Source organism: Colius striatus, chromosome 15, assembly GCF_028858725.1.
Source record: "Colius striatus isolate bColStr4 chromosome 15, bColStr4.1.hap1, whole genome shotgun sequence".
In the NCBI taxonomy this organism is placed as follows: Eukaryota; Metazoa; Chordata; class Aves; order Coliiformes; family Coliidae; genus Colius; species Colius striatus.
The window spans coordinates 3851709-3995339 of record NC_084773.1 but is presented as its reverse complement, the minus strand read 5'-3'; the positions used below and the strand labels follow the sequence as shown (position 1 = coordinate 3995339).

The following is a 143631-nucleotide window of genomic DNA, read 5'->3' as shown; positions in this document are numbered from 1 at the left end:
AAGAGGGAATAATAAGAGGAACATGGATAGCAAGTAAATGTTATGTCCCTTCAGATCCTGGACACCCTGTGTTCCTGCAGCATTGGTCAGAGCCCGGATTTGTTTTCTCCTGGTGCACTGCAGAGGGCAGAGCAGATATTGTCCATGGAGAGAGATTGTCTCCTTCGGCTCTTCAAGCTAAGATATAATTCCCCTACGTGAACAAAATATATCTGTTCCTAAAGGGTGTTCTTAGAAGAACTTCTTGCCTGACTCTCAGCTACAGGCAGGCTGAGTGGGTGGCACAGTTATGGCTGAGTGGCCAGGAGCCACGCTGGCCTGTAGCACTGCACAGGCTGAACCATCCTGGGGATCACCAGCTCCTGAGTGTGCAACTGACTCAATCAGGACCAGCATTCCCTCCCTTGATGCACATCCAGTCTGCCTTTTCTAAAGGTATTATAAGTTAGATGACATCAATAACACATAGGCTTCTCAAGCCTGAGCTGTGAGGTTGGCCGAGCATACCCATGCTCAGAGTCTGGAACACCATATCTTCCTCACACTCACAGTGCTACACCCTGAGCTGACAGTGCAGCTCACCACCTTTTGCTTCACATCAGCTCAAGAGCTCCATAGCATGTTTGCCTCCTTACCCAGTGATTCAGACTGAGCAAGCATGGAGAAAAGCTGAGATAGGACTGTCTCCTCCCAAAAAAAACCCAGCAGAAGATGTGAAGAGATGGTATATCTTGGTAAGAAGGGTGTTGCTCCTGAGAGCACCCAGCACCAGAAGGCTTGTTGCTAGGCAAAAGCACAAAGGAGTGTGTAATAATGTTCCAGAGAGGAGTCTGTAGATTTGATTTTTCAGAAGGCAGCTGAATTTCAGTAGAGACATTTGCATATCTAGTTGGTAGAGCTGGTGTTTGATATTAATTTTAAAAGCAGTCTGTAATTTGCCTTGATGACAATTGTGTTTTAACTATGGCACTGTTCTAATGACTCCCATTACATTTTTTTCCCCTCCTGCAATTAACTTCTGTAAAATCAAGGTTCCAGGGTTTTTTTTCCCAAATTTTTATGAAGAAAATTGCCTTGAATACCATTAGTGTGCCAGGGCTTTTTGCAGTGTGTTTGTTCATTGTCTGGCACAGTTAAACATGTGTTATTAAAATGCAGTAACAGTAACATCACAGAGTTGCAATTACATTATGAAAACATTATCTTCATGGGATAATGGCACTTGAGGGACACAGTAAAGTACAGGTTCTCACAAAAGCATCTTGAGGTTATTTTACCAGCGTGATGATGTCTTTCTAGGCATGTCAGGAGACTTCTGCAATGCTTTTAAAGTGAATGCTTGATAATAATAAAAAATCTTGAAATGCAGCTCTTGCTTAAACTTTAGTGACTCAGTTTAAGCAATTTGACTACCTTTTTGGAATTGTTAATAGCTGGAACACTTTGGCTGTTGAGAGAGTTAATCAGTACACATATTTATGTGTGTATGTACCCTGTATTTCCAGGCAGAGATAAACAACATCTATGTGTATGTGGCTGCCCATGTAAATCCAACTGAAATACAGAGAGGCGAAGTGATCAGGGATCCAGAGATTTCAGTTATTCCTCTTCTCTCAGAGAAAGGTAGACATGTTAAAACCTTAAAGCTGGCCTTACCTGTTGGCCTTGCTGGACCTCGAATTTCAAACTAAGGATTTAACCCTCAGGCCAAGGGAAACATAAAAAGAATCCAAACGTTTGAAGTTTAAGAAGCAGAACGTTTTAAAAGGCTTTTAGGGCTTTGTGTCCACCCTGATACAACAGAGTAGAAAGAAGAGGGTAAGAATTTTGTGCTCATTGTGGCAATTTTTTCACCTCTTTATAGGAGGTCTGGAATGTAGATGATGTGCCAGCATGGGCTGAATGTTCTCCAGACAGCAAGCAGTGTCTTATTTCCTTGATAGCAGCTGGTTGCTTACTCTCTGTAGTATCCCTTGTAAACAGGCCAAAAGAAAGACGCTTCATCAGGGTAAAAAATCAACAACAATGAATAGGAAATCAATGTTGTACAAACTTTTTGACATAAAAACATTAAGTAATTTGAAGATAAAGCTAACTGCACATAATAGCATGAGTCACATGAATTCAGATAGCTCTGGGCAATTCGATAGAGATGGCATCAGCATTTACAGTAGTGAGGACGTTGCAGCCAATTCTGGTGTGGGGCTAAGGAGGGAATAGATTATTCTGCAACAAAATGAAGATATCTGGAGTACTGTTAGTAACATTTCTTATTTATAAAGAAGTAGTCATCTGTGTTTGTCTAGAACGAGCTCAGGGAAGCTTGTGACAAAAGGCCTTTATGAGCATGTCTGGCCTTGCAAGCAAGTTTTGCCTGGGGACCGGGTATGTTGAGGTTGTTGCTTCTCTTTCTAGCTTCCTAAGCCTTTCTTGAGGGTGATTAAAGACTCAATTAGTGTTGCAGGCTGTGGTGGGGGAGGCTGCCTCCACAGTTTTACCACTGACTCCCCTCCATATCCATTTCCCTCACCATCGGGTCATCTTCAGGCACAGGGGCAAAGCTGCCCTGAAAGAGGATCTCAACCCTCTTGGCAATGAAATACCTTAGATACCTGCCTCCCCTCACAGCTATGGCTGCTCCTCTCTCTGTGTATTTACATGCAACTGCACATATGTGCTCTCTCATCTTTAGCATATTCATACATCTGTTTAAGTTGAATAAATTTTTTTGGTGTTGCCTCACTCTTTTGGATGTTACATAAGTTTTGAACTACTGGATTGCTGAAGGAAACATTTGATGTTTGATTTATGTGATGTGTTTGCTTGGCATCTTTGTATTTTTGCTGATAAATGGGCTTGTCAGCACATAGGCAGCAGCGTGATGCATTAAGCAGCTCTAACTCGTGAAAGAGGATGCTAAGCAAGCACAGTTTTCTGTACTACTGTGTGATTGGCTTCTGAGGTGGAGTTTCAAACAGGTATTCTATTCAAATACATAAATGCAGGATAGAAAAATTTTCTTTTGATGTAGTCCTGGACTCCTAAAGAGGTGATAAAAAGTATTGCATTAATAAAAGAAGGAAAAACCTACGGCCTTTATGAGTGGACAGGAAGGAAACAATTTACCATCTCCTAATGAAATATCTCTTCCTCTTCCCAAGTAGAAACCATCAGCAGAGATGCAGGTGATTTGGCAACTGAGCAGCCATGAAGAGAATGTGTAGGGTTCAACCTTGAGGACTGCAATAATACATAGAATGTGATATATGTTCATCACTTCTGTAATTTGTAAGGAAAAGGAGAGTAGAAACTTTGGCCAAGGTTTCCAGAGAAGTGAGAGCAAATGAGGAAAGATCTGATTCTTCTTTCCAATGCAATGGGAACCACCCCTGTGTGAGGCTTCACCATGCTGGGTGCATGTAAACAGCCCTGCAGAGAGAGACCTGGGAGTGCTGGTTGACAGTAAACTAACCACAAGCAGCAATGTGCCCTCATGGCTAAGAAGGCCAATGGCATCCTGGGATGCATCAAGAAGAATGTGGGCAGCAGGTTGAGGGAGGTTCTGGTCCCCCTCTGCTCTGCCCTGGTGAGGCCTCTTCTGGAGTCCTGTGTCCAGTTCTGGGCTCCCCAGTGCAAGAGGGACAGGAGACTGTGAGAGAGGCCAGTGCAGGGCCACTAAGATGATCAGGGGACTGGAACATCTTTCTTATGAGGAAAGGCTGCAGGATCTGGAACTATTCAGCCTGGAGGAGACTGAGGGGAGACCTCATTAATACTTATTAATAATTATTTAAAAGGTGTATTTCAAGAGGATGGGACATCACTTTTTTCTGTAGTGTCCAGTGACAGGACAAGAGGTAATGGAAAGAAGCTGGAACACAAAAACTTCCACTAAAACTTAAGGAAAAACTATTTTTCTGTAAGGGTGAGGGAGCCCTGGCCCAGGCTGCCCAGGGAGGGTGTGGGGGCTCCTTCTCTAGAGGTCTTCAGAACTCACCTGGACACATTCCTGTGTGACCTGATCTAGGCATGCTTGCTTGATCAGAGGGGTTGGACTAGATGATCTTTAGAAGTTCCTTCCAACCCCCACCATTCTGTGATTCTATGAAACACCCTGGACCACTGTGTGCCTGTCAGCGGACGGTACCCAAAGCCACTGCTTGCACCGTGTGGCTGGAAGGCAGACTGCCTGACTTTGAGCAATGTCTTTCACAAGAACAACTTCTTATTCCTCATCACATGAAGTGTTCTTAGGCTTGTAGTGTTTTCTCTCACCTGTGACTTTATGGGCTATAATGCAGTAACACGCTGTGCAAGGCAGGATTGCAGCATCGGGGTTTCACTTGGTAGCTGGGAGAGTGGGAATTGCTTGTGCAGAAGTGTTGACATGGACAGAGTTTCCAGACATCTATGTATTCCAGCCACAAGGCGAGTAACCTTGACTGCCACCTTCCCCACACAAAAGATCATTTCTTGCTTTTCTTCCACATTGTCAGGAGCTGGGGGGGGGGTGGAAATCTAAACCATGCTGCTGTTGTATCCTTATGCTATCACTCGTGTGTCTGAATTGACAACATTCTTTGTCATCTTTGCCACATAGAGGTGGTATCTCAGGCTTAAAACCACTCTTGCAATGGAGCATATGACGTGCTAGGGCATACTGAGCTTCCAACAATCTCATATACGGTGCAGACAAGTGTCCTGTGGTTAAAAACAGCCTTTTCAAATCTGCTTTTATTGAAAGTACCTCCGGTGACTGCTGTCTAAGATTAACACCATGCTCAGCGTTGCTGGGATACAAAGCTGTTCACAGCCAGCCCAGCTCGATGGATTTCATGCACCACTAAAATATAAGCCATATGTCCAACACACTCCTTGTTTTCACCATCCCTTGGGTTCACAGGTATGTTTTGTCTGAGGTGTGGATGCTCTGCGACTGCAGCAGCAGGTTTGCAGCTGGGGTAAACGGGCACGCTCTGCTACAGCTGAGGATTTGGGGTTTTGTTTGTGTTTCTGGGTTTAGGGATCTGAGGTTTTTGAGGAGAGGAGCCCCAAAGTGTTTGGGGTTCTTTTTTTAAAGCTGTTATTACCAGCTCTTCAGCTGAATGTGTATCTTTACAGCATTTTTTCAGTGTTCTGTAGTGACTCACGCTTTCAGTGGAGCACGGTCTGTAATTATGTTCTCCCTTGGTTTTCACAGTGTCTAAGCACTCCTATTACATTTGTCTAATACTTGTACTATTTCTTCCACCTCTTTTTAATTTTTATTTTAAGCCTATGACTAAGGAAAATCATTTAAAAACCCATTACAGTGTTGTCCTTGATGCTGTGTTCATCGGAGAACAGCCCATAATGCTCTCCCAGGGCTCAAATTATCAGGTATCTTCAAAACTCAGCTGGTAGAAGCTAACCAAGTAAGAGAATTAGCATGATCTACAAGACAGAGGAAATTCCTTTCTATGTTTGCCAAAACACACCAGAAAGGACCATTGTTGGTGTGAGGGAAGCATCGTCCACAACAGCCCTGCCATCAGCCCTGCCGTTGACCTGCACTGTGACACGTGGGTTATCCGCCACGGGAGGTCTGTTAAGAACAGGATGGAACAGCATGTAGCTTGGCAGGGGTATTAAATGCTCTAAGGAGCCTGCCTCAGAGCATTGGGTTGGGCTGGCTGACCTCTCTTAAAGTGCTTTTTTATCTCTGCTTCTCCAATATAGCTGTCTTTTTTTTCTGGCTTAACAGGCAATACAAACGCAAACGCCTGCGTGTAGCTAAGCAACGTCTCCAACTAGATCTAAAGTTTTGCCCCCAAAAGTCACTTTTTTCCATTTTTGTCTCTGAGGAAATACAGAACTGGAGGTTGGCTCAGACCCCAGGGAAAGCTGCAGAACCCAGGAGGAGCATGCATTTCCTATGGGAGCACGAAGGGAAAAAGATCATGTGCTGCTCTCATGAAACCGTGCTCTTAAGGCCCCCAAACCCCTGTTTCAAAGCTTTGGCTTGGAGACCAGTTGAACAGGTCAGTCAAGAGGCTTTAGCATGCAGACCACACAAAGAGAAGGGATCCAGTTAGGTTCCAGGGGAATGCTCCAGAAAGCAATTTAAGTTTCTTTTGAATCTCCCACTTAAAAACTTTCAAGTAGTTGATCAGGAAAATTAGTCTGAAGTCACGAGAACTTGGTGAAAGTCTTCAAACCTTCAAAATCACATCCCTTCTCAATCTTTAGTTTGCACTAAAGATGGAACACATTTGGCTTAAAAAATGAGGAGAGACTTGCATTAAAATTTAGTCTAATTCAATTTAAGGCCCTTTTTAGATTCTTGACATGACCTATCCAGCTGAAGTTGACTGGGGCTTTATTTTGCCTGGGAACTGTGGTGTCTGAAGAGGTTGATGCTGTGCTGTAACTGCAGTGACTCGTCCCGATACATTCTGACTGACTCAACTGAACCCTGTTATATTTCATCAGAATCTATGATGCAAAAGCTTTTTCTTTCCTTTTTTCTTTCCCCCTCCCTGTTAATTATGGTTCAAACTAGCATAGCTACCATCTAGAGCAAAATTGGGCACTGCTAGGTTCATGGCGCAGTAACTTAGAGACAGTTAATGGGGCTTTTAATCTGTTTTTCCTCATCTGGTAGTGCAAATCCTCACTCAGTAACACACCTGAGAAGCACAGCCAGAATGGAAGGGCCCCTGACCTCCAAGCAGACCTATCAGATCCAGTCCTTGGTTGATCAGGGAGGGAATGCCACCGGTCTCCTCTCAGCTTCCAAGGCAATGTAACCCCCAAAAGACCTTTCTCTTCAGCAATTTCCAGTTAGTAACTATACAACAGAGGGTTTATCCAGGAGTGATTACATTCTCTAGCTGTTTGAATGTGGAGTAGTTGGGAAATGTCACAGCATTCAGTGAAGAGTGCTGACAACTCTTCATATCCTGAATGGGGTATCCCATTGTGGTTAAAAATGGATTCCGTGTAAAATGATGTAATGAAAATACACAGTAGCTCTCTCTCAACCTACAATAAATGTACAAAAAAAATCCCCAAATCCTTGCTTAGTTTTTAATCAAGGCAGCTTTGCTCTACCATCTTGTGCATACTAATACAGTCTTAACAATAAAGAAGAGAATAGTCTTGAAATTAACTTTATCAGGAGTTAACAGGTTAGTGCTGTAACACTTGGTGTGATGTCATTGGTTATGAGCGGGACAAAAGACATCTTCCAGTTTTCAGCCCAGAGTAACAGAACTGGGCAGTCCCCAACATGAAACTGTTATTTTCTTACACTTTTGTGTTTGGACATTCTTCTCCTGTCATGTATTTTTAATAAGGTTTTTCAGATCTGTCTCAGTTTCTGTACCAGTAGTGCAGCTCCCAGAAAAGGCAACGGACCAGATTAACCACTGATGCCTTTTCACACATACAGCAACCCTGTTTCACTTGCACATATGTTATCCAGCTATTTTATAACTAGCATTCAGAAAATGTGGAAGGGAGGATGCAGGTAGAGGAAGCACAGCTAACAGAAGTCTCCTCAAGCAAGACTTGCCTCTCAGCTTATTTGGGATATATGGTAGGGATTGTTCTCTGATAATCCAATCCATTAACTCTTGCTGCTGGTCTGCCATGTGCAAGGAAGGAAGATCCTTTTTTGTTACAGAAAGAAGATATGAAGGAAGTTAATATTAGTTATGAATAGAGCTGCACACCAATATAAGCCACAGTGAAAATATACAATGAGCTGGAGAACTGCTGAAAGCAGAATGGTGTTGAAAGTGGTGCACTATGTCCTTTCTTGGCACCATAAAGTGATTTTGGATGGTGAGAATCCTTATCCCTCTCTAGCAAGAAACTGAGCTCTCTGCAGTCACACTCAAACTCTCTCTTTGGTAACGTGTGTCCTTTCTGACAGCAGAAATAGTGCCCCAATAAAACACTTGACTAAAGGTTTTATTCCTCCACACAAGTGTTTCCCTGCTGGGTTTTCTTATTTTTCTGTATTTGAAGCTGTACTTTCCTGCTGTTACGTTCATTATCTTCACTTCCAGAATGAGCAGCTGGCATCAGCCCACATTCCCCTGTAAAACGACAATACCTGACCCTGCTGCACCTTCCTGCAGCTGCTGGTTCATGGTGATTTCCTGGGATAGTGAGGAAGAGCTGGGCAGGTAATTATCTGGGGTCAGTGAATGCTTTAAACTGGCCAAGTCCTGTGCACTGGTGTAGTAAGCCTAGATCAGAATACAGCCATTGCATGAGTGACAGGGATCTGTGTAACATTTCCTTTCTGCTGTTTCATGGTAAGAAACTTTGCAAATGATTCTGCAAGTACACAGCTATGACAGTGTTAGTTATCGTGCTCGTTTTTATTATAGCTGTTAAGGTCTTGGGTGTCTTGAAATGCTATGTGCTTTAGCAAGGAAAATGTCTCTGCTATTCTGGTGAAAGCTTGCTCTGTGCAATATGTTTTCACCAGAGAAGATCTTGAACCATACAAGTGGAAAATGTCTTTACATTTCAGCCCTTTAGCAAAGCAAGAAGGCACCTTTGCAGAGTTTCAGCTGATAGCCTGGATGGTAGCATGTGAGCAGAGGGAATACTCTGTCAGGGAGGGTTTCTCCCAAGACCAGGGTAAGGCGATGGCTGTGTGTGGCGATGGCTCCTGGGGTCAGTCCCTGGGGAGCAGCCCAGTCTGGGCAGTACATGCAGTGATGATGACTCTTGCAACAGATTGACACACAAGGACCATTCATGTTGAGGAACTCTTTACATGTTTGGTCACAGGACTTTCTTCTGGTCCTTCAACCAGAAGCCTGTGTCTGTGTGTAACTTTGCCAGATGGCTGCATTATACAGGAATTACAGAATCCCAGAGTGGTGGGGATGGGAAGGGCCCTGCAGAGCTCATCCAGCCCAACCTTCTGCTAAAGCACATTCCCCTCAATCAGGGGGCACAGGAATGTGTCCAGGTGGGTTTGGGAATCTCCGGAGAAGGAGCCTCCACACCCTCCCTGGGCAGCCTGGGCCAGGGCTCCCTATCTGAACAGCAAAGAAGTTTTTCCTTGTCTTTAAGTAGAACTTCTTGTGTTCCAGCTTGTGCCTGTTATTTCTTATCCTGTCACTGTGCACCACAGATAAAAGATTGGCACCATCCTCTCAACACCTGCCCTTTAGGTATTTATAAGCATTTAATGGTCAGTCCCCACATCTAAAGCCAACTGTATATTTCACAGTCACAGTAGTTAACTAAGCTAGAGGAGATGATCTGCTAAATCTTTCTCATAGCTCACATCTGAAATGTGTGTAGTAAGACTTCCAGAGCCTGAAGTGTTGCTGAAGATGTGTCTACTTCCAATTATTTATTCCAGCAAGTCCATACTTTTAGAGTGCTCCATTCATTTTCATCACAGCACTCCATTGGCTTTTGGGGATAATATGACATCTACTGTAGATTAATTTCAGGCTGCTCTATTTGTTCTAACCAATTATCCTAGTGAAACTGCAACCTCATTTATTTTTATTTATGTTGTAATTAAGGACAGCTACATATTAGATACCTGGAAAAACCTGATCAAAGGCCTGGGGTGCTAAGTTGGGCAAAAGTCTCTCCAAACCACCTGCACAATCTGGAAGCACGTCCTTGGCATTGTAGTGGTTTAAGGTGAAAACCAACTAGAACAAGCAACTTCCAGAAAGAATGGAAAAGAATGAGTTAACTTCTTGAACTTCAGAGAAAATCTTTGGTGCTTTCTGTAGGAAAGTTTAGTTGTTGATTTATTCCAATCGATTCACCTACCTTCAGATGTCTTAAAATGCCTTCAGAAGAATGGGAATACTCGTTCTAGCAACAACACTACACTCCAAAACTGTGAAACCTTTTCAGGCTGGTTGCTGATTATCCTCATTACTGGAACAGAAGAAAATATAGGACCATTAAAAGAAAGGAGACAAGGAAAAAACTGTGAATGTCTCATACCTGAGAGTGTTCAAGAGGAAGATTAGTTTCAAAAAGATCCAACCTAGCCACAATGTAGATCTAATTCAGGGCTGATGAAAACAACTTGCAATGGAAAAGAAACCTGAAGCACCTGAAAAGCTTGCCAGGATGAAATTAAAGGAAGCTGGTCAGAATATGGCAGATGTTGGCTCGTAAAATATGAGAAGGTGGATAATGGATAAGTACTACTGCAAATGTAATCATGTGATATTTGAAATCCACATCCCAGCTTCACCTGAAGCACAACATTTGGTGCTGCCTGCAAAAGCATTTTCAAAATAAAAGCTGCTGAGAAGAAGCAGGTAAGAGATAAGGCAGACAAATGGTAGGTAGGGAGAATATGGGGCTCGGGGCACATAAAGGATGTGCTTAGAGAACTGAAGCAAAATCTTGCATGTCCGTGTTCTTTTATTGCAAGAACAAGCATTTTAAATCAAGAGGTGTGAAATCTGGTGTATTAAAAAGGCAATACACAGTTTGACTGAGGAGCCACTTGTCTCAAGATGCTGCCTATTTTCCAGACAGATGTGCTGAACGTTAGAAAAGAGGTAAAAACCCCAACTCTAAAAACTGTTTGAGCTGTCATAAGTGATTGTCGTCTTCAGAAATCTGTCTCTTAAATCTAGAGCAGGCCTTGGGGAGCTGCAAATATATGAAAGGTTTTCTAGGCACCATATGGTGGTTATGAAAGAATCTAACACAGGCCTATTTTTGAGTCAAAAGAATGGAAGAGAGGAGGGCTAAATTTTGGAAAGCAGAATGTTCATGATTATGAAACTGAACGTGGTAGACAGGCTCAGGCCCTCTGCACTTCACCAACACTTGTTCTGTATCTATTTATAAGTCAGTTTGCTAGAGGGGCAACAATCAAGTGAGAAAATACTCATCTGCTCCAGCCTGGAAGCAAAGAAACCTGTTATGACAAAAGAAAAGTAAATAGAACTATTTAAAATTGCTGCAATAGGCATTAAATAGAGACAAGTACTTGCAAAAGATTGTTGCCTTCGCTGGTGTCTCATGTGCTGTGCTGGGAGAGCAGTGTTTGTAGCCTCTCGTCTCTCTGAGCAGGTAGCTCTGCAAAGCTTCTGCCTCCCCATATTGCTCTTTGATAAACAAAGGCTGATATTGCACAGCTACCTTCCAAAATGCTGGCAAAGCATGGTAGGGGATGCTGATAAGAGCAGACTGAGTGCCTTTAGGACATCTGTGTTGAGCTAGAGGTTTACTGCTGGTATGATCTTCTCCTGTCTCATGTTAGAGACACCATTACTGGTTTGCTGGTACTGGCATTGTCCTTCTCCATGGCATTCCCAGCACTTCAGTTCTCTTCATTGCTCTTCCAGCTCTGGGACTTCCCAAAGCTGGATGCTACAGTGCTTGGGCAGCTCAGCCCCTATACCCCTGGGAGCTGAGGGCAGGAAGGAAGAGTGCTCAGTCATTTTCAGTGTCTTCTAGAGAAAAAAAGTTCTCCTGGACAGCCTGGGACAATGTATTTCCAAGCAGTTGTGATACAGTCCTTGATATTGTTTACTTCATGAGTTCCTTTATATCCTTGGTATAAGCAACCCTAAGGACAGCCAGATATATTTAAACAAGTCACACTGAGAACTGATCTTTTCTTTTTTGCCAAAGCTTCTATAACTTACTAATTAAACCAAATGGATCTGTACCCAGTAGCAGAATTTGGCACTGAAGAGTTGATGCCTCTGTGAAAACTGTGAAATCAGCAGGAAGAGCTGACTTCAGCCATCAGGATTTCAGTGCAGAGGATAAAGGTATTATTTTTGTTCCCCTGGGGTTCAGATCAGGGATGTCCAATCTACTGAACACAGACACAGTTTCAATTACTTATTGAAGTTATGCTCTATTGGTAAAACTAGAATCACATTTTAGAAAATACAAATGCTTAAAAGGAAGAGCTTGAAGAATTCCCTGCTGAGGTATTGCTTTACTGCCTTACATAGAGCAATTCTGCCTCAAAATGAAATGGCAAAAGATCCAACTGTAACTGGATATCACGCAAAAGGCAGGAATGAGATTTGCTTTAAAGTTAAAGAAGAAGATTTTTGTAACTGGTTTTCATTGAATTTTTTGGCAAATTTCACAAACCTCTGAAAAAGCTTTGTAAGTCCATCTACAGCAAATTTGTACAAAATATTTTATTCCTCAAGTTTGTTCGAACTTTGTAACGTGGTGCAGTGAAAACGCTCAGTGCCCCGTCACCAAAAGTGCCACAAGTGAATTGTAGTGTCTCGCTGGCGCGTGGCCTGAAAGCTCCATGTTTTAACTACTTTTCCAGCTTATAAGATGACCTTTGGGGGTTTTGCACTAGACCCTTGTTTACAGTGGTGTTTTTTAAATAGTAAAAATATTAAATAGTGCTGTTTGAAAGTGAAGGTGATTCTAAAGTGCAAGTATGGTATTGAAACCCCATTGACAAGTAAGAACAGTAGATTTAGTTATTCTGCTTACTGCAAATGCCAAGTGATAAAGCCTCCTAAAGCACCTGGAAAAGAAGGAATGGAAGGCCAGAGGAAAAGCAGGAATTCTCATGCAAACCCACAGTATTTTACACAATTGACCATGACCATGGAATTGTTTTGGTTGGAAAAGACCTTTAAGCTCATGGAGTCCCCGCTCCCCTCACATTGCCAAACCCAGCACCAAAGCGTGTTCTCAGTGCTGAGCCACTTCCAGCTCCTGATCTGTCACGAGACAGCACATCCACCCTCTAGAAATTACCAGCTCATTTACAGTTTAATATCTATCAATGTAATGAAAATTGTAGGTTATCCTGCAGTATGCACCAAAATGCATCAGCCTCTTGCTCATTTCCAGGGACACACAGTTCTCTGAACCTTGTCAGCCTGCTGCTAGGGCGTTGAACTGTGAATGCTACACACTACTCCTTTTCCCTGTCTAATCCAAATATGCTTTGCCCAGCTACAAAGATGATTTCTTTTCAGGTGATGCCCATTGTTACAGCTGAGGACAGTGTTTGTAGTGCATTGTCAGCTGATGCTGTCAGACAACATTATCCCTTCCTCATGTTGGTCTCCAGTAGCAACACAGATTTCTCCCTGAGGTGTTCTGACAGAAGCCCTGGAAGGTTATATACAGTTTTAAGATGAAAACCCTAGAAGTAAAACAATTCTTACAGCTATGAAAATAGCTCAGATTTTGTAGCCTTTGAAGACCTGGTGTTGTTTTCAGGAGGGCTGGGAAGAAATAGTTGAGTTTGTCTTAAATGCTTAAAGCCATTCTGGTGCTTAGGGACAAAAAGTACTATGTGCATGGTTTGCAATAGTCAGTGACTCGATAGAGTGGTTTGCCTCTCCCAGAGAGACGGGCTCATGAGCCATTGCTCTACCATCCAACATGCAGTTTTGTGTCTGCTTCTTCCCCACTCTCCCTGGGGCTGCACCTGATTAGTATGTCTGGATTTCATACTGAGGGGGGAATGTGGGGTGTGCTTTCATTCTGAGGGGGTGCACATGGCTCACTGGGTTTTGCAGAGTTTGGATGTCAGGTTTAGAGGAAAGCATCTTTCATAGGAAATGAATGTGGAGGGTCAAAGTGAACAGCCAAGGCTTTTCCTAATTCTGCTTCATTCTCAAGTACTGGAATGTCATTAAGTCTTCCAGTGGAAGGATGATAATGCTCACAGAATTGAGCTGTCATCTGGGAAAGAAATTAGGATGTTGGAAAAACCCTTGTCTTTTAAACTGTTGTATTTTCCAAATTCACTGTTACCTGAACTACACATTCTGCACTAGTTCTTTGTGTTGATGCTGTCTTGGGGTTGGGAGGCTGCTTTTGGAGCTCCACTCTCTACTACAGCCATTCAATTATTTTGATGTTGTGTACTACTGATGACCTTTTTAATATTCTGTCATTTGAATGACTGCCTCTTCTTACTCTTTGTGCTATTTACAGTTTAACAGCCCCACGGGGAAGGAATAACCACGCTGACTGTTAATGAAGATGTAGACTGCTGAAATGAGCAAGATGGTTTTCCAAACTACCACAGTGCAGTGAACTCATGAAGCTCAGGAAGAGCAGCCTCGCTGCAGTGGTGGTCCTCAGCTCTGCTCCCACTGGCGTTTCTGTCTGTTATGCCATCGTCTCGTTAAGTCTGTTTTGCCACCGTCCCATTATCTTGCAGAGAGAAGCAGCAGCCCTAAAGAGCTGCTCCAACAAAATTTCTAACAACATCATGTAGAATAGTAAAGAAAGTGAGAGATTATGAATGCAGGCACTACTGGGTTTTGCCTCCTCAAGTTAATCATGTTTTGGGTTTTTTCAGAAGCAATACACAGTACAGGTAATAAAAAACAAAGTCTTTGTATGTGAACCTAAGGAAAAATGAGAATCTATAAAAATAACCCAAACCAAAAGGATCAGGAAGTTAAGATTGAATTTATGCACCCTGGCCAGAGAAATTTGGCCCATGACAGCACGAAGAGGACTGTGAGCTGTCTAGTTTGGAAGCAGTCTGGAGGCTACTGAGGATGGTTCCTGCCCTGGGCAGGAAAAGTTCTATCTGAAGAGCTAGAAGGACTCCAGGTTATGGAAAGATTGCAGCGTGCCAGGAGATGCCTCGCTCTACTCCTGGGAGCTGGCTTGGGGAGGTGAGAGTTCTGTCCTGATTTGAATGGTTTATCGTAGAAGAATCAAATGTCATCAGAATTTGGCAGATATGTCATTGGTAGTGTTGTGCACGCAGCTAAAACCCAGGTGATGGAATTCCAGCAGAGAATTAACAGTATGTGTGATAACAGGCAGATATGGATTTGTGAAGTTATAGTCTCTTACACCTCTCTGAGTGAAACAGTGCAGATACTTGTACACCTAAAGAAGTACAAAATGAATATGAGCTTAAACTATAATAGGATTCCATTTTTTTTTCACTGTGGCCTTAGAGCAAGTTTGATAAGATGCACAGGGCAGCACTCCTGGGCTGGGGAGGGAGTTGTCATTTGCTTGGTTTGCACGTGGCACAGGGCAGAAGCTGTAACAGCCATAGCTAACTTTTGAAGAACATGTGCAAAGTAATCAAACAGTGGAGAAAATGTATGCTTCAAGTGAAGGGAGGAAACAGCCTTGCTTGTATCATGAACTCTCTGCTCTGTGTTCAGCCTCTGTGTTTCCCATCTGTGCGATGCAGACTGTACCTTGTTAGGCACATGTTTGGCTAGAAGGCTCAATTGCATGCTCTGTATCCTGGTCAAGGTAGTGTGGGACTCCTCAAGAGTAACCACGTAGAATCACATGGGATGAAAAGTCTGGCCTCCCAATGCTTAATTCTATTCGTGTTCTGTCTCATGGAGAAAATGACCCAAATTACAAACGGGTGTGATGCAGCACAAAGGGAAAGAGGAGAGGCACATGCTTTGGATGGACTTTGTAATATTGTGCCTAAGGAGTATGGAGACCAGTGCTGAAAGAGGCCCTCTAAGTTTGTGCTGGGAAATTTGTAATCAGAAATGGCATGGTTTATATCCTTCTGTATTTCTAATCAAATTGTTGTCTGATCTAATCTAAAGCCTGAAAGCCTCTTGCTAGGTGAAAATTGTGTGTGGAAATAGAATCTAGACAAGATGCCTGTCATCTTAATATCAAAGCCTTTGAGTCCAGGCTGCAAATGGCAGGGTTTTATTTTAGAAAAGGAAAGACTTTTTATTCTGTGGGATTTTATGAAGAACGTGATTCCAAACGTCCCAAATCTTTGGCCCTCAGAAAGTCAGACTCAGGTTTCAAAAACACAATGAGATGTAAGTAAACTAACCATGGCAAATTCAGTATCTCAACTATGTGTGTGTTTGATGGTTGTGTGTTGCTGTCTTCATCTCATAAAGGAAAAGCACAAAATACCCTCAAACACTCTTCTCCAACAGCACTTTCGTATTTGTCTGGAGTTGATGGAGACAGTTGGCAGTAACTGGTTCCAGCCATTTCTGCCACATCTCTTGGCTTCCTGGAAAAGCTGCTTAAAATCTGCACCAAACTGAAAGCCTGTTGTTGGAGATGTTTTTAATTTAGAAATAACAGCTTTTAGATGTGCTTCAACCAAATTATTTAACACCATGTCTCAGAGAATTCCAAACAGTGATGAGAAAAGTCATTGATACCCCTAAGTTTCCCAGCCGAAGTGGAGCACTGGTGCAGGATGTTGCCCAGGCACAAGACTCAGACTTTGTACCTCTCTGGCTAGTCTTCAATTTCAAAGCAAAAAGATATGTGATTACTAGCAGTTGTTTTGGGGTTGTCTCAGAGGATCGCTGGAAAGAGAAGAGTGATGATAGGTAGGTGAAGCATATGAGCAATAAGTGAGAGTGCCATGCAGAAGCCTGGTTAGGGTCATAGCTGCTGTGTGAGGAAAGGCAGATCACTATAAATAAAGTACATAGGATATGGAAGCTGATAAGGAGAGAGGCTAGTGTGAGAAGTGTGCTCTGTAAGCCAAAAGGAAGCATATGGCTTAAGCTTTGGTTGTATGCACTGCAATTATCACTGTAAAAGTTACATGAATATTTTCTTCCCATAGCAGGAACCAAAAATATTGGTTTTATCCCAGCATTAACGGAATCAAGAAAAATACAGACTCTCCAGGAGTCCTTTTACAGCCCATTCCCCTGGGAGAGAAAGGGAGAGGGTGAGACACCCCTGACATTCAGCAGAGGAATCCTAGCTATGCCTGCTCTTTGCCAAGTCCAAATCTGTCTCTTGTGAGAATGCCGCTGGATTGGTAACATTCAGCATCAAGGAATTTGTGTTCACAAAGGCACTGGCTTGCAAATGGTGGTGACCATGGGCTGATTTCAGGGGGCAAAAGGAAACGAGCAGCCTTTGTCCTCCATGAGACCACTGCGCACCAGAAAGACCCTTTCTGTGAAGTCACTTGTACTTTGGATTCATCCTGATCAAAGAAGAAGGACTTGTATGTTTATTCACCAACAGAAGAAATCCCCTCTCTGATGTGGGTATATGAGTTCTCAAAATAGTTGGAGTGGGTTCATGTAGCTTCTCACCCTTTGTGTGCTGGGATTCTTCTCAGCAGGTTGGACTCCTCTGTAGCAGGATACTGTAATACCTGGATGGGGATGATTGCACTGACTGCTAATGCAAGCAAGTTAATTTATAGAGTGTATTCATCTGTTTCAGAGCTCCTCCAACACTGTCACCACTTGGTTGACAGATAAACCCAAAGAAGGTTTCCTACTCAACTTAAGGCAACTCTAAAGCCCATTCCTTCTCCTGTGAGGGGTCTATGTGCTAAGGGATGAACCTTCAGCTCCATGTTCACTGCAGCCCTTGCACTGGCTCCAGAACACAGGCAGTATCAGACACCTTCCCTCTAAGGTGTGGGCTGCTGCACCTCTCCTGATGAAGTGAAAGGATCAAGAGGTATTCTCTGACATCACAGGTGGATTTCTGAAGGCAAGAGGTAACGGGAAATTGAGACTTATGTTCTTTGTGCACCTATAACTCAGCCTGGTGGCTTTCTGATGAAGGGCAGATTAAAGCAAATACTGTATTACAAATCCACTGACTGCTCCATCTTGGCTGCTCCTGCATAACTTTTTGTTTTCACTTCACAAGTATGTTTCTACAGTAAATAAGTGAGAAAAAAGTCCTGAAAGAACTCAGATATTACTATTATGATTAGTGTTTGCTAGTAGTCTGCCTCCTGGTTTAGTCTTGTAGTTTCTCATAACTACCAAACGGGATTAAACCCAAGCAAAGAGCAAATTGCACAGTTTCCTGATATTTCTTCCCATATAAGCAGCTGCTGGAAAAGACTGGCTTGGCAAGGAGCTGTCCTAAATACCACTCCCCTCCTGTTCCTCTGAGATCATGCCAGTGCTTAGGGTGCCTACAGCAAGCTGGTATGTCCCTTTGGGATCCGGACTGTTTCACCTTTGCACATTGCACAGTTCTTCATGCCCCACATCCTCAAATGCTCCTGCGAGCTGTGGATGCCCATGAAGACTGGACTTCCATCTTCAGCTCCAGATGTGCCTGAGGACAGCAGCATCAAGGCATGGGTGAGGCAAGTCTCCTCTCTTTCAGGCTGTGTCCTTTCCTCATTTGATCCCTAAGCATCTCTTCCTGCTGGCATCCCCTGGTCACAGGGGAGGATCAGTACGTGCTGCTTTTCTTTCTAGTGTTTTTTTTCAGGTTGCCAGGGAGATAGTTGTCTGTCTGCACTTTACAATTCAGTGTTTGGGACAGATTCCTTCAAGAAATAGTCAGGAGTGTGGGGTTTTTTTTCCTCTCAACCTTGACTAATTCTCCAGAATCACATCTCCCTCCCAGTTGTTCTCTCAGCATCTAGGAAGCCCTGCTCGTGACAGGGGAGTGACCTGACATGGAGAAGCATTGTGGCATGGACAGGGGCTGCTCCTGGGAAGGGGAAGAACCATTTGTCACAGCCTCAAGTCTCCGCACCCATGCATCAAAAGGTTTTCCTCAAGACACAGTGACCCGGAACAACCCTTTCAATCACCATTCCCTTTCAAAAGAGCTTCAGGGTGATGTGTGAAGATGTCGTGTCACACACCACCACAAGAAGGAGTTACACACATTTGCTCTTTCATAGGGTGGATAAAGAGATGTGCAGCTAATCTATTTTTTTCTTTTTGTCTCATCCTTGGCCATGATCAATTTCTCCGTCATTTCACAATCTCTAGGAAATTGCATCCTGGGAAGTTCTGTAATCCCATCTTCCTTCCCTTTCCTGCTTCCCCAGGCATTTTGAAAGCCTGGTTTGATAAGGTTTTTTCTGTGGTTATTTCTCTTGAGGACACACAGACAGAGCTCCTGATCTGGAAGATGCTCCTCCTGTCCATCAGCAGCGCTGGAAAACATGATGCTGCAGGCAGGTGAGTGCCAGTGTTGGGCCAGGAGCATCCTCATGCTGCCCACAGCTTTACAAACACAGATCAAAGATCACCCTGCTTTGGGGAGTGTGCAGTCTAAGACTACAGTTGTGTGATACGACAGGTTGCAAGAGTAGGGGTGACAATGGATTCAACCAAGGGGTAGATACAACACTGCAAGCATCACCAGGCTTGGAATACATTCTAGGCTGAGAGAGCATGTTGCTAGGAAACTTTTATATTAAAAAGCATTCATCTTTAAACCCTGGGAACACAGTAATAGCTTTTCCTCTGTGCTAGGGAAGTTCTTTTAATGTCAGTCCTGACGTTACTTAGACACGGAATATGCGAGAGGGAGAAAAATACCTTGAATTGTCTTGGGCAAAGATTGGAAACTGATGTTATTTTTAGGCAGCTCCTGGGGTTTAACTGAGCTTTCAGCACTCTGATCTGACATAGGAGACTGATAAAGGCAGGTGACCGTGTTTTGTGTGATAAGATGTTGTATGGAATAAGAATTGAAACAGGCCTGGAAAACAGTTTAGTTAGCCCAATGCAGAAGAAAACTGTGGCTCATGGCAAGATCCAAGGGGCTGCCATCCACAAGGGACAGTTCATCAGATTCCTCAGGTTATCATGTTGTCATCCACAGGCTCTCTGGTGCCCAGTTTGCTCCCTTTCTACAAGTTCTGTATGCAGGGCTCAATAGTTCATATAAACTCCTTTAGAAATCCCCAAGCATCAAAGCTTGTGAGGCTGGTTTCTAACATTCATTGCTAATGTTCAAGACCTGTTTCCTGAGCAGAGAAATCTTTAGAAAAGAGTGTGGCCATTTTTATGGGATTCTCTGTTCAAAAGAGACATCCAAAAACTGGTTCTAGTAGGTCAGAATCTTAATACTTTAAGATGGTCTTAACTATTCTCGTGTGCTTTGCCCTGCATTTTGTTCATTCTTTTTCCTTTGTTGTTTTGGGGTTTTTTTCCCCTCAGTTTTTCCTCCCTCCCCTCCCTGGCTTGAGTGCAGCTGCCATCCTACCATTCCCTGTTGAATGTGGTTGTAATGTGGAGGATGGACTAGATGATCTCCAAAGGTTTCTTCCAACCCCTACCATTCCATGATTCTATGATAAGCCAGCCCCTGAGATGCCTGGTGGCTGCAGTGGCAGCTTCAGCATCTCCCTCTTACTGCCACCACACCCTCCACTGTGCTGATCCAGTCTCCTGGGGAATTGCACAGTAAACCAAAGTTGCTGCTTCCATTCTCCCAGTGTGCTCTCTTGCTCTATGCCCTGGGCACACTGAAGGGCTCTCTGACTTTTCTGCCATGCTAAATTCAGAATTTGAGACACATTTTACAACATGGAACAGTCCCCTTAAAAAAAAAAGCAAAACCTCACCCACAAAGCACTGCTGCTAAGAGTATTGAGAGCACTTAATGGACTTTTGTTATTACTACCATGATGTGACACATCCCAGAGTACTGGGAGCTTTCCCATAGCATGTTAAGCCTCAGTCTCTTTGCATGTGACAATGAGAACAGAGAGATCTGCCTTTCTGTCTGGCACCTCCAGAACACAGGAAATCCTTTCCTGGGGGAGCACTGTGATTCTGAGGGATTCCCTGAGAGGGGAGAATACCCACTTAGGACTGATATTAAACATCTTGTTAAATGAACCTAGAAGCAACATCCTTGGAGTTCTGTGTAATGAAGGTGGTTTGGGTTTGTTTTTTCTGGGGGAAGATGACAGCCTTTATCATATCAGCTGGTACAGATGGAAAAAGCAGACTAGCTTTCAGACTCAACCTAATCATAACTTCAGACCTGTCTAGAAAAAAAATCAGGGTGGAAAAGGCAATCTGAACTTGTGAGATGGAGTGAAGCTTCTAAAAGTGTTTCTGTCCCAGGACTGAGGCTGCTGTTAGTGCCTGTGATGTGCCATTGTCAGCTTCTCCCATGGGCTGCCTATTTCCTTGATGTTCTCAGAGGGATGTGGGTCAGTGTAATGGCTGGAAACCTTTTGAGGCAGGAGCCATCTTTGTTTTCTGTGCTGGTAACACCAGCTATGTCCTGCCTGGCACACTGCTGGAACAGAAAGGAGCAGCACCAGGTGTTTGTGTATGTTCATGGGGGCACAGATGCTGCAGTTAGGCAGGAGTGTGACCCTTGCACGATTAACCCCAGAACCAGTGGGATGGATGGGGAAATTTGTGCTGCAGGACCACGAGATGAATATTATATGAATAATAATGATATTGCAGGGGGTCTTTCCTACAGTGCCCTACTCATCTCCCACGTATGGGTTAGACAACAAAAGCAGCTGCATACTTTATGGCAGCTTGGGAGATGGCGGTCGCAATCGCCCTTGAAACTGTTCCAGCGCACAGACGTTATGGCAACACCTTCTCTCTTGTGCCACTTGGTGGAGCTTAGTGATTCTGGCTATCACACACACCCTTTTGCAAACTTACTGTATCTCAAAACCAGACCAAAGGCTTCCTAAGGAAGTAAAACTAAAAGCATAGCACCAGATCTAACAGACAAGATGCTGATTCCTGGCTGACAATCAATTGGGTCGTCATCGCATCCCTTCCCCTCCTGAAAGCAATAAAGTGTATGATGCTTTAATTTTTTTAAAGAGGGGAAAGTATGGGCTTCAGATCTTGTTATTTCTGATACACAGGATGAGAGAGAGGTAGAGTTATGTCATGTTTGGTTTTTTCAGGTTTAAAAGAATGGATTAAGTTTCAAATATTGAGTTTCCTTGCAGAGTTTTGGGAATGTGTAGATGCACCTAGGTGAAAAACCTCACAGTTGTTTGAATGCCTGCTTTTTCTCAACAAGCATGGGAACAGTGAGCAGATGGACAGCTAAGCAGAGAAGTGATTGTATTGCACCCAGGTCCTGCTTTCAGTTAAATCAACAGCTCATGAGGTCAATAGAACCAGAATTGGATCCGTGGCTAATGGTGTGCTCAGAGCCCACCTGGAAATTCAGGCTATTACACCAATTTGACTCTCTTACTGCCCAAACTGTCTGTTGTTAAATGTAAGTTGCTTTACAGATCTTAGTGAGTCACAGTTTTGATGGTTATCTAATACTTTAAATTGTCAAAGAACTTTTACTGCCAGATGAAAGCTCTCTGGTGATGTGGGGATACTGAATTGTCACATCCGAATCTGAACTTCAGACCTTGGAGTGTGGTACCCAAATTGAGATCTGTTCCTTTTGTTACTGTACATCTGTTGCATCTAAGGGGTCTTGGTGATTCTTCCTAAATCCTTTCCAGTGCAGGGTGCCTGATGTCTAAGCAGAACCATGAGAAATGCAGGTTTCATATGCAGTCCCTTTGCTGTGACCAGGGAAGAGAAGGAAAAAGAATAGAGGACTCAGTTCCAAAAGCTGTTGTCTGTGGTTTTAGATGTCTTCCTGTGTAAGCAGCCTAGGAACATCAGTGGCTTCTCTGGCTTTGCCTCAGGAACTGGCAGCAGTAACTGCAGCTCCTTTTCACTGTGACACTGCCCAAATTCTTTCTTGTTTTTTTAGACTGACAGATGAGAAGGAAATTTCTGACATAGCAATGTACCCCATACATATTTATCAAATCCTTAGAACTGGTAGTATATCAATGCTCTTCTGGTGTGGCATTTTACAAGGGATGAGAATGAGAGCAAAATCCTGTTAGGAGCTCTAAAAGCAAACAGGAGCTGGTGCAGCTCTCTGTATCATACATATGGCTGATGGTCAGGGCCTGGCCAGAAGCACTTCTTACCAGAAAAAAGCAGTGCAAGTGATCCTCCCCAGAAGGATGATGCAGCTGAGAGGCAGTTTTCCTGATGTTTACAGGGGAGCCAGCAGAGAGAACAGGATTGTGATTCTCATCACATTCTCATCACACATAGGCCACCTCTCTTGTAGAGTCCCCATGCCTTGTCCATACTTTGCTCCTACTGATGGGCCTCTCTTACCCAGATGGAATTGCCTGTGTTCCATAGTCCCCTGGCATTCCAGCAGACCAGCCAGGTCTGGAGAGCCAGATATCTCGTTCCATTGCAGTCATCCTGGGAATGTGGGAAGCTCCTTGTCCTTCTTGTGAGCCCTTAACTGGGCCTGGGGCTCCCTGTCTCTCTGTGGTGACACCTCTTGGGAAGTCAACAGATGTGTTACTTAAAGGTGCTTAACAAGGAAGTGTCAGTGTGCTAAACAGGAGACTTCTCATGAAGAGGGTGGAGGATGAAGGCTGCTTGGTGCACAGGCTTCGACTCTGGGAGTGTTTTGTTTTCATCTGTGCATGACATACTCTCTATATTACTTATGTTGTTCACCCTTGCAGATATTGTCTGTAGTTCAAGTTAATTCCATAGCAGACATACCTCTGCCTTTTGACTGTTGATCACAGCAGTGTATTCAGTCACTGGAACCAGTCAGATGAATGGACACCATCCTCAGGCACTGGTTCTTACTCTTGCTTGAAAAATGAACCCAGTCACTCAAATACTCATTGCACAACAGAGGTTTTTGTGCTAAGGTTATACACTCCCCTCACTTCTTCAATTCATAAATAAAAACAGGATCAAAGAGCCAAGCACAAGTAGTATTGCTTGGAGATGGTCAGCAGATGTTCTTATTAAACTTAGAAGAACTTATGCCCCATCTTTTATGTTAGGAGGAATAATGGCATTGTCATGATGTCTTAAATCTCACTGTTTTGCAACACAATGTGTTTCATGGGCTCTTTGATAAAATACAGCTTTGTGCTAAAAAAAACAACAACAAAAAAGTAAGAGTTGTTCACCACTTGCTCAACATTAACACGTTGGAAAGTCCCACCTGTGCTATGAAGTGCCTCATTTGACTTATTTATTTGGTTTATTTTGCTCTGTTCCTTATTTTGCTCTAATCCTTACTTTGCTCTCCATACCTGTTTTACTTTCATTATAAAGGCACTTCATGGATTGTAGCAGAAAATGGCCCAAGAAGAGGGAGAGAGGTTTTAAAAAATACCAACAAACTGAGTTTAAAGTTATTATCATCATTCTGTTAAGGGAAATACGGTCATTATGTAATGCTGCACTTGGGCCAGTAACACCTGTGTGGTGGTAAGAGCACACATGGGATGCAACAAGAGTCACTCTCGAGAGGCATTTGACCTGTTACAAGCAAGTTATCAACTGTATAAAAGCAAAATTAAGGCAAATACAAATGCTTCCACAGTCCCCTGCAAGAGTCACAGAATCTTAAGGGTTGGAAGGGACCTCAGAGATCATCTAATTTCCCAGTATCTGAGAACCTGAAAGCCAACCTGGAGAGCTGGACTTCACTTCCTCACTCAAACCAAACAAAAATGGAAAAGAAAATATGGGCTGTTATTAGGAGAAAACGGTGATGTTATTTTTAAGAGGGGAAAAAAAAAATAGGTGCTATGGACTCAGACAAGTTGTCCCGCTCTGAGCTGGTTAGGGGATGGCTGTTGTCCCAAGTAGGGAGGGGAGTCACAGACAGAACACTGTTCATCTGCTTCTCAAATGGAAATACTCAGCTGTGCTCCAGGAAAACACGCAGCTCCTTTGGTTGTGCTCACGGAGAGAGAATTTCATCCAGGAGACGTGCAGTTTGGCTCTCATCTGTGCAGAGCATGGTTCTCCCAGTCGAAGGCTTGATGAAGGTCGCTGTGCTTGAGGCAGAGCCTTTGTGACCTTTGTTGAAATGTGCTGTAATTTATGATGGCACCTGCATCCTGGTGTGCTCTCAGCTGGGAATCTGCTTCCAGCTTGCTCTGCTGATGCTCTAAGGATCAGGAAAGCTGTAACCATTTATCTTTATGCCTTTTAGTGATAAACCATGGAAACAATAGCATGTTTCCATGCCAGGTAAATTGTGCCAAGTAGGGCTGCCCACACTGATGGGGATCTGTAAGACCCCAGGGAACACTGGGGAGTGTGTGCAGAACACCTCTTAGCTGCTGTGTCCTCTTGTGCTGCTGAGGGGATACACCAAGTGATATCCCATAACCTCCTGACTGTGGGCAATGTCAAACAGGAGGAATGTGAAGCAGTTTTTCCTTTCTCTTTAAGTCTCATTAAAGATCATCCACGTGAACAGATTCAGAGCATTTGACAGTGGATTGTGATGAAGTGTGATATGCAAATGATGTTAATTTTTGAGTAGCCAAATGGACATGGGAAGAGCACCAGACACCTGCTCGACACAGGACAGCACCATGAACACCAGAGGAGCCTGGGCTGTGGGGAAGCTGCTGTGAGGCTGGGTCTTACTTTGCTTGCCCAGAGCCAAAAATGGCTCAGGAGGCCCTGCTGCAGCTCAGCAGTGCCTGCCTGTCCTCCTGGGGCTGGTTTGGGAGGCTGTCCTCACCTCGTAACACAGAGGTATTTGCCTTCCTCCTAGAAGGCCTGGCAGTGAAAGGCAAGGTGGAATGCAAGTCTCTTTTTTTATCCCTATATTTTTCTTGATTGGGGAGTTTTGGGTTTTGGTATTTGGTCAGCCCCAGGATATTCCCCTTTTCCTCCTGACCACCTGCCAAGTGAAATGTTGGCTGCCACTTCTAGTTGCCTCGTTAGCCTGCATCTGGTTCTTTTTCTCTGCATGACAGTGGGAATTTCTCTATCTGGGAAGAGAGTTCTAGGTCAAGTTTATGTAATATTTAGGAGAAGGCATCAGAGCTCTTAACCTTCCTTGCTTTTGTCCTGGTATCATTGCACCACTTTCTGCTCATTAAACCTCCATCTACGTACTGAACTAACAGGAGGCAGTTCTGTGTCTCTATGCATCACACAAGCCTGTGGGTTGTGCCCCAATCACAAGCCCCAGAAACATCACCCGCACGGAGAACCAAACCACCGAAGGCTCGGGCGGATCCATAACGCCGAATTGTTTGTCATCAGCCGTCTTGTTTTAAACGAAACCAGCAGAGATTCTATTCAAAACAACCACCTGTTTTCTTCTTTTAAAAGGTTGTGGGTTTTTGAATCGTCTTTAATTAAAAAATAATTAATGAAACAAAAAGCTAATTACGGTTGCCTAGCAGTCGACTTCCTTCGCTTCAGAAATGTGAGGGAATAAGTGCTTGGTAAAGCTTCACCATTTAAGAAAAATGTATTTCGTTAGATTGGAGTTACTAACACGCGTGGTGCGTTTGCAGGAAGCCGGTCCTTGGGAAAGCGAGCTCGGCAGCAGCGGGGAGCGCACGCAGCAGCAATGCCGCAGGGGAGCGCGGCGGGTCTCACATCAGGTTACCCTCGCTCTGCCGCGAGACCCGTATCACCGAACCCTTCACGGACTGATAAAGGATGGCCAAAAAAACCCCAACCTCAAACAAAGGAAAACGCAGAGGCGTGTAGGCTCAGCCCCACGGCCCCGAGCCGGCGGGTGCCGCGCCGCGTTATCACACGCCGAGCGAGTTACACCCTGCTCGCGGCTCACGTTTGAAGGATTCCAAACAAAATGTAGGATTTTGGTTTCTTCCAAGTCACCTGCCCGTCACCCACACCCTGCGGGGCAGCGGCGGGGCCGCGGGGGCACCTGCGCGGGGGGCGGGCGCTGCGCGGCCCCTCCCGCCGCTCCGGACCCGCCCGAGCCGCCGGCGGCCGCGCGGGCCCTCCCATTGTCTCCGGCGGCGGGGGGCGGGGGGGGAGCGGGGGGCGGCCGCGGGGACGGCACCGGGGCCGCCTCCGCAGCCTCATTGGCGGCCGCCGAGCGCCGGTGCCTTAAATGGGGCGCGCGCCGGGGAGGGCTCCCCATTGACAAAAGCGGCGGCGGGGGCGGCGGAGCGGGGCCGGGCGGGGGGCGGCCACGGCCCGGGGAGGGGGGAGGCTGCCGCAGCGCCGCGCCCCGCGCTCTGAGCCCACAGCGAAGCGGTACCGGGCTGCGCCGCGGCTCAGGGCGGGCCGCGGCCCCGCCGCCGGCATCCGTTCCCCCGGCGCCCTCTCCGCGGCGCGCACACCCCGACGGGCGCACGCACGGCGGTTCCGCCCCTTCTCCCCGCCGCCCTTCGCATCCCTGTCCATGGCGCTGAGGACGGCAGCCCCGCGCTCCGCACGTAAGTGAGCGGCTCCGCCGCGCCTTTGTGCGCGGCCCCGCCCGCCCCCGCCGCAGGTGAGGCGGCCCCGCCGCGCACCTGAGCCCGGCGCACCCGCGGGGCTGCCCGGGAGGGAGGGCGGGAGGCAGGGCGCGCTGCGCGGCCGCGGTGGCTGCGGCTCGGCCCGGGGCGCCCGGCTGGCTGCTGCCGGCCCGTTGCGAAGCCGCGGCGCGGCCGGCCCGCGTGTGGCCGCGGATGGCGGCGGGGCCGGGCCGCGGGAGCTCAGCGCGCTGCGCTCTGCCTCGCCCCTCGCAGGTGCCGGTGCGGCGGCTCGGCACGGACACGGACCGCGGTGACTTCCCCAGCCCGGGGGCGGCGGCCGGCGCTGAAACCTCAGACCTAATGGAAACTGGGGGCGATGCCAGATCGGCACCTCGGCGGGGAGGCAGAGGAGGAGGAGGTGGCGGCCGTGGCGGGTTTCCAGCGACTGCCGAGCCCAGCGCTCCCCCAGCTGCGGAGACGAGCATGAATATTGATGGACCCGCCGGTGGCGGGAGGAGCGGGGCGGCCGCTGCTGCAATGCCGGGAGCCCCGGCCCCGCCGCTCCGCGCCCCCAGCTCTAGGGACCCTAAAATGGTCCATCAGCGATTCTTGCGGAGGAGCGTGGTGGACTCGGACCAGGAGGAACCTGCTTTCGACCTTCCCGAGTCGGAGCACCAGAGGAAAATTATCTTGCTCCCTAAAACCAGGAGGATAATTGCGGAGAGGGCGAAGGCGGGGCAGGGGGCCGCGGAGAAGGTGTGCCTGGGGGCCGAGCCCCCGGGGGAGCCGCAGGCAGCGCCGGCCCCGAGCGGCGGCCCAGGCCCGGAGGAGCAGAAGGAAGCCGGCAAGGATGCTGAGAGGAAGGAGCCTGCGGATGCTTCCAAAGACCAGAGCAAGGCTAAGAAGGAGGAGCCTGAGGAGGAGGCTGATATGAAAGCCGTTGCCACCTCGCTGGATGGCAGGTTCCTAAAGTTTGATATCGAACTCGGGAGGGGATCCTTCAAAACGGTCTATAAGGGTCTGGACACGGAGACGTGGGTGGAAGTTGCGTGGTGCGAGCTTCAGGTAAGCCGAGCTGATCCTCGGTGGTTTTTTCTGCTTTGTAAGCCTAGGAGCTAAGGGCAACATGCCGGTGTCATCCACTGAAGCTCAGCGTTGAGCAGCCTTTATAGTCACCATTGCTTAGTATCCAGTGTCTAACTATAGCGCAATATTCCTATTGGCTCTGGATCTACCACCTTATGTACACTCCTCCCAGGCTTAACCCGCTCAGCCCTGCGCTCTGGCTTCCCACACTGACAATGCTGACACAGGGCCTGTCATGCTGCATAGAAAGGTGCTGAGTGGCTCTCTCTGAGGGCACAAAGCGCGCTGAGCAGAGCTTGCCGTGGCTCCTTCCCTTCCCGTTACCCCCAGCTGCTTCAGGAGGCAGCGGCGTGATTTAGCGGGAGTGGAGCAGCAGGTCTATGCTAAAAAGACACTGAACATAAGTGAACTTGGAATGCACTTGCAGGAGTGAAATTCCCTTTTCCTACAAGTATAAATGCATTATGCTTTTATAGAGATTGAAGATCTGTTGCCTCTTTACTTACCCTTTCCCCAGCTCTGAAATTGTATCTGTCTCCAGCTTCTCGTGAATCAAACCTCCCAAGATAACCCCTGCTTGCCTTTCTTTAGGCATCCTGAAGTAGTGCTTCAGTTGAGTGAAAGACCTCTCTATCCAAATACCTTTTATAAATGAAGGGTCTGATTTGAAATGCAGATATTTGGAGTGAAGTCATCCAGTCATATCTAAAGAAAACGAATGTTTAGATGCTGTGTTTTGCTGATTTGGGACATAAGTGTTACCTTTTAGTGATTTTTGTTTTCTCACTTGTGTAAAAATGACAGTAGTATATGCTTGTTTTCTTATTTGTGAAGCTTTCAGTGTCTGTTAGTTACCTCACTTATGTTAGCATCCATTTGAAGGAGACTTATCTAAGAGAAGAGCCTAAGACAGATTTTTATCTTGAGCTATTACTTTGTGTTGCTCTAATTTTGGTGGGAACTAGGAGATTTAACTTAGTTTCAAACTGGGATCCTTCAGTGCCCACTGGCTGGATGAGCTTTAAGGCCTCTGAGTATTTGATAATAGCATGTAAATAAATGTGATATAATAAGTCTGAGCTCCTGATTGTTGGTGTTTTGTTTTAATGTTGACCCAATCTGTAAATCACTCTTGGTTTCCTGGGGTAGGTGGGGATGGAGATCTATATCTATAGCTATATCTATATCTATATAATCTATATAGATAGATATGTATGTGTATATATATGTTTTCCTCTAATGGTTTAATTATGGTATATAATCCACTGCAGCATTACTGCCTTACGTGGAGCGCTTTTCAGTCTTCATATGTTCTTCTGGCTTTGATTAGGCAGGGATGCAGAATGTAGAGCTGAAGCAGCCAAGTGATGTACAGAACACAGTGGGCTGGGAATAAGGGGCTTACCTCACTCTCTCTCAGCCCGGAGGGGTTCTGGAGAACTCAATGGGAAAGGGGAGAGGCTGGGGGATAGCGAAGGGGATTTAAAAGGGCAGCTGAGCAAGGTGAGTGGTGATGGAAGGAGAGTGTGGCCTTATGTTTGGGCTTTGTCTTCTACTTGGAACTGAAGCCCAGAATTAATTTGAGGCGGTGGTGGCAAGTGGGGAATGGGGGTGATAGGTGGGTGGGATGCTCCATGGGAGCGGGCCAATGCTGTTCAGCAGCCTGACCAGCACTGTCACTGCAGAGTGGTTGCACAGATGTGGAGTTCATCTGGTTGCCACATCTCAGTATGCTCTAGGAGGGGAATGGAAAAGATGTATTTTCACCATATTTTCTGTAACAGAGTAACTACAAAAGGCTGCCAAATATGTTGGAGAGGGAGATAATATGTTGGAAAATTGAAGAAATAATCTGTGCTAATTCCCTGGTTCCTGATAGTTTTCACTGTATGTACTTCAGCTTGTCACCAAGTCTGCTAGATCATTTCAATGGAATACAAATTTTGGTTTAGGTCTCTCTTTGTAGAAGAAAACCCCTCCCTTTATGTTTTGACAGCTTCAGAGAAATGGGTATGGATTTGTGAGAGCAGGGGAGGGCTCTTGGTTCTCCTTAAGCACTGCTGTCTGGACTGGTTTAGAGGTGATGCCAGAGGCCAGGGCTTGTGAGATGGCACATGAGTGTTGAAAGCTGTTCTGTCTGGATTGAAAACGTCCAACTGAATGACAAAAGCCTTTTATCACCCTGGGATGAAAGCCCTTGGTGCTTGGAGGAGCTTGCCTGAAGGAAGCTGCTGGGAGCTGGGTGTAAATGGCTGTGTGTTGTCTGGGGCTTTGACTTGTGGAGTACTCTGAGTTCAGCTAGGGAGCTTTATTGGGAAAATGTTCAGAGGATGCTGTCAAGCGATCACTTTATTCGCGACACTTTGGAAGGTTTTGTAAGCTGTGCCAGGTTGTGTCTCTCTGTAGAAACGTTAAGCTCAGATCACAGAGCAGAAGGCTGAGTGGAAGCCGCCATCTCCATGCTATTGAAGACAAAATGACTTCCTCAGCAGTCACACACCATCAAAACCCATCCCAGAGCCTTCTGGTGGAAAAAATGCAACAAATTGTACTGTGTCTTCTAGAAACCTGCTTGTGACTGTTACTTTTAGAGCCGGAGATTTAAAGTATCAGTATTGAGGTTCCACGCAGGCATTAATCCTCTGCCCTTGCTCAGCATTTTTTCAGCCCAGTTGTACTGTTGCCTGTGTGTCTCTCTTTGTCCATCTGTACAAAGATGTTGTGAGCCATTCTTGTTCAGTGGTTTTGTTTGATTGAAAAGATGGATTTAGGGTTCAGAACCAAAACCAAGGCTTGGATTAGGGTAGGATCCAAATGCCAACCCAGCTAGATCTGAGGTTTAGACCTGTCTGAAGATGTGAAAGCTGTAGTCACATTCTAGCTGGAAAATAAGTGTATTGTTCCTTTCTGAAACTGAAGTATTGGACAGGGATCAGTATGCCCTTGCAGTTTGGAAGGGCTTGCATTCTAAGGTTTTCAACAGCTGTAATTAATTTTAATTGGTGGCAGATGATTGCTGTGTGGTGAGGCTTCAGCATAAGGCTATTGCAGCGTTATACTCCTAAGTAAAATGTTAGGTCATGAATAAGGCTTTTGCCAATCTACTGCTGGCAAGCCAGATATTCCTTTTAGTTAGATAAGTGGTTTCAAAATCCCCATCCGATTTTCCTTTGGGAGCATGTAGGGAAACTGCAGAACAGTCAAACCTGGCTCTAACTCAAATATATGCATATCTCAAAACCTACAAATGCTTGAGTGTATCTCAAATATTTGTATCTCAGATGCAAAGACCTCATCTTGCCTGGACTGTGAGTCCTGAGCTTCTGTTTGGTTGTATTTAATTTTAGTTTTCTTTGAAAATATGCAAAGGATGGGCTGTCCCATCCTGCTGTTGCTGTACCTGTGGTGGCAAGGTGAGAAATGCCTGAATGCCATGGGGAAGCCAGGCTTTTGGTACTGGTTTCCCAAGACTTGTTCTCCCCTCTGTGTACCAGTGCTTAGGTGGACACGACTTTTTTCAGGACACTTTGGTCTCTGGGTGCTGCTCCACGTGAGAATGTGTGAGAGGCTTTGGTGCTCTGTGGGACATGGCTCAGTTCAGGTGTTGGGTGTTTGAGGTATTTGGGGAGCTGTATGAGAGTGAAGGATGGACAGAGGTTGATTCACCTTCCCTACCCATATAGCTGAAATTAGAAACTGAAGGTATTGGAACAGCACTGGCATTTGCCAAATGGCCACCAACACAAGGAGTGATCAAACCAACCACAAATAGATGTGCTGCTCTAAGGTGGAGATTTTGTGGCACCTACACCTTTTCTGACAGGCTTCTGGTAGTATAGCTCTGTAGGGAAAAACTTATCTTTAAGTGTCTGCATAGTTTTATAGCACCCTTTTCCTGTTGATGTTATTGCCAGTCTTCTCAAGCTACCTGAACCAAAGAAAAGCATGGAAGTGCATTGTATGTCTTAAGTGACTCAGACATTCGTGAGTTTCACATTTCTGGAGGTCACAGATCTTAACTGAGAATTAAGTTCTAAATGTGGATGCATTTCTGAACATTTATTTCATTTGATTTGTATGCAGGATTAATATGGGAACAGATAATGTATTTTCTTGCTCTCAGTTTTAATTCCTTAAGTGAGAGAAGCTCATCCAGATTGGTTAATAGCTGACTGATATTTTAGTATGGTGTGAATATTCTGGAAGAACAAGATGAGATTAGACTTTGTTTTAATGCAAGGTGAATTAGAAAGATGTTTATAATTGTTACTGCTAGGCTTATGTGAACTTGCTGATCTTTATTTCTAAGGCTGAGCCTCTTTCCTTGGAGTAAAATTTCTAGTTTGTGTGGAGGAGGGAAGAAAGAGCACACAGTTTACTTCTGTGTGTTACCTTATGTATGAGAAGGCTATGATGCCCATGTAACTTTTCTTAAGTAGTGTTTTCCATTTCATGTCCACTTAGATGTGTGATAGTTATGTGTTAACCAAGGGCCATCCATGGCTCAGATGTTTTTGTGTAAGCAGATACGTTTGCATGGTTAAGAGCAGGAGCCTGTAAAACGGTGTTAAAGCAAGCTCACTGTGCTCTAGCTGGCAAGTCACTTCTGGCAGAATTAAATTATGTGGAGTTAAATTCTGTGTGAGGAGGAGGATGTTCTACACCCCTGTATCAAAAATCCAGGGAATTTTTTAAATGGAAACATCTTCAGGATTTCCACTGGTGCAGTGGTTTGGCTTTTGTTAGTGTCCTTGTTGGTTGGCAGCATTCATCTGGTGTCAAAATGGTAGCTGGTTACTATATGCTGTTAATTTATTGGCTGGATAAACTTTGTAGTGTAAATGAGGAGAATAATGTAGAAGATCTATCTGGGAGAAGAAAGGAAGGAGACTGTCCCAAAGCTTGAATGTGTGCTCATATTAAATGAACTCTGAAACTAATTTTGTCTATTTGAATTAATTCTTGAGATAGTGGCTTGTGATTAAATTTAAACAATTGCTTTAGCTCTGCTTTACAGTGTCAATAGGAAAACGTGTGCCTGTATCACTGGTGTTTGTTAGTATAGCTGTTGCCCTGACATGGAAAAGCAGGATGGGGATATGATAGTGATCTATTAATAGACTGCTTCTCAAATTCAGCAAATGAAATGGAGCTGGGTCAGGCTTCAGATTCCTCTTTCGAGTCAAGCAGGACTCCTTTCTTTTGCTTTTGAGTGTGTTTTGCCTAAAGGTTGGTTGTACACTCTTTTAATCCTGGTTAAACTCTTCACACTAACTGTGTTTGGTCCAGTTGCTCTGAGAGGAAATTACTTAAAATAAAACCAGAGATCAGTGTAAAGGCTATTTCTAGTCCCTTTGGTCATCTCTTGCCCACAGCTGACAGGAGTAAAAAGCTGATGTTGAAAGCTGTTGTCTTGGGTAATGTTTGTAGTTGATGAACAGTCCGACTTCTGTGTATAACATGCCCACATTTATGATCTGCTGCCTTGTTTGTGATTAGGGAGTAACAGAGGTATGAAAGAAGTTCAATGGCACTGGTAATGGTGGGTTAAAAGGGCAGCAATATCAATTCAGCTATTGGAGTTATCAGGGGTTTTGCATTCTCTGAGAGACTAGACAACCCAGACAGACTGAGGAGAGTGATCCTTGAGTGGGTAGATACCCTACTGTAAGGATCAAGTATGAAGGGATGGTTGAGGAAGGAAGTAGTGAGAAATCTCCTGTGCCTCAGCAGTCCCACCAGAGTGGCAGGTTTGGCTTTGAGTGCTGAGAAGAGCTTGCTACAGCTGGCTCATCAGAGGGAGTTTGGGTTTTAGGCTTGCCATGACATAGCTGTTGCATGCCAGCAGCAGGATGCTTACCTGTATTGTTTGGTGGGCTTTGTGGTAGACATGACTGGCCAGAAAACACAAATATGAGTGCTGATGCATGGTATCTGGACAGCCTGCAGGCAGAGGAAAAGGATGGCCAAAGACAGGTCGTGTGAGATATGTGACACTTGGCACTCCTGTTGGAAGAGACATCTTCATTGCTCTGAAACAGGAGGGGCTGATGCAAGCAATGCTTGTAGAGTATCTGAAAGGGCTGTACAGAAGCAGAATGGGTTTCCTCTTACTTTCACAAGTTTGCACATGTGAAATGGGAGTAACAACTGGAAATGCATTATTTCCCTGAAGTGATACCAGCTTATTGGCAAACATGAGTGCTATCCCAATGTTGACTTTGGTATGCCTGGAACCTGGCTTGGCAAGGAAGGGGAAGTTGTTGTTTGTTTGTTTGTTTCCTATGGAGCTGAGAATTCCACTAGAAACAACCTTCACCTGGTATCCTGCTATTCCTGTGTAGCTCTGGAACAGAGGAACCAACTTGCCACTTTGCCACTGCCCTTTTGCCAGCTCAGAAATTCTGCCTGCTTTCCTGCCAGCAATGAGTTCTACAGCAATATTCTCTGCAACAATGGATGGCTCCAGCCTCTCCTGCAGTCGAGTTTGGACCAGTTCTTAAAACTGCAAGATGATGGATAGTTTCAAATCTCTCCCGGATCTGGTATGGTGATTTTTCTTTAGAGAGAAGAGTCTCAGTCCCTCTTCTGCTTCCATTTCACTTCTGCAAAGCAAATAAAAATTTGATCAATTGTTGAAAGAGCATGAGCTGTTTGGTATGCCAAGAGGAGTGTGTGTACCCCCATTCTCCATACCTCTCTCTTCTTCCCTAAGTACTTTTATGTTTTTCTAAACTCAATTTCCACATAAGCCATTAAATAGTGTTAGATTGATCCCTTGCTCTGGAATGGACTGATCTTCAAACCATGTGCTACTTCCCATGTTCCTAAATAAAATATTATTGTCCTCCAAAGAAATCCAGCTGATCCTTATGGCTTGGTGTTTGTCCAAAACAGTTTGCTTGTTGGAAGTCTTGTCACTTCTGAAGTAGCTGGGGTACTGCATAGCTCCTGAGCTGTTCTACTGGCTTTCTCCTTGTGGATGATTGTGCCCATACACTCTGAGTTTGGCACAAGGAGAGGATCAGAGATCCTTCCTGTTCTCTTATCTCCTGTGATCACCCATGTTTGGACACAGATCATGTACATTATTGGAAACATTTTAGTTGCCAGCCAGTTGTCTGCAGGGACTGATGAGCTTAGGCTGAGTTCTGAGTCACCTGGCAATAAATGTGCACCAAAAACTTTCTAGAGTGTCTATTTATTTCATTAGCAGTGACTGAATAAATATGGGTAGTGGCATGTGGTGATATCCCTTCTGCTCAATCCCTGAAGGAAAATAAATAAACTCAGGATTGTTCTCATTTGGAATATCATTTAGAAGATGTTCCATCTTGGGCTTGAGCAGTCTTACATACTGGAGGTTTTTTAGTTAACCATCACCCTAATGCTTTTTAAAAGAAATTATTAGCCCTAAAGTTCCATTTGAATATAAGAAGAAGCTATTTTACTGTGAGGGCGATGGAGCAGTGGAACAGGCTGCCCAGAGGGGTTGTGGAGTCTCCTTCCTTGGAGGTCTTCAAGACCCACCTGGACATGTTCCTATGCGACCTGATCTAGGTGACCCTGCTTCTGCAGGGGGATTGGACTGGATGATCTCTAAAAGTCCCTTCCAACCCCTACCATTCTATGATTCTACTAAGCTGTGGCTACAGCCTTATTCCAAAGAAGGGAGTTTCTGGAGCTGAGGGGATTTCCTCTCTCCTTCTCAAGAGCCTTCCCTGGAAGTGTGTGTGCATTGTAATTCATGTTGGGTGTCACGTTACACAATCGGATCTTAGAAAGTGATTTACTGGAAGATGATTTTGCTGTATTGTGTTAATACAAGTCAGCAGCTGTAAACAAGGTGGTTAAATATGCAGTGGGAGTAACTGGTAAAATGAAATGCCATATTAGGGGAATGTACATCTTGTTTAAACTATCAAGGAAGGAGTAACCCAAGACCTAATGCCATCTGTTCTTCAGTTGTTTGTTACAGAGGGATACAAAACACTTATTCATGAACTGGGGCAAACAGATAGGAGAAGGCAGGCTCAAATAACCCTTGTGGGGCTCTTCTTCTTTGGCCATTTCATGTGAATTCAATCCGATCTTCATTCCTGACTGCCTGAAGGAAAATTAAACATGCTTTGAGTAGCAACCGATCCTGTTTTGAATCGCAGCAGCACTTCACCAAAGTGAATCTGAATTTTAATGTAATTTTTGGTTAGGTAAGTAAACTTAGAAAAAGCTAGGAGTCAAAGCCATTTTAAGAAAATTCAAACCCCAAAGGAAATGAGTGTTTCCTTTACACACTAGTCCTTTTTTCCTTCGCAATGCTCTTTTTTGGGGGGGAGCCATACTGTAGGAGGTCACTAAAGCTATCAACTGGTCTTGAAGTCTGGTAGTTCTGGTGTAGTCCTGCTCTCCTGAAAACTTAAAAGGCTTTTTGTTTCATCTTAACCCAGAGAATTTGAATGTAAATCTGTAGGATAATGACAGGCTTTCTTTTTTCTAGCTGTGTCTGGCTTTGGGGAACTACCTTTCCTTTTCTGTTAACAACTTAGGAAAGCACAAGCCTTGAGCTGTGGTTCTGTACCAAGCACAGAGATGTTATGTTCTGTGCATTACTATATTATCAGGGTTTCTCCAAATGCATTTGTCAGTGTTTCAAGTGCTTAGAACTGCCTAAAACCCAGAAAGAGTGAACAGATGGGAGAAGGTTGTTTTTCTTCAGCTAAACAAGCAAAAATTGTTTATATTCTATAAAAAGGGTTCATTATGAAGAATAGATGACAGTTGATAGTGAGAGCTGAGATTTACCTTCCAAAAGCATGGCCTATGTCTACTTCTGAAGCGAGTGTTCCTTTCTCTAGCTGGTGTGTGCTTGAAGGATTGCAATGGTGTTTATTCCATGTTTTTGTGCCATAAGCAGCTTTTCCTGATGCTGTCTGGGGTTTTTTTCCAGTTAGAGCAACATTTTGGGTGACCCATTGTACTCGCTGGAACTGATACAGCTGTGGTGGTTGAGTGAGCAGGATCAATTGTCTGTTAGAATGGAACTGTGTACAAGGGTGAGGGGAAGTCAGAGCATTTCCAGTGGCTGCATCTCATTGCTGCAGGCCCACAAAGCTCTTTGCTGAAACATTTGGTAATATCTTGGATCTGTTTTACAAGATCAAGTAGATTTGGTGTTGTTCTAGGCTTTACTGATTAATTAAGGCAAATGGCTGTGGTTATGTGCATTTGAACTTGTTTCTCTTCCATATCAGTGTTTGTTTTGAGAAATGTAGATAATAAGGAAAGTGTTGCACTAATAAAATGGACTTGCTCTTCCCTCAATTAGACTTATTGCCTCTGATTGCTAAGGGAGGATGAGAATATCTTGTCCTTTATCAAACAAGCCTGATCATGATTGACATGGATGGTTTTGTGTGTACTCAATGCTGTCTGTGCCTATTTAAAGTAAATAGAAGAAGAGAAGTAGAGAAAATATGCCATCATTTGTATTAAGCCACAGGATACAGGGCAAACAGAACAGGTAAGCATGACCTAGAAGGGTTGCTTAGAGCCCATCTGTGATCCTGCCTCTTCAGGTTAGGTTCTCCCTTGTGTGGTGTTTTTTGCACATGCTTCTGGTGATGGAGTGTCAGTCCCTGCCACCCTGCAGGCTTCTCTTGTTTTTTCTTGCACCAGTTCTAATAACTTGAGTAGCATCCTTCATTGACCTTAATTAAAACAGCTGTTGTGGCAGCTCAGCCTATCCAAGGCCTGTGATCTCCAGGAAGTTCCAGCACAGGCAAATAGGGGCAAGTGAGGAGTGGAGAGAACATCATGTGGTATTTAGGAGTTACTTGTGTTTTAAGGATTGTCTTAATCTGAAGCTCTTGTAGTACTGTTCCAGGAAGCAGATGGGCATTCTTCTGTAACTTCCCTCTGAAAAAAAAGTGAGCGGAAAGCTTCTGCTGGTCATCTGTTGGTCCTCAGATGTGTGGCAAGACTCTTGAAGTGGACTCAAGTTACCTAAAGCAAGTTTGAGCTATAGATTCTAGGCTGCCATGAGCTTCTGAGCCCTGTTGGTGTCAAGTAGCAGGGATCACTTGGTCTTTAAATACAAAACTCACTTTGGAATCTCCTTTTCAGAGCTTGAGGAGAGTCTGCTTAGGCTGGTCTCAGAGCTGAATCAGGCAACTGGTGGTAAGTTTGGGCATCCAGGGCCAGTTCCTATCCAAATGAACAGTGCATGCTTTAGGCACTGTTAGGCATGTGGTAGCTCAGAGCAAGGACCCCGGAGAGCAACTTGCTGTTGAGGAAGGCTCTGTCCAACAGCTGCTCCATCTGTAGACATGAATTGTCTGATGGAGAGATCAGACCCATGGCTGACCACCCTGCTGTCCTATCCAGTAGGCTCCAATGCTTCCTCTTGGGATTCACTTCTTATCCAAGAATGGAGAAATCTCTTGTCTTGGAGGCATGAAGTTGCAAGAAGTGTGTTCCTCACCTTTCCTTTAGCTGCAATTAGTAGTTTGGAGGCTTTGGTAAAGGCTCCAAGGACTACTGAAGATGGAATTTGGAATGAATCTCCCCTCTTCATGTAAGTGCTTTGATCCAAGTGTTGCTATCATGGGAGGATTGATGGACAATACCTCTTCTAGGTGTTATGTAAGAGGAAAGTAGGTGCCATCACCCAGTTCTTTCACAGTGTGGTACATGTGCTCCACACATGTCTCTTGGCCTCAAGATATTTGATGAATGAATGGACTGTTCACTTCTGGGTCCCATCTGTGTTTACATACAAGGGAGGCACTGAACTAAGTGAAGACTGAGGCCATTTGGGATGTATGCAGGAGACCTTGGCTTTTTTGGGCACCTCATCTTAAGGAAAGGCATGGTGCCTTCCCCTACCCTGGCAGCTGGAGGACTGGGTGTCTGAGCTGCAAGTGCCTTCAGCAGAGTGCATATGGACCCAGGTCAATTTTATGCCTTGTTTTCACAGTCTCATGTTTTCATAGTCTCATAAGCCAACTGGATGGGTTCCCACATGACACAGGATACTCCTGCAAAGGCACCCTGTGTTTTCCTCTAGGCTGTAGACAGCTCTCTGAATCCTTGTATGTGGGAGAGGATTAAGCCTTCTTTTCAAAGTATAGAAGAAACTTGTAGCAAATCTGTGGTTGGGGAGAGGAAATGAAGTGAAACCTCTTTAACTCTCTGGAGTAAATGATGAATCTTTTGTTGTGGGTTTTTTTGTGGCTTCACTACTTGAATTCATGTTCCCTCTCTAGCCCTCACTCTTGTGCTCTGCCAAAGCCCATACCCCAACCACCAAATATGTGACATTGACACCTGGGCTGCTAATATGTAAGGCTTGTTGTATGACAGGAGAGAAGCAGCTGTGCTTACTGTTTCCTGAGGTAGTTCTGACATCCATACCATGAGACAGTTAATCTTTGAAATGTGTGGGATCTGAGATGTGCATCTGTTCAGTTGGATGAAGCCAGCATTAGAAGACTTGAACCATTAAAGCTACAAAACAATCAGTAACAATAATTGGTAACACTCAAGCATTAAATGCAGAGCTTCATGTATTAAGGTGCGTGTTTCTAGAGTTATCTCAGGCAGTTTGAAGGAGGAAGGACAGATTTGTGCCCACTGACAAGGGGCTTCAAACTTTTACTCTAAATAGCTGTTGTTTTGGACTTGTGTGTGAAATGAGACACTTCAGGTGATGGAGTCTCTTTTCAGAAGCAATTGTTACAAATAGATGGGACTGTGGATGTTTGACTTCTGCCACAGTGATGATTTTTTGCCTTTATTTTTGTGATGTTGCTGAAAACCAACTCAATTTATGACAAGTGATCCTGGGGAGTGCAGGCTATGCTCATAGACTGGTTTGGGTTGGAAGGGACATTAAAGCTCATCTGATTCCATCCCTCTGCCATGGGCAGTGGCACCTTCTCCCAGACCAGGATGCTCCAAGCATCATCTAACATGCCCTTGAACACTTGCAGGGCTGGGGCAGCCACAGCCTCTCTGGGCAGCCTGTGCCAGGGCCTCACTGCCCTCCCAGGGAAGATCTGTGGGAGGATATATCTCAGCATGAATATGGTGGTGGAGAATGATTGAAACTGGAAGGTTTGTGATGAGGGGAGTTAGCTTTGGCTGAACAGCAAATACACAACTTTACTAACCTAGGACCTAAAGACAATTGGTGTCACTGCTCACCCTCAACTTCTCAGTGTGAGGGATGTGGCTGATACTGATCTGGTTTTGTTCAGATTAGGGAAGGATTACAGAGTGGTTCATCAATTTGTTCTTGCATTCTTCTGCATTTTTTGGGGAACCTTTATTAAAAATGGATGCTACTTCATGAAAACTTTCCAGTAGGCTTTTACAAAGCAGTTTCATATCTTTTATTTTCCTTCTTCCTTCTCTTCCCTGCCCTCTACCACCCTCCCTCAAAAGCTACAAGGACAGAGTCCTTCTCTTTTTACCATCTTAAACGCCACCACAGGGTATATACAAATACACTTGTTCTTTTTTTCCATGTCCCTTTCTTTTCTTTAGAGGGTCATCTTCACAGTCATGTGAAATTATCTGCTTTACTTAATCCCATAAAATGCTGTTTCACTGAGCAGTCCTCCAGCTGTGCAAGGAGTTTTCTTGGGCCATGGCTTTGGGCAGCAAGGAGACTGTCTGCCAGTGCCAGCTCTGGGAAGCTCCTGGTCTTCTTGAAAATGATCCTGAGATGGAAGTCAAAATTTACAGAGAAATAAAGGTAAAGGGAGTAGCACCTAGAAAGATGAGATGAAAAGGCCTTTTATAGTCTCTTGTGCAGTAATTGCTGGCAGTGACTGATACTTGTCTTGTTTCTGAGTTCTGTGTCAGGGTTTGGCTACCCCAATTCTGATGGTGCAATTAATGATTTAACAATACACATCTACAATTATCTGCAATCCTAGTTGCATTGCCTCTGATTTTTAAAGCTCTAGCTGTAATTTATTAATTCTGTGAGAGAAATGACAAAAGACATTGAAACATTTCCACTAATCTTATTTTTGTGTGCAGAGAGAGTCTGTAGTTTCCTATCACCTGTGACCTTTGTACCTTAAAAGATACATAGTGTGTATTCCAGAATGGATTTCTGTCAGCAGGGTAACTAATGAAATCATCTTGTAGCTGAAGTCCTTGGTGCCCATTAAGATGTGAGCTCCCCATGAAGCTGCTTCTCGCAGTTTAGTTACTTCTGAATGTGGTTTTTTTATAGATTTACAGCTACAAGGGCTGTGCTTTCCCAGCAGTTGCTTCAGTGGGGGCACCTAGAGAATTTCTCTGTCCCTTTTATATCAATTTTCCCAAACGTGGAAGGTTGCTTTGTTTCTAGGAGCTGCTACCTTGATTTACTCACTAAATGTATGTCCTAGTTTAGGGCAAGGGGGAAACACACTCACACACACACACACAGAGTCTTAGTTCCTCAAGAAACAAGGGCTGAAAAACAACCTTTGGTTTGTTTCTTTTGTTGACAACCGCTAGGAATAACTAAAAGGGATGATTTTGCTTGATCTCATCTTGCTCTCCTCAAGGGTATTAAGTCTGTGAAAAGTGCCAGGCTTGCTGTAACTGGGGAGGAGTGCTGTAAGGAGGGCTGCAGCCTGTGCTGACCATGCGTGTCCCCCAAAGATGCTGCTCAGACAGGGGCTGATGGGGTAGAGGTGGAGAGTGGTGGCTGGGCAAGGAACTGTTGGCTATATGGGATTTACTCTACCTGTACAGTGCTTCAAAGAGCAGGTTTGGAATGTAGGGGATGGGCTGCTCTGTATGGAGGGTGCAGGAGTTTGAAAGTATGGCTGTTTCATACATGGCTGTTTGAAAGTAATTTCCCAGCTTGGATGACTTAAGTAAACACCACTCCTTGTATTGATTCTGAGCAACGGGTATTCAGTTTTTTCCATCACTTTAGTACAGTTTTCCATGTGTTTTTTCACAGGGGGTACATATTCAAGGGTCAGGATGAACTCCAGTTTGTGACAGAGTGTTTAATTATGTGAATGGAAAAAGGGCAGGACTGGTTTAACTACATGATCTTAAACATGCTGAAGCGTTAAGTGCACTTAGGCATCCAAGACAGATGAGAGCTGGTCGTGAAAACCTGTTCACCTGTTTTAATGAGCTCACTTTAAAAATATTTGTTTTAAAAAGCTGCATGCTATTTCTAAGGTGCTCATGTACCAAACTGCCAAAATCCCCGAGTCAGGGTTTATGCGTTTCTTTCTATAAGCGTTCTATTCACTCTGTGTTTTAAGCATTGAAATGTAATATCATTCCCAGAGCAGCAGCTTTTGTTTTTAGGCCTGCTCAAAATCATCATATAAGTATCATAGAATCATAGAATGGTAGGAGTTGGAAGGGACCTTTAGAGATCATCCAGTCCAACCCCCCTGCAGAAGCAGGGTCACCTAGATCAGGTTGCATAGGAACATGTCCAGGTGGGTCTTGAAGACCTCCAAGGAAGGAGCCTCCACACCCTCCCTGGGCAGCCTGTGCCAGGGCTCCCTCACCTCAACAGTGACATAGTTTTTTCTTATTTTTAAGTGGAACTTTTTGTGTTCCAGCTTCATCCCATCACCCCTTGTCCTGTTACTATCTACTATAGAAAAAAGGGATGTGCCAACCTCCTGACACCCACCCTTTAGATATTTGTAAATGTTAATAAGATCTCCCCTCAGTCTCCTCTTCTTCAGACTAAACAGCCCCAGTTCCCGCAGCCTTTCCTCATATGAAAGATGTTCCAGTCCCCTGATCATCTTGGTGTCCCTGCACTGGCCTCTCTCCAGCAGTTCCCTGTCCCTCTGGAGCTGAGGAGCCCAGAACTGGACACAGGACTCCAGATGAGGCCTCACCGGGGCAGAGGAGAGGGAGAGAAGAATCTCCCTTGACCTGCTGCCCACACTCTGGAATATAGCTGGTTTTAAAATACCTCCTTGCACTGGTACTGGTGTGATGTTAGCAGGTCTTGAAAGTGTTATTTCTCCTGCAAGATTAAGCTGAAGACTCTTTTTTTTAATTGAAGAGAAATAATGAGAATCCTGTGACTATGCCCAGTTACAAACAGCATACAGAGAGCAGCAGCAGTATGTCAGCCTATACCAGAGCTGTCATCTCCACAAAGTAAAAGGCAATGTAAAATCAGCATCTTTGTAAATGTGTATGTTTTTACAACCCAGCTAGGCAGTCTGTGGTTCAGTTCATTGACTTCTCCTTAACCTTACACGTGGAGGTGAAAAACACGCACTGAAAAGCTTCCTTTGCTTTTCTGAGAAAAAGATAGTAATTCTGTCTTTAAGAAACGATTTCAAGGAACATGATACATCCTATCTGGGCTCATTTTGTAGCACTAAGCCTCATTAAATAGCTGCTGCTGTGTGGTGTATCTGGTGACAACGCTGCTGGAGGAGCGGGGATTTTAGTAACAGCCGTGTCATGATTTGATTGAGGTTCCTTTGGTCTCACCCTTTGAGTTGCTGTTGACTTCAACGTTCATGGAAAGGTTTTGCTGTTTTCCTTTGCTTGTTGCATAGCTGTAAGATGGATGTGAGAGTTAGCTTAAAAACCCCCACAGATGTGCAACGATAATCATAGTAAGGATAAAATGTTTGTACAGGTGAGAGAAATACAAGAATCTGAAGTTGTCAGTGTTCTTCTAAATTGAGCAACTACTAAATAAGATAATCACCACGAGTATTATCCTTTGTTAAAAGGCCTGGTAAGTTATGTGGAGGTTTTAAAATTAATTGCAGTATGTGACACTCTTAATTGTAGTGGTGCTGAATAGATAATGGCCTCCCAGTAGGCAAAGCATGCCTGAATGATTTAAAAGAAAAACATGAAGTCTTCTTTACTTTGTGAGTTCTCAAGTGCTTTACTTAAAAACGTACCTGGGCTGGCTTAGGTGGATTGTGGACTTGGTTGCTAGAGTTCTACATCAGCCTTGCTTTAGACATATTTTAACTGTTCCTTTACACTGCAGCTGGTGTCTCAACTTTCTCTGGAATTCTGTGGATAAGATGGTGCTGCTCATGTGCTTTTGTACTCCCAGATCCTAGAAAGCTGAGAAATGTGATCCTTAAAATGAAATTGCAACTCTGAGGAAGATTGTTTCACTTCATGACACTCAATACATTTCTGATTTGTAAAACTTCTGAAAACAAAAGCTTTAAAGTGTTTTAAGCAAAACCTTTGTGACTCATGGGAAGTTTTTCTTCACTCTTAAAAATACTCTGCTGTTTTCACATGTCTAGATTTTGCTGGTTTACTGTTATTACTTTTATTTGTTATTCAAACCATTGAGCTCTTTGAAAACTGGCTGAATCCACGCAGAGTACTTCTGAACACCCTTTTCTGAGATACCCAGAACTTTACTACAGCTGGAACCCCTTGGAGCGCTGACTTGCACATTTTTAGTCTTGTAGACTCAAAATATGTCTTTTTCTAAAAGAATGTTATTTGCAGTAAATCAAATTACACTTGTTTCAAGAGTGTTAATATAAAATGTGTGGTCTGTGAAAACTTTCTTGTTTGGAGCTTGATGAAAACCAAGCTTTTGTCAAAATAAAAGGCTCAGTATGGCGTGCTGATAGCAATTAATTCCCAGGGAGGGAATGCTGCAGATTATTTCTATAATCAGGTTAATTGAAAGGGCAGAAAGATAAGGAGAAATTGTCTGGATTTAGTGTCACAGTTGGGGAAGAATGGAAAGAGCTGATGTGGCATGTGGTGTGTGATGTGCTGCCTTCCTGAGGAGAAGCTGCCCAGTGCCTTGGGAGCTAGTGCCTGAAATGAGCCTTTAACAACATCCCTTTTACCTATGTGTCCTAGAGTTGGAATTAATGTGGTTTTTTTTTTTCCCCCCATGGAAGTGTCTTGAGAGAAAGGAGTGTGATGAGAAAAATTCTCTAGCCAGCCTTGTTTTGGTTTTCAGGGAGCAAACCCCCAAACTCTTTCACTCTTATTTCTCTATCTCTAGAAAAGGCTGTGTGAATTTAAACCCAATCAAGAAAATACTCTTGGGTCATGGTTTTTCCTTTTCAAGTTCCATAGTTGAGAGTACCTTATTTCCTACCCCATCCTTCCCAGCTCCTCTCAGAAGATGCAGGTTAGGGCCTGTCTTTTCCCATGGCAGCCTCCTCAGTCGGAAACATCACGTTAAAGATGAAACCTGGGAGGTTTGCCAAAAGCTTTGGTTGTATGTGTTTAATAGGCTGAAAAATCTTACCTCTGTATGAAATGGCTTAATATTATGGTGGCTCGACATGGTACTTGCTGCTTTTGTCTACTTACTGCCTGCCTTGCAGTGCCAAGAGCAGCCATGGCTGTGGCAGCATGTGCCAGTGCTGCAGGGCTGGGGGCTGTCACAACAGGCTTGAGGAAGTCTGGGAGGCTTGAGAATTGAATTTGTGTGCCAAACCTCTGTTGACGTATCTATTTCCTAGCCTATTTTTGTCTTTTACATTTGAAACCATTCTTATTCAGGGTAATGTTCTGCAGAACCTAATGCAGTTAATGGACTTCAAAAAAAGAAACCCAACCAAAACACTCTATTGGGAATGAAAGGTCATCACAGAGCTTTTAATTTGAAGCCCAACCAGACTGATGTGGTGTTTAATCCATCCCTCCTTCAAACAGCAGCCAACATATAAAAGCTGTAATAAGAAAATTATTAGTTACATCCTCCTCTAACTGACCATCCTCTGGACTAAAACATACAGGGCTATGGTGGCTGCCCTTAAAGCTGGGGTCTTTTTATTTCCTTTAAGTTTCTAGTAAATAATGAGAGGCCGTCCTGACTTACCCAGGATAACGAGCTGTGCTTCATCAGTTTATTTCCAGATAATTATTCTTCTAGATAGATATCCCTATTGTAAAGGGATCCCAATTTGCTAACAACACAGAAAATAGTTACAGTATGTTACCTGAATTCTGGAAAAAACCCTAATCCTGTCCTGTTTCAAGCTAGTTAAACTCTGCTGAGTTACTCAGATTAACAGATGGTTTTTGTTCTGGATCAATCCACTGTGCACACACTTGGTGGGGTTTTTTTTGAGTTGACATGTATTGTCTGCATTTGTTTTTCACTTTTTGTTTAGGTTTAAAGATTCCTGAATCTCTTTCTCAAGAGCACGCAAATTTAATTGGATGAGGAAATCCTTTCCTCACTTTGCATAATTTAAATGAACTGCTATGGCTCAAATCAAACTTTATTATTATAAAGAAAGCAAGACACATCAAAATACATAAAAATACTGTGTTGATGTACAACACATGAAAAAAACCTCAAGTAGATTCTTCTATGATAAAAGATCAGTGTTTCTGAGGTATTGCAGAGGAAAGGAGATTGGCTTCAGAGGTATTTATTCACATTAGAAGTGGAGCTTTGGCAGCAGAGGCTGAGAATTTGTCTTTGTGAAGTGCCTCTGCACCAACAATCAGTTGTTGGTGGCCGTGAGGCTCTTGGTAGCCCTGTGTGTCCTGCTCTCCTTTGCTGTTCTGCTGACACAGATGAATTATTGGAGCTGTTTGGAAACAGGGAAATCCAATAGAGCCTCTGTGAAAATACTGTGTCAGATTGGACTGCCATTAGGGCTTTTTCTTTCCCCTGTATGGGTTGTTTCAGCAGAGGCTGTTGCACTTGGTGAGTAGACTGAAAGCACAATCACATGTGGCATTAAGGCAACACAATGATTCACAAAAGTTCCTAATGTTCCTCTTGAAATTGCCAGGAATGTACATAGAAAAATATGGTTAAAGCTGGTGTTGGAGAAGCTTGCCCACGTGCAGAGGCACAGTTGTATAATGTGAATATAAAGGCAACAAGTGCTGTTGGCTAGCAAACCGTAGGGCAGCTAAAATGTGAGTGGTTAGGGGAAGGCAGTCTGGGCACCAACACACAAAGCAAGGGGAACGTGATTGTTCTAGGCTTTGTTTGTTTGATCCCCAAATGCTTGCATAATATTTGCTACTCACTAGGCTCAGCAGAGAGGAAATGCAATTCAGGAAAGAGTTAATTCAGATGTTTCGGTGACCCATGCAGGTGACGATCCCTCTGCCTGCTTGGCACCCTGAGGCCTTTCTGCCCTGCTGCTCTGCCTCTGGGCTGGTTATCCTGGGGCTGTGCAGCACCCTTGAACCCAGCACACACCCAGCTGGTGTCAGGTTGAATTTGGCTGCTGGTGGAAAGCACATTGCACTGATCTGGTTTTTTGGGTTTGTTTTTTTCCGGGAGGTAAGGAGGGAACAATGTAACATCAGTGCAGCAGAAAATTGCAAAGGCATCCCTCCCAGTGTTTGCCAGAGGAACACATGTGAGTGGATGCTTGCAAGAGGGGTGACCTGTGGACTCAACAGAGCACAGAAGGAGGAGATGGGTGGAGGATGGGATAAATGGGGTTAGATGGTTGTGTAGAGGGAGAAGCTCAGGGGCTGGGAACTGAGGACAATGTGCACTCAGACCAGGGAGACCTTTCTGTCCCCTCTCTCCTGGGATTGTTTGAATCCTGTTCCTTCAGCTGAGCTGAAACTGGCTTGATTCTTTAATGTAAGGTGATGACTCGAGGATTTGTTCTCTCTGGGTAGCATTTTTCCCAAATTACTCTTTCTCCTTGCCTATGCATTACCTTTGCAGTGAATCTTGGGAAAGCTCTGGGCTCTCTCCTCTGCCTCTCTAGTCTGATACAGGATCTGTGCTGCTCTTCAGCCATTTTTCTGAGCAGCATCTTTTCTGTCTGGTGTGTCACCTGCCTTGCTGTGGTGGGAAATGAAGGCAGGCTTCTCACACTCAAAAGCATCAGTGCTGGGGGAAAAATGCAAGTGGGTTTGCCCAGATGGCATGGTTGTGAGCACAGTTCTTGGGAAAAGAGTATACCTTGATGAGAATGAGCAACACAGTAACCTTTGAGGTGTTGGTTTAGGAGGGCACCTGATTTGGATGTATGAGCCTCTTCAAGCCTTTCTGAAAACCTGTTTCTGTTTAAGGATTACTATTCCAAGTACTGCAATGCCTGTAGGCTTTTCTGGATTTTTCCTCTCGTCAGAGTGCCTTGCCCAATGGCTCTAAATCAGATCAAGTGCACCAAGATACCTGAAAGGTCTTCTAGAAAATGGATTAGAGCTGTATTGTGTTTCAGATCCTACAGGTAAACTAAATTGACAGCTCCATGTTTGGATAGTCATGTTAACCTCAGCTGGGTACTGTCTGTTTTCCAGATGTAACGTTAATTAGGAACCCGTGACATGCCTGCTGAGTCTCCACTCTTCCCAAAAGTGAGGATAGATATCAGTGGGAGGTTGCAAATCATGAACTCTGCCTTCAGCTGGTATTTCTCCCTTTCCTAGTCTTAATATATAAATTGTTGAATGATTCCCTTGGATAACTAAGAGCATGCTGTCCCATGAAAACCACTTCATGCATCTCACTTCAGGAAAGGCAGGGACTGCCATTCTATGGTTCTATGACTAGTCAGGATCCAACAGGCAGCAGAGGTCTCGAGTACACAGCTGGTAGTGAGAGATGGTTTGCCATTTGAAGAGTACTATCTGGAAAAGAAAGAAAACCCTCTTAAAGGAGGAGCTGAGTAAAGATTCTCTGTGCCCTCTTTGTACAGGCAAATAATGAATGGGCTAAATATGAAACTAGGGAGATGTAGGTTGGACAAAAGGGAGAACTTTCCAGCTAAGAGCAGTTATGCATTGACAAATACACCTTAGGGAGGTTCATGGGAGCTGATGTATGGGCTAATTTAGAAATGATTGCTTCTGTCTGGGAGCAAGGGAGTAGACTAGTGACATTTCACAGTGACTTTGAGACCCACTTGCTGCAGTTGTCTTACCTGTGCTCTGGCAATGGTCTCACGTTCAGGGCTACATTTGTACTGACACAGTGGATCCTGTGAGCACTGTTATTTCAATCAGCACATGGTTTATGTAAGTTTTTGGTTTAATTTGGTAAAGAGCCAACCAAAACTGAACAGTCAGAAGTGATCTTTAAATTGAGCTGTTGGCTAATGAGATGTGTTTATCTCAATAAGAGCATGTTGAACTGGTTTCAGATAAGCATAAGGGTTATGGTGCAACTTCAAGCAGTAGCCCAGCCAACAAAAATTGTCTCCATTTTGCTTACTGAGGATTGAAGCACCTCAGAGCAGCAGGAACTTGCCTGGGCACAGACACTGCCTTTGCAAGCTTAGCCACTGACTTAAGGAGGTGAAACATCTTGTGTAGGGCCACTGGAGAGATGATGTGAATGGAGAATCTTGCTTATAAATTAAAGACAGGCTTCAGCTCAGCCTGGCAAACCCAGAGGGGATGCAATGGCTCTGTCGACAGGCAAAGGAAGGAAGCCATGAAGGCTGAAGGATGCAGTTTGCTCGGGAAGCAGTGTGTCTCAACTGGCTTTGAGTAAGCCAAGCCAAAAGGAGTGGTGAAGTTTTAGCACAGCTTTGCATTGGGAGTGGCATGACAAGTTTCTAGATTTAATTCTGTTTTAAGATGAAGATTACTGAATTTGTGAACAAGGTTATCTGGCATGTCCTAGAGTTGACCTCAGAAGTTCTTGTGTATGAAGCCTCCACAAGAAACTCTTCCTGCTAAGAGCTTGAGCTATTGCTTGCCTTTTTTTTCCCCCCCATAACTCAGGAGCCTTATTATCAAAATTTCCAGATTTCATCCAACTCCTGCAATGTACTGGCTTAAAGTGGGAACTTCAGAGAGAAACATTAAAAACTCCCCACACTTTAATTTGGAGGTATCTTATCTTTCAGTGTTCATATTGCTTCTAAATGGCTGTTAGGGTTTTGTTTTTTAAAAGGTCTGTTGTGAGCTGAAGTTGGGTCACATTTGTGACTGAACCAGTCACTGCATTGTGAACATATCTGTAAAAGTAAAGCTTTGTGTTTTCCAGACAGTGCTTCCCCATTTAAATAAGTAAATAAGGGAAAAAGGCTCATGAGCCATGATGCCTCTCAGGTTCTACATTTACACTTTTGTTCATAGATTTGATTTTTGGAGCTACTGGCAATAGTTGGAAGCTCAGAGTCAGAAAACTAACCCAGGTGCATGATGTCAGTGGAGCCATGAGTTTAAAACCAGAGAGCAATTGATGTAAGCTAATGGTGGCTTATCCAGCACAGAATGTATAAACTGTTTTTAAGCAAAACATGAATTCCCCACAAGTAAATGGCCTGACTTCCTCCGCATACAGAGGTGATGGTGGTATTTGAGCAGCCCCAGAGCAGAGGAGCCAGGATGGGGAGCAAACAGTGCTGTGTGGCCCCAGCTCTTCAGATCTTCCTTCCAGCCCCAAGTGATGAGGTCACACAGGAACTCATTTTGTCACACTTACTTTACTGAGTTTTTATGACTCTGGAAGTGGTGGTAGAGTGTTCATTGTAGATGCTGATGTTCCTGCTGTCCCTAGTTTTCTTTTAAATGGCTGCTTGGGGCAATTCTTCCCCTCATCCTCCTTGTTGTTGTTTTTTAAGTGACAGAGTTGGAACAAGGTTTTCAGCCTGTATTTCCACAACCTGATTGGGAAAGGGAACTGCACATTATGCAGCAAACCTGCAGCATGAAGGAGCCTTTTCATGATACTTCCTAGAAATGCTGTGTCTGTGAGCATTTGCTAAGGTCACTTTTTGCAAGGACACACACCCTCTTCCTGAGGACAATGTTTCAAGAGTCTTTCTAGATCCACTCTGTGTAACCTGAAAATGTAGAGCAGCAGAACATAGAAAGTGGGGTTTAGTCTAAGTGGACGAAAAATGCAATACTTTAGTCTCCAGAGCAATGAAGCTTTGTAATGTGTAGTTTCTGTCTGAGGCTAAAACGCTGAGGTCAATGCTTGGTTTTCCACAAAGCCTCATCTCTTGAGAGCCAGTCTTCTGTTACTGGCTGGGTACATATTTAGTGAAGCAACAAAGTAAAAAGACTAGAAGGAATCATTGGTTATGAACTTAAGGTTGATTGAGAGACAGTAGTAACAATAAAAGAGACACTAATATGATTTGTTATAGTGGCAAATCAGCCCTCAATTGGTTACTGTGATATCTTTATGTTGAAGGTGGGTGTTTTGTGAAATAGTAACACTTCTTTTGAAAAAATTATTTCTGTTTTCACAAGGCATTATTTTAACACAGGATTGTTTCTATGAGGACAGAAATGGGTGTGTATTCGCCTTTCTCCCTTCCTGTCTTTCTGTCAAAGTTATCTGATTGCTTTTCTTTCTTCTAAAGCCTTGCTGTAGTGAAAGAATTGAATGGATCTGGTGCTTCTGCTGTGGCAAAGGTTGATGCTTGTGAGCCATCTCATCAATCACACCTGCTTGCCTTCAAAATGTTTCCTATGGCAAGAACATCTGTTCAGGAGAGTACCACCAATCCCTATGGGACGATTTCCCATATGCTCCTCTTTCAGGGTAAAATTAAACCAATGGACCTTGACGGTGTTTTCGTAACCAAAAATGGGTCCTTGTGCTTCTATTAACAGAACATGATCAGTATTATTTAATAATGGCATGAATCATTTCCACTGGTGCTCTTCTGGAGACTAATGGAGTGTCTATGACTTAAACTGTTCTTTTGCACCCAAAGGCAGATGGTGTTAAACAAGTCAGATAAGCGTCATGTGTCCAATCTGGTGCTGCCTGGCATACTAACAGGGGAATGATTTATGGCATTGAGAACTTGGGGGTATGATTATCACCAGAAGGAAGAAAACAGAGCTCCTGTATGTTTTCCTGCTTGAAGTTTTCTTTGGGTATCTCCCATTTCCAAGTCTATAAACTTTTGTATAGAAAATGGAGGGCTCACCTGCATGATGTCCAGGGATCTCAGACAAGTGGCTGATCTGTGTCCAGACTTACTGTTGAGGGGATGTGTGTTAGGTTGTACAGGCACAGTAAGTGCATTAATGCTTAGGCAACTGGACTTGCAGAGTGGGCTCTGGCCAGGTGTACATTGGGTATGTGGATGGTCCTATATGGAAATATTGCAGAAAAGGACAGCCCAAATGAGTTAAGACTGGCTGGGATTTCTCTCTGCATCTGTCTCATTCTGACAGCTTAGCATCTGTAAAACCCTTTGGGGTCTTGGTGTAGCTGAGAGATACACACTAATGCACTGCACAGTATTTATAATCAAGCTTTCATTTGGAAATGAGTATGAAGGCTCAGAAATCCCCCTCAGCTTCATGAGTGAAGCCCACAGAGAGAGCTGTAGGTGCCCACGAGGACAAACAGCAGCCAAGTTGCACAGCAATCTTTTTCCCATGTGTTTTCTGAACTTTTTAAATACCCTTCACCCTAGTGTAGACGTCAGCATGGCTTGAAAATAAAAGCTCAAATTGCTATTTCTGACTTGAGTAGTGTGGACTGCAACTGCAGCTTGTGCTTTGAGCTTGTGCACAGTCAGTTGAGAACGAGTGTGTGGTGGTGGATTTCAATGTGCTGGTGAGTCAGAAAGACAGCTCTGCCCTCTTAGGTAAGATTTTAAGGCATTATTGTGCCTTGTTTTTGCTATTTATCACTGTATCTTACCTGAGTCTACAATGCAGTTTCATACAGAAAGAATCTGTAAGGAGGAATTGGGTAAGTTACCGGGCAAGAATTGATGACGAGATTTCTTGCCACTCTGCTGATCAGTTGAATAGATGCATCCTCTCTCTCAGCTGTACCTTCCATTAATCCTGGATTTGCAGGATATTGCTATAGGAGGTGTAAAGAAATAAGCTATTAAAGAGTTAATTTAAACAAAGTGGGTTTTTTGATACTTCATTTAAAGGAATGTAAACACTAAAACCGAGACCCATGAAGACATGAGCAGAGACTCTAAAATCTCGTCCTAGTGCTGTTTCACAGGGGAGAGGCTGAATCCCTTCAGAAGTTCTGGGCAAAAGCATTTTATGCAAAACACATCCTTGCCACTTACTTTGATTTCCCTGGAAAGCTTTTAAAATGTTTCCTGGTGACAGTTTGCTATGCTCAGACTGAGCCTCATTTTGCTGCATCTGTAGCCGTTCGTGACCTGCTCTTCCTTGTGAGCATGGCAGCTCCCAGCTTCTTTGTCCCAGGGTAGGGCAATTATTAGTAATCTCCTGTGGTACCTGGTTAAATACTACATTCTTTATTTTTTTTGTCTACCCTGCAGACATCTGTGCCTTCATTTTTCTGTACAAGTGCCATTTTCCCCACGACTGAACAATAACTTGTTGACCGACAAAGGCCTTCTGTGTACTCACCTGTCACTTGTCCTGGGGACTGTGGGAAACACAATTTCAGGATTTACATCCTTTACAGTGAGCATCTATTACTGCTGGCTATTAAAAAATATCTTACTCCAATTGCTGGTTCTCCTTCACTAGTAATTAAGCTGTTTCATACTAGGAAAAAGCTTTCATGCCCTGCAAGCCACAGGGACTTCAGAGAGACCAGCATTTGTAATCTTAAAAGGGTGTATCGATTGGTCTGATTAATAGGACAATCTCTAAGGAGAGATGAAATGCTGGGTTTTTGGAAAGTTTAAAGAATAGTTGTAAAGCATTTTAAAATCAAATGAAAACCAGGCAGAATTCCCAGCTCGTTTTTCCTGACTTCTACTCCAGTTTTTCTACTATGCTGTATTTTGTGGATTTTAGGCAGTTGCTTTTACTGAGCAGAGATCCATCTTTGGAAAAAAACAGTACGTTTTTTAGAACTCCTTAATGAAAGTGTGTAGCAGTAATACTCATCTGTTGAATACAGAAGCATTTTGTTTAATGTGCATGCAGGCAATGCAATTTATCTTCCAAAAAAGCAACCTGATGGAATCAAACCAGGTGGTATCACTCAAGTGGTATTTGTATGCACTATTGTTTTTTTTTCTATAGTTCTTTCACTCAAAGAGATTTTATTCTTTTCATTTACTGAATCTAAGAGAGGAGGGCAAACACTTCTGTTGGGTTACTGCTCTGTGGGTGGATTCTTCAGTTCTGTAGTACCTTGTTAAGGCACTTCAAGTCAAACACCAAACTGAAAAGAGTGTTTATTTGCTTTGCATAGGTACAGTACACATCATTGCAGAGTGTGCAGGGTAGCCAAGGGCAGCACCATCATTATACATCCTCTTCTTAAGGAAGTTTGTAGAGTGAAGCTGGATTTTCCATTTTTTCTTTATTGCAGAGCATTTTAGGAGAGGGAAGAACAGAGAGAGTAAGATTTCTCTGTGTTTTTCTGACTAGTATTGTGTTAATCATATATTTCTGGCATTTATAAAACATACAACAGCTCTTTTTTTGGCAAATCATATCTGTTGACAGAATCTGCACCTTGCACTACTCAATGTAGTCTGAGAGTGAAGCCCAAACTACTGGACCACTCTTTTCCATAACCTATTTTACCCCTTTTAAAGTCTTTTGAGTATTCTTAAATCAACTGTGTCCTGGGCTGCATCACCAGCAGCGTGGGGTGGGCAGCAGGTCAAGGGAGGGGATTCTGCCCCTTGACTCTGCTCTGGCAGTGCTGACTCCAGTTCTGGGGTCCTCAGCACGGGAGAGACATGGACCTGTTGGAGAGGGTCCAGAGCAGGGCCACAGAAATGGTCAGAGGGATGGAAAACCTCAGGCTGAGAGAGCTGGGGCTGTTCAGCCTGGAGAGGAGACGGCTCTGGGGAGACAAGAGTGCGGCCATTCGAGACTGAAAAGGGGCTTCAAAGAAAGATAGGGCAGAGTTTTGGGCAGAGGTTTTAGCAGAGCCTGTTGCACTAGGACAAGGGGTAATGGTTTTAAAGAGGAGAGATTCAGACTATATGTAAGGAAGACATTTTTTATGATGAGAGTGGTGAAACAACAGGCAGAGTTTGCTGTGAGAGGTGGTAGGTGCCCTGACCCTGGAAACATACAAGGTCAGGTTGGATGAAGCTCTGAGCAACTTGATGTACTTGAAGATGTTCCTACTCATTGCAGGGGACTGGACTAGACATTCTATGATTCTGTTCTTGAAACCTTTCATAAAATTAGATATAGTGTTTTGTTCTCATAGCATTCTGCTTAATATTGCTTCCTGAATGTCTGATGCTGTTGGTTAAATACAGTGTATGGAACACTGCTTTCATTATGTTATAAAATCCATACTTCTGTAGGATACAGATTTGAGCTTATTAAACAGCAGTGATGAAGGGGTGTGAACATACTGACTTGTGAGGGATGTGTCTGTCCACCAGTTGTGAATCTGCCAGTGCAAGATATGCTTTTTGTTTTGGTTGGGGTTGGGTTTTTTTTGCTTATCCAATTTTCCATCTCTTTTCATAATGAGCTGCAGGAACTCCTATCACTAAGCATCACTCACATTTGTTTAGATTCAGTGCTGCTGACTTCATGTTTTCATAGATCCTGTCTAGCCAAGGTTTGAACTATCTTGTTTGCATTTGATAACTATCATTGGAGTTAGCATTCTGGGGCCTTAGCTTAAGGGCATGTGTCTTATAACTACGAATGTAACACAGCCATGTCACAGACTTTGAGTCAGAAAGTTCCACTGTGGTCATCTCATTGAATCTTCTATGTACCTTGATTCATAAGGCTTTTTTTTTTTAATTAATCTTTGATAATCTCTTGCTCTCCCTCAGATGTACTGTGCATACTGAATTCCTTAAGTCGTGGCCGGTATGGCCCAGCTCATGGCCCATGCTTAAAGCTGGGTCCATGCTAAGGGTGTTGTAGGAGTTTCCAATAGGGCTTCTGCCAAATCATGAGACTCCCTCCCCCCTTGTTCTTGAACTCCTGATATGAGCCTGGGTGCAACCGAATCCAATCTGTTCCCCTCTGTAAGGAAGAGTTTGGACTCTGTTCTGGCACTGTCAGTTAATTACAGCTTGAGCTAGATCACCTCTTATGAGAGCAGTCCTGAACCAAGAAACCCATGGATTAGTATACCTTGACAATTTTAAGTTCCCCTCCCTTCTTGTGAGGGCTCAGTCCAATAGTAGAATTTAAATCTGGGATCTTATTCCTCTGGTCTCCAGACTGTTCCTGTTCTTATCTTGGAAGTCTTTGCTCATGTATGTTTATAATCCTCTTATCTTATCTGCACCTGAGTGTCCTCAGTGTCAGGCTTATGTTAACTTCAGGCTTTTTTGCCCCTTCTTACAAGAATTCAGTTGCATCTCAATTGAATTGCAATTGTGGTCTACTGTATCTTGTTGTTTTGCATAAGACTACTCCCAGTCTTTTGTTTGGGGCCTCAGGCCTCAGCACTCGTGAAGCTGCTCAGCTTTAGCAAATCTCAATTCATCCTGACTTTGCACAATTCTAGTATTTTTAAATAAAGTTCTTTTACTGCCAAAGGCACATGTTAAAAAGTGGGCTGTGCACCAGGAGATGGATGGTTTTTGCAGCAGGAGAATCCAGCAGACTCTTCGTGCTTCATACTCTCCCTCTAAACCCCTAGCACAACTTGCCTCTGGTTCCTATAAGTTAATCCTCATGACTTGTTCTCACAGAAACGTCTGGTAGGCTGTGTATCAATGTTTTCACTTGTAATTGCAGCATTTTAACAGTCCAGCTCTTCTGGTTCCTCCTTTGGTTTTATTAGCATCTTCCAGTGCAGTGGGAGGTAACAGTGTAAGCTCTGAGCTTAGACTGTGGTCAGATCTTGGCCCTTAGGAATTACTGGAGGAGGCCGTTGAGTATGTGAGGAATCATCCTAACATCCATGCACTCTGTTTACCATCTGGATATGGCTGTTCACAGACTCTCACTTATGCTGCTATTTGGTGAATGCTTGTTGGACATAATCTTCTACTTTTACACTTCCTCAAACATTCTGAACACCACCAGTAGCTTTCAACCACATTTTAGTGAATCTTTATTTTTGCAAATGTTTTTTCCACACTTTATTTAGACCTTCTTCACATGTCATCAACACCAGAATTATGTTAATAAAAACAAGATGTTTTCTTTTCCCCAGCTTTAAAGGAAGCCCCCTACTACTACAAATAAGCAATGGGACAAGCAAGCTGTGCTGGCCTGCCTGCTCTGGTTTAGGGACACTGCTTAGCAAGGCTGACTCTGCAGCCCCTGCACCAGGTGTTCTCTCTCTGGTCCCAGTTACACAACCCCAGTGCTGCTGGGCTGTTTGTACTCAGTTTACACAGGCATCTCAGCCACCATTTGTGACCTGTCACCTCTATGCTTCCACACTCCTAATTCTTTTCAAAGTGTAAAATTGTTAGTGATGATGGGCTTTTTTTCACCATGCTTTATTAGAGCAAAACCAAAGCCCTGCAGAACCACTTGAAAATCCTCAAGGACCTGTATTTTTGTATGTGTAACATGTTTTGTGACTGCCCACACTAATTTTAATCAGTTTCTACAAATGGATGTTTTTTGTTTCATTCTCGTTCTTTCTCAGTGTGAAGCAAATGCATTGCAGACATTTGAGTATGTAAGAAGCAAACAAATCTTTTTGGAAAGACTCAGACTTTGCAGTGAAGCACTTTTAATAAGTACTTTTGCAAGAGAAAGTTTCCTAGCCAGTAGGCACACCTGATGGATACAAGGTTTGGCTTTTTATTCCCTTTTCCTGTCTGCCAGATCCCTCCCTTGTTTCCCTGTTGGTTAGGTACTCTGAGGTGTACAATTTACCCGGGGTGCCTCAAATTCCTATGAGCTGTTTTAGATCTTGCACCCCCCTTGGATTTATTAGTTCCTCCTTGTGACAAAATTTGTAATTGTACATCCTGATCAGGGACACATTGATTTCCACTGCTATTAATATTAAGGCCTCCTTTTATCCTGATCCCTGTCATATCTGCTTTGCACTGCAAAACCATCTGGATCCTGCCCCACAGCTGCATTCTGTAGCACATACTGGCAACTAGATCCTGCCCCACAAATATAGCTACAGTCTGCAAAAACAACATTGGCATCCTCCACAATACATTATGTCAACACTAGTAACTTTTATCAATCCAAACATACAATCTCATTGGAAAGTGGCCAAGGTCTGTTTCTCTTAAACCTAGGTTGATGTTACCCTCTCGTGCTTTCAAGGGATGGGAAGTTAAATATTTAGTTGTTAGTATGTTTTGACTGAAAAGCTAGTGTTACTCTTTTGGGCAGGGCTGCTGAATGTCAAGCTTTGCAGGAGGGAAATGAAAGAAAAGGAAACATTTTGTTACAAATGTGATACATTCAGTTTAATTCTTAACCCTTATGGGAGATTTTGATTAATGTGTCCTGGCCCGGAGTGCAGTGTTTGCCTTTGGGGGGTTTTTCACAGGTGATCAAATGGTGTTAGGCATGCATGAAGAGTGACAGCTCTCTTTAGTGTTTAAACAACTTCCCAAGTAAGTAATTTCCAAACTTCAAGTAAATTATTAAGCGTTCAGGAGATGGGATACCCCAGTCTGCAGAGTCCTTGTGACGGTGAAAGGTCTCTGTCCCTACTTTCCTAGGGTTTTGCAAGCATGCTACAGGGATTGCTTGCTTCCAGTCTCTGAGTTATAGCAGTAAAGACTGCCCATTGGCTTTTCTCTTCATCTTTGTGCTGTATCCTTCCCATATAGCTTTTACTTTGAATCTTATTTCCAGCAGCAGGCAGTTAGTCCTTTCTCAGATGCTGCGTGCTGTGGAGCAGGGCCTCTGAGACAGACTCCCTTAAGTTGGGTATTTCAGTACTATGGCCCTCTGCAAGGACTGAGGTGGGGTTTTTTTTAGAAACAGAAAGAGCAAATCACCTGAAAGAAACATTTTCCTTTGTCCTCTTTCAATGTCTTCTTTCAAAAAGTCTCTAACAAAAAAAAAGCAGAAGCAAGAGTGAGAGGAGGAAGAGTTCACAATAGGGCTGGTTAAGGTGCTGCTTAGCACCTTAGATCTCCAGGGTGCACTGAGGAGCTCCTTATCCATTTTTTGTGTCCTAGAGGTGCAAAACATGGGCACAGGAGAATTAAAAGACTAGGTGTAGATGGCTCAGTAGACCACAGTGTGAGGGAAGATTTGAAAAAGCCTTTCTAGGATTAAGCCACTACTAGAGTTTAAATTCAGGTCTGTGCAAAGACTCATCACTTCTCTGCTCTCTTAAGTGTTTTATATTCCTTCCCCTCTGTGTGATTATGTTCAGTGTGTATGTACAGAGGCTCATGTGCACTTTTCAGTCTTACTTGTTTTGTAAAAACAAAGACATGAAAAGTTACAGGATGCTGAGCTTATATTGAAGGCAAGCTTTCCTTTCTCACCTGGCTTGTGCACCCACACAGCTCTTCTTCAGGAAGAAAATAAAGGATGTTCAGCTAAAATAAGGCTACAGTCACTGAGTTGATAAAGGATGCAAAAGGTACAAGTTGTTCTCCTACATGGAGAGCTTGGGACAGGTGCTGTAGCCCCAAGCAGAAGGACTGAGAGGACCACTCTGTTCTCAGTGCTCTTCTGGGCTCAGCTCTGCTGATGTCTTTTAAGGTCTACAAGTATTATGCTGCCTTGGCTGGCCAGGAACTAGTGAGAAATAGCTTTTAGCTGTGCTTGTGTGTGATGTGAGGTGGTTTTTGAGAAGAGGGGTCAAATTAAAGGTGTATTCATCAGTAAGAGCCATGGTTGGAACAACTCTGAAAATATCTCTTCCGACAGCCTACTACAGGCAGGGCTGTTAAATGGATCTGAGTCCAGCTGTCTGACTTGGTGAGGAGTCTTGAGGTGTTTTGTGGGGTTTTCTTGATGGGTTCTACAAACAAAATTGGGGTCACTTTTTAAAAATAAATGTACTTAGTCTGTAATTAGAGACTAAGTCTGAAGGCCTGTTCAGTATGTGTTTTCTAGGATTGGTAAGGCTGTCTAATCTGTGGTCGACTGGTGAATCCAACACAGTTCAAGGGCTTAATTTTGGAGGTAGAAAATACGTGTTCTGACTTGGTCTCCATTACAAATGTGATAATATTTCCCATTACTGCATTTCGGCTTGAATGAAAGTTCCAAAGGGAGTGGTTTGTTTCAAGTGACTTTTTCAAGGTATTGGTACAAAGTGTTTTACTGAAACTGTAAATCCATGCAATCATTTCTGTTGGGTCATATCAGATTTACCATTTTGATAGATTTTTGTCATTCAAAACACCTGTGATGCTCGAAGGTAAATGTAATGTGTCTGTGCTCAGGTTACAGGGAAAATGGTTTGTTATTTCTGAATGCTTGACTGTAACTGAGCATCCTGTTCTCTACTTAGGGTTACTGGTGGATTATAATTAATTCACTGGTAAGAACATTTCAGTTTATTTTACAAACTGAAGCATGGAATTGTGAGACTAGAGCAGGATGAAAAATGGGGTGAATAATCTCATGCAATAAAGGGATGAACATGCAATCTGCATGTACAAGACACATTGGGATTAAATTTGCCAGGGCAAAGCTGAATAAAACTTGTTTCTGCTAATTCTTTGTGCTGGGTTAATTTTGGCTGGCAAAGCTTATTCAACAAATAAGCATTAGCAATATTTTCAGGTCTTTGTGGAAGGCAGGGAAAGGCAGTAGAGGCCTCTTTGGCTGGGCCTCCCTGAGGGATAAGGAACAACAGCCTCTCTGTTTTGGGAAAGACCATACTTTTTCTTAGTGGGCACACAGCAAAGAGAAACTGAAGAGATACCCATAAAATAAGTGAACCTGAAAATTGCTTTAGAAGAGAAGCTGAAAGAAAAATAAAATGGAATGTCTTCTGTCTGCTGTGCTGGGCCAGAGACAGGTTTTACCTGTCGTGTTACACCCATGTTGTACTTGAAACACCAGTCCTCTGAGGGCAGAGGCATCTCCTCTCTTCCTTCACCACACTTTCAGCTCTCTGAAGCTGATTTTTAGTCAGCAGCACTCTTTCCACTCCTGCTGTAGCCCAGGCTAGAAAGACAGAACTTTGGAGGGATGACCAGAGTCCCCTCCTCTGTCTAGCTGCTTGGTGTGGAGGAGCCCAGAACTGAAACAAGGATAACTTATACCCATAGTGATTAAAACCGGACAGGCATCAGCCATTGTGCATGGAGATATTTGCATCTTCCTTCTGAGTCTTGCAGCCTGCAGCTTGTGCTCTTCCAAACCCCTCACAAAAGAAGACAGAAGCTGGAGCCTGCTGTGGGTGGGACGTGGGACCAGGGCCATGAGCGTGTTGGCATTTGGCTCTGTTTGGGAGTTATTTCTCATAGTGTTAGACATTTTACGTGCCCAAATACTGTGTTTATGGATGACATGATGCAGGTGAAGCAAAGTGGTTTTTAAAAGCAGCACAAAATGCTGCAGAAACTTCATGGAGCACTAGTGAAGTGAATTCCAGAAAACAGTAAATCCTCGTGATATGTTGAAAGTGGGTTTTTTGGTGGTTTGTCTTTTTCTTTCTTTCCATGTGAGCAGAGGTGATCTGTCCAGCTTTTTTCACACAGTGATTGCAGTTTCCTTAGTAAAAGTCATTTTGTGAGGCAAGCCTGAACTGTTTTGGGTATGTCATTTAGAATTACAAGCTTATGTGGAACCTGTGAAGCCCTGGTAATTAAGAGAGTTAATGGGGTGCTACCTGCAATTAATTCAATTGCTTGTGACAAGCACTTTTTTGTTTAATCCTAGGATATGGTTGTGCAGGTTCCATTGGGAGGTTTTAATCTGTAAAATGGTCTGTGAGCATGGTTTGGGGTTTCTTAGGTCTTTTCATGGAGCTTACATTGCGATTTATGATTTGAGGCATTGGTTCCCATTTGTTTTGCACCTTGCAGGATGATATATACTTTTTTTCAACTTCCAACAATAAATAGAAGACTGAATCTCATCCTTCTCCTACCATAAGACTTTGACATGTCCCTTAAGCAATTTAAAAAGTAGCAAGCTGTACTTGTGCCCAGCAAAAAAAAAGCAAGCTCAGCTTTTTCTACAGTGCCAGATTTAGCCATAAAGATCTGATTGCAGCTCCCAGTTTTCTGTGGATTTCTAGCAATGACTCAGCCTGTCCTGGAGCCCCTGTTCACTGAATTGTGAGCATCCTTGGGGGCAAGGGCTGCTTTTTGTGTGTTTGGAAAATGGGAGGCCTCACTGTGCTTCACCAGCACAGCTCACAAATAGCAGGCTGTGACTTCTCTGAGAGTGACTTTGTGAAGAGGAATGTTGGCTGAGTGCTGATATGTAATGGAGCTGTAACGTTTTTTTTCCCTGATTTGCACGTTGTCTGATGGCATCTGCTGTTTGTTCACAGAAAGGAGATTTGCTCCTTCAGGATTGCTTTAAATGATACGTGTTTATAACTGAACGTACAGGGTGTGGGAATGAAAGGCTAAATGCTATTAAAAATTCATAGCATAGGCATAACAGTGATGAAGGCCTAGGGCTGGTTCATGAGAGCAGCTACTTCAGTAATATCTCGAGCACTTCACGGTCCCAACTGCTGCGTGTCTGAGCCTGCTTTTGGCTCCCGGGTCCATCTTTGGGAGAAGTCATAGATTCCTCTGAGAGCGGACTAGACAAGTCTTAATGTGAAATGCCAAAGGTGATTGCTCCAAATAAATTCACATCTTACATACTCAAATTGTTTGCTTTCTTTTGTCCTGAAATGTAGTGCTGTTCATCTTTGTTCCTAAATTGGAAATCACTTACAAAACTGTGACTTTTCCCGGAAGAGGTGCTACTGACAGCACAGAACTTAATTCATTAACAATCACGTGCCAGTACCAACTAATGTGTCATAAGTTCAGTGTCAGAGCAAAGCCAGTCCTTGGCTTATGCTGCAGGGTGTTTGGGGAGGCTGCTGTCTGTTCCCACCAAGCTGAGCATCTTGCCGTCGATCTTGTGACTGTAGGGCAGAGCAGAACTGCACTTCTGTTCACAAATGCACGGGAAACCAGTAGACAGCTATGCAGGACAGAGCTGCCAATGGATCCTGCTGCTGATTTCATATCTCAAGGCAATCTCTGATTAGAAGAGTAGTTGTGGTCCATGAGCAAGCATACACATTTGGCACACGGACGTGAAAGTGTAATGAGGTGAACAGATGTTCCTACCTTCCACAGATTTGGGTATTTGATTTCTGCTCCTCAGAGGTGCCTCTTTGGTTTCCTTTTCATCTTCCCTAGTATGTGTAAGAGATGTTACAGCTTATGCATGACAGAGGTAATTTGCTGACCTACTGCTCCTACTTGCTTCAGGAGACCTTAATCTGTTCCAAAATGAGGACTTTGTCCCGTTAGGCAAAATTAAATACCTGTCAGTAAATACAGCTGTGTGAAGTGTAAGCATTTAAAGAAACCCCACTTGGGGCCAGCTGGACACAGGAGTAGAAGTCCTTAGGCCAAGATGTATAGGTAGGATATCCAAGCTGTGTGCCAGAGAAGGAGACATGCCTGCACAAATGTGTGGGCAGGAGAGGAGGTGGCTGCCAAATGCCCTCAGCAAGGCTGTGTCACAGCGACCGGGCAGCTTGAGCCTGTTGGCCCTGGGGAGGGATCTCTAAAAATACTGAAGGATCTGTTCAGTGAGAATGGAGAACTACAGAGACTGTGGCTGTAGGCAGGAGGGCTACCACATTGCTGAGGGGACTGGAACACTCTGAGGGGGAAAGACCATGACCTGGAGCTGTTTAGCCTGGAGAAGAGAAGGCTGGGTGGGGGGGTAGGCTTATCAATGCTGACAAATACCTAAAGGGCAGGTGCCAAGAGGTTGGGGCTTGTCTTTTTTCTGTTGTCCAGTGACAGGACAAGGGGTAACAGGTAGAAGCTGGAACATAGGAGGTTGTACTGGCACAGGAGAAGAAACTCCTTTGGTGCTGAGGTGAGGGAGCCCTGGCCCAGAATGCCCAGGGAGGGTGTGGAGGCTCCTTCTTGGGAGGTTTCCAAACCTCCCTGGACACATTCCTGTGCCCCCTGATCGAGGCAAACCTGCTTTAGAAGGGGGTTGGGCTGGATAAGCTCTGGAGGGTCCTTCTAACCCCCACCAGTCTGGGATTCTGTTTATTTATCTATTCTTTTAAACAATATGAGAAGTTCAAGACTTTAAAAGGAGGAACTTGGAGAAACACAGTGTGCAAAGCAGCTCTCCTTTCTAGTTTGGCAACAGCTCTGCTTCAGACCCTGCTCTTTCTTGGCATTGCTCTGTTAAAAGTAGTTTTGTGTGGTCTTATTTATTTCATTTGATCCCCTCTCCCTATGGGGAATGGTGTAGCATAATCCCAAATCTGCTAGCCCCACCCAGCACCAAGTAGGCAAGAAATTTGACTTCAGTTGTTAATGTTTTGTGGAAATCTTCTGAAGTCTCAGGTGAAAGTCGGTCTCTTGCTTGTGTGACTTTAAAAGTCTTAGTCAGAGCCCATATGTTACAGCCTGGAGGAAATGATGCTTGGGGATGACTAACAGAACATGTTCCTGCTGTTAATTTGGGTGTCATTCCAGAAATTTAATTCGTAAGCTTTCCCTTTCATTTTGTTAACACATTTCCTTGCTAATTCCAGTCTTTGCTGTTGTTCCCCACTAAGGAACTTAATGAAGGGATAAATTTTATATGAAAGACGAGAGGTATTTGTTGGCTCTGCCTGCGATGAGGAGCAGGGAGCATATATGTGTTAGATTAGCAGGAATATGATTGATGGATAGGAAATTCACTTTGATGGAGCTTTCTTCTGCAAACAACCTTTTACTCCAATGTCTCAGAATATGTGTGTAATCTACTGAGAGCAAGGCTATAAAGTACTTAATTGGGTATGATTTCTTCCTTCTCAAAAGAAGCAAATTGCTTTCAGTGGTTTGATGCTTAAAACTGACAGTGCAGTTACAATCTGGCTTGCAAGAGGAAAGGTAGCTTACTGTTTCTCACTACTTCTTACCACTTAATGTCTGTATGTTTAGATTGCCTTTCATAGATTGGAAAACTCCACCCCAATTAATGCTTCTTCACCTCTGAACGGGTTGAGGAGCCAGGAGGCAGCTGGGCTGCATGTGGCTGCCTGGTGTCTGTGTGATGGCTGATGCTGTGCCTGAGATGTGCTGTGGCTGCTGCCTGCTGTGGTTGATTCCTATAGAAGTGCTCCAAAGCACCAAACTGCAGGAGCACAGAGTGTCTCTAGTAACAGAACATTAAATTCTCAGCACAAGGGGAAGGCAGCTGACTGTGGGTCAGCGAGGCCGTGCTGGGGAATGCCTTTTAAACCAACCCGCCTCGTGGGCTGCGTGGCAGTGGATGCGCTTGTGCTTTTGTATGACTCGGTGCTTTCGTTGCTGCTGGGCATGGTTCTGTCTATGGCAATCCAGTAAAATAACAGGCAGTGGATGAGTTTGCATTGTGTAGGTATTTGCAAAGCTCTGATACATCTAAAGCTCTGAGGGCGAGACAGCTCGTTGTTCCCGTGTCCGCTCCCTCTGGTGCCCCGATTCCAACTGTGCCGCCAACAAAGTCTATACAAACACCCTGTTCTTCACAGTTTATTAGGACAGAGAAACAAGTTAAAACCACAGATTCTTCTGCAGCAGTAACACCAACCGAGCAGCTGTCTCGCTTCTTGCTTGCTTCTGTTTAACTTCACTTTGTCTGGAAAAGTGGAACCAGCTCGGTGCAATTGCCGTGGGCTTGCGGAGGTTGAAGTTTATTTTAGAAACCTTAGTGCTAAGTAGTAGGCTTGAAAAGCTTTCAGTTATTTGAAATGGAATTACAGTGTCGCCTCCTGGGCCAAGACTTTGTGTCCCAGCAAAGTGGGAAAGAGCCAAGGAGTGTGAATGCCTTAAAAGGAGAGGAAGCATGTAGATGATATCTGCAAACTAATGTCCCTATCTCTCAGATCACGGTGAGAGGAACATTTTCCTAGTCTCAAGTCTCATGTTTTGAGGAAGCTCAGGACAGCAGTGATGCCATGACTGACCAGATGGGTGGCTGCTGTGTCCCTTGTGAAGCTGAGGGCCATTGCGTGTAGCTCAGCATCGCTGAACCTCCTCACTCAGCTCTCCGATGCTGCTAACATCCACTGCTGCAGGTGACTCCTTGAGTGAATCTGGAAACCTGTTTCATTACACCAGATTTTGATAAATTTGATTATGCAAAGCCTTAAATCCATCTAAGTGGATTAGCTTTCTTTGACATGGCCTTTCGAAAGAATCTGTTGGCCATATTAAGATTTCATGTTCTAAGGTTGTTTGAGGCATCCACCCTTTACATTCAGCACAGGGACACTTCACCTTGTGTGGATTATATGGTGGGCAATTAAAGTGGATATGTCTCCAGTGAAGAGTTTGTTGGGTTTGGATTAAACCTCATCTGAGTCACACAGTTAAACAAGTGGTTTTGCTGCATCAGAGTAGACAGCAGTTCAACCGTTAAGCCCTTTCAGAAACAGCTTATGCTTCAGCCAACAACTTGTGTTGGGTTCAGCCTGGAGGAATTTAGGAAAGGTTGTTTGAGCCCTGACAAGGCTGGAGACCACTCCTGTGGCAGGGGCTGCAGCATGTGCTCTGCCCCAAGCCCTGCCTGTGTGTCTGCCCTCTCCTCTCAAGTGTTTGTAGTGTTCCCAGGCTTGCTTCTGAGAAGGATGCTCAGCTATTGTTGTGATGAAAAGAGAAAAAATCCAGTTTCTTGTTACTGTAGTTATAGATAAACCACACATTTGTCTTCCAGAATCCCTTTGGTGCAGTTGATAGCTTGGTATTTTGAATCCAGATAGCAGCCCAAATGACCCAGTGCTTATAATGTGTAGAACATACACAACGTGATAGTCCACAGTGTCCAAAAGGCATTTTTTAAAGTTACCCTTAAAGTAGCAGTGGAAAATTTCTCACAGTGCTCAGAAATCTGGAAATGGGAGCCAAGGTGTATGGTATTGCTTTTGTTTTAATTAGAAGGTTTAAAAAATCTGCTGGATCCTTGTCACCGCCTTTTCCTTTCTGTGCTAGCCCACACTCTGCTCTTCCTGTCTCACACAACGACTTGCTCCTTTTCCTCCTTAATAGCACTGGGTCTGATTTATTCTACAGGGTTTAAATTAAGAGGAAACTCAGCAGCAGGGGAAGAAGTGATGGATCTAAAAGCAATTCTCGGGCTCTTCTGGCCTGGCTCATTAGACAGCCTGCTTTTTTTTCCTTGTCTTTTTTTTTCTGACTTTGGAGAGCCACAGTTGCTACAGAGCAGCAGCAGTGCTGCCGTGCTCTGGGCTGTAGTGCTGTGCAAAGAGCGCTCCCAGGGACCAGGGCATCCTCCCCACAGGGCCCCCGCGTGCCGGCCCAGGTGGCTGCTGTTGCTGGGGGCAACGTTGGCTCTGACGCTGCTCCATCTCAAGAAAAGTGAGAAACCTCCTCAGCAGCCACTGTGTAAAATGGAAATGCTGCTGGGTTTTTTGTCTTCCAAGAGGAGGCAAAGCATTGTTGTTTCAGCCCGGGTTTTCTTCTCGTGAAGCCTCTGTGCAAAGCTGACTTGTTTGTAGCCACAGAAGTTCTCGTTCCCGTATTGAGGTCTTTGAGGTCGCAGGTGAGGGCAAGCTGTGAACATGGCATTGGCTTGATCCCTCTGCATCTTGGTTACAAATCAGCTGGGTGCCAATTTAATTCACTACGTATGTGCTGTTATAAACATGCCTAAGTGAACCGAGGAGAGGAAAATGTCTGAGCTTAAAATATGAGCTAATTAATCTGAGTGATTTGTGGGCCTCTGCTTCTGTGAGTAAGAACAGTTACACAATTGTGCCTTTTAAAGAAGGGAAAAGGTTCATTTCTAGGGCAGTGAAGTGCTCCCAGCCCCACCAGCCATCCAGGGGAGGTGAACCAGGTGGCAATGGCATGGTCTGCAGTGGAGCCTCCAGTTTGCAATTTTCCATCCCAAAAAGGGGCCATAGTGTGGGGCTGAGCTGCCTGTTGGAGGGGGATCTATGGTGCTAACAAGGTCTGGGCCACATGGTCAGCTTCTGCTGACCTTGGGGAAGCCCTGCTGTACCTCCCAGGGTGACTTCACAGGCTGGACTTTATGGTGAATGCTCCTAAATGTCTCTAGGAAAACCAGACTTGTAGAACATGACATTCCTCACGTTTCTAGTCTAAAAGAAGTAGTATTTCCGTGACATGGAGCCTGCAGCAAAGGCTGGAGGACAGCTTTGAGTCCTTCCTTTGAAGTCTGTAAAGCTAGGCAGAACAGGAAACAAATAGAGGGTTTTTTCGGTGTTTTGGAGGAGGATATTGTTTTAATTTGTCCCCCAGTGTGGTTACTGAGGGACCTCACCTGGTTCTCACTGCCATAACTTGCCCAGAGCAGAGGGTGGGAGTTGGTGAGCACCAACAGCCATGAAGGATGGCAGCAGCTTAGCTGTGAGGACATTCCTACCTGGCAATGAAATCCTGCGTGTGCTGAGCTCTCAGATAACGAGCTTCACGGAACCAAAACGAGAAGTGAATAGCTGTGTGCTGATCCATTGAGCCATGGGTGTGTTTATGTTGCCTGAAATATTAATGTGGCCATGTAGCATCACCTAGCACAGACGTCTCTTTGTTTGGAGGCGAGTCTTTGTCTTCTTGACACTGGATTTAAGGCGAGTGCCCTAGTTCATACACACTGCTCATCTCTTACATAAAAGATTTTATAATTGTTCTTGATAGAAGCATAAAACAAATGTAAAACTCAGAATGCCATAGCCATGCAATGCCTTTGTTTTTTTGTCTGGTCAACACTAATTATGTCTTATTTTGGGTTATAGGACAGAAAACTCACAAAAGTAGAGAGGCAGAGATTTAAAGAGGAAGCAGAAATGTTGAAAGGTCTACAGCATCCAAACATTGTGAGATTTTATGACTTCTGGGAATCCTGTGTGAAAGGCAAAAGATGCATCGTGCTGGTTACTGAATTGATGACCTCTGGAACACTAAAGACGTAAGTACTGCACTCCTGGTGAGGAGCCTAAGAATAGCCATGGACGTTTTTAGAAAAATCCTACTTTCCTATGCTGAAAAAAGGCATCTTCAGTTAAAACAAAGAAAAAATGGAGCTGTTCTCTGGTGTCTGTCATTTGTCCCTGCTTTTGAACCACATTGATTTGACAGGAAGAATTTTGGCCTCTATCTCTCTTTCCTCGCTCTCCTTTTTCAGTTATGCAACTAGAAGCTGTTCCGTGGTGTGTTTCATCATCTGCCTGTGACACTGTGTCAGGGTGTGCTTTTGTGGTTGTTTGTGTGATTGCTTTTGTGCTTGTTTTGTTAGAAAATTCAGATAGGTTAGCACTTGAATGGTAAACTATCTTTTTGAAGCAGAAGATGCTCTTAGGTTATCTGCTAAACAATATTAATTAATAGCTTTTGGTACTGACAGTCTTGTTAAGGTTGATATAAAGCAGTTGGCATTAATTCTGGAACAGATTTTCAGCCCCAATGGGAGCAATACTCATCACTGCATCTCCCCAGCGTGCCACTCTGCCAGTGCACCAGCAGGTCCTGCCTTTTTCCAAAATCTACCTCCCTGATCACAGTTTTGGGTAAATGAAACAAATGTCAGGTGCATGGCACAGAGGTCAAAGTCCTGTGGTTAAAATTAAGCTCCAGCCTTCTTCTGAGTTGAATATATGAAACGTATTCTAAGGCTGGTGAAGTGAATTACTGTACTATTAGACTTGCAAGCATTTGGTTGTATTTGCACCAAAAATGCTTATTAACTTCCTTCCAAAAAAATGAATGCTCTAGTTCCTCCCTTGAAAAGATCCTTTTCTTTCACGTTTTGTGATCCTTCTGAACTGCTAGTATGGCATCTAATAAGAGCTTTTATCCAGGATGGAATTTCATCTTTTAAAGCCCCCAGAATCTCTAATAACACTTTGTTTTCTTTATACCCACTTATGTATATGTTTGTGCTCTAGGTATCTGAAGCGATTTAAAGTGATGAAACCAAAAGTCCTGCGTAGTTGGTGCCGGCAAATCCTGAAGGGTCTTCTTTTCTTGCACACAAGAACTCCACCAATAATTCACAGAGACTTAAAATGTGACAATATTTTTATTACTGGACCAACTGGATCTGTGAAAATAGGAGACTTGGGTCTGGCAACCCTCAAGAGAGCTTCGTTTGCCAAAAGCGTAATAGGTAATCCACGTGTTCTCCTTGGCCTCCTTCTCCTGGTGTGGGGTTGTCTTTTTAGTATCTTTCATGTTTTGCATTAGCAATTTTTTCACTTGTAGGCTGGCAGTAGAGATTAAAGTGGTTTTGTGACTGTTCCCTTTATCCTACTGTAAGAATCTCAATCAGTAAGAAATTGGTATTGTGACTTCCTTGTCTCCTTTCTTCTGTATCACAAGGGTTAAACACTTTGGTTTCAATTGAAATATTTCTTGGTATCCACAAATCCTTCTCCCCTCTCCTTCAAAAGTAGCAGCAAGGACTCTCTGCAGTTCATGTGCATCTGAGAACAGGCTCAATGTCTACTGGGGTGGAGGGAGAAGAAAGAGAAAGGATGTTCTGCTCTCTCCCTAGCTAAAGAATGCAGCAAAAAAAGCCTGTGGGAGTCTCCTGCTTCCAGTGATGCTGGGATAGGGAGGGTTACTTTTGCTGAAGTAGGGAGGCAGCAGTGCCCTGCAGAGCTGGGCATCTTTCTTTCACCGTGAGGTCGCAGGGGAGCGCTCTGGCTGGAACACCTTATCCGCAGGTACTGGGGCATCAGCAGAACAGGCTGCTCCTGAGCTCATCCCTGGCTCCATGCTGCCCTGGCAGAGTTCTGCTGAAACAACATCTGCAATTTATTAAAACAACAATTGGTATGAAATTAAAAGAAGCTTCCACTGGGAAATGCAACAGCTGATGTCCTTAGGGGTGCCCACATCAGGAGTGTTAGAGCTTGTGTTTGCTTGAAGCAGGTGGGTGTTTACTGAGTGACTGTCAAAGGCTGTCCTTTCCTTGCAAGAAGTTACATTAATGCTTTCTGTCTAGATGTAACATTTTCCTGAATTTTCTAGACAGTTTGTGGGTTTTACCCAGGCTTCCACAGCAAATTTCCCTTGTCCAGGTCTGCAGGTGATGATTCTAGGAAGCTGCAGATTCCTGAGAACTGATGCTGCAAGTGGGGGAAGTTACCGTGCATGTAGTCAGAGTTCAGCTTGCAATTGAAACGGGAAGTAGGCTCTTGGTGGTTAGAGTTAGCAAACTGATAGTGACAACCACTGTTCCCTTACTAGGCATGAAAATTGCATCCTATCTTTCAAGCAGTATTTGCCTAAGGAATTATTTTAGCATCTCAGATTTTCAGAGGCTATTACTCTTTACAATTATCTATACAGAAGCATTGACCTGAATGCTTAGGGGGCCCAGGGTCACTGCAGTCAGAATGACAGAAATCTTGGCTATGTGTTTGGCTACTGTGGGTCTGTTGATTTTATTGAGGTCACATTAGTTTGTATCTGTTAAATTTCTCTAGTTTTTCACTTCAAATAATTGATGGGGATTTTTTTTCTGTTGAGGGTCAGTATTTCATAGAATCCCAGAATGGTAGGGGTTGGAAGGGACCTCTAGAGATGGTCTAGTCCAACCCCCTGCAGAAGCAGGTTCACCTAGATCAGGTCACATAGGAACATGTCCAGGCAGGTCTTGAAGACCTCCAAGGAAGGAGCCTCCACAACCCCTCTGGGCAGCCTGTGCCAGGGCTCCCTCACCTGCAGTGAAATAGTTTCTTTTTATATTTAAGTGGAACTTTTTGTGTTCCAGCTTCATCCCATCACCCCTTGTCCTTTTGCTAGCTACAATAGAAAAAAGTGCTACCTCAACCTCCTGACACCCACCCTTTAGATATTTATAAATGGTAATAAGATTTCCCCTCAGTCTCCTCTTTTCTAGACTAAACAGCCCCAGGTCCCGCAGCCTTTTCTCATATGAAAGACGTCCCTGGGGCACAATGGGATAATATCAGTAATACCAATACTGAGAATAATATCAGTAGCACCAATACAAGTTGTTGTGAAATCAGTTGTCCCCACAACACTGTGAAAGCACACTCATATCTGAAAGGAATTTGGTGCTGGAACGGGCTGCTGGTTGCTGGCGAACTGTTGGCACTCATTCTGGCAACAAAACTGAGCTCATCTTCATGAGTAGTGCTGCTCCAAGGAAGAAATTTGGAGGGCTTGGAAGCACTGGTGAGATGAGTAATTCTGCCCCCTCCATCGATTTAGTAGCTTTAAAGGAATATTAGTAGCTGCAATTTTACTTTGGCTTGAACAGAATGAGGTCAGCATGGCTGAGGTCCAGCTTTTCCCTTGCTGTGTTTGTGCCATCACTGCTGCTGGTCTGACCTTGCAGTGTGTCTCTGCAGGGAGCCGAGCCAGGGCAAAGCTCATTCTGCCAAGGGAAGCTGAATAGATGCTGAGCAGCTTTACATTTAGGTGGTCTGTTTTGTTTGAGGATACTTGGATATACTCCCTTCCTACCCCTGAGGAATGGGGGGAAAATGGCACTTTCATGCTATTTTGGAATGGTGTCGAGCATTTAATTTGCTTCTTAGACTATCCCTATCACTTTGTCAGCTTTGCTTTAAATGCTCTGTAATTCATGAGATTCGCTCCTACCTCTGAGTCTTGTTCCTTCCAAAGCGAGGCAGCAGCTCCAAAACCCATTCTCTGTGGCAGCTGTTAACCATTTCAGAGTAGCAGCTGCCGCCTGTGTGACAGCTGGTATAACACCCCTGAGAGCAGGCACTGAGCTCTCACCACACAGATCCGGCTGCACAGTGTCTTTGAGGTGGAGGGACTTGTAAACAAGGGGAGAGACTGATCCCAAATTGAGCAAAATGAATTTTACAGAAATGCCTGTGCTGGGGCTTCTTTGTGAGTCAGGGCAAGGCTACTTCAGAGAACGTGCAAAAGCAAAGGTTTTACTGGCAGACCCTAATTTTGAGAGATGTCATTTGTGTTGCCATTGAAAGAAACTTATATCAGATGCTGGAACATACGAGTGCTATTTTTTCCCAGTATATGTTACTTTCATTACTGTTGTGCTTCTGCTGCTGATGTAGAGATGTCATAACAAAAAACTAAGGGACCCATCAGGCTGCCTGGGGCTCAAGGGGGCAGTTTGGGTGCTGAAGATGGATGGGCAGAGTTGGAGCGAGTCGTTCACGTGGATGGAGACCTCTGGCCCTCCTCTTGGCATCCTGGTGCTCACAGACCGCTGATCCTCTCCTGCTACACATGGCTGCGTTAATCTCTCTTCCTTCATCTTTTCTAAATCTAAAGGGGAAGAAATTAGTCTTGACTGCTAAGCATAAATTACCTTCTGAAACACAGTTCCTGGAATAAATTACCAACGTGTTATTTTTCTTTCACTTTGCTTTATAAGACCATGCTTTTCAGTGTGCTTTGCTGTGCAAATGCTGCAGGTGTTGCCATAAAAGCTTGCAATTTCCAGTTATGAAGCAGCAAGCACAGTGCTTCACTGAACAGTTATCCAGTTGCATCAGATTTCTGATACCCTGATCCCTGCTGGGTAGGACCTTGTTCTGCGAGTCGCCTCATTGATTCGTCCCACTAAACCAGTGACAGAATTAGGTTTAATGTTTTGTGCTGCATGGCTTTGGAGGTAATTTGTGATACTACTTGCTTCCAAAATACTGGCTGTCTGCAGGGTGGTTGCTATGTATCTCTGAAGGGGAAGAAAAAACCAGACAGATTTGCATTGATAAAAACAAGAGTGCAGGTTGTCACTTCTTCTCTCCTTTTCACCTGTACACACCCCTCTCTCCACCCAGAAAGAACCCTCGTTTCACGCTTCCCAGCACGGCTGGGCAATGTGCCAGATCTCATTCTTTTGTTCATTTTTAAAGTCCTGATACTTCTGTTTTTTTCCCCACTTCCCCCTGTATCATTAACAGGGAGCCGTGGGTATGTAGGTGTGTGTGTTGACTTTGGGTTTCTTCCCTGGAGGATGCTGATGCTTATTGTAGCGATTTCTCTCTTTCGAACTACTCTTGCATGCAGCCTTCCCCAGCTATCATGGGCACACTTTTGTCATCAAAAAAGATTGTGGTGAGAGCCATTCAGACTTGTATCCAAAATGTACCTTCTTTTTGTGCGTGTCTGTGTAGGTACGCCGGAATTCATGGCCCCGGAAATGTATGAGGAACACTACGATGAATCTGTGGATGTCTATGCTTTTGGAATGTGCATGTTGGAAATGGCTACCTCAGAATATCCTTACTCAGAATGCCAGAATGCTGCTCAAATTTACCGGAAAGTAACCTGTGTGAGTAAATGTCCTCCATTGGTGGTGGGATTTTGTCATGCCGAGGTTTAAAAACCTTTTTTGATGAGGTGTCAGTACTGTCAAATGTGTGGTCTCTGAGCTCTGGGTTATGCAAACCTGTTGCAGGGTTCTTATGGGCTCACAATTCCATGGTTGGGTTGTGTTTGACTGTATTGCTGCTGTATGAAATATTTTCAGTAATTTTGCTTGTCTCCATCAGCCAAAAATACCCAAAACTTGGGAAGGATGAGCAGGGAAAGACAATCTTTGCTCTAGTCTTGCTTCCTAACTGGGGACTTTTCAGGCTTGATGAAGTTTCCCACAAAGCTAACATGACTTTTAGATTATAGCCCAAATACTTATTTATATGATGGATGATGTTTGATTCAGGTTTCCAGCACAAATTCTATTTGTTTATGTAGCAGATTATCGGAAGATATGGAAGGGAAAAGATAGCAATGGTTAGTTTTGTGGTCAGCCAGAAGAGCTTTATATCTGCATCTTCAGCCTCTGCAAGGTCTGATAATCCCCAGAAGGGACCCATGGAAGGGCTTACTGTATTTTCAGGTGTTAAGCTGGAAGAGAAATCAATCTGAAATAATCTCTACGCTGAATAAAATACCGTCTCCAGCATTCTCACCCCCAGATGATAAATGTATTTGTCTACATGAACCGTACAGTGAATGCCTGAAAAAACTCCTGAGTCTGTAAGATACTATCAGATTGCAAATCACTGCCTGCAGAGAAATGAGACTTGCCAAAGGCTTTGGCAGCTGTGGTTATTTTCTGTTCTGCTTGGTTAAGTGAAACCAAGAGCTACGGGAGGGGGTTTTTCAGGATGGATTGTGTCAGAGTGGTGTGTCAAAGACTTTCCCAGGTACTTTGTTCCATCTGGTTGTTACAGAAGACGATGTAGCGAGCTGTGTGGTTTGGCCCTCGTGCATCACCAGAAGATGCAGCCAGTGCAGAGGGTAATCCTTAGAGGAGAGCTGCACTGAAACTTGCAAAGATTAACTGCAGATAAGGTTACTTTTATTTCTTTGGCACATAAGACAGAAAGAGTAGTTAGGCTTACACAGTAGTTACATGGAGTGGATCCATATCTCAGTCTCCAAAAGCGTGGTCTCAAAATTAGTTTGTACTTCTCATACCCAGCTGCTTGTTTAGAACAAAAATCTTCCCAAGTGAAACTTAGTAATAACTGGTTGCTTTTCAAAGGTACTTGGGAGTGCTTGCCCTCTCCAAAGGTTTAGTGAATCAGGTGAGTCCAAACACAAAAGCCTGCAGTCAGCAAACACTGCTGAAGGTCAAAATGGCATTTTCTGTTTTGCCTCTGCTGATCTCTCACTGGGTACAGAAATGGTTTTAACAGATACCCAAACACTGGCATGTGCCAGGTGATGTGTTATGTGCAATTAAATTTTTACAGGTATAGCTTGTGTTGTTCAACATCTTTTTTCCCACACCACTGAAGACTGGGATGCTGTTGAAGGTGTTTGAGTTAAGCAGCTGTGATGATGTTGGGAGAGGCAAGGTGCAAACCAAGAGGGAATCTATGTTTAAAATTTGAAGTCGGTATCACAAGACACTAGACAATGTCCCTACTGGAAATGAGAGAGATGCCAGGACTTTCTGAAAGCAGGAGGACTCATCTGAAGAGGGGAAGCAGCATTATCATGTTTTTGTGTAAATTCTAGCAAGCCCACATTTGTAGCTTTGTAAAGCCAAGTTGCTCCTAATGGACTGCAACCCTGATTTCTGATGGTTTAACTCTTCTTAGAGTGCTGCTTTCAACCCATAGCTACCCAGAAATATTTAAAACAAACAAAAAGGACATCAGAAGTGTCTTGGCAGTGCAGTAAGTGCCGTGGTTGTGGCTGGAGCAGCAACACTATAGGGAAGGCAACATGCACAGAGTCAGGTCCTCTGGTTTAATGACCATGGGCCGCAGTGCTCTGCACCACAGGCTGGCTGCAAACATGGGCTACATCTTCCCAAAGCACTGGGATAGGCAGGATGGCTCAGGGGAGTTTCTTGCCTGAAGCCCTGTGAGGATGGCCACTTGACCCTCATTGTTATTCCATGGTGCTTTAGCACATTGTTATTCCACCCCCTCCTCCCCTACAAGAAGTTTATTTTATTTGGCACTGTGACTTGTTGACTTTGTTAGGTCTGCAGTGCTTCAGATGTGCTCTAAATGCCATCTCTATAGGCAGCTGAGGGGACACCTCCTTGGGCTGTAATGCTTGGCATGAGAACAACAAGAGTCTCTTCTATCTTCAGGCTGTGGAGCTTCATCTCCTGAATGTGATACAAGTCTTGTAACCAGTCATTGAGCAGCTTTGAGAAGTGCAGGGTGTGCTGCCTACTGCCTTGGACAGACCTTGCACAAGCAGTTGCCTCACTTCTCTGCCGAGTTGCCATCAGGCTGGCTAGCTGGTGTTGAGGCAACCTGGCTATGTGTGCATGCATTTAGAGACACAGGTAATGTAGGTACTTTCCATTGCTCCACATACCCAGAGAAACTCTGTGTGTGTCTCTTAGTCATCTGGAATATTGGTAATTAAGGCTTTGTAAGACTCCTAAGCCTCATTTATCAAAGCGCTATCCAAGATGGCAAAGAATAATGATTAATCAGAGGATTCCTAATTAGATGTTATATTTCAATTTGCAGACCCAAGTAGTCATTTTTCTAAACACTGATGAAAGCCTGAGCCAACTCTTTTTCTGTGGCAAAAGCCTTTATGTAGCTGAGGATTGTATGGTAAATCATTAGAACTTTTTAAAACTGGCCTAATATGAGCAGCTTCAGGGAGATGGAAAATAGTGCTTATCACGATCAAGTGATGGTGAAGAAGCTGTTGAAGGGGTCACTTGATTACTTGTAAGGGTATTTTTTTGATACATAACGGTGTGGCAGGTAACGGTGAAGCAGAAAGGGTCAGGTACAGACACGGCAGGTGTGTTTGCTGAGCTTTTTGTCTGAGCCCAGGTCGGTGGCAGCAGCAGAAAAGGCACTGGTGTGCCTTGGGTGGAAAAGTTGGCAGTACTACCATTCCAAGGAAAGGGTTAACCATCTCCCTGTGGAGAGGGAAAGAGCCCTGTCGCATGCCATGAGCTGCATGAACTGTCAGGCAGAGAGGAGGAGCAGGGGGTGGATCTCTTGGTGAGGGTGCCAGAGGAGCAGCATCTCCCTAGGGAAGCTCCTTTCTCCAGACAGGAACCTTTCTCTGGGCCCAGCAGCTTCTCCTGAGGAGCTGCATCTGCAGAAGAGCTGGCGACGGCCGGGGACCGCGCGTTGGCCCACGTGAGTTGCCCAGGGGCACCTGGGGAAGCTGCTGCTGCTGCCCTGCAGGAATTGGGGTGTGGGGTCCTGAGCCACCACCAGACAGTGAGATCTCCTCTGTTGGCTGAGCTGCTGGGAGCTTACAGCCGAAAGAACCCAAAAGAGGTTTTTGTGAAGAGGAAGGGTTGGTCATGGGGAAGCTGTTGCTGGTGTTGGATTTTCCTGGACTGAAATAGAGTGCAGAAATGGAGTATGGACTAAACCCAAGAGGCTGAATTAGGCTGTTCTCTTCCTAGTGTTAGGTGAGGCTTGGGGCTCTCAGTAGAGCAGAGGGTGGCCCTGACTTTCTCCAATGGAAAGGATCAATGGTGCAGTGCTCCTGAATGCTGTCATTTATTTCAGCTTCTCAGTGAGAAATGTACTGTACTTTTGACGAAACAGGGTTTTTTGTGCCCGAAATGTAAACACTTATTTTTAGTGTTTTAAATTGAGGGTCAAGGTGATGTGAAAATGTGATGACTGTATCTGCTTTCCTTATGCTTTTATTTCTAAAATGTGGGACAAAATAACTGTCTGCCTGCCTTGGGCTCAGCATCATGATGGCAACCACTGGAGGTGCTAATAGTGTCTAAAGGGGTCAGAATTGCTTGCATCAACCAAGGGATTGCTTGCTAGTGAAGGTACAATAACCACCTTATTCTTTAGGCTGCCTCTTCCCTATGCTGCCCAGCAGTCAGTCTGTGACTTTGGGTTTGCTGTTATAGTCTCTTTTTCATTTGCTCCTACTCTGTATCCTAAAGCTCTGTCCAGCTCTTGCCTGCTAATGTAGGATCCCTCTGAAGTCAGAGCTGTTTGTGTCACATGTGTCAGCAGTCCTTACAGGTACAGAAAACAGAGACATTCCCTTCCTGAGACATGGCTGTTTGGTTTGTAGATACTACACATTATTCATGTCTGTAGTGTAGAGATTATTACACTTGGATATTTCAGTGACTTTTCAATTCTGCCTGATTGTATTCTCCTGGCTTAATTGCTGCTTTAGTTTTCCACTTCTGTTTTCAGCTACATGTAATTGTATGTATGGAATAGTCCAGGATAAAGTAGCTGTCATTTCTGCAAAGTACAGAGGGGCTTATTTCTTTGCCAGATGAGATATGCTTGTTACCACTTGTCACATCTCTCTTTGCCCTTTCAGCCTGAATTATGGAGTATAAACACAAAAAAAGTGGCTGTGGAATATAAATAGAAAATACATATTTTTTTCAAGCAACAGGTCCAAGCCACATGGACTGCAGTTAACTTGGAAGGGATTTCCTGGTCAGCATATTTGCAGCGACCTTCATTCTGATGCCATAATCTCATTTTTCATGCATAACTTGATGGTTTTTCTTAGTCAGATTTTTTTGTGTGTGTTTAATCATTCTGCCAAGTGATTTTGATGTAGACAATAGTGATGAAACATCAGAGCCTGTGACCTTCCCATGCAGCTCCAGTCTAATGTTTTCTTACTGATGCAATGCAGAATGCACAGCAGACCAGCTGTGTCTGCTGGAGGGGATCCTGGAGACCTCATTGGGTTTAGCAGCACAAACCTGTGCTTTGAACAACTCCCATGTTTATGGTGTTCTAGTTTGCATTTTAAGTTTTTCCTATGGTTTTGGGGTGTTTTTAATAAATGTTTAATGTTTTTCCAGCATTTTGAGGCTATATTCCATATTGCTCCTATGGATAGAACAAATGTTGTGGCTGTAGCACAGCAACAACAGACAAATAGTGTGATGAATGTCCTTGTGTTGACTTTTGGTGTGTTTTGGATGTCTTCTCAAATCTGCAGATAATCTTCTTCGATTTAGTGTTGGGATTGAGAACTGTTTTGGAGTGAAGTAGAGACGAGTGTGTAATTGCACACAGTGATCTCACTGCTGGATGCTGAGGACCAAAATCATGACAAAACTGAGAACTCTCTCTGAAGTCAATAAAGTTGAAGGCAATTTGTGGTTGTGTGGAATTTCAGTTGGAAATCTGGTTTCAGCTTTCTCTTTTGAAAGAAACTTTTTACCTTTTCTAGCAACTACATGATGCTAGAGCCTGCCTCAGGTAGAGGATGGAGCTTTAGTCCAGAGCAGACTCTAGACTTTGTCTAGACCTTAATGGCACCTTCTAGGTGAAAGGAAAGCCCTTAGAAAAATGGCTGACTGACATGGGACAGCCTTGATTTGTCTGGCATATGCTATGCATCCTGTAAAGTATTTTGTGTCACTCCTTCAAAAGTGTGCTCTGCTGATGGAAAAATGTCGAGGGGCTATTTTTAGACCTCTGAAAACAAGCTTTACATTTTTGTCCCCAACATGGGGCTTAAAACTTTAATGAGCTGTAATGTGCCTAACTGTAGCCTCAACTATCTAATACTGGAGTGCAATGTTATTTCCAGTCTAATCACTTCAGAAAAAAGGTGAAGATTTGAAGTGGTGATGAGGGATTCAGAGTAATTCATCTGGTTTGAGACAGAGAAGTTCTCAAAAGGGAGGTGATTAGATCTTTTCATGTTGGTCTTGGATAGATATATATACATACACATTAGGAAGAGTTTGTATGACAATATCCCTGTGCACCTTATGTCACCCAGTGAGCCCTGTACTTTGGATGCAGTGGTGTTGAATTTGCATTTGTTTACTAGGCAGCTGTGCAGTTTTCATACTCATAGATAATTCTTTAGCTAATATACTTTGAATCTCAGTGCTATGTTTCCTTGGGAGTGCTCAGGAAAGGCAGATCAGATGAGTTTAGTATGAGTGAACAAGATGAGTCCTTTGATTGCAAGTAGAGATCTGTGTTTTGCATAAGCTCCCTTTGTTGTTGGGAGGCTTGTGAGCATCAGGACAGGGGCACAGTGCTGTAGGGATGGTTTGCAGCTTTACAGTGAGATGGCCTTGGAGCTTTTAGTGAGGAGTAAGGAGCAGAAGCATACTATAGCATATGGGCTTTGAGAAAACACTTTGGCAATGCAGTTCTGTTCAGTACTTCATGGTGCATATTTTGTCCTTGTTTGTTCTAGTCATCTATTCATAGCTTAGCTGTTCAGTAGCTCAACACAATAGATTTTCAGAGAGGAGTCAGTGTTGCTTCAAAAGATGTTGAAAGTAAAACGCTGTTTGGAGGAGTTGCTATTTTTTTTGGTTTATGGAAGCGATTTGTAAGGCCAAAAACCATGGTTTGTCATGAGGGATCTGTCAAAAGGACCATTTTCAGGCAAACCTGATTTCTAGATGCCCAGCATGTCCTGCCCTGCTCCAGCCCAGTCATGTCAACCTTCAAGTTGAACTGTGTGACAGAAGATGCTTCATGAACTCTGGAAAAGAAAAGGAAATGGGGAGATACTGGTAGAGGCCTTGTGCTACTGGTGTTTCTCATATGTTCAGTTTGTGCTACAATACCCATGAAATGCTCTGCAATTATGGAAAGCGGTTGGCACATTCCCCTGAGTGCCTGGGTCTGTGAACAATCTATTGCTCTAGGCAGCTGAAAGCTCTTCAGGTAATGTGGTGAAAGTTGTCTCTACTGCTTTGCTGGGGGGGTTTTGGTGTTTTTTTGACTGTTGATTGTTTTTTTTCCCCCAGTTAAATTGATACTGATGCCCATTTCTGTGTTATTTTTCTCTAAACATGAAGCTACAGCAGATGATGGGCTTTATTTCCCATTCTTCCTGATGTCACTGAGATGGAAATCGGTGGTTTCCTAGAGAAAACTGGGCTGTCCAAAAATGCAGAGATCTGTCCTATTGCTTTCCATTGTGAATTACCAAAGATTTCTTCAAACTCCTTCCCACTCAAGAACATGACAGGCTCCTGGGGCTTCAGGGTGTAGAGGATACATGCTAAAAACGCTTTGTTGTTTTTCCTTTGTGATTCAGGAACGGGAACTCTCTTACTGAACAGTCACTGAATGCTGTGGGGTGCTTTGGCTTGTTCTGAGCAAGCCCACACTTTGCTGGGCTAGGCAGACTCGCTCATTTTGACACATTTTTCTAACACAACAAAATTTGAACCCTCATTTGATAAGTAAGATTTAGATTTGCTTCAGCAAATAATGATCTTTACTGGGTAAAAAGCCACAAATACAGACTATTTTGCTTTGCCCCCATAAGGATGGGTTTTTTGGATCTTAGCAGCTCTCTACCTGGGCAAATCTGGAAGCTGAATCTTTGTATGACTATTTCATCTTTTTTTTTTTTCCTCTCAAATTTATGAATTACACATTTTGCTCTCAAGTTTTAAGACAAAATGGGAGTGGTTGACCTAAAAGAAATAAATGGATCCAAATTCAAGGTCAAATCTGAGGTGTGAATGGCAACAAAATGTTAATAAACAGATAAAAGTATAATCTGATGTTGGAATATTCAGCCATTGTTGACACTCACCCATAAAATTTATTCAAGATGAAGTTCAGTGAAGTACTTGCAGTCACTTTCTAAAATACATGTTTTCTGTTTGTTGGTTTTTTTTAATCCAAGACAGCATCAGGTGAACTGAAAGTTCACCCTTGAGGACTTCAGGCCTCCTTATCAGCCACTGCATGATCCATTATTTACAAGTCTTTCAGGGTGAAACTTAAGGTTATTTGAAAGGAGTTAAATATCCAAATTACATTCAGTTACGTGCTTAATCAGATTCTGGGTTTTTGAGATAAAGGAAATCATGTTTCCTTTTTATTCTGCTTATTGACTTTACTGGAAATACTCACATCCTTAAGTAATTGGGTCTACCTGCAGAATCTGTTCCCAAATTAATTTTGTCAAGTTTTCATCCATACCCATCATTTGTCAGTGCATAAAGATGTCATGTGTTTCCAAAACACAACCAATTTCTTTTGTCACAAGTAACAAGGATAACTTCCTGCCTTGCCACTTTTGTCCTCTGCAGCTGAGTATGTTTGTGAAAAGCGTTCACAAGAACCTTTCTGTTGAGTTGGATGGAAGGAGTGAGCAGTGTTACAGCAGTGGGGTGCCTGTTAGTGGCTCTTGTGGCCTCACTTCTCACAGAACATCCCTCCCTCTCTGCTTGCAACTCAACATCAGAAGAGATTGTCTGCCTGGGCTTTGAAAATGCACAGCTGTACGTGTGTATTCTCTGCCCAGCTGTTCCCAGTGGCTATTTCTTTATTACATTTTGATTACATGTGCAGAAAGATGACATAATATATAGACTGTTATTTAGCCTGAGAGCTTGCATACTACTCCTGGGTTTCTCTTTGTGCTGATAAGATGTATGTTATTTGAATTTCGAGGCTCTGTATCCAGAGGAGGATCATGCTGAGTTAAGATCTTGGTGCTGAGATATTAGAAAGTGGAGAGAGATGACCTGTGAGCACCCTAGAAAAGAGTGTATGTCTGTTTTAAATCCTCTCCATCTTCTGAAAACAACCCCACCTAACCTGAAAGAAATGCAAACTATTCCTGTTGCACCTACATCGAGCCAGAGCTCCCTGAGCAAACAGATGCTGTTTCTCTGAAGTTTTCTTCTGCAATGAACAGTGGGGTTTTCTTCTTGAAGGACCTTGCTCATAGTTATCTGTTCCAAACCTAGAACTGATTACTATTCCCAGCAAAAATATTAACATTTGTCAGAGATTTAACTTGATTTAATAGGTTGATTTATAGCTTACACCTGCTCTGCCACTTGTTCCCAGTGAGAATCTAACAGTATGCCAGGGAAATGCAACACAGAGCTGTTGAGCATACTCTCCTGCTTTTCTGCTGGGTTTTGGGAAGGGTTTGGTGGGGTTTTTTTGGCTGGGGTCAGGAATGTTGGGGACATAAAGCAAAATATTTGTGGGAAACAGGACTGTGAAATATTCCAAGGTATTTTTGACTCATTTTCGAATGGTAGTCTGGAGAAAAACATAATTATTAGTCTTTATTCATTTAGTGTTTTGAGAGTTTAAGGCAAAACAATGTAAAAGGAATAATCTCAGAAGAAAAGGTAATTTTTAAAATTTAAAGTTGACTGTTTCTTGGATATTGACTTCAGAATAAAGGGAGGTTTTCCCTGTGTACAGCTGAGCTCATGTGCAAACTATGGTGCTTATTGTGAAGTGCAGTGGTACTTAGAAATGCAGCAGCCCGAAATCTCTGAGTTTTGCTCAAAGACTAACAACTTGAAAGTATGAGTTACTCCAAAGGTTGAAATGATTGCAAATCATAGGAAAATGCCTGCAATTAAGAGAGATAATGTAATTCTTTTTCAAACTAAATTGTTGTTCTCTGTCCTTTCAGGGTATAAAGCCAGCAAGCTTTGAGAAAGTTACTGATCCTGAAATTAAGGAGATAATTGGAGAGTGCATTTGCAAAAATAAAGAAGAAAGGTTTGTTTCAAATAATCAAGCTTTGTATTACATACTGTGTACACAGGGTTTTCAAAACTGTCTGGGGATTTTTGTTCTGGCCTCTAGGTCTCCCCTGTGCAGGAGAAAATGCAGAATGGAAATCCTAGATGCAAAGGACTACCTGCCTTCCTGCCACAAAACGTCAGCTGACGTGAGCTGATGCGTGAGCCAGTGTATTTGAGCGCATCGTAGGGTGGGTCTCTGTAAGATCTCACTCAGAGGCCCTGCTTGGAGCATTGAGTGTAGTGGAGTTCAGCCACAAATGTGACACAGTAGATGCACCACAAGCTATTACACCAGATTCCATTGACTCTAATGAGCCTCTGGATGTGGAGACAAAACCTGCCTTGTTTCCAGCTTTAGCTTTAAAACCTAATCTTCTTATGCTGGCCTCTCCTAGATGAATGTGTCTCATTGTTTTGTACTTCAGAACTTTCACAAATAGAGTTTTTAGGGACCTCAGCTGGCTACCTAGAAGAAGGAACTTCTATTTTTAGTTCTCTTTAAGCTCACATACTCAACAAAAGTTGAGCCAAGCTATAATCTGACTTTTAGTACGTGCTGATGATGTGTGAATATTGCTGAAGCTTTGTGAAATAGGAAACGTCATTTTCTCAGCAGTCCTCCGTAACACTGGAAATACTGTATCTTTTTGCCAAGAACACAAAGTTGTTATGGATGAACACCAAATCTACTGTAAATGTTTTGCCTTCAACAGCTGTTTATTGTCACAAACCTTGTTTAAATTGCTTAGGACTTTTTTTTCCTGTCCATATATTGCAGATATGAAATTAAAGATTTATTAAGCCATGCCTTTTTTGCTGAAGATACTGGGGTAAGAGTGGAACTTGCAGAAGAAGACCATGGTAGGAAATCCTCTATTGCCTTAAGACTCTGGGTAGAAGATCCTAAGAAACTGAAAGGAAAACCCAAAGATAATGGAGCCATTGAGTTTACTTTTGATCTGGAGAAAGAAACTCCTGATGATGTTGCACAAGAAATGGTAAAATAAACTTTTTCTGACAAAAATGTATACATAAATATAGAGAGATATATATATTAAAAAGGGCATAAATCTCAAAGGACAGCTGGAATGAGTCTGGTAAAGTAACTTCCACTTAAACCATTCCAGGTGTCTGGTTTAAGCAGTTTGTGTTGATTTTAGAGTGAGTGCTGAAAGAAAGGGTTAAACGGGGGACAACTAAGAACTGAAAAATATTGTTTACCAAGTATGAAAACAGATGCATGAAATGGCATTTCAAGTAGCTGAGGGACCATAGAGGTCGTCTTCTACTTCTATCTTTTGAAAACTCCTTCGCCACGTTCTGTCAGCTGTTGAATTTGCCTGGAATCTGTTTAGCTTCAGACAGCACCTTGAAATAAATTAGAAGAGTTCAGAAGTTCAGTCACAAAATATTCTGCACTGAATTCTTCAAAACACTTCTTTCCATCTTTTCTGTCAGTATTACTTAGGAGGAATGTAGATGAGGAAAGTATCTTCAGCCACTGGATCACCAAACCTAAGCAGGGAACTAGATTCAAGCTCACTGCACAGAGTTAGGAATAAACTTTGTATTTTTTTAACAGATAAACTGAACTTGGGGATCTTCTATATCTTTAAAGCTTGTGGGGTTTTGTTAGAAAAGCTTTTGTGTTCCAGTTTCCCTATATAGTTCCTGAACTTTTATTTTAATGATGTCTTTACTGCAGTTGTTTAGGTTTTCTAACGTCATGAAGACATGGAATTAGTAAGCACTTAGCCAAGGCTTTGGATTTTCTTGTGCTTGCAGAAATATTCCTATTATAACTTAAACCCCAAGGGACTCTAGTTAATGATGTTGTCATCACCAGTCCTGTTCTGCTTAGAAGGCACTCATTTTGGTAACATTGCCTATGGTACTTGGACTCGTCATTGTGTACTCCAAATTTAGTGGGAGGAATTCAGGCTCCTCTCTCTCCTCGTCACTGGTTTGCAGAAGGTGCAATATCTTTTCTGGCAATGTATTGTTACAGAACTCATTTCATTTAAAAGTTCTTCTGGTACAGTTACTGTCAGATTTTGCATCCAAACATTTATGGAAATATTTGGAAATTTGGAGTGCTGTAGGTTTCTTCTCCCATAGTTGTGATGATTTGAAGAGAAAATAATTCTCTTAAAAAGTATATACAAAACAGTCACTCCCCAACTACTGTGATACTGTACCCTTCCCAAATGATTTAAAAACTTGTATTTTACCCTTGCTTTAAGAGTTGCCAAAGTGATTGCCTCTGAAATGCTTCCAAACTTGATGCAGTTGAGGGGGGAGAGGGAAGGGGGATGTTTATCCCTAAATGTCTTTTGTGGAACACCAAAGCCACGTGCTTTCATCAATTTGTCTTGCTTTATGTGCTGTGGAAGGGAAGAATGCAGGAGACCTTTTGAGTACGGGGAATTATTTGTCATTTTGATGGGTTTTGAGTTGTCAGGATTCCCAGCTTGTACACACCATGTGGGCAATAGGAACTTTGGGTGTTCTGGTGGGTTTGCAACCTGAAGTTACCTTTCACAAGCAGTGGGCACAACAAAATAACACATCTTCATGAACCTTTAACCATTCTCTATACAGAGGTGTAGGAATAAGAATTGTTTACAAAAAAAAAAATGTTAGTCTGGCAGGTTTTCAGTGCCTTCCCAGTAAACTTTGTCATGAGGGATCTTCTGAGTACTTTACCATACAAGGCTCTCTGGACCTGTGTGGCTCTTCCCTTCTGTCACTAACACTTGCTGGGTCATCAGTTCAGGAATGTCAGTGAGGTCTGAGGGCCTGGGCACTGGAAAATACCCCTATCCATCTGCAGCTCTGTTTTAAGCTGCTTTGCACCTATTAATTTTTAACTGAAAATCTAAGCTGTGAAACTGTCTTGCATTTGGCCAAGAGCGGGGACAGAAGCCCTCCAGATGTCCTCCATGTATGAGAGTGCTTCCAAATCTGTAGAATATGCATGTTAAGAGTGCAAAGAGAGAAGATAAATCTCTGGTAGGTCAGTGTTGGACTAAAATTCATACCCTGTGCTGCAGGAGATTATGCAAACAAGTACCCCAAGGATGGATTTCCATTTTATCCATTGGGCAGTTGAATTCTGAGAAAGCCTGGTCCTCTTTACAACCAAATGTGAACAGTCTGCATTCAACTCAATTACAGGTTTTTTCTTTATAAAAACTAATCAATACTGACAGGATTTAGCTTTTAAAAGAAGTTAATTTGAGAGGAAATACTGTTAACATCTTTTCCTTCGTGACTTGCTGTCATGTCAGGCACAGCAGTTTGGGAAACTCTGGATACTGGAAAGACTAAGGTAATAAATCCTGATGTAGGAGTGGCATGCTTCACTCCAGTTGCATTGTTTCAAGAGTGTTTTTCAAAGTTGGGTTTTTTTTTTCCTCTTTTGACTATTCTGTTAGTCTTTCCAAAATTAAACTCGCTCTCTTCTTCTCAATGGAGAAGAAATTCACCCAATATATAATCAGGTCTTAGAAATTACATATTGTTGTTTTAAAACATATTAGGGATGGAAGGTTTATTAAAACCAAAACAAAACCAAACCATCAAGCTCTTAAGTTCCTGTTCTTTTGAGGAATAAAGTGTAAATTCCTGTCTTTCAAAATGACATTGTGTCTGTTAGGAAGAGACTCGAGCGATGCGCGTGTGCACCCACATCCGTGCACCCAGCACCTTGCTAAGTTTGTGCCTCCTCTGCAGATTGACTCTGGATTTTTCCATGAAAACGATCTCAAGATAGTGGCGAAGTCGATACGTGACAGAGTAGCGTTAATACTGTGGAGAAGAGAGAGAATTTGGCCCAGGATACAGTCAGAGGAGCGGCGGGACTCGGAGTGCCTGGAGAAGCTGAAGACGCCACACGCGCAGCAGGTCCAGGTCACGTACCTTTCCCACACCGGGCACCACGTGCTGTCGGAGCCTGAGGAGCCTGAGGCAGACCAGCATCCCTTCCAGCACAACCTGCCCACCAGCGTCACCTCCGTTGCATGTGAGTCTTGGGTTGGGCTGGTGAGTGGTCTGGGGTAAAAACCACCGCTGGGCTCAGCTCGGTGATGAGATGAGCTCTGTGTGTGTTTCTGCAGAGCAGCCCAAGGAGCACAGGTGGCTCAGGCAGATGCAGAGCAATTTTGAAAGAGAGTTTCAAGAAAAACTATTACTATATAGTGTTTATATATTATATAGTATATTATATATATTGCTGCTTCTTCCATAGCAATAAATGCAGAAAGCATAGTGTATTTGTAAATGGAAAAGCAAGGAGACCTGCTGCTGGACACAAAAAATACAAGTGGGATCAACACTTAGTAAGATCACAAAGATCAATACCAAGTTCATTTTAGCCTGGAGAAGAGGAGGCTGACGGGAGACATGATCACCCTCTGCAATTCCCTTACAGGAGGTTGTAGTGAGGTGTGTGTTGGTCTCTTCCCTCAAGTAACAAGTGATGGGACAAGAGGAAACAGCCTCAAGTTGCACCAGGGGAGATTTAGATTGGAGACTGGGAAGAACTTTTTCCCTGGGAGGGTTGTTAGATGCTGGTATGGGCTGCCCAAGGAGGTAGTGGAGTCACCATCCCTGGAGATATTTAAAAGATGAGGTGCTGAGGGTTTAGATGAGGTAGGATTCTAGAAATCCATTACCACATCTATAAGATTCTAGTGCATAAATCTGAATGATGCTCAGGCGAGTCCTGCTACCTCAAAGTACTTAAACAGTTGCTTTCTGAATGTACGTGTGAGGTCCAAGACAAGAGGTTGTCATTGTTGGGCATTGGACTAGTTGGTCTTTAAGGTCATTTTCAAAACCAAACCATTCTATGATGGATGTAAAGACCTATAGTAAAACATTGGTAAGTAAGGTATGAAAAGTATGAAACTGAGCTTAAATCTCCCCAGTGTTAGGCTACTGTGATGGATTTGGCGTTGTTGGGTTAGTGGTTGGACTTGATGATCTTAAAGGTCTTTTCTAACCAAAACAATTCTCTGAAGTTTGTGTAAAACGATTTCAGAGCCTGCAGAAGTTGAACTGGCACCAAACTGGTCAGAGCAACTGATGGCTTTTTCCAATGATGTTGTCAGTGTGGAGATGTTTTATTCAACAGCAGACCTTGCTGAAACCAGAGCACTGCATTTGCTTGCTTTTTGCCATTTACTCTTTATAGTTTATGTGGAGCTTTTTGTGAATCTGTGCAAAGGTCTACAGAAAAAGAAAATCCATCTCTGAATGTTGCATAATGTAATTGAAGATTTCCCTGTTTCGTGGAGAATATCTGCTGTGGTTTGGTGTGTTGGGAGTGCCAGACCTTGTGGGCTAACGCTGTAGTAATTATTGTGGTCCTTAGGTCAGGATGCAGGGGCTCTCTCAGTGCCTCCAGACTATCTAGTGTCCTGACCTTGTGTCCTGGAAGCCTGATCTTCATTATGGCAGGTCAGAGTGGCTGGTTGCTCTCATTAGTCTCCGCCCTGGTTGGCTACAAGCCGAGCATCTGCCAACTCTTTACATTCAGCTGGGGGCTGATTCAAGACTGCTCACTTGGCTGTTGCAAGACAGGTGGATTTGCATCAACTTGTTTTCGTGCCAGGGTACTGATTTTAGTCTATGCCTGCATAAGAAGCTGCCTGGCTTTGCTGGCAGACCTGCTCATTTCTTCATGATGTTTCTGAGCATCAGACTTACCTCCAGCCAGCAGCAAGGTGTGAGGAAGTAGTGTTTGGATTCCCCTAAAGAAACTTTTCCCATCTCTGTCCCCTAAATTCACCTTTGTTACCAAGTCAAGCTCTGGTATCGAAATATGAATCTACTTCTGCTTTGAAACATCTTGAAGGAAATTTTGCCAGATATCTTTAGCTTGGGAGGTTTGAAGTTTTATGAGAGTTCTTTTTCTTTTCCTCAACAGATTTTTTGATAAAATCCAATGTACTTTGCTACTGAACTATTGGCATAATGTTTCTGTTTCATTGTTCTGGACTTTTATGTAGGCATATTTAAATTAACAACGCATTCTCTTCAGCAGAGAGGCAGCTGCTGCTTTAATTCAGGTGTTATCCAAATTGCTATACAATAGCAGTGGCCTGCTTTGAATACTGAAATAACCAAGCATGCTTGTGCAAGAAAAGAAATCTTTACAGGCCATATTTGCGTAACACTCGAGTACTGCAGGATTTGCAAGGCTTTTTTTTCTGAAGCTAAATTGATCTCATTTCATTTTTTTCTGAACTTATAGTTTTTTTATGCTATCTAATCCTCTTGAGAAACACAGTAATTATAACTCTTCTTCTTTCCAGTGGTACATTGTGCTTCCCATGATTCTCTAGGACATGAGTTGGCAGAATTTTATACTAAATATAACCACTCCCCCCCAGTTTAGAACCTGCTCCTCCTTGACTTTTAACCAATACTTGCTCTCATTTGACAATTCACTATCAGATGTCTTTGAACATTTTCTCAGTGATGTTAGGCCTAAGACCTCTATAAATTACTGTTCTACCAACTCATGTGATAATCTGAGGTCAAATGTAAGAATGTAGATTAATAACTTAATGTGTGTAATGCACGTTGTTCTATAAAAATCTGAGACTGACTCATGCCTTTAACTTTTAGCCCTCTGCTGTCACACTGGTGGTTTTTTTCTTTGAGGTCTTAAACAATTGTAATAAAATGGAGGTGGGTATATGGCAGAAATCTCTGCCCTCTTGGAGAAGGGCCACATTGACTCTTTTTAAAAGCAGATGAATAAATATAGAGAGGAATCTAATTAGAAAAAAACAACCGAAAAACAGTTGGGAGAATAGTTTGTGAGTACAGAGGAGAAATGTCATCTCTGGTGCTATCAGAAAATAATTTGGTATTTAAAAGCCAAGTAAGTAAAACCTTCTTTGGAATATGGAAAAAAGAAGGTGGAAAGAGTCATGGGGAGAAATAACTTTAAACTTTGCTATAATTGAAACTGGTTTTTTTGTAACTGTGTTATGGTTTTCTTTTCAGTTCTGAATTTTAAACCTCTGTTACAAGCTACTTGTCTTTTGGATACTTAGCAACTACAGTCTTGATTGTCTCCTTTCATTTCTCAAATGAAGGAAACCGTAGCTTATGCTTGAGAAGAACTGGACACCTGTACTTGACAGGCTTCAAAAGTAATGAAAAGACAGTTTAAAATCTTAGTAATTAGTAAAATCTAAGTAATACTTGATGGTGCAGTTTTATTTCTATTGGACAAATAGAACAATACTTGCCCAGTGCCTGCAGCTGTGCAGTTTTGTAGGTTAGCTAGGCAAACACTCTGCAGGAGAAACTCCAACAGGGCTCTGAATGGTGCTTCTAAATCACTGCAAACTGTTATCTGTTCTTTATCTTGAGGTATTGCTGCATTCTATGGTTTGCTGGGCTAATAAAGCATGCAATATAAAGCATTTTGTAATTTTCAGTGCTACTAATTAAAGAAGGTGATAAAGTCTGTACATCCCCAGGAGATCTAACTCTAAAAGACTCCATGATCTGCTGTGAATGTTACAACTGGGGTTTCCTTTCCTTTCATCCTGCAAAATCTATAAACATCTGCAATTCTTAATGTCAACCTTGTGCCCTTTAAAGGAAATATCAGTGTACCTAAAATATCATCGTGCACAGAGATCCATGGGGATGGTTTTTGGCTAAAGAGAAGCAGTATGTGCCTTTGGTAGAAAAGAACATTTGTGTTGTATAATTCATTTCTATAATGGAAAGGACTAGGGTCGTAAAAATGCTAATTACATAAAGCAGTGTTGACCTTGCTCTAAAATCATTACTTGAACATTTGGAGTTGTTGAGCTTCTAATAGAAAATATTGTTCTCTCAGCTGACAGCACGTTTGACAGCGGCCAGGGGTCCACTGTGTATTCAGACTCCCAAAGCAGCCAGCAAAGCGTCATCTACTCGTCGCTGCCAGACCCCGTCCCCCCCGCCATCCAACGCGTGTACAGCCCACCTCTGAGCGAGAGCCAGGCTGTGCCCCACAACCTGCAGCAGCTGGGGCACTACCAGCAGCCCTCAGGAGTAAGTTTAAAGCTTTTCAAAATCATTGTGTATCCTACATCCTACTTAATGGCTCCCTTATACTCTTGTTTTCAGTGGGTATGGGTTCCAGGGCTTGCTTTATGTGTTCCTCACACGTCTCTATCAAGGGTGCCTTGCTTAGTGATACATCTCTGGTTGATCTGAAATGTGCACTTAGATGGTGTATGGCTGTATTTGCCATTCTGAAGAAATGCTTCACTGGCAGCTGTCATGCTTTAAAAAACCTTCTTATCAGTCTGCTGTCACTGAACCACATTAGTAGCTTTATGATGATTGGTATTAAACTCCTGCAGATAGTTGAGAACTGTCCTGTTTGGTTTTGTTCACTGTTAGTATTAGTATTATCTACCTGTTATTGTCCCTTCATTTCTTCAAGAGCCTCTTTGGTCTGATGCACCTTCCAGCTGTGACAAAGGACACAACTAGTTGCTGGGTTCTGGCTCTGAGGCTGGATTTAGTCTTGTGCAGAGATGCCAATGTGTGTCGTGACCGACACTCCAAAACCAGGCACTGGCAGCCCAGTCAGACCTTCACACCTGCTCCCTTTTTTGTGCTGTTATGACCTTGATGAAAAGCAATTAATGGAACTACTGGTGCAGGAACAAACATATGCAAGCAAATGTAAGTCTTCAGGGACTCCCAGCAAGAGGCACCACACAAGCGTGTTATGTCCTTCGGAAGCTGTATCAGAACCATGTTCCAGGTCCAGCCTGTACCTATCACACATGAGGCACACATGTGGGCAGACAGTGCTTATGTTGCTTTTTGACACCACAGTGTCTGTGTTGTGGCTTCAACTCCAAATGTAGCTTTCCTTCCCCAAGAACTGGGAGAGGGAAGAGTGTCTCTGCAGAGGAGGTGAGCAGCCACAGCCCCATTGCCACCAGTGGCACTGGGGAGCTCTGCAGACCCTGTAGGTGTTGGAAGGGACTTCTAGAGCTCATCCAGCCTAACACCCTGCTAAAGCAGGTTCCCCTCAGTCAGGGAGAGTGTCCAGACAGGTTTGGAAGCCTCCAGAGAAGGAGACTCCATACCCTTCCCTGGGCACCCTGGGCCAGGGCTCCCTCACCCCCACAGCAAAGAAGTTTTTCCTTGTGAAACTGTTTGTGTTCCAGATTTTGTCCATTACCCCTTGTCCTGTCACTGGACTCTATAGGAAAAAATGCCACCCCATCCTCTTGACATATACTTTTTAAATACTTGTAAGTGTTAATGTGATCCTCCCCTCAGTCTCCTCCAGGCTGAACATTCCCAGATCCTGCAGACTTTCCTCATAAGGAAGATGATCCAATCTCTTGATCATTTTGGTGGCCCTGCACTGGCCTCTCTCCAGCAGTTCCCTGTCCCTCTTGAGCTGAGGAGCCCAGAACTGGACACAGGACTCCAGAAGAGGCTTCACCAGGGCAGAGTAGAGGCGGGGGAAGAAACTCCCTTGACATGCTGCCCAAACTCTTCTTGATGCATCCCAGGATGCCATTGGCTTCTTGGCCGTGAGGGCACAATGTTCCTTCTCTGGAGGTTTTCAAAACCTGCCTGGATGCATTCTTGTACAACTTCATCTGGGTGGACCTGTTTTAACAAAGGGATTGGACTAGATGATCTCTAGAAGTCCCTTCCAACTCCCCCTACCATTCTGTGATTCTGTGAAAACATTCTGCCTCTGAATCCTCTGATGGTGGAGAAGGCAACATGCCTGGATGGTCCCAGCCCTGTCACGAGGTGTGTGCTGGCAGGCTTCTGCCAGCGCAGAGCACACTTGGCATCCATAGTCAGCTCCCTCAACTGTGGAAAGCATCTTTCCTACGTGGAGATGTCCCTTGGGATGCTTCCTTCCTCATTTCTTCTTCACTTAAAGCACTAACTCAACAACACCAAATACAGCAATCAAAAGGCACATCTTGAACAGAATCTTTTTCTTCTATGGAGCTGTGCAGCATATTCTTTTAGAGCACTCATTCTTGCTCTTGATGGGGTCAGTAATTTTAACCTAAATGTGATACTGTTTTCATGCTTGAGGGTTTGGAAAGAGATTGACCTTTATTCACAAGCAACATATTTCTTGTAGCTTTTAATTTTCTGGGGGCTTTTCCATATTTTCTTCTTCCTACTGAGAATTTAGGTTAAAAGTTCCAACATTTGAAAATCTGAACAAACACAGGAAACAAAAGTCTTACAGAAAACCCTCCATTTTCCAAGGACAAGAAGAAGAAAAATCACTTTATCTGGGAGATAACAAGCATGTAACTGCAGTTGGAGTAGGGTGTTTTTATGAGCCTCTGGCATACTGTGTTTTTTTCAATTTATCAACTTTGCTTGAGCTTGAAGTTTTAGAGAGCTTCTCCTGTTACAAACCTTGTTTGAGTTTGTTTTGTTTGTTTTCACCTGTGCTGAGGTTGTGTTTTGTTTCTCATTTCTCTGTTTGTTTTCTCAGCATCCATTTCAAGTAAATTACCTGCTTTTCTGTAGGATCCTTTGTGCAATTATAAAAATCGTTGTGAAGATAAATTTCCCTTTCACTCAGTTAACAGCCTGTTGCTGCTGCTGATTTATTCTTGGTCAGTGTATATGTGCTTTTGGTGGCTTTCCTGGTCTGCATGCTTGCTTCCCGAAGGAGATGCACTGCAGTTGGTTATTAGGAATTTACTGACTTCTCTCCATGTTTTTAGCTTCAGTAACTTTCCATTCCTTGCAGATATCTTGTCTGATTTGAGCACAGAGCAGCTGGTTCACTTGCCATCATGCTCTTGCAGAATGGCTGCTGGGCAATTCCTAATGCCTCTGTCCCTCCCTATTGCCTCTCTCTTCCTGCAGCCCGGCCTCCCCGTGGCTCCAGCGCCAGCGGCCGTGCCCCCGCGGCCCCAGCACTTCCAGGAGCCGGCCGTGCCCTTTGCTGGGGTCCAGCCCACCACTGTCGCCTCCTTGCAGCTGGGGCAGCCCCAGCCTGTGCTGGCTGGCCAGCAGGTGAGCACATGGCTGCTGCTAAAAATGGCTTTTCTGACCCTGTTCTCTAGCCTAGCCCTGCTCCAAACCCATACCTGTGGCAAGTTGGAGGCATTTGAAACCATTGAACTGTCTCTTGGGAACCTTAGGGATGGGGCAGAAGGTGTTGGGTTTAAGGGATGGAAGAGTAACAGGTTTGAGGACGAACCTTGGAGCATCTTGGTGTATTTTAAGACTTCTTATGACTTAATAGCATCATGAGCTTGAAGCTTTGCCTTGCCTTAGAATCTCAGGATGCTGGAAGGGCCCTGCAGAGCTCATCCAGCCCAACCCCCTGCTAAAGCAAGTTCCCCTCGATCAAGGGGCACAGGAATGTGTCCAGGTGGGTTTGGAAACCTCTTGAGAAGGAGCCTCCACACCCTCCGTGGGCAGCCTGGGCCAGGGCTCCCTCACCTGAACAGCAACGTGCTGTCTTGGTCCTTAAATATCAAATAGTATTTTAATTAATTTTATGTTGTTTTTTGGCACCTTCTGTCTAAAAGGTTAGAAAGAGACTCTTGTCTGGTGTCAGTTGCCATGGAAGGTTCACCCAGCAATGCTGCTTTTTGGGTTGCACAGCCAGTATAAAGTGTAGTTCAGTGTAGGCTCCCAGCCAGTAGTTTTGTCCTCCAAGAGAAGAGTCTCAGAGTCTGTTTCTCTCTAAATTGCCTCCCAATAGTAATTCTTTTTGCACTTTGAACTATCAAATTTCTCCCAAAACCTGAGTTCTTTAAAGATATGCCCCTCAGCTGCTTAGAGCAGCTCTGGAAAGCTCTAAAGGCTGCTGTCACCTGTGTGAGCAGAGATCCTTAGCCTGGCAGGAATGCAGCCACAGGCCTTTACGTGGCAACCCCTGGCCCGATGTTGTGATTCAACTAAAAGCTTGGCTGCCTTTGGTAGAAACTGCTGACAGGGTTGAACACTATCAGAGTATTTGGTGACTGGGATGTGTTGTACCTGTCCAAACCTTACTAGATAACAACATTTACCTCATAGGCTGCCTTCATATTTTGTATTGCCATCCCTTCTTCTTCTGGAAGCATCAGTATAGGAATGACATCATTTGGTCTCCTTTGTCAGCATGCTCAATGCCCTAGTTATCCATGGGCAGCCTGTCTGAGCTGCAGATTAGCCCAGCCAGGGATGCTGAGATACCTGAGCTGGCTTTGTGTGCTGGCAAGGTTTGTTAGCTCCAGCCCAGCACCCCACGTGTGGCTGTTCTGCCCCTGAGCTGGGACTGGGTCTGGAAGGAGTGTCCCATGTGGCAGAGCTCACACTGTGGGATGAGCAGGGCATTGACTGCCTTGGGTGGGCTCCATCCCAACTGCTTTGCTCTGTCTCATGGCCAGTGCCAGCCCTGTTCCTGTACTGCCCTTTCCCTTCAGTTTTGGGTTGTTTTTCTAAAACCTGGAGGGACACAAACTACAGTGCAGAGCCACATCATTGGTTTTTTTCTTTAATGTGGCAAGGTGAATACTCAGGCAGGACTAAAGAAGGCTGCAGGAGCTGAGCTGAATAATTCTGCACAGCATCAACACCACCTCCAGCATGTCTTGCACTGCTTGTTGCACTCACTGCAGTCCCCAAATACTCTCTTCTTCCCTGATGCTTGTGTTGGAGACCTTTTGGTTGAGGTTGAGCTGCAGCTATTTAAGGGTGGATGGCATCTCGCTTCCTTTGTACAGCTTCTACCCTTTTATTGCATTAATACCTAAAACCTGATTGAAGAGTCCTGCTGCTAACAAGGTGCAGAGCAAAAAATATTACTTGATACTGATTTAGAGTGGCAGTGCTGGAGATAAAGGATTCTAATGCTTGACTCTTCATTCTGAAGTGACCCTTTGAGCACAGGGCATGGTGTTGGGTTTGATGCACTGCAGAGCTCAGCTGAGGCCATCAGCCCAGAGCCAGCTGGGTGCCTTGGTGCCACACTTCCGAAACAGGAGATATTTGTTCAGCACTTCCAGCATTAATTAGAGGAACTGAAGGAAGAGATTCTGGGAAGGTGGAAAATGTGTCAATTTATTACTGATTTATTTCCCAGTATTTACACAGCTTTTTATTTCTGCTCTGCTGTATAAAATGTGCCAGTGTAGCGGAGCACAGTTTTCCCTGGAAGGGTAAAACTGCATTTTTGGCTGCCACATTTGTTACTACAGCACCTCAGAAATAACTTCAATCTAGCTTTTACTGTAATTATTGTGTTTTACTCATGCCTCAGACAGCAAGTGGTGTATATTTCAATGCCTGCTACATTATGTACCTTTTGAATGCTAAGATTAGCTGAGTATAATCTGCATGGAAGGATTCTTTGAAGTTAGTAGGTGAGGATTTTACAGGGCCAACAGAGTGATCTCTGGGATTTAAGAGTCTGAATCATTACAAATAACCTTTCCAAGACAAAAGTTTTCAGATAATGTATCTTGCATTTAAATGTATTTTTAAAATAGTCTCTTGTAGGGTGTTTAAATTAGAAGCTCCCTTCTCCTGTATAAACCCTCCTGCTCTGAGTGACAGTTCTAAGGGCGAGGGATGGGTGGCTGTGTCCAGTGAGCTGGTTCTTTCACAATGCACAGCCTATAACCCTTTTTTATTCTTCTCTTTCCTAGCAGCAGTCCATATCACAGCAAGCTTCTCTGCAGCAGGTGCTTGCCAGCCAACCTGTTTGCCCAATCCAGCCTGCAGCCCATCTGTTACCCCAGTACCAGCCCCAGACCTCTCAGGTGGCAGCCAGCAGCACACCACTGAAACCCCTGCAGATTTCAACTGTGCCACAGCTTCCACCAGTGGCCCAATCCCAGGTAACAACCCTCAACAGCTCTGTGTGCATACAGCCACTGGAGCTGGAGTCAGACACCCTCAACAGCTCTGTGTGCATACAGCCACTGGAACTGGAGTCAGACACCCTCAACAGCTCTGTGTGCATACAGCCACTGGAGCTGGAGTCAGACACCCTCAACAGCTCTGTGTGCATACAGCCACTGGAGCTGGAGTCAGACACCCTCAACAGCTCTGTGTGCATACAGCCACTGGAGCTGGAGTCAGACACCCTCAACAGCTCTGTGTGCATACAGCCACTGGAACTGGAGTCAGACACCCTCAACAGCTCTGTGTGCATACAGCCACTGGAACTGGAGTTGAGCTGTCCAGCTGTTGATTGGCAGGGTTTACAGTTGTTGTGTGGCTCTGTTGAGTGTGTGCTAGTTCAACTATTCTTCCCCAGCAGGGATATATTTATGGATACTGTTCTACATAAGAACACAGCTTTTCTCTAGTTCCTGTATATTTCTTTACTATTTGTTTCTGTTTGGTGAAGGAAAAATCTCCCTTGTGAATAATCCTGTGTCATGCCTAGAGAATCCAGTTAATGGCATGTGCAAAATTGCAATAGTAACTGCTCTTTTTTTTTGCTTGGTTTTTTGCACCTTCTCCTCTGGCACACTGTCTTCCCCATCCCAGACTTAAAAGCATGAGAAGTTGCCCATTGTTTCCTTTGAGTTCCTGACTTCTGTATGCTGTATGGACCCTCTTGTGGGATCTGCCATGCTGCCTGGGCTGCAGCCAGCCTGCTTAGAGACGAGGGTTTAAAATTGTCTTGCAGAATTTGGCATGGCAGAGTTTTGTGTTTTCCAATTCCTTCTCGTTTGTGTGTAAGTGGAAGCAACTTTTAATGAGGATGTTGCTTGAAGGCTGCAAGCTGGTGTCAGAAATAGTTTTAAGCTTCTAAGGTGTAAAAATGTCCCCTTGAAATGATTTTTTTTTCCCTCCCTCTGTTTTAGTAATTATTTAAGCACAAATCACTTTTTATTACTGTTTGTAAGCTTCAGGAAATGCATGGAAGTGATCACCAAACAGACACAGTTACCACTGTGGCGCGGATGGTTTCTACCTACTTGTGTGGCAGATGAAACTCCTTTGTACCATCAGTGAAAACACTTGTAACTTATGAGATATTGTGGTTTTTTTTCAGATTCCTCAGTTTCCTGTCATTCCTGCAATTACTCCTCTGGCAGGACTCGACAGCCTTCCTCCAAACCTCTCCGACATGCCTGCCGCAAACGTGCCCCCCATCCCCGCTCCTTCGCAGTATTTCGCGCCAGCCGTGATCTTGCCCAGCCTCCCCATGAACCCCACGCTGCCTCTGGCACCCAACTCCCCTGCCCTCCCCATGCAGGCCGTCAACCTTCCTCATACCACCGTGGCTTCTCTGGTCTTGCCCTGCCAAACAATAGTGCCAAACATGTCGGCTGCCACGATCCCGCTGCTGGCCGTGGCACCTCCGGGCGTTCCGGCGCTGCCACCGCACCGTGGGCTGCCGCCGCTGCCCCCGCAGCAGATGTACCCGGCCACCTTCCAGCCCATGGTTGCCAGCGATGCGGCCTCTCCCCACCACGCGCCCAGCACGCCTGCGGTGGCCCCGCCGCAGCCGCCGCCATCCCTGCAGCCCGGCCTCATCCACCCGTCGGAGCAGCCGCCAGCCGCGCCTGGGCCTGCGCACCAGGTAATGGGGTGTAGGGTGGCACCGACTGTGGGGTGGACATCATGGGGATGGCTGAGCCTGCGTCCTTGGAAGTGCACAGCGGGGAGGGGTTTTGCTTTGCTCTTAAAGTGTTTTGCTAACTTCCTGGCCTCGGTCCTGGAGGCCTTTGCTGGAGCTGTGAGTCAGGTGGAGCAGGAATCTGGGAATGGGTGAATGTTGAGGATACATCCTCATCCACACAACTGCCTAAAGGGGTGGCTATCAGGAAGGTGATAGGGTGATACTTCTTCTGTAGTGCCCAGTGACAAGACAAAGGATAATGGGATGAAGCTGGAACTCAAAAAGTTCCACTTAAAAGTAAGGAAAAACTTCTTTACTGTTTGGGTGAGGGAGCCCTGACCCAGAGCTGCCCAGGGAGGGTGTGGAGGCTACTTCTTGGGAAGTTTCCAAACCCATCTGGACATGTTCCTGTGCCCCCTGAGGGAGGGGAACCTGCTTCAGCAGGGATTGGGCTGGATGAGCTCTGTAGGTGCCTTCCAACCCCCACCATTTGGGGATTCTGTGATATAGGGAATGATGTACTGGGTACCGAAAAATGAGCAGATAAGAGCACTTTTTCAGTTCTTTCTTCCTACTCCCATCTCAAATGTAGAAGAAGCCTGAGCTGTGGTTCTGGGGTGGTAGGAGAATAGACCATGCCCTGACAACAGCAATAGAGGCCTTACTGATGCCTCTACCTGGGGCTTTGTGTGGTGTGTAGGCTGTTGCGTATTTGTGGCAGAACACAGGCGAGCTGGCAGGAGTGACAGGGTTGTTTTGATGCAGAACTCCTTTAAAACAGTAAAGGTAAATAGCCAATTGATGATGGCTCCAGAAAACTACATGGAAGAGGTCTATGGGACAAGAACAAGTTCTAGCTGCAGACGTTTTCTTTCTCCATTTAAAAAAATGAAACATAATGTCAGCTCTATTTACGAGAGAACTGGCTCAGGACTTGTTGACAGAGTCTGTAAATACTTCTATTGACCCATCTGTGAAATGACAACGTGAAATGCAACATGACCCAAGCAGGAGAGAACATTAAATCTGTTCATAATAGCATCCTTGAAAAGCTGCAATCTACAACATCACTTTGCCATGACATATTGATGAACATTTATAACATCCCATTTCAACCTGACATGTCACAGCATCTTCAAAGCAGTACATCATGTTTGTATTTCTCTCCCCTGCCCTATATTTGGTAGCGAAATACTGCTTGTGAAAACGGAGGCAGCTTGAAGCAAGGGATGGTTACTGCTGCCGTCCTTGTGAGCTGTGGGGGAATGGCTCGGGCATGTTGGGCACGGCACGTGTGGCAGACGCCTGAGCTGGAGACCTGAGCCATCCTGACACAGTCAGCATCTGTCAAATACCTAGGGAAAATGACATAGTATTTTTTTTAGGATTAAAAAAATAGGTATTGGAAACAAAATGGGCAAGGACAGAGGAGTGTTCAAAGATACATTATTCTATGTTTTAAAGTACTTTTAAGAGAGAAGTGCTTCTGTAAATAAAGGCCTTCCAATGCAGTGTTGTTTTGGCTGTTGATGTTTAACACCTCTGCCTTTAGTTTTGCCCAGGTAAATTGTACAGGGAAACATCTTGTGAATTGTTCTAGTTCTGTAAGATTTTAAACCCCTCTATTTCCCTGCTCCTCTGCAGCGTACACCCGAGTTGCTGTGTACCAGCCTCCACCCAGGCTGTTGTGTAACTGCTATGTGTTGCGAATCACACCGCAACTTTACTGTTGTCTGTGTTAAAACCTGGAATAATAATTGCAGCTCATATCCAGAATCTGCAGAGGCCATGCAGTAATGAAATTGTGTGGCCTAGTTCTTAGCTGAGTCTTGGTTTATTTATTTTTTTTAATATACTCTTCAAATAGTCTCTAGGTGATGATAGTTTTTAAAAGCAAAAGTTAAGCAGAGTTTTCCCTGGTGCTAAAAAGCCTTTCTTCCATATTTTTCCTCTTCCCACAAGCTCGGTCCCGTTGCAAAAATACACCATGTACCTAAAAGGAGAACATTCTGTTCTTAGATGTACAACTCCAAAGAGCTGTTATGCAGAATGACAACATAGTCCCTAAGGTGGTTGGCATCTAATCGCATCAGTCCGATTCCCACCAGACGCTTACGCACACGGGTTATTTTAATGCACTCAAGAAATCCACCGAGACGGACGAGGCCTCGCCCGTGTGCGTGGCAAGAGGAAGCGTTGGTGGGATTGAGGCCATGGTGCTTCACATCTCAAGAGTTTAGCTGTGCCTTAAATGTTTAAATTAAGTGGAAAACAATGTGTCCCATGAGATATTGGTATGTGTTCAGTGAAAGGAGATATGTGGCTTGTACTACCTACTGGTTCTGCATATGTAGGTTTCTAAATAAACCCTAATTTAGATTATGAGTAGAGGGTATTTTCCTCTGCACACACACTGTAGTAGGCCCACTGAAAGCAGAGCAAGCTGTTCAGGATGATGAAGTCATAAAAAGTCATAAAATCTTTTAATTTCTTGGCAAGCTATGCATATGTTTCTACAGATTGAATAGTGCCTGAGCAACGCACACGCTGTCAGAGCTATCTAGGAAGAACCCTTAGGTTTTTATTTGGTCATTTGAAAGCGAGTTTAAACTCTTCAGTAGTTACCTTTCCAAGCAGAGACTGCACATGGACAATCTCACTGTGGAGTTAGCCATTTGTCCCTGAACTCTGGTGGCTTTAGTACCTTGTCCTGTAAGTCACAGCCAGTCCTAAGCGGAGATTTGTTTTAATAGCTGTCTGTTGTGTTACAGCAGATGACTGGACACACTCAGTATGCTTTGGAAGCTGGAGCCCAGGTGCCCGTGCTGCCTGTGCAACCTTCGATAGTCATGTCACCGCCTTTGCAGCTGCAGCCCGAGCTGTTGCCTCCCCGCGTCGCTCCGGAAGGCGTTCCGCAGCTGCACGGCAGCCTCGCTGCAGCGAGCCCGCCTGTCCCCATAGATCACTGTCTGCCTCTCCAGCCTCCCGCTCTGCTGCAGCCCCAGCCTGATCTTTCCCAGCCGCTGGGTCAGCAGCTCCCAGCCCCCAGCTCGGCTCTCCAGGCGGTCACAGAGACATCTCAAGAGGTAGAGCCGTTTCCTCTGAAGTCACTCCCCAGCCTCACCCACGACCTTCTTACCTACTCCTTTGACAAATAACGGGCTTATTTCACAGGGGAGATAATCCCATCTCACCTAACAGAGCCACCTGTCCTAGATGCTAGCCACTTCAGGTCAGCAAATAATAGGCCAAGTACCTCTGTCCATAGCTGAGCACAAACACAGAGATAAAAATCACTTTCTTTTAAGTGCTCTGGGGTCTATAAGAAGCTGTTCTTTAGAGTTCCATCTGTGTTTTGTCCAGTCTTGTTTTCAATGTCTCAAACACTTGTGCAACCAATCATTCTTGTACCTTGAGAAACTGCTTCATAGTCTGATTCTCCACTGTGTAAAAGCTCTTCATGCTCCTCAGCTTGAGCTTTATTCCCATTTCATTTAGTGTTGTATCCTCCTGTATTGCCTGAGTTCTACTCTAGCCTTGGGATTTTTGTTTCTTCAGATATTCGTAGGCATTCCCAATTCTCAGCACTCATATGAGTGAGATATCTTTTATTGCTTTTCTTTATCAAACTGTCAGCTCCTCCTGTCTGCTATTTTGATTTTTCTTTCCACTCCCATAATTGTTCAACCTTCAGTCTTGACAGAATGTCACGGAACATTTCCTTCTCTTCAAGTCTTTAATAGATACCCATAAGCAAAGCAAAACAAAGGTCTGGATGTTTGTACCAGGTCTCAGTAATAAGTCTGATTTATTCTCCTATTCTGAATGGAAATGTCCCTTAGCAGTTCTACTTTCAGAATTGCCTCTCCTGAGGCTCTCTGTTTTGAGCTACCTTTCTTCCCAAAGCAACAGTTTCCATCTTTTCAAGCTAAATCTCTTGTTTTCGCCCATGCTTCCATGCACTTGTCTCGTGCCTTGATCACGCAGTGCAGCCTGTGATCTTTGTTAGGGGTGCAGCATAACTCCTCTTCCAGATGCTCAGTAAGGATTCTGCTAACACTAACACTAGATTCTAGTTCCCTATTTTGTCTGTCCTTCTAGTGACAACCTAACTCTTGCCAAATAGTCATGCTGTGATGTAGGACATTGATGGGGAATTTCTGTAATCCATAGGTGAGATACAGAAGAAATGGTAGAGTCTATCTCTAGTGCATCTTCCCTTGCAGAGTCCCCATGTAAAGCCTGACTGTGTCAGGCAGATCCCCTACTCCAGGTATTTCCTCTCCAACTGCCTTTTTGTACTACGCACAGTTCATGTCAGGTTCAGTTCTGATGCCAAAGCCTCAGTCTTCAGTGCTGGGTCCATCCCATCAGAGATGGGAAATAGCAATAAACCTCATGGTTATTGTGCAGTGTGATACGGGGGATACAAGTTGTCCTATGTTACCTGAGAAGTCCATGCCACTTGAGGCACATGTCTGTCCTGTCCATTCATCATATCCCTAGGAACATGGAGCCACTGTTTTGCCAACTTTTCTCCCATATTTCCCCTGGAAGTTAACTCCCTTCTCTCTTTCAGTTTAAGAACTCTGTATCACAGGATTGTCAAGCCAACCAATGTGCTCCCCATCCTGATTTTGTGACACACCTTGCTAAGGTTTTCTTGGGTGTAAGAGGAGTTTCGTCTCTGTGCGTATTTGAAACACTACATTTTGTTGCCACTCTGCCTTAACGTGTTTACCTCTTATCTTTTCCTTAAATGTGTGGCAGTTATCACATCCAAACCAATCTGAATTGATCAGGCAGACGAGATTTTGTAAGGCACTTGATGGAGTGAGTTACTAAAATTGAGATACATTGATGTCTGTGTTCTCACTGTGCATTAATTCTGCAGGGCAGCTTGGCATGGCCTCTGTGTGGCATGGCAAGCAGCAAGTGGGCTTCACTGCTAAACTAGAACTGCAGTCTACCCACTGCTTTGGGATTCAAATGTAGTGAGGACAGTCAAGGGGCTTGTTTCCACCTGTGTGTCTTTAGAAGGATTGTATAGGTATATGTTTGTAAAACACTGATATAAATATATATATATCTCTCATTATATATATTTATGACTGTTTGGAGTGCATGTATATACATACACAGTTATATACAGGCACAGGTGTGTGTGTATCTGTGTACATACCTGGTAAGTTGGTTTCGGTAGGGCCTGGAGCACTGTCATCACAAATCCCATGCAAACAAGCCTACCCGGTGTGGTGTCTGTCCTGGCATTGCAACCAGTGAAGAGGGGAGCTTTAAGGAAAGGTTTTGGTTGTGTAGAGAGCAGGAGGACATGATGTGAGGACGGTGATTTTAAGTTATGAATCTTCAGCTTTTAGTTATAAGTTCCCCCGAAATTTTCACTGTAAGCCAAGTAAAATTCCTGAAGTGTTGCAGGAAAATATACAAAGCAATGAGACAAATTAGCTTATACTCCATACCCATTCAATGCAAAATTAGGTAGCTGCTGCTGGGGATTTGTCCTGCAATCAAGTTTTTTTTGTGTTGTGGTGAGAGCTGTTTTGTTGTTTCACCACCCCTTTTGCTTTAGGGACAGCAGGAGGGAAGGAGGAGGTTAGTGGCTCTGTCTTTAAAAGTTGACACCAATGCTTTGGACAGAAATAATGTTGGGAGGGTAAAATGGGGCACTTATTGGGTTTTTCCAAGCTCTATGAATTAGTTAAACAGAATGGTTTAGGATTACTGGTGTCTCAACAGCCTAAGCCTTTGTTAAAGGTGTTTTTCATCTGCTAATACAATGTGTTTACTTAAATGACTTTTTCTTCAATTTTAGGAGCAGGCAATACAGGACAAACTCCAAACTCTGTCCCAGAGCTGTGAAAGGTATCATTATTATCTCTTTGGAATAAGAAATGTTTTCTTTCTGGAGGCTGTTTTTCCTTTCTCTCTTTACAAGGCTAAGCCAAACACCTGGCCTTTGCCTTGCCTGAGAGAAGAGGAGCAACAGCTGACCAGGAGAGTGAAGGGTGCATATCTAGGGAGAGGGCTGTAGATGTGCCATGTGCAAGGTGCCTTTTTGGCTTCTCAGACTCTTATAGTTTGTTACTTTGAGTACTGCATCCTAGCCTCTATGTATATTCAGCAGATTTCATTTCAGCACGTAGCTTCTCCTGTTGTTAAGATAATTGAAGTGTTATGGTCCCTGCTTTTGATGCTGCCGCATCTGTCTGAAACCATGCTATGCTACTATGACTGGCTATGTTGGTTATTGCCCCTTTGGGAATAATCTGGATGTGCCTGTGCCACCCTCTGTAATGGCCTTTCCCCAGATGTGTTACAGGGGACAGTGTCTCAGTGAGAGCTGCGTGTGGAACCACCCCAGGGATCATTACCAGGTTTGGAGGAGGTGGCCAAGGCCTCGGTTGAGGTTCCACAGGGCACAAGGTCGTGCGTAGGTCTGGTAATGCTTGTGGTGGAGGCAATGACAGATAGCCCCAGAGTCAGCTCAGCACTCAGAACTAAAGCAAATCCCAGTTTTTGCCATCATCTGCCTGTTCCTGTGCTCAAAAGCAGAAGAGGAAGCAGCAGGGTTGAGAGAAGGCAGAGAAGCCCTGGAGAGGAAGGCTCACTGCTGGCCTGGCGAGGAACTGAGTGGGGGCAGTAGCTGCTGCTCTGAGGCAGGACTCTCCTCCCCAGGCATCTGCTGCTCCTGTGCTGCAGCTCCTCCTCCAACACGAGCACCAGCCATATTTTTCAGTGTTTGGATATGAATAAGGTGGATGTGAACAGTGTGTGTTATAAGCAGCCAAATGCCTATTGCAGGAGCCAGTGCCAGCTCCATCCCTATGGATTACAAAGCTTTGGGATGAGGACCCCAAAAGTGACCCTTTTCTGTTTTACTGAAGAGAGAAGATGAGCTGAGTTTATGAACTTTGAAGACACCTCTCTCTTACTGTTTCCATTCTACCACACCAAAAAAGTTATCCTGACAATCCCACAACCTCAAAATGAGACCTTTTTTTCCCCCAAGGATTTGCTGTTTTGAAATACTGTGTGGAAAGGGAAATGTAACTTTTCATGACCACAGGTTAGTTCTGACTCTAAATGATAGACAAAAGGAGGATTTTCTTGTCTGTCTATTCTGCTGTAGAGAGGCACATCAGACTTTGAATTCTAATTTGCCAGTTGCAGACTTGTGTTTGAGCAGCTCCCTGTCGTGGCTGCAGCATCATTTAACATAAGAAAAAACTGTTTTACTGTGAGGTGAGGGAGCCCTGGCACAGGCTGCCCAGGGAGGGTGTGGAGGCTCCTGCCTTGGAGGTCTTCAAGACCCTCCTGAACATGTTCCTATGTGACCTGGTCTAGGTAGGACCTGCTTCTGCAGGGGGGTTGGACTAGACCATCTCTAGAGGTCCCTTCCAACCCCTACCATTCTATGATCCCAGCAGGTCTGTGGCAGCCCCATCTCACAGTCTAAGGGGAGTGACTCAGTGCTGGAGCTGAGTTGTGCTTTTGCACTGGCACGTGAATCAAATGTCTGGCATTGCAGCAAGGATGGGATCTAGAGTATATTCTATGAGCAAAATGTGTTCATTTGCCTAATGTGTGAGTTATGCATGCAAGGTAGCTGCAAAGGGAGTAGAAATAAGCTGTTCCATGTAACTGGTGTACAACAAGAAGTAAAAACCTTAAATTTAGGAAAGATCCATATCTTAGACTCAAATTCTTTTATTCCTGTATGGGTAAATGAACCCAGGAATAAATTGTCTGGGAAGGTTATGAACTCTCACAGGAGCTTTGTGAGATCAGTTTACAGAAACCACAGTGAGGATTATTTTAGACAGAGCTGATCATACCTTGGGGTAATGAACAGGCCAGATGGCCTTACAAGGTTCCTTCCTGACATGGCTTTTATGAGCCTCTGAAAATTTCCTGCAAATTACTTGCATGTTGGCATTTTCTGTGCATGTTGTCTTACAGTAGGGTTGTCAGCAGCTACTGTTATGGCTGCTAAGAATCACATAAAGCTGCTGGCTGCTCATCTGGGGTACTGTGGCATAAACCCTTCTTTCTGATCCTTGTGAAGGGCAGAGAGAGGAGAGACAGTCTTTTACTGATGCCAAACTGACTTTATCTCTGAGAAACAGAAGCTGACCCTGTTCAGACTTTCTGCTGTGAGGGCAGACAGGCAGGAGCTGAGAAAACTGGACCTGAGAAAAATAGGAACTTGTGCAATTCAGAGGAGGACTGTTAAGGATCCCTAAAGTGAAGGGATGAGAGGGGAATATAGTGATTTATTGAGTGGTGGGATTTTGTTAATAAATGTTAATATTAATAATGTTAAATCTCAGTAGGTGTGGCAGCCTGAACTTGGAACAGTTCCTTTTATTTGCAGAGGGTTTTTCAGTGGCTAGCTCACTTTGGCACGAAAGAGTGCAGATGTGTGCTTTTCCTTTCCCAGTCTCTTGTTATTGTGTATCTTAGCAGTGAGTAACTCCATCATGTGTGATGATGGTTTTATACTGGGGTTTTCCTTCCTTTCTCTTACAAAGCTACATGAGCCCAGATGTTGCTTCGGGTAAAGAGATGAGTGACAGCTTTGAGGGAGCCATGGGAAGCGGAAAACAAGAAGCAAAGTCCTCGAAGAAGCATAAGAAATCTACACGTGCTCGTTCACGCCAGGAGAAGTCCAGCAGACCCAAACTGACCATATTAAATGCAAGTACAACCTCTTTGAAAGTAACTTGAGGGTTCCTTCAGCTTTTCCAGAAATAGCTGTTGTTAATCTCTGCCCTGCAGGTTTGTAACACTGGAGATAAGATGGTGGAGTGCCAGCTTGAAACACACAACCACAAAATGGTGACTTTTAAATTTGATTTGGATGGTGATGCACCAGAGGAGATTGCTACTTACATGGTAAGACTTGGTGATGCAACTGCCCACAGTCAGTTCATGCATCAAGCTGCTCCAGCCAACTTGTTCTCCTGTGTGCTTGTTGACCAAGCTTTGTGGTAGTGGTGGAACGGGGCATTAATCAAAACATTACCGTTTCCCTCCTTATTTTGATGTCACTCTATAGGTAGAGAATGAATTCATATTGCAGAGTGAAAAAGAGACATTTATTGAACAAATGAAAGATATTATTGATAAAGCAGAAGATATGCTCAGTGAAGATACAGAAGGAGAACGAAGTTCTGATCAGGGAACGAGTCCCCAACAAGACACTGATAGATTGGAAATCAACGAGGTGAGAAATGCTAAATGAAGATTTCCAGTTGGATCCCTTTTTCTTAACTGCCAGTTACTCAAAATTAGTTTCACATCCTGTGTTAAAAAAATGGGTGTTTTTTTTTAGACAGAAAAAGACTGTTTTTTGCTCCATTGAGGCTTAGAATGTGAATGCTCCTTGGAACAATACTCTTCTTGCCAACTAGTTCTTCTCTCATTGTGGCTTTGTGTTTTTCACAGGAGAAGCGTCAGTCTCAGATGAGGACACCTGTGTATCAGCAAAATGGTAAATATGCCCTTAAATACAAATGCAATCCCCAGCTCTAAGGCTGCCATGAGTTTATGTAGAAGTTTGTGAGAATCAGGAAGAAATCTCCTAGGTTCTAGAGGCTGGAAATGAATCTAGAAGCAGGGGTAAGGCAGTGGTCATACCAAGGCTAGCCTGGATGGATCCAGCGGCTGGGGATGTTTAGGGAAGCCCTGAGTTACACCAGCTGGTGATCAGCTGAAAGTCAGGAAGGTAGGGCCAAGCACACCCTTCTCACAGCAGCAACTCCCTTTGCCAGAGAGAGAAAAGATGACGTTTGCCTTGGTAATTCAACTGAAATTTCTAACCCTTAAGTTTTCAGTTCCTTTGGTGTTACAGGGGGGATCTTGACCTTCTGAACACAATTGTATCTTAAAGGTTTTACAAAGAAAAAGGGAAGGAAACTGACCCTTGATTCCTTCTAAGGGCATGCTCGTGGGAAAAATGAAACCTCTGCTGAAGGAAGCCTTGTTTCCAAAATTCTTGTTGCCACATGTGACATTGTATTTACTCCACAGTGATGGGGAAAGGGTTGCTTAGAACTTGTTAGACAAGCACAGAAACCAGGAATCTTCCAAACTAGACTTTCTCCTAAAAGATCTGGTGTATTTTTTGCCTGTAAATGTCATGCAATTTTCTCAGCACATCTTTTTTAACAAAACATTTCTATTTTTACTCATGAAAGTTACAAAGTATGTGTAGTTCCAGTTTACCATTTACATATGCCAAGCTCCGAGACAAAATGTGGAAGGAAATACTAACTAGAAAACTTCCAATGTGGTAAAGTTAAGCTGGATAAGCTTTACAAAATCATAGAATCCTAGAATGGTAGGATTGGAAGGGACTTTTAGAGATCACCTAGTCCAAACCTCCTGCAGAATCAGGTCCCACCTAGATCAGGTCGCATAGGAACATGTTCAGACGGGTTGGGAAACCTCCCAATAACGAGCCTACACACCCTTCCTTGGCAGCCTGTGCCAGGGCTCCCTCACCCTGAAATAGTTTCTTCTTATATTTAAATGGAACTTTTTGTGTTCCAACTTCATCCCATCACCCCTTGTCCTGTTGCTAGATACAATAGAAAAAAGTGCTGCCCCAACCTCCTGACACCCACCATTTAGATATTTGTAACTATTAATGAGATCTCCCCTCAGTCTCCTCTTCTCCAGACTAAACAGTCCCAGGTCCCACAGCCTTTCCTCAGAAGGAAGATCCTCCAGTCCCTTGATCATCTTGCTGGCCCTGTGCTGGACTCTCTCCAGCAGTTCCCTGTCCCTCTTTTTTTTTCTGTTGTGAATTTTCCTGTATGTAACTGTGACCCTTCTAAAAGCACGAACACCTGAACATGAATCTTCAGATAAAAATAAGTGTCAGAACTGGGAGGCATCTCTGTCTTCCTTCCAGAAGGAATGAGGATCGAATTAAGATTGATACTGTACAAGTTCTGGTTTTCTTTCTAGATATGGAAATGGAATGAACAGAAACTACTGTGTTTACTTGTTAATTTTCTTTTCATCTCTAGTTTTGCATACTGGGAAAAGGTGGTTTATTATATGTCCTGTTGTGGAAAACTCTGCTCCTGATGCACCCGAATTTTCTCCACCGGTACCTCAGAGCACACAGCAGGCTGAAGGCCCAGGTATTTACTAACTTAATAGAATTTGTTTTCTCCTCTGGAGCTGCTATTTCATCACTTGACTTAGTTGTGATTGTTTCACTTTGTTGAGTTGAAGGAAGAAGGTGAGGAATTTTGCTAAGTCCCGCAGTGTGTGTTCCCAGTATTGAACCAAATCTGGGGAGTGTTTGTTGGAGTTTTGGGAGAGCCTCAGCATTTTACCTTTGCCTCACAGTAGCTGAAGTTCTAATCAATGCTGTTGTCATAAGCAATGTCTTTTCAGTGAGCTATTTTTGCATAATCTGGAATTTTAGCTTCTACTTGGCTTGTCTGACAGTTGCCTTCTGACGGGAAGCGCTAATGGGTTATGGGTAGATGTGGTTGTTGCTGCAGCTCGCCAGGAGGGTTTGCAGTGATGGCCTGTTGTTCTGTGTGACCCATTAGAAAGTTTACCTGATGTTTATGTGTCTCCCAGACCTGGAGCCGTCGGATGAGTTGCCAGTGAGCTCTGCAGTGCCAGACCCGCCTGCTGCCTTAGCAGGTCAGCAGCTTCCCCTGCAAGCGGGCCTGTGCGACAGCCCCGTCGGAGCCGCTCCAGCTTTGGCACCAGTTCCCACCGCCACATCTTCTGCTGCCTTGCCAAGCCAGGAGGAGTTTCCAGCGCCGGCACCACCGGGACCCGCTCCAAGCGTCCCAGAGCAGGCGGCCACTCACAGCAGCCAGCTAGAGTATCCTGTGCTGCAGGCGGCGGTGGGCATCCAGCCGGGCAGCCCTGCCCACCGTGCCGCTGTGCTGGAGGAGCCCGCCGATGCTCTCCGCGCTCCTCCGCGCCCGCAGCTGCCGCCTGACGAGGCCACGTGCATCCCCGACGTGGAGCTGGCATGCTGCAGCGTGGGGCCGCCCAGGCCGGTGCCAGCGGCAGCCGCACCCACGGCAGAGCTCTGCCCACTGCCCGTGCTCCCCGAGGCCGCAGTGCTGGAGCGGCAGCCCGCGGCACAGGGCCCACACTTGCCTGAGGCCAGCCAGCCCAGCGCCTTTGCGAGCCAGGCGTTCCCCACAGCCCCCGTGCCGGAGCCTCTTGCTCGGGCAGGGTCTCAGCTTCAGAGCCCTACCCAGGTGGGGGTGGCCACAGCCCAGCAGCACGCGATGGTGGCCCCAGTGCAGCCCGTGGCCAGTGCCAGCGTGGGGATCGGCCTGCTGCAGGGGCAGCAGCCCAGCACAGCCGAGTCTGATGGAGAGGGGCCGCCCAGGGTGGACTTCGTTGACAACACGATAAAAAGCCTCGATGAGAAACTGCGCAATTTGCTTTACCAGGAATATGTTCCTACTTCTTCTGCGTCAGCTGGGACCCCAGACACCTCTGTCCCGCTGGAGCAGGGCGATGGTGAATTCCACTTGCCACCTTTTTCCGAAGATCAGGTGCCCACGTTGGCATTGGATTTGAAAGAAGTGAGCCATCACATCGCAGACACCAGCCAGGAGGTGAAAGCTGCTGCCGAGGCACAGGCGGTGCCACTTGTACCCCCCGAGATCTCACCCTACCCAGCACCGGTCAGTCTGGTAATGACTCTGCCCATTGTATCCCCAAATCCAGCTGCCAGGGACAGCACCAGAGCAGAACCTAGAGCCATTGAACCTGTGGTAGGGCGTGTGTAGATTTCTTGCTTCTCTAAATGTTTTGTGTTTCTGCTCCCGGGTGTGTTACCTTTCACCTGTTGGCTACTTTGCATTGTGAAAATTCTCCCAAGTTCCTACTGTCAGATGCATTCTGACTCATTTTACAAAAATGCTTGTTTGTGAAAGCCAAATTTTTCCTTTGAGTTTAAATGTAGTATAGTATCTTAACTCATTCTCCTCCTCTTGTATCCTGTTTCTAAGGCAGGTGGAAATGTGATAAGGTTTTATAGTCTAACAGGGGGACAGTCATGGGAGTTGTGCTGAAGACAATCACTTCACTGGGGATTTTTTTTAATATGAGTTAGGGGCAGTGATTGTAATGCCTTCCTTCCCAGTCAGTCTCAGTAACACAAACACTTCAGGAGCCTTTGTTCAAGTGCTTCAGCTGAAGGAAGGCTCTCCCTAGGCAGAAGCTTGCTCTGGTGCCAGTAGTTGGTTTCTTTTGTCTTCCCCTGAGCTTGGCAGAGCAAGACATCATGGGGCAGCAGCTAAGGAAAGCTGGAGCAGGTGGGTGCACCCATGCTGCATTCCTTCAGATAAAATCCCGGGTTCAAAAATTCCACAGATTCACTGTACTTTCTGACAGAAGATCAGCGTGTCTTTTACTTGAAAAGTGGCATTTCTGGACATAATTACATCACTGCTAGCAAGGACGAGGCTGTCCCCTGTCTCCTCAGTAATTTGAATTTGTCCTATTAAAATCAGTGCTAATGAGAAAAGAGAGAGACAGAATTTCTGAGGACAGACATACAGATGAGGAATGTACAGTCCAGCTGGAAAAGTAAACTAGAACAAAACTGCAGGCTGTTCTGTCTAATTCAGTGCCTGCTTTTCAGTATCTTAGGCTGCAGTTCCCTCAGTGACACTGCTGCTGCTTTTGGTTTTCCATGGGAGATGAAAAGATGGAGGAGTTGAAGGAATATCTAGATGGCCACCTCCACAGACACTATAAACATTTCATATTCCACAACAATGTGAGGGCAGAGAGGGAAAGAGGATGCATTCGTTGCATTTCTGGTTCGTGCACGGGACTGAAATTGCTTTTCTTTTGTTCTTTGTACTGCACTCTTGACAAGCCGGAGGCCAGCGGCATCGGTGCTCGTTCCTCAGAGGCAAGAGGTGGGTCAGCAAGCAGAAAAGGTAATGCTCCTCCTCCCTGTGATGAAGCACACACCATTTCTGATCCTGTTTGTAACGGAACTGACAGCAAACAACTCACTTCTGCCAGGCTTCCTAGAAAGAAACTGCCTCGCAGGCAGGATTGATGTTAAGCCTGAACTACGTAACACTGGTCTGTGGTGTAGGTGGGGGCTATTCATGTGGAAGGCTGCATTCCCAGTAATGAATTTACAGTGCCCTTGAAAACCTCAAAGAGAAAGTCCCTTGGATTTCCTGAGTTTCGTAAAAGCATGTTGATAGAAACAGCATGGTTGAGGCTGGCTCCTCTGGGGAGAAGCCTGTAAGGTCTTCAAGAAATTCCCATGGAAAATTAGCAGAGAGTACTTTTCTTTAGGTACTTGTAGATGCAACAGCACTTTCTGTAACAACATAGTAGGAGCCATGGTAAGAAACTGGGTATTTGTTGTGCTCTGTTTACCTGTCTTGTAAGTAATGGGAAGTTGTAAGGGCTGAGGAACCCAGAACTGCTCCTGTTGTCATGAGTGGGGCTGGGGAAGGCTTATAATACCTATTTTTTTGAGATAGTCCTGGCAAGCTGGGCTCTCAGGGTTTGTGTGTCAGGGTAGATCAATCTTGTCCTGGTGGATGTAGATTGTTTATTGCCCTTAGGTCGGTCTGAGAGGAGAAGACTTTGGGTTGCTCACATTCATCTGTCTGTCCACAGATGGAGAGTGTGCAAGTGAAGTGTGACACTGTGTAGTAAAATTAATGTCTCTTAGATACCATCAAGCAGCGACGTGTTTCACCATTTCAGAGCTTTGGAGCAACAGATTTTTGCCTTATGTTCCCTCTGTGCAATGTGCCGTAAGAAAACAGCTTTCTGAAAAGCTGGTGTTTATTGGTTTGATTTCAAAACCAGTGTCCAGGCTGTGAGATAATCACGTCCTGATCACTGCCACTCATGTGTCGCTTTTTGTATGCTCCTGTGGTTCCAGTGACCACCTTTTGAGCTTAGTTTCCACCTTCAGCAATATGTGCTTAAGTTCATTTCAGGCACTTTGAATTGTTGGTGTCAGTATCTGTCCATGGGAAGGTGTAAAATGCCAGCCCACCTGTGGCCACTGGAGCATTTGCCCAGGGAGGTGCTGGAGTCATCATCCTTGGAGGAGTTTAAGAGATGGGTGGATGTTGCTCTGAGGTAAATGGTCTAGTGGTTGATAGGGCTGGGACAGAGGCTGCACTCCATGAGCTTAAAGGTCTCTTCCAGCTGCAACGACTCCATGATTTTGTATGCAGGAGCTGCCAACTGCAGTTATCTTTTCAAGACATGAGGAACACCGTAGTGATGCATGCCTGACGTACCACGCAGATTTCCTCCTTCTGGTTTGCTCCTTAAAAGTTTTCAACTGACCAGTGAAGTTCCACACCCCTACTATTATTTGAATTCCCCAGATGAGGGTGCCTGCCTGTGGTATTTTATCCTGTCATTGGTATTGCCTCCCACATTACAATTTATACTTAAATTATCCTTCGGTCCTGCGTTTTCTCACACTTAATTTCTCAGAATAAGCACATTGGCTTTTATTATGCTAAAGTATTCTGGACAGGATTTTTACTATTTTTTCCAACTTGTATAACAGGTTCAGCTGCAAGCATCACTTCAGCTCCTGCTGCTGCACCCAAAGGCCTCCTCCAGGTAACCAGAAACTGGGAGCAATTTTATGCTCGACTGTTACAGTTGCTTTCAAAATTAATCTCCGTTATTTTCTCTAGGTTGCACCTACATCATCAGGCATAACTAAACAGATGGAAACTTCTAAAAGGAGCGAGAAGGCAAAGACTATGTCTTCGTCTGCACACACAGACCATGTAACACAGCTCTCTGCAGCAGATGGGGTGATAAATAACATTCGAAGGGATGACTCTCCAGACTCTGGTTCCTGTGGGAAACAGGCTGAAGCTCACGATAGCGGTACACCAGCCAAAACCATTGGCAGGTTTTCAGTCATCAGCACGCAGGATGAGTTAACTTTAGCAGCACCACACTGCTTGAGGTTCTCAGCTCCCCCAGACGTCTATTTGGACGAGCTGCCTTCCAGCCCTGATCTGAAGGCAGCCGTCAGGCGGGTGCAAACGGCCTCTTCCGTCGATGTCCTCTGTGACCAGGGCTCGAGCGACTCTGCGGATGAGCCTTGCCATCGTCAGGCAGCCGCTGCTGCCCAGCTCTCACCCCCAAGCAGTAGTGCAGCCACTGACTTGATTAAAAAAGCAGCTGCTTTTCTGCAAAGATCAGGCAAAGGGAGCTTGCCGGGCCGCGACTCGCCCAACGGGCAGGGAACAAAGATTCCCACCATCAACATCACATCTTTCCACTCGCAGTCGTCGTACATGAGCAGCGACAACGACTCGGAATTTGAGGATGCAGATATGAAGAAAGAACTGCAGAACCTGAGAGAAAAGTAAGTTGGGTTTGCAAGCCATGCTAGGGAAGCTGGGGCTGAGCCACCTGGACAGCATCACTGTGCATGGTGAGCACGCGTGTGGTTTTCGTAGCTGTCATGAGTAAACTGGATATAGGCAAATTAGGCATTGATGGGACTGTCCCTCAGATGTCACAGTGCTTCCCTTTCTGCATCACTGTATTTGTCAATTCCATTGAGAAGAGTAATTCAGTAACTATATCGTGAAGCCCTGAAGTGTTTCTGCTGTGCTATCCAATTTCTTTACCCAAAAGCTTTGTCATGGCAGCAAGCAAAAGCACCTGTGACACGTGGTGGTGGTTTCCTGTATGGACACTATGCAGGGCACCATCAAAACAATCTGGGTTCCTGTGTAGACAGCTGCTCTGGTGGTGGTTCTCCTCTACCCTCCTCTGGAAGGGTGATTGAGACTGTCAGGTCAACAGACCTGTCACCATTCCTGGAGATGCTTTTGCAGGCCCTCACCTTGCCTCTCCTCAGATCTCTTACCAGCCATCAGCCCAGCCTTGGCAGGAGGCTGGCAGAAGTCTAGTGTGTCATTCCTGGCAGGTGATAGGTACAAACCAGCACTAGATGCTGGTTTATCCCATGAGTTGTGTTAAATTTTATCTTGAGGTGTAATGATTTTACTGACTGCAGATGGTGAATGTTTTATTTAAAAGACAGAACTGCAGTAATTCAAAACCTTTAAACTGACTTCATGGTATCATGAAATCTGTGTTATCAGTAAGGTAATATTTCATATGTTAAGAGTGGGGTTTTTTTGTGGGAACAACTTTTGTTTGTGTTTTTCAAACTGATGTTTATGTCTCGAGAATTAAGCTTTTTGAAGAGAGGAATTCTGGAATGTTGGGAGTTCCTGTCAGATCTCATGGCAAAACCAGTTGTTTTTACTGAGGGTGTTGAAAATATTTTTAGCTGTCTAGGATTCTGTCTTAATAAATGAATATTTGAGAAGTCAATCACCACAGGTTTGTTATAACTTTGAAGCATAGAGAGGTTTGGGTTGGAAGGGGCCTTTAAAGGTGTAGTCCATCCTTCCTGCTGTGGGTGGAGGCGCCTTCCACTAGACGTGGAACTTCACATGCTTTGATTCTTTTATAACTCATGCAGATGATTTATAACATGCAGATGATTCTTTTATAACTCAAGACTATTTTGTTTTTAATAACTAATTATGCTGTCAGAATGTGTTGCTTTATCACATACAGCACTAGCAGAGTTCTTTTTCTGTGTTTAGGCATATGAAAGAAATTGCTGAACTTCAGACCCAGCAGAAGAATGAGATAGAGGCACTGTACATTCGGTTAGGGAAACCCCTTCCTCCCAACCTGGGGTTCCTTCACTCAGCCCCACCAAGCGGCCGGCGCCGAAGAACCAGCAAAAATAAGTTGAAAGGTGGAAAACTGTTAAACCCTCTGGTCCAGCAGCTCAGGAGTGGGACATCAAGCACAAGTAGGTACAGCGGGTCGTACGTGCCTGTTGGTTGGGGCCGCTGTAGTTTGTCCACGTGACTGCGTTGGCTGCAGGAAAGAATGGTTGTGGTTTTCAGTGCCATGGCTCAGGTTTGCATGCTGCTGAGAGCTGCCTTGGCAGCAGGCAGCCCCTGGGACTGGCTCAGCACAGCTGCCAGGGCTGAGCTGTGCAGCCCTTCTCTGCATCGCTGACACTGCTTGGCAGAGGAGCAATGTTCCACTCAGATTTGGAACACAGCCTAGTTCTGTTTTCTCATCCTTTCCCCAAATGCAATTTATTGATGTTTGTATTCACTTCTTAGGTGCTGTTATCCTCTATTGATTATGTGCTGTATCTTGCTGTTGTTTATTTTTTCCTACAAGATGCCATGTAAATAAGATTGGATTGCATTTGCTCCCCCAAAGGATGGGGGGTAAAAAGGTACAAAACCATCATGGATGCTTTGACCATCTGGAGCAGTTTCAGATTTTTCAAACAGTACTATAGTCTTGAGTCATTGTCTCTTTGGAAAGGATGAAGAAGGAATTCAACTGGGAAACGTTAGTGTACCCCAGTACCTATTTCTTCAACAAAATGGAGATTAGAGTATGAATAATTTTTATTCAACTTAGTTCATGCTTTTATTTAGAGGAGTAGCAGCAGCACTTCCAGCGTTAATCTTGCATTTCAAACTTGGTAGCTCCTGTTTTCAAAGTCACTGCATGAGAGGTGCACTTTGAATTTCATTGCATTGTTCTTAATTATAGACAGAGCGTTTTTCTGGGTTTTGTTTTTGGTTACGCATTTGAACTGAGACAGGAAAAGCAAAGCTATTCAGAGGCAAGATGTTCTTGAATCTTGGGATTGTTGCCTAGGGGAACTGAAGGGCTGTTCAGTGCCAGGCTGACGCCGTGTAGGTTTTACTTCCTTTCCTGGTGCTGAGGTGCTCTGAGTGTCTGCTACCTGTGTCCATTCATTTTCCAGATTGTTCCTAGATTCTCTCTTACCATTTTTTCCTCTATCTACTTGCAGAATCCATATCTCTATCCACTCATGGATCTTGACTGATATCAATGTACTCTAGTCCAAAGAATTTAAGCTTATTTCTACATAAAATGGCCCATTTCTCCTTTATTTTTTCCATATCACTTTCAATTGAAGACCAGAAGTCTGCTGTGTCAGACTGCTTCTTTGGTGCATGCTTTCCTTTATGCGTGTCTTCTGGTTTATTTTCTAGTCTTTTGAGGCACTGTGTAAAGTTCATGCCTGAGCTTTCTCACCTTTGACAACATAGATTCCTCATGTTTTGGCCTTCTCAGGGATCAAGGACCGGCACTTCATAATACAGTTACTGCTGTAGTTGTCATTTCCACTGCTGAGTGCATTTGCTGATAATTCCATGTTACAAATGATTACAAAATTATTCTGGTAGTAAAGCCTCTTTGCCAGAGAGAGATGTATAAATACAGATATTTATATATAGACATGTATCTGTCTATATATAGATAGCTATAAATAAAAAGTTCCTCATGCCTTTTCAGCAGCTTTTTCTTTCCCTCTGTTTGCCTGCTTTTACCTTTCACACCGAGAGCAACCCTGCACGTTCTGCCCAACTGCACCGTGCATCCATCCCTCTGCCTGGGTGCTCCTGCAGCTCTGGCTGTGTTTTAGCTGCACTCCTTGGGAGGCCCCAACTCTGACCTCCCCCAGAGTCACAGGAAAGAAGCTGTGAAAGGCAAACTCCTGGATTCTCTGGGTCAGCGACAGGACGTGGAGGCTCTTTTCTGGTGCAAGTTGTCCATAAAGGCTATGCTTCATGTGGTACTTCAGAACTGTAACTCCCTGTTCCTCTTGGTTGCAAAGCGACAGCTCTTTCCAGGAGGGGATGTTTATGCTGTTGCATGTGTGTTGTTTGTTTGCTCTTTCAGGTAATCTTTCAGACTCTAAAGACTCACCCCACAAAGAAGCAACTAAACCGCAGCCTGGATCCCCCGAAGCAGCAGCAGCAGCAGCAACCCCCTCAGCACCAGCCACCTTTGGGAAGGCTGTTCAAACGCAGCAGCCGTGCTCTGTCAAAGCCTCTCTGTCCTCTGACATCTGCTCCGGCTTAGGTCCCGAAGGAGGTGACGTGAACGCGAGCTCTGGCCAAGGTGATTCTTTCGTAGCAGCTGTTGGGCACGTCTTCCAGCACATGCTAAAATTAGTTCGCTTCCCTTATGCTTGAACTTTTTAGGAGTGGATTTCACTTCTAGTGATATGGGGACATGAACCTTTGACCATCCAAATTACTCATGTTTAGAAAGATCGTTGCAGTATTGTCAGAAGAGCAAAAGTAAAGCATCTTACCGAGTGTAAAGAGTCAATGCTCAAGAAGGCGTGCTGGTTTTAAGGAAGGAAACACCTTTTTGCCACCGATGCTTTGCTTTATACTTACACCTTTTCTGGGTCTGCCTTACAAATTTCTGAGGGAAAAAAGGAAAACACAAAGATAATAGAAGATTATTTCCTTTGGTTCATTTTAGGTGGGGTCTTTTTTAGCCCCTTGATACTGGTAGACCCAGAGGTCATCATTATATCAAACTGTCTTGGGTGTGAGGGGGTTAAAAAAAAAGGAACAACAACAACAACAACAAAAAAGAAAATAAGAGAAAACCAAACCCAGAGAACCAAGTTATGTTTCTTTTATCTAAGGGTTAACTTTGTGCATGAGTTTGGAGTCCCAGCTAAATGACTGTAGATTGGCTGTGTTCCCCCATCCTGACCTCTGATACTCCTGTGTATTGCACAGCTCCGTAGGCTTTGACTGATCTTGTTGCCATGCATATTGGAAGTTATAATGATGATTAAAATACCTTCCTCTCATTGCACATCCTGCCAAACTAATCTGCAAAATATCTATCTGTTCTCTTCTGCTGTTATTGCATCCTTTGTGTATGGTCAATTAACTTACTCCTCTTTGGCAAAGTAAAAATGGAGATGTGGATGTTTAACTAACAAAGCTGATTTGACTGATGGTATAGGACATCTGATCACAGCTACTTGTACTTTATAAGTGTCTTTGTTTTCTTCCCTTTATATTCATTTGCAGGCTGGACGGTTTTCCACCAAACGTCTGAGAGAGTGACCTATAAATCTAGTAGCAAACCTCGTACCAGATTCCTCAGTGGACCTGTGTCTTTGTCCATCTGTTTGTATTTGTTCTTTTGTATTTTATCACAGTCCATCTTTCTTTTACCCCCTTTTTCCAATTCCATGTTTTATATCTCTAATATGTTTGGCAGGATGCCCCTTTTTCTGAACCATCTTTTCTTTCTTTTTATCTTTCTTTTAAATAATCATCATGAACACACCTTATTTATATTGTTTTTTCATATGAAAGCTTTTTTTGCACTGCTTTTGGCTCATGCCTGGGCACCAAAAGCATGTGTGGAAGATCTCATCATTTATTATAAAGCCTTATGGTAAATTTTACCCTGGACTTATCAAAGCTTTTGTACTTTATGTGATTTCTGTTGAAGTAATTTTATTTGCAATGTGGCAAATATACATGTCTGCTGTCCCGGTTCCAGCGACAACCAAAAGAAATCCATCCTTCTGTAGACGAATGGTCTCTTTCACACATGTTTGGACTATGAAGACATGCATGTAGCAAGCTGATACAATACTAGAAGGTCACTGAAGGGTATAACTTCCATACAAGGGCTGTATTAACACGATATACAGTACTGTTTATATCCACTCTGTTTTCTTTGGTTTTCCCCCCACCCCGCTCTTTGCATGTGGAAATGCTGAGAAGACAGTGCTCCAGCTAGTTCTTTCAAAATCTCTGTTCTAGGAGGGCTTTTCCCCATGCACTCACTCTGGTTACTTCAAGTGAGCAATTTTTTACATACTCCTAAGCAGTAGGAAGATCTGGTTACTCCAAGTGGGAGGACCACCAACTTTTTTTTGGCGTAAGCTGATCTGGCTGAAGCACTTTACTCAGTTTATTTTCTTATGACCTTATGTGACCTCAGAGATGAAGTCAATTAGCAGTTCATCAAAGCATAAATAAGTAAAAAGCACTATCAGATTTTCAGATGATAACTTGGAAATGGATTGCTAGGATCCAGTATTTTTTGTTTCAAATGATTGTGCACCTGCTATTTGTACCCTATTTGTATGACTTTGAAAGTAATTGGCGACTCAACCAAATGATATCAAATGATACTCATTAAAAAATTGCAGACTTTTTACCCAATCATATATGCTGCTTTTCAGGCAAACGGATTTTGCTTGTACAATAAAGATATGTTGTGCTGAACAGGTACTATAGGCCACTTACATATGACATTAGAAAGGCTAATGATGCTTCTCGAGAAAATGTTTGGTTAACTAACTGTTCGTTTGCATTAATATCAGATCTCCCGCAGGAGTTCTGCATCGCTCATCATTATCCAAGTGGTACAGATCAAAGGCACGAGACCACTCAGATACACTCCTCTTAATTTGATGAATAAACAACATTTTAAAACATCATTTTTAATATTTTTTTTGGTGTTGTTTGAGATCCCTAAAAGTCCAAGCACTCGGGTTCTTGACAACTGATGTTTACTGCTCGGCAGACTGAATTTAACACCGTGCAAGTTTTTGCCTGCTGTTGAAGTTGAGAGACAATTTGCATTCAGGGATTTTTCTTTTTCTAAGAACCTGAAGGGAATTCTCTGTTCACAAATTGTCCCGTTTGGTATTGGAAAGGATACTTGTAGTTTCTTTCTTGTGCACATGTAATTCCCAGAAGTCCTTTCATTGATCTCTCATAGAATTACTATTCAAGTGGGATGCAAAAAAGACTGGGAGATGGCAATTAAAAACCTGCATATTAAAAATGTTTGGGTGCATGGATATTGTGAATGAAACCGAGGGAATATGCAAATGCTTCCAATCACGAAGTTTCCCAGTGCTTAAATAACTCGACGTGACTAAGTGCTTTCTGCTCTCAGCCCATATGCTCCCTTCTCGGTTTCAGAGAGGAGGTTTTCACTCCCTCAGTTGTGAGTCGTAGGAGGAGATGGACTTGAGCTTCAGGCACTTAACCCTGAGACATCCCTCTGCAGCCCCTGTTGTCCAGAGAGAGCAACATAGTTTCAGGTGCTACTGTCACTTGAGCTGGTAGACGGTTTCCCACAACAGAATTGCTAGTAGGTTTTGGTGGAGATAGGGGGTGATTTTAGCTTGTTTTCCCAGTGAGTACAACAGATTGGTAGCATGTGTGTGTGTGAAAGGGTGAAGGTAGGGCTGCATGTGGTCCCATGGCTCCTCAAGGGCAGCCGAGGCTGGGAATGCTGCTGCTGGCAGGACGTGGGGCTGGTGGTCCTGTCCAGCCAATCTCCAGAGCAGCTGTGACCATGGACCTCAGGAAAAATAGTGGCCAGGTTGGATGGGGCTTGAAGTAACCTGGTATAGTGAAAAGTGTCTCTGCCCATAGCAGGGGGTTGGCATGAGATGATCTTTAAGATCCTTTCCAACCCAAACCATTTGATGACAATGGGAAGAGGAGCCAGTAACGTTCCCTTGTGGTGAAGAAGGCCAGTGGCATCCTGGAGTGCACTGACAAAAGTGTGGGCAGCAGATTGAGGGAGGTTCTCCTCCCCCTGTACTCTGCCCTGGTTGAGGCCTCACCTGCAGTCCTGTGTCGAGTTCTGGGCTCCCAAACTCAAGAGGGACAGGGAACTGCTGGAGAGAGGCCAGCACAGGGCCACCAAGATGCTGAGGGGACTGGAGCATTTTCCTTATGAGGAAAGGCTGTGGGACCTGTTCAGCCTGGAGAAGAGAACGCTGCTGGGGGAGCTCATCAGCACTTATAAATACCTAAAGGGTGGATGTCAAGAGGATGGGACCAGTCTCTTTTCTGCAGTATCCAGTGACAGGACAAGGGGAAACAGGCACAAGCTGGAACACAAAAAGTTCCACTTGAATGTGAGATTTCTTTGGTGCTGAGGTGAGGGAGCCCTGACCCAGGCTGCCCAGGGAGGGTGTGGAGGCTCCTTCCTGGTAGGTTTTCAAACCCACCTGGACACGTTCCTGTGCCCTCTGATCGAGGGGAACCTGCTTCATCAGGGGATTGGACTGGATATGCTCCGGAGAGCCCTTCCAACTCCCACCATTCTGGGACTCTGTGAATGGCAGCTGGTGCTCCTCCCCCGGTAGAAGGGATGCAGGCTGTCCTAGCAGGCAGGGCCAGACGTTTGCAGTGGGTGCTGAGCATGTGCTGTGTGCTGGTGCAGGATCAGGGATGCTTGCCCTGTGGGACGAGTGGGTGTTGTGTCACAGGACTGGGCTACAGCCATCCCACAGTGGGGCACCTCAGGAGCCCGGGGCCGTTCCACAGATGGAGGTTTCCCTGGGGTTTCTTTGTCTGTTTGAGAGCTGTTAGGGAAAGTTGTGTTGGATATTCAGAAATTGTCTGAATCTGTACATTTGATTAAAGGAAAACGGTCCTTTGGGGAGCTTGGCTGTTCCAGTGTGAGGTCTGGACTGCATTAGGCAAATTGGCAGCACCCTTTTAAAAAGAAATGTTCAGATGCATTAAAGATAACTTTACAGGTGTCTTGCCCTGATTATAAGACCCATCAAACTTTCACAGTGTTTTCCAAGAACTGCTTTTTGATCTGTGCCCTATGTCTAACATTGACTCGTGCTGTGTAGTTTTATGGAATAAAATATTTTTAACGGGCTTCAGCATAATTTGAGGCTGAGCCCCTTGCCTGAGTCAGATTGCAAGGGTGTCTTAGGGAAGAATTTGTGCTGATCATGAGTGGAATTTTCAAAAGCTCTATTTGGCTTAGACTGGTAATCTTGTGTAAAGTGACTTTTGTCAGGTCTGTAGTAATTAACCTGTTGTATGTGCACATGTGATTATGGAAATGGTCTAACGTTTTATTGCCATTTCAGTTTTGTTTTAGCCTTCAAACTTTTTGGCAGCTGTTAAAAGTACAAATACAGGACAGTGGTTTTTTTATTTCTGTCCTGCATGATATAATAGCTACTTAATTTCTCAGATAAGAAATCTGGAATTGGAGATAAAACACTGATGCACTTTTGCAGTCTTAGATGAAATCTGGATTATGACTCTTCTTAACTTTAGAGCTATTAAACACCTGCAGTTCAGAAGTAATTCAATTAATCTGGTGAATTAGATTTACCAAGTGCCTTTTAAATTGAATTTTAATTTAAAACCAATTGTAGCAAATGATTGTCAGTCCCTGCTCCAGGCAATATCAACACTTAGATAATGTTTCTGGTCTCCCAGGCAGCATGCTGGAGTGATGCAGTTTGGGAGAAACAGCCCTGCTTTTGATCATTGACTCTCCTGAAGTTGTTTTCCTTAATGGAAGCTCCAGCCCTTGGGTACTGTGTGACTCTCTCTGGTGTCACTGTTCTCTGTCACTGCCCCACAAGTGCAGGACCCAGGTCTGACAATGCCCAGAGTGTCCAAACCTGTGCCTGGTTTTGGGTTTGGCCATTAAACTTTTTACCTGCCTTCCAGCACATCCTGCAGTCAGCTGCCTGCCTTTATATTTCACAGGCAGTTGCATTTTATTTGCATATATCTTGTGCCGAATACTACCTATTGCCACACACAGAAGTGCTGCAGGATAGTGAAGAAAATAGCTTTCTAGTATTGCTGCCACTGATGTTTCCATAATGGGAGTTGCTAGCTAACTTTGGGACAGGCAAGGTAAGGTCTATCTGAGGGAAAAGAGTGGGGGGAAGAATGGGAAATACAACACAGCTTGCTGAGTTGTGAATGTGACTGGTCTTTGTTATCTAGGCTTTGAGATGAGAAACTAAACTCGGTCATGCTTGCATAAGATATTGCTGTAGTCATGTCCTTCTGATTTTCCTGGAATAGAAACCTCATTAAACTGTATGAAATAACGTGAAAATCTTTCAAAGCAATCCTTCTATTCCTCCTCATGCAACCCATATCAAAGCACAAACATTTCTTCTCCCTTTTTTTCCTGCCTTGTCTTTACTTTCTCTTCCTCAGTCTCTGACTGATGTCTTTCCTTTCACCTTTGAAGCCCCACACAGAGCCTGTGTCGACCTTGACCTGCAATCTCTGAGTTTAAAGCTGCATTTCTGGCACAGTAACTTATAATAGCTACACCAATATGCTGTAGAGAAAAAGCACACCCATTCTGTATCTTGCTTTTTGCCCCACTCTCTGATTTTGCTCATGTTTTCAAGTGCTTCTTCACAATAAACTTGCCATGCCCCATGTCAGATGTTCATCTCCTCCCTTACCATAATGATACTCTTCTTACCAAGTCCAAAATACCTTTCAGGAAATTTGGCACTCAAAGAGAAACGGTGCTTATGTCTGGCAAGATCTGACAGTCAAGTAGGGTCCTTGGTACACTTCTGGCACTCTAACTGTTCAACAGAATATGTAAAATCATGATGAAGGACGGAACAAGATGAATGGTAATTAAACCATGTAGTTTGGTTAAATGCAAACTGAATCACTGCTGGATTCTTTTTCTGCACTCAGACAAGGCATAAGGGAAACTCATTCACATTTACTTTCAATTGAAGTTCAGAATCTCACATTTAGACACAAATCCTACTAATAAAGTATTTGGAAACAATTGGCCTCAGACCTGCAGAACAATGTATCTTTTTGGACTTGTAAAACAGGACTTTTATCGTTGCTTTACAGTTTGTCTTTGCAGCCAGACTAGCTTGACTCGTTCCTGAAAGCATTTTTGGCCTCCTATCACAAACTGAATTGACATCATTTCCTGCATAAATAGAGTAGGAAACAAAACGTATTAGGAAGCCAAGGCAATTGGAAAAAGAAAAAAAAACAACCCCAAAAGACAAAAATGCCACAAAACCAAACCAAACCACCAAAAAAACCAAACAGCTGTCTCTTTAAGTCATGGGACCGTGCTTTTGGCATGCTATTGTACTTCTCAAAGCTTCTGAATGGCTGCACATTAAGAAAGGTTTGAGCTCTCCAGTTATTTAGACTTCCCTTACTCACCTGAACTGCTGACTTTGTCTGTCCTTTCTCGCATAATAACTACTTTTTGATTGCTTAAAAGTACAGAAGCTTGTCCGTCAGATTTGTTGTGTTTAGTCTTACCTAATTCTGTGTGTCTTGTATTGTTTTACCTTGTAGGGTCCACCTTGAAACGACTATGTCTAGGCAAAGATCACAGTAGTAGTAACTATCCCATTTTTGTTTCTCAGTATTTCCTTCATGGCATGGGATGTTTTTTTTGCTTATATTTGTACTAAAAGCTAGTTGTTTAGCAAGTGGAGCTGATGCACTTAATACTGATATGAGATTAGACCGTATAAATTGTGATACTTTCGTAGTAATGCATGTGCTGTGATGTCTTGGGAACCACGCATGCTGCAAGACAGTTGTGGTATTGATTCTGTGTGTGTGTGTGTGTGTGTGTGAGACTGTGCACGCATGCAGCAAGAAAACCAGATTCAGTGTTTGTCTTCCTGAAATACACACCTTTATATGACTGCAGTTCTCTGCTGGAGGAATTGATAGCTTAAAGCAGTCTCCTTCCCCTTGAGCTGCATGAACTATTAAACACTAATTGAAGAGCATTCCTGTCAAAATACTTGTTTTTCTCACTAGTCCCTTTCCCCCAAGCAAAGGAAAAGGAAATGAGCAGTTTTCACTCAGAAGTTATGTTGCAGGTTGAATGCATGATCATTTAAAGGTTATTAACGTATTTTACGTAACCGGGGGACTAATTAGCTGACTGGGTTTCATTGGCTGGTCACTGATTAACAGGAAAAAGAAGACTGAATGTTCGTGTTTGCTTATATAATAATTTTGCTACAGTTCTATGAACTTTTTGCTTGGAGAGATGGTCTCGATTTCAAATCTTCAGCTATATCAAATACGGCAGGGGAAAAGTTACTTTGTATTTTCTGCTTATGTCAAATTGAGGCACTTTCAGCTGCTGCTCCTGCTGATCTTGCTGTGTCAGGCTTGTAGTGACCAACACAGGAAGAGGACAATTTTTTTTTCCCCCTAGTTCTTCTAGAAATAAGGGAAGGTATCAAATGAGATCTGAGATCTGCCAATACACCTCCTGTCTGCTTTTATCTATACTGAAAGCTCCTTTATCTTTATCTTCAAAACTGACACACCCATTTACGTCCTCCTCTTTCCTCTTTCTTCTGTACATTTGTGGTCCTGATGGGATTTTTCTTTCCCATAAAATAACACAGATGGCAGAGTAAACAGCCCTAAAATCCTAAAGAGAGATTTTGGATTCCCAGGGCCTTTGAGGTCTAGCACCCAGCCCTCCTTGTAACCTAAATATAACCTAATTATGTTTTTCCAGGAGGACAGTAAACTTATGCCAGCAAAACAAATGATAAATTTGTTTCTTAATGCACACAGTTTAACTAAGGCACGCATCCTGCCTCCCACCCTCTCCTGTCGGTCTCCTCTGGAGAGACTCTGTAAGCCTTAGGATGTCAGTGTTGCAGGGACTGTGTTTGTTACTTCTCTCTGAGTTGTTAATTTCATCTAGAGAGAAGTCCTGGGCACGACAGATAGTGTCGGAGGTAACAGAATGGGGTAGGAAATAGGAACGCATTGGACTTGGACCATTTCTTTAAGCAAAGGTGTTCTGTAGAAAGGAGGGGGGAGGGTTAAAGGTCAGAAAAGCTGCCATTTGAATTGCAGTAGATGAGAAACTGAGCAGCAAAGTGGCAAAGCAGAGATGCCATCATCAACTTTCTTTGTGTGTGGTTTTCCAGGATCCTCGACAAACAGTCTCGTAACATGCCCTGAGCCCGTCCCGCAATCAACCCTGCAGGTTCAGGCCAACAACAGCAACAACAAGAAAGGGACCTTCACAGATGACCTTCACAAGCTGGTTGACCAGTGGACAAGCAAAACTGTTGGAGCTGCACAGACAAAACCTTCCTTAAACCAACTGAAGCAGAACCAAAAAAGGCAAGACATGGAGCCAAAGGCTAATCCCATGCAAACACAGAGTGAGACGTGTGGAGTAAGTGGCACTCCTTGAAGGACGTACCTTTTGCTATGTGTCTGAAAGCCTTTGCAGAACTCAGATTTGGAGGAGGACAGAAACTAAAGTTGCTTCAGATAGATGCTTCCTATAAATGTCCATCTCTTGACATTAAGTACTAAACCAGATCTTTTTTTAAGTGTCTTTTGGAATAATTGGAGGGGTATATGAGCTTTAAAACAAGTCTATTTTTCAATTGCAAACTGCTTCTCCGCAGCGATACACAGCAATACTCACACCTTTAACCACGTGTTGCTCAACTCAAGTTTTAACCATTCCTAACGTTTTCTCCTTTTTGCTGTTTGATATGAATCTTCCCTAGGCAGAGCTGTGGCTGGGCTGTGACTCGGGGGTAGCGAGCCTTTTGTTTTAGTGGCAGCAGCGTGAGGAATGAGCTGAGACAGGGGACAGCTGGTTGTGTTTCTGACTCTTCCTTGTTGTACTGGGTATCTTTGAGGCTCTCTACCTGATAAAAATACCATCTTCAGAAATGTTGTGAAAGTAACCTACAACAATATGGGAGTTGGAAGTGCCCCTCCATTCATCCCCTCTTGTTTTCAGTCGCAGGAAAAAAGGCCTGGGACATACACCAGCATGTAGGAGTCAGTGCTGGCTTTTGTGGCTGAGTGGTGATACAGAGGCAGGCACAGAAGTCACTGCAGATGTATCCAGGATCCCAGTTTACCATTCCGTTCCCACCCTGGTCTGGGTTTCCAGACCTCTTCCTCCTCCTCACAGTTGGATGATTCTTTGACTAGTATTTTTTGCTAGATTCATTTTTTATTCTGAAGGCTGGAAATTGAGCCAAAGTAGAGGAAAAGAAATTAATTTTAAATGCAAAGAAATAGTGAAAACAAAGCTAGTGGTGGACTGCTTTGTAATCCCTTAAAAGCAAGAGAATTGAATCTGGGTGGTAAACTATGGCCATTTTGGCATGCAGCAGAAAAAAAAAGCCCAATGGCATGGAGCAGTGGTAGCTCTGTAGTTACTTGTGAGGTGAGATGTGTCAGAGCAGTAACTGCCCTAATACATCTGCTTGGGTGTCTCTGGGTTAGTGGGGTTACTGACTTCAAGGGGAGAATAAATGTGCACATTTATTAAGGAATTTTATGTTGATTCTTGTTTGCCATAAATGAACACAACCCAGAGAGTAAATAATCCTTCTGGAGTAACTCTGTTCTGGAGTTACATGGCATCTGCTGAAGACTCTGTTAGTTCTCACCCAATAAGTCAAAGGAAGGTGCCAATAAACACAAACTGAAGATTTCTAGAAAGCGATGGTGAGGGCAGAGAGTTTGTTCTGTCGAGTCACTTCTCTTTTCATGTGCTTTTTGCAGCTCAATGTCTTTCCTCTCAGATTCCTGCAGTAGTTCGAGATACTTGCTGAGGTGTCCTGCCCATTATAAGTCTGGTAAAGAGAGTGGCTATTTTAGCTATTTAAATCACCTGTTAACATCAAGTGAGGGTTAATTTTACCTTCTGCAGTCTCAGTGTCTCTGTTTCAAAGCCTGTGGAAAGCAGAGCATCGCTGTGGGAGGAATGGGAATGTCCTTGTCTCAGTACACTGTTTTTTAGAGGGTTTGTTTCATTCTAGAACATGACAGTTGTTCCAGGGGATTAACAAGGCTGATTAAAGTCCTTTAGATATAATTTACCAAGAGCACAGAGAGGCTGGGATTCCCTGCTCTTCCTTGTTGCTTGGAAGAGTGGTCAGTTGTAGCCCTGGGCTCAGCATGGAGGGGTTTGTGCATGAGGTCCTTGTGGGGCTGTGCTGGCTGTAGGAGAGATGCAGAGGTAGATGGCAAACATTCCTAACAGGGTTATTGTTGGGATATTTTGGCCATGGCAATGACACAGATGATAGAAAACAGTGGATATGATTTAAAAGACTTTTACAAGGGTTGTTTGGGGAGATGAATGTCCTTCTGCTGTTTATAGCCTTTGAAGTTCACGGTAAAGGGGAAGTTGGAGTTAAGGGAGGTGAGGGCTTCGTGATGTTGGGAGAAAAATAGCCAAAAGAGTAGGAAGGAAATTGGGCAAAAAGGATCCGTAGTCTGGCCAGCCAGACAAGTGACCCATAACATCAGTGCTTGGAGGGATGTGTTACATGGGGAGATGTTCTGCCTGCACTGAATCACCACTGAGTCCACATTTTAAAATGGTCTTGAAAAGACAAAAAAAAAAAAGACCTCAGGAAATCAGATAAAGGATGGAAAAACAGCTTTCTAACAGGGAGCACATAAAGCTCAGGCTGTACTTCAGTCCATCTGTTAATACCATCTTTTCGCTGTCCTTTTGGTCAAATAAAAAAATGCCTTTGCAAGAAAAGACTAAGGAGCACTAAACAGCTTCCTAGCCCACCAGAGGAAGTTATAGTAAGGTTTTATGCTGCAGATGAAGGCTAGATACATTTTAAATGTGCTGATTCTTTTATCCCTTTTTCTGTTACTGGGGCAGACTAGCAGGAACCTGTTAGGGCAGCTTGTCTCATCTCTTCAGACTGGGTGTTTTGTTTTAGGATCATTGGTGTGATGATGGGAAATGAGGGGCAGGAGGGAGGCAGCATCCATACCTTCACTTCTAAATTGTCACTGGAGATCACTTGATGGAAAGGTTCCTCTCTGAGGGGTTTTTAAGCAGGAGCAGGAGTGATGAGAGTTGTCCTACAGTGCTCCTTTGGTTATAGGTCTCCTGGAGTTGGCACCGCACAGAGCTCGTGTACGTGACACAGCCCACGTGGGCCACAAGCATCCTTCTGGGGTGGAAGTCTGGGGCTTGTGTTACAGTGTGACAAAGAAGCTATTAAACCTCATGACTGCTTTTTATTCTGTATTTGAGGTTTTGTTTCAACCTCCGTGACAAAGGAAAATTGCAACAAATCCATTTTGGTGATGGCTAGAGTTGTTTTGTTCAACTTTGAATGTATTATTTTCTCTTACTGCCCACTCCCTGTCATTAATTTGCAGGGTGCTTGTGTGGCCAACTTCAAATCTTCTCTTTCACCCTGAGTTATCTTTTTTCCTTGAATCATAGAATCACAGAATCATTACAATTCAAAAAGACCTTTAAGATCAAGCCCAGCACTAACCTCACACTGCCAGGCCTGTCACAAAGTTAACCCATGTCCCTCGGCAGCTCATCTGTGTGTCCTTGAATATCTCCAGGGACAGTGACTCCACCACCTTCCTGGGCAGCCTGTTCCAGTGCTTAACAATCCTCCCAGTGAAAAAGTTCTTCCTAATGACCAACCTCAACCTCCCCAGGCACAACTTGAGCCCATTTCATCCTGTCCTGTCATTCATTGCCAGAAAAAGAGATTAACCCCCACCTCACTACAACCTCCTTTCAGGTAGTTGTAGAGAGGGATCATGTCTCCTCTCAGCCTCCTCTTCTCCAGACTGAACATCCTCATTTCTCTCAGTTGCTCCTCATCAGACTTGTGCTGCAAATCCTTCACCAGCTTCATTGCCCATCTCTGGACACACTCCAACACCTCAGTCTCCTTCTTGTAGTGAGGGGCTCAGAACTGAACACAGTATTCGAGGTGTGGCTTCACCAGCACCGAGTACAAGGTGCTGAGTTGCTTCTACCACCATCAGTGCATTGTTTGCTGTGTGACCACGTTATTGTGACCATGTTATTGGTCACACAACATTCGCTTTTTTAATTAAGTGAAGGCTACTCTGCAAGGTTGGAAATCTGCTCAGAAGATGGTTAGTAGGCTTATTTTCATCCTCTTTATCACTGGAAGTGTAGAAAGCAATAAGATAATTGGGATGCAAAGGAAGACTTCAAATTCTGCTTTGTTTCTGTGGAAGTTACCTGTCAGTTTGGCTGCAAATCCTGTTTGATCCATGTTGGAAGTTTGTGAGGGAACCTTCAGGCATCCAGTTATGTCACAGGAGCACTGAAAAGTTCCTTTTCAAATGTTTTATTTAAACATGGGAGTCCATGTAGATCCTCATCACCAGTAGTTTTCAATGTAATAGGAGACAGCAGGAAGAACTGAAGCCAAAACTGCCTGATAATAGTTATTTCTCTTGTGCTCATCTATATTGAAGACATAATGAGATGATCCGTTTTCACAGGTACTTGTGGTTGCCACCAGCCAAGCAATACTTGTAGGAATATGAGCTGCCTTGTGTGTAAAGAACGCTGAATGTTGTGTAGTTAATGGTATTACTTGAAGATTCCTGGGAATAAAGGGCTTACCAGAAATGTCTTTTGTACTTCAGACTGTTGTGTAGCTCCATGGATGTTAATGAAAAAAATGTGACCTAAAAAAATAGCTGTATACATGCTTCAAGTCCATAACAAAGTTGTGTCTGTGAACAGGTGGGTCTGTGTCAGTCAGTGATGTGTGCAGGAATAGCTGCGTGTCTGTCTGTGTTTGGTACCTGGTGGTGTCAGTGAGCTGACTGCCTGGGAGGCAGAACAGGCTGGGGACAGGCATGGGTGCAAGAGCAGAGTGGGAGGATGATCAGCACCTTGTACCCTGTCTTCTGTGTCTGTCAGATTGGGAGAATACCAACAAACAGGCTGAATCTGTGTCTGAAGCTATTCAACGCCGTCTTCTCAGCCTGAACCTCAGAATAGCTTTCCAGGAATTTAGGAGAGCACAAACACAAATCTTCACTAGCACCTAGTAACTTTGGGCTTTTGGCAAACTGGTCACTGAAAAGATGTTTTAGCATCCTGGCCCTGCTTGTGCTGGCAGCCAGCTCTAACCCTGCCCTGTGTTTCACTATTGTTTCAATGGCAGCTGAACCATGCAGATGAAAGCCAGTAATGCTGAGAAGGTAGCCATCAAAATATGGCTGGAAGAAAAAGAACCTAAATCCTGCATTTCTAGAATGGGTTGTGACAGTTAAGAGTCAGCTTTCACAGCACAATTACCCAGCTTCATCTGCTCTAAAGGGAAACCAGAAGTCAAGCACAACTCATGGCTATACACTTTCACAGCACTGGAGCTGTGACCGTTACCAAAGTGGTGCCTGAGAGCTTGGTAAAGCATGAGAACAAGGTAAAGAATTTCACAACAGTACAAAGAACAGTTGGTGGGTTTTTTCTGAACTACCATAGTGTTTGTGCAGTGGGGTTTGGGAAGTTTTACGTGTGTTTTTGTGTCTGTTCTTTGTGCATACATCGTTCTTGTTTGCGAAATGAGTATGTGTGATTATCTGGGAGAACAGGAACTGGCAGCAGAAGGGAGACATTTGAGGGAGCAGGAGCAAGAGGTGGTTCCTACCCACTGAGGACTTGTACAAGCCCTCAGGGCAGAGATTTCTTAGTGCAGGGAGAGTTTGGCAAGTGCAGGAGAGGAGGCAGCATGAGCAGAGGTATGGCTGTAGGTGTTTGCTCAGTCAGTATGTTGCTTCTACAGAGGATGCTGATTGAGGTGAAAAGAGAAGGAGAGAGATTTCCTTCCTTCCTATATAACATAGGACACATGTTAGGATGTCAACCCAGCCTCCCTGCCAAAAAAAAAGCCCAAAACAGCCCATAAAACATCTCTAGTAGACACTTTTTAGCATGGTGATGGCAGATGTAAACTTAGCAGTGCATTCATTAGAATCATTGTTTGAGACTACTTCCACCTTCTCAGCCTGTTTAAAGCCTGGGCAGCTGACTTTGCTGGGGTCTAGACAGGCTGCAGAACAGACAGAAGTAAACTGATATTGGAACATTAAAATGAAGTTGTGCCATCTCTAGTTGGCTGGGTCATATAATTGCTCCTGACTAGTGTTGCATTGTCTAAAATTGAATTGGGAAGGGAAAAAGATCACTGCTGTTTCATACTCCTGCAGGAAGATTAGAGTGTTTCACACAAACTCCCAGCGCTGGTCCTCTGCGACTGCAGGCTATGGCTATAAGGATCTTTTGGTTTTCAGTGATCTCTGAACATTGGTCGCTCCACCACGATACAGGAGTCTGATCTTATCCTGCTTGTTTTCAATTCCCAAGATAACTTCAGTATAAAGGAAACAATCTGCCTCCCCATATCTTTGAGCTGTGGGTAGGACACCAGAAGCAGCAGTGGAAGTTGAAGCCTTGTCACCACAACAATAGAGTGTTGCTGCAGTTGATGTACATTTTGGAATCACCAGCTTGTGCCAGAACTGGTACCTTTTGAATGAACTCATAAGAATGACAGGGTGACAGCTAAGGGAGGTGAGGGCACCTGAGCAGGCAGCTACAGCTACCAGATCCATCCTGTCAGCACAGAGTTGTCCAGCTCCTGGTGACAAGAGAACGTACAGGTTCACAGCTTCACTTGTGAGCTTCAGCCCTCCTCAGCTTGTGCTCAGGAGTGAAATGCCCTAATTGCTGACCAGGCATCTGGCTGTGCCACACACCTCAGGGCCTTCCTTCAGTGTACCTCTGCTGAAACCTCAGCTTCACAGACTGGTGTGAGTGGGAGGGACCTTAAAGTTCACTCTGTTCCACCCCTTGTCATGGGCAGTGACACCTTCCCTTAGACCGGGCTACTCCAAGCCACATCCAGCCTGCCCTTGAATGCTGCCAGGGATGGGGCAGCCACAGCCTCTCTGGGCAGCCCATGCCAGTGCTGAGCCACTTCTGTTTACAGCTGTGACTTTGACCCTAGCACAGGTTCACACCTCATTCAGCACCATAGGAATGTCTATCTGCTTCCCTTTGAATTTTACAAAGCAACTTGTAGTCTCATGGCTTTCACAGCGAAACCCAGAGCTCTTTGTCTGTTCCTGAGGACTCTTCTAGTGCTTGTTGAGTTGTTTTGGCCTCAGTAGGTGTCAAGTCAGCATATCTGGTTAAAAGGTGATGGTTATAATGTGACTTTGACCAAGAGAATTCTATCCAGGGGAAGGCACAAGAGCAAGATGTCTTATTGCCTTCTAAAGTGTGTGTTTTGCTCCCTTGAAGTATGCAGCAAAGGTAGAGGAAACCTTTAAATCATTACCATGCATCTGTCGTGGCATTAACAGGTTTTAATGAGCATGTGTAACGGTCGGTTTGGAAGCTCAATGTGGTTTTATTGCCGGTCGCACATACTGAGCCTTAAATACAGCTGCTGCTTCACAGAGTGATTCAGCTGAGAGCAAGAGATGAGAAGCATGAATTGGGTAGAGGTGGATTTGTCAGTGTTCTAAAATAAGCTTTTTCAAGTTAAATTTTTTAAATAGGACTAAAGGACACTTGCTAAAATGCCACGTTACACATTTCCAAATGCTACTGTATAAGCTGGTGCTTGTGGTAGAAATGGTGTGTTCTGGTTAGGTACCTGCCTCTCTTGGCAGCTGCTCAGAGTTCTCTGTTTTGGTGGAACCCATCATTTTGAGGATGCTAAAACGGTCTAATAATAGCTTAAAGGAGACTTCAGGTCCTAAAAAAATGTCCTCACTTCCTCTCTTCGTTGTTCTTTGGTTTCTGCTGTTAATTTTGGTGGATTTCTATACATTAATAATGTGAAGTTCATCACACCAAAGCAGCTCTTTCTCTTGGTTCAATGCTCAGCGTCAGGTTCTGGTTTCAGATTAGAACTGAAGACAGTGAAGAAAGATTTCAGATATTTTTTATGGTTTTCTAAAACTTGCTTTGGAGCACAGGTTAATGCCCCAAAGCAGTAAATCCCAGCATGACACTGCCATTTGTATTTGTCATCTGGAAGAGATACTCAAATCAGAAACATCGAGTGAGCTTTCCACATAGTCTTAAACATATATTCATTTTTTTTGCTGCTAAACTATCACCTTCACACCGATGTTATCAGTTTAAGGGAAATATTAAATTAATGGGACAGTCCCAGGCTTAAATAATACCATTTTTTCCTCTTTTTTTTTTGGCCATGAATAGGTACTGGCTTGGTGGGAGCCAAGGCAGGAGGTTGTAAATTCTGTGAAGTAAATAACATACTAAGAGACTGCCACCACCATCCCCAGAGAGAGCGGGAGCCAGTTTGGATACGGACTGTTTCCGTGGAATTTGGGAAGCTCTGCCATCCCCTTGCTTAGGAAGGAAGGCTCTTTCTCTGCCCCTCTCATTCAAAAGCTGAAGAATTGAAGTGGGCATTAATGGAACTTTAGTGGAATGTCTGGAGCGGGTTCTGGCAGCCCCCGGGGTAGGAGCAGCTCCTGCCGTGTCCCCACCGTGTTGCCTCCCCGGCGCTAAGACCCGTTCTGAGGATGGCTGTAAGAGTAGGAGATGTGGATTCATTCTGCATTTACTTGAATTTATTTACTTTCATGCACAAGACCAAGCATAAGAAATACTTGAGTCCCTTTGGGTGTTGCAGGTCTTTCATGGCTTTTTGTGGCATTCAGTTCTCACTTGTTTAGTGATGCTCCCCACCTTCCTAAATGGCAGGACTGTACTCAAGCAACTTTCCCCTCCTGCCTGTATCAACCTTTCCTATTAATTTGTGCACTTTTTGTCTTTAAAAAAACCAGACCCACCACAAAGAGAAACCCAAATGAAAATCTACCCCTGGAGCTCCGAGGACGTGGTGTCACCTTGTGTGCCCCATAGGCTGAGGCCTCTGCCGGTGGCCACAGGGCAACAAGGCCACAGTGACCACGTGTCCTGGCCTGCCGGCGCTGCCCAAAGCCTAATGGCAAAGGAGCAGCTCAATAGCAACGCTTTCTGTGTCTTTCTTCTTGTAGGTTAATTCAGTAAGAACGGGACTGGGGAGAAAGTGTGTTGTTCCGGCGTCTTGCCCCGTGCCCGCAGCGTTAGCCCCCGGAGCCTCGCCATCCCTGCCGCTGCCGGGGCCTGCCCGCGCCGCCGCGGCCGCTCCCACCCTGATGCCTCTGTGCCAACTCGGAGGAGCTTTGCCGGCGCCCACGTTCGGGGGCCACTGGGCGGCCGGTGGCCCGTGCGCGGTGCGGCTCTCGCCGCTCGGCGCCGTGCGGTTCTCGCCGCGCTGGCGGCTGCACGCGCTGCCACATCCCTCGGCCCCGCCGCTGGGCCCACGCCTGCGCCTCACGTAGCTCGGCACCCGGAGCCATGGGGCTGGAGGTGCCGGGCGTGTTGGAGGAGGTGGGTGGAGGCCAGGCCCGCGGGCACGCACACAGCCATACGCCGCAGGCAGCCATCGCTGTGAGGTGGTTTCACGTGCGGTGGTCCGTCTGTTAATGGCAATATTTGCTCATCTCTCATCGCTGACGACACTTTGTTCTGTTGCTTTCTGATGTTTTACACTTGCGGTCCTTAAAGTCGATGTACTTGAATTGACAACTGGAAAATTGTACTAATCCCTGCAGGAGTACAGTGCCTTGAATTTCAGCTTTTCAGTTCCAGCTGGAAAGAGATGTAAAACTATCTGAAAGGTGTATTTTATTTACAATCTGCTCGTGGGTTGGAGTTCCTTTCATTTGCAGAGATACCGAAGGTTTACAGCTGACGTTCCTCATCAGTCTCATTGTGCTGTAAATGCTTTTCCTTCTCGGGTTGAACTTCCATTTCTGAAGCCTTTTAAAAAAAGAAATAAACAATTGTGAGGTGAGGTTTGAGATGCCGGTTCAAAACCTGTTTGTGTTTGTACAAGAAGTAGTGAGATGCACGTTTTAAACCAGAAGCATTTGCAGAGGGATCCCGGTGAGCTGTACATAAGGACAGGCAATAGCTTCGGGCAGCGCAAGTCATTCTCTTCCCTGGTCTTTGGTAAAGCTGTTGAGGATGGCAGCTGGTTTCTCTAACAGGCAGGCAAACGCAGTTTTCTTCTGGATCGGGAGCAAATTGGATTCTACTTTCTTTCCCCTCCTGGGCTTTTATAATGTAGTTAAATCACAAACCCCTGTGTGTTTCCTAAGTGCAGAGCTCCAACTGCAGTCTGGGCTGCAGGACAGCGTACCTGCAGGTCACTGTCAGAACGGTGTTGGTGCAGCGCCCATGTGGGCTGTGGCTCTGCATTGGATACCGAGGTTGAGGACGGTGTTTTGCCAGTGTCCACGCTCAAATGGAATGAAAACGTGATCTATTCTTTTCCATACCTGGTACCTCAGTCTTGGAGTCTTACCACCTTTTGTTTGAAACGCTTTTAATTTAGGTATTCAAATTCTTCCAGTCTCACTTGAGTTTGCACTGAGTGGCACAGACACCTTTCTCCCATTTGACAGTTGCTTTTTGCCCTTTTTACTGTGCATAGAGTCTGCTCCACCTGCACCTCTGGGTCTCAAGGCACAAGATAACCACTAGAAGTGATGGTAAGTCTCCTTTCGGCTGAAGGCGCTGAGGGAGAGCGCGGTGGGCAGAGAGCCTGAACCCCGCGGGCGCTGCTGAGGGCACGTTGCTCCGTATCCCTACTGCGACGACACTCTGCTGTCTGCTGAAGGGCAGGGATGTCTTGTGCTGCCAAGCTGTGAATTGTATAGATCTATTGTACTTTCAGCATTATACCTGTCTAAATTATTTTGTTTGTACCCTTTGAATATATTATTCCATCAATTCAGTTAGAATTGGATTTTATAGACAATTACGCAGATTCTTCTGCCTGGGCAAAAATACTTACTGTAGTAAGAGATTTCTGTTCTCTGTAACATGTATCTTTAATTTGTTTGGGTTTTTTAGATTCATGTCTGTATGCTTCATGAGCAAACATGGAAAATACGTTCTCACACCAGTTCTCCTTTGGCTTGCACTGAATCTTACAGTTTATGTCACTGTTGCCTGTTGTATAGTCCATCCCTTGTATACTGACAAAGTCAGTGGCACTAAAAACCCCAAGAAATTGTATAGATCAAAAAGAAGAAAAAATAAACATTTTGTGCTTGAAAATTGTGTGAAAAACCCAGCGTTCTTCTACAACATAGAACTGTGTCAATTCCCAGCTCCCCCGGGTAACTCTGCGTTTGTTTTCCAGACTCTTATCCCTTGACTTGTGTAGAAGGAGCAGACGGGATGCCTCCACGGTTTCTGGGGTTCTGTCCATAACTGACACGTCCCACCTCTTGGCAGCTCTAGAAGTGAAGCAGTGCTCCAGAATCTGCATGTTGCTGCCTGGCAGGTTACACCGTTCAGAATCCTCTGCCCGCTGCTGTGTGTCTGATGTTAGGCCGCTGCAGGACGCACCTGACAGGAACATTAAATGGGTTCCTTTAAGCAGACGGTGCCTTCAGTATGGCTGGGGGTACACAGGAGGATGCTGGAGTTTGGTAGGTGGTGAAAGTGGCACATGGACGATGTCTCTCTTGCAGTGAGAAGTGCGAGGGAAGCCCTTTTAACTGGATGATGGTTGCATTTAAATGAGAGGAGGCGATGAAGTTCAGCACCGATGCAGGTGCCCTCTTTGTGATCACCGTCGTTGGTGTAGGCTGCAAGGGAAATGAGGGAAGGGCACGTAGGAAGAGGTTTGATACTCCTGCTACTGTGTCCCTGTGCACCCTGGCCACGTGGCTTCGCTGTCTGTGCTGGGTCCGTCTGAGAGCTGCGATGTGCTGCGGCGGCGGGAGGCCCCAGGCTGGGTTGGGGCTTTGCATGCGCCGTGTGCCCAGGCCCAGCCGGGGCGAGGGGGGCTGTGGGGTGATGCTTCCGTGCAGCTTCCACGTTTCTAGTGGGTGTGTTGCTAACTGTTGCATCTTTAGTTGGCGCTGGGGCCAAGTTGTGGCTCAGAGGTTGACACGTGCATTTCGGTTTTCAGGATTTTAATGTTAACAGCTGTGTTGGCAGCAACTCGTCTGACTGTTGGAGCTGCTCTTTGTTGTGCTCAGTTGAGTCAAAGGGTGCTTTGACCCTTAGTGGCAAATAGGCAAATGGCATGAGATGAAATAAATGGGACAACATCTTGAGCAAAAGGTGAGGAAAGGAGCGAGAGGGACCTGACGGGTCCATGCTGCACTGTTGGAGGTCAGGGAGTCTGTACCCAAAAAGACTTTCCCTTGTAGATCCCAAAACTGAACTAACTTTATTCCCAAGACTGGGTCTTGCTTTGCTGTGCTGCCAAGGGGTCAGACCTGTGGTGGAGTTCCATTCCTTTCCTTTCCTCCTCTCGCCAGCCAGAAGCTGAACCATGCCCTGCAGCTCTGCCACCTTCCCAGCACGGTGCCGAGAGGACGCAGCTGGAGTCCTGCAAATCCCCACACACGGCCCTCAGCTTTCAACTCATCAGAAGTTGAAGGAACTTAATACAAACATTGGAAGAATGTTTTGACCCACCAAGTCAAACACCCAGCAGTTGGGAAGTGCCCCATGAGGTTTGCCTGTAAACCTGTAAGCCGCTGGGCGGCACAATGGGGCATCTAAATGTGCCATCACCCCATTTTCCCAGCATACAGCCAGGTGCTCGGAGCTCAGGCAGGGAGCAGAGCCACCACTACTGCACAGCTTTAAGGTTCTTAAATCCCAATTCAATCTCCCCCAATGCAGACTTCATTCAAAAGAATCATGTAAAATTGGCCCTTGCAGTTTCTCTGTGTGTTTAACTCTGTTCTTCAAGGCACAACTTTAGAGAAGATGGGCAGAAACTTAACCATTACTTTACACCTATCTCCAAAGTGCTTCTTTTTTGCCGTCTACTGTGTAACTGCTTTACTTTTCTCTGAAACATTCCACGTTGTCTGGTATCAAAGACAAGAGGAGGGGCTGAATGGGCCAAACATGACAGTCTCTGCTCCTACATTCAGGAATTGGTTGCTCATGCTCCAGGGCTGTATTTCTGAAACCAACTTCTTCATCTCAAGCTGCAGCTTTTGCCTTTTGGTATTTGTAGAGGAAATCACTAATACTTTTGAATCAGTCTTTGATTTAACTGGGCTTTGTCAATGGTTACTCCTTCTCTTCAGGGATTGTATTTTTTATGGTCCCAGTGCATTATTTTCAGCTCTAAGGACATTCAGAACTTTTCCAACAAGCCCTTGGTAGGTCTGTGTCAGGATTGTTCACTTAGTGCCTGTTTGAGTTGGAAAAAGCATCCATTCTCCTGCATTGTTTGGAAGCTGGCTTTGGAGGGGTGTAGTCAGAAGTGAGATGATGTGATTTCACCATTGCTTTACCTGTCTCTCCCCTGATTAAGCAAAGGTTTCACGGATGTTAGTGAGGATGGCAAGAACCTACCCAGCTTTCTGCCTTGCTGCCAACTAGCCCCTACCTGAGTTTTCAGTGGATGCTGTTGAAAGTGTAGGCTCGGAGACAGAAGTCACAAACAAACTGGTTCATGACAATGTGCAACACCTCAGTAAGGTTTCGTTGCATTCTCTGGTTCCCCATCCACCCTTCTGTGTCCCCAGTTTCTGGTGATATCCTTCTCCAAGAAGGATGACAGTGCTGGAGAGGTGCACGGCTGTGGGACGTGGGCAAGCTCTCTCTGCAGAGTACAGGAGTGGGGGGTTCATGTACTCTTCTTTGTCACAGGTGGATGACTATCTTGCTGTGGGATGGAATTTATAAAACAACAAAACCACAATGGTGTGGAATTTCTTGCTCTGGTTAGTTACTATCAGTTTGAAACCCTGAGGAGCATTTCTTTGGTGTGTGGTGATGGGCTGTGCTTGGCTGATGCTTAGGCAGCTTCAGCTGAGTGTTTGGGCAAGCTGTCTGGTGTGCTGATCCTTGGGGTGTTTCTTCTGAAGGAACTTGGTAATACTATTATTTTCCTGTCTATATACTCCCAAAATGAACCCTTGATCAGATGGGAACTGTGCTGTGACTTACGTTGGTGACCTTTTGCTTTGTCACGTAGGTCTGTTTGTGGAGCCGTCCCTGCAGGTGCAGCAGGAAGGTGATGTTCCAGCTCTGGTTCTTTTATTAACACAGATAAGCTCCAGAAGTGCAACATAGTGACAGGGATTTTAAGAGCTGTCAGGTTACAAATTCTGCACTATGAAAGAATTCGTTGCTCAGAGGGATTTGGATGTACTGGGGTGCTGATGTTAGCTGTGTTGACAGACGGATTACTTAGAACTGATTCACCCGAAAGTCAAGCTCAGACAAGGAAGCACCAACTTCTGTAAACCCTGTAGTCCTTTGTGCTCTTTTTTCAGTGATAGTTGTAGTGTGCTATCCAGACTGTTGCTATATACATTTTGATCTATATTTGACTATAAAACATGTCCCTGGAAGTAACTTTTCACATGAAGAGGTTGGAGGCTGTGTAATTTAAACCTTTAGTCTCACACGCACAAAGCCTCGTTAAGCTTTAGATTGTTGCTTGGTAAGTGTGGAGAAGCTGTGCCTAAAAGGCCACCTACTATTTTGCTAAAGTATCTGTTATAACAGTGAAATTCTTGTGAGACAAATTCTTGGTTTTTGAAAGACTGATGAGCAAGGGAAGCTTGGGTTAGTGTCTTTTGACGTAGTGCCAGTGGATGGATGCGCAGTGTATATTGAGCACGGCCCTGTAGTCACACACAAACAAGGCAGAAGGAAAAGTTAGGGTTTTCTTTTTCTCCTTGTCAAGGAGCAGGTGTTGTAAAAACTTAGGAAATGTAAGGAGAAAGAACCAACTGCCACTTCTCAAACAGATGTTCTTCAGGTCTGACATAAAATACCCCCAAAAAAGGTATTTGCTCAAGTGCTGTTGGGTTTTTACTTTGCAGATAAGGCAAAAACTTCCTCAGCATTCGTTTTGTTTGTTCATCAGGCTTGATAGACCACATCTAATGTCATTCCCGCTGTCACTCAGCAGCTACAAGATGTACCACCACTGCCTTTCCTGTTGTTCTCCACAGCACCATTTTGAATATAACAGAATTCACTGATCTTTTCAATGCTGCTGCCCCTTCAATCTTTAAAAGCTCAGACTGACTTCAGGATAAGAAGTCAGGAGGTTGCCTGTGGGATGCAGGCTGAGCATCTGTGGGAGTTGTGTGAGGACCCTGGAGAGCTCACTAAGGTTTGGTTTGTGGATGATGAGTGGTGTAACCAGGGGTCAGGCCCACTGCTGTCTTAAGGCCTTTCTCTGTCACTTGGAGATAGTTTTGTCTTGTTTTCCTGGATTAACTGCTGTGCCAAAGGCTGGTTATCAGGAATGAGCAGTGGTTGAGAACAGTGGTGGATTCAGGTGGATCTGCAGAAGCTTGGGAGGAATTATAGTCAAGATGTCATTTTACTTCATTCAAAAACGATTCTTCCTACGATCAGAAAGGCAAGAAATACATGGGGGAGAAAACTGGGGCTGCACTTAGTAAAAGCCAGGCCTAAACCAGGGAGACCCGCCAGGAGCTGTGCCAGACGCAGATGGCCTCTGTTTGCAGTGTGCTTTCCCCCGGTGTTTCTC

General features: G+C 44.3%; 1 protein-coding gene across 1 annotated transcript; it reads left to right on the top strand.

Moving 5' to 3' along the window:
* The first annotated feature begins 27319 nt into the window (after positions 1-27319).
* Positions 27320-137410, top strand: WNK2 (WNK lysine deficient protein kinase 2). The gene is made up of 28 exons (XM_062008697.1): positions 27320-28024; positions 68715-68887; positions 69864-70084; positions 74067-74224; positions 83782-83870; positions 84675-84894; positions 87632-87920; positions 91767-91963; positions 94796-94945; positions 97573-97764; positions 98934-99464; positions 102275-102589; positions 105337-105386; positions 108056-108221; positions 108303-108419; positions 108583-108750; positions 108972-109017; positions 110561-110677; positions 111129-112213; positions 113407-113470; positions 115090-115145; positions 115223-115908; positions 117170-117384; positions 119313-119534; positions 120473-120571; positions 126554-126598; positions 128170-128423; positions 137084-137410. The coding sequence occupies exons 1-28, from the start codon at positions 27320-27322 to the stop codon at positions 137408-137410; spliced, it is 6957 nt and encodes a 2318-aa protein (XP_061864681.1).
* The last annotated feature ends 6221 nt before the right edge of the window (positions 137411-143631 follow it).

What these genes read in the sequence shown, in the direction of transcription:
- WNK2 (XM_062008697.1), top strand. Translation starts at nt 27,320, where the DNA reads ATGGAAACTGGGGGCGATGCCAGATCGGCACCTCGGCGGGGAGGCAGA. An exon ending in GAGTGGGACATCAAGCACAA is followed by an intron (nt 117,385 to 119,312) that starts GTAGGTACAGCG and finishes TTGCTCTTTCAG; the next exon opens with GTAATCTTTCAGACTCTAAA. An exon ending in GAACGCGAGCTCTGGCCAAG is followed by an intron (nt 119,535 to 120,472) that starts GTGATTCTTTCG and finishes ATTCATTTGCAG; the next exon opens with GCTGGACGGTTTTCCACCAA.